This window comes from Procambarus clarkii, chromosome 42 (assembly GCF_040958095.1).
Source record: "Procambarus clarkii isolate CNS0578487 chromosome 42, FALCON_Pclarkii_2.0, whole genome shotgun sequence".
Lineage (NCBI taxonomy): Eukaryota > Metazoa > Arthropoda > Malacostraca > Decapoda > Cambaridae > Procambarus > Procambarus clarkii.
Window position 1 is genome coordinate 6,654,383 of NC_091191.1, and position 119,545 is coordinate 6,773,927.

The window sequence follows — 119,545 nt, forward strand, 5'->3', positions numbered from 1 at the left end:
AGTCCACAACAGTTGGGGAAAGGTTTTTCCTAGTGCCATCAATCCTCAAGTGATGAGAGATTTGAGAGGTAGCTTCGGTCAGCCATTTATTATTATGTTCCAGGTTAACGAAGAATTCGTCGTTATGCATCTCTGCCCGTCGCCGCCCTCAGTGCTGTGTGTGTGGCGCTCCTGTGAGCAGCAATCATCTAGATGGGTAACCTAATACACATATACAATCACAATGAAAGTCATATTGTCCCCCCCCCCCTGCACCACTGTGATGTTGACCTCCGCCCCTCAACTCTCCCTCCCTCCCTCCCTCCTTCCTTTCCTCCCTGCGTCCCTCCAACTCACTCTCTCACTTTATCTTGCTCGTCTCCATGACTCCAACGAGACCACCATTTCTCCCCAACTCTACGTCCCCGGCACTAATGACTCTCCACTAGTCATTGACCTAGAAGGTCATCTCCCCTAGCGGGCTAATCTCCACCTTTCCTCACCCCAAACACACTCAGTTGATTGACAGTAGAGAGGTGGGACCAAAGAGCCAAAGCTCCACCCCCGCATGCACAACTAGGAGAGTACTAGCATGTCCAGCAACACGGGCTCTCACTCTCCCTCGGCGCGTCGCCCCATTGATTGATAAAGATTAAGCCACCCTAGAGGTGGCACGGGCATGAATAGCCCGTAAGTCGCCCCGCTCTACACACACCTTACTCCTAAGCGTCGGGCCCTCCTCCAGTACTACAACTTTTCCTGTCCCCCAGAGCTTACTCCAATCACTTTACCAGCGAGATACCTTCCCCTGATCCCCTCACCCCAGGCAGCCGCCCTTTGCTGTGTAAGGGATTCGCAACCTTCCCCTCGTTCTGTACCGGTTCTTCCCTTCCACTTAAATGTAAGTTCAAGGTGCTAACCTTCGCACAACAGGTATCGTCTTCTCACTCTACTGGTGACTATAAATTTCCCCTCTTCCCGAGTATCTCTTTTCGAGTATCTTTTTTTGAGTATCTCTTTTCTTCGACCTTGATTATTCTTACCTAGCCGGCCCCAAAGAGCTGGGGCCCTCCCCTACCCTACCGGTGCCACTCTCCACTTTTCCCTTCCACAAATTTTCGATTAAATTTCCTTCTGCCAAAACTGGCAATGCTGCACCTTTTCATTTCATTTCAGTACTTGCGTACACAGGACCCGGAGCGTTAACCCCGCGGCAGTCCTGGACGTGTTGGCGTATACCAGGTTCAGCGTGACCTCACACCAGGCCGCGTAGAATGAACGCTAATCTCTGGGTCTTTAAGCGCCACCAACTGAGCTGTGTAATATTTATGGCGCGGCAAGGGTGGAGCTGAACGAAAATGAGGGAGGCATAGGAGGCAACATCAGGGGGGGGGGAGGCATCATTACGGTGAAGGGGGGCTGGGTGACGGTTCTCGGGGGGGGGGGAGGGGTCGTATTTACCACTGCAGCTTGAAAAAAATCCAAATCTCTTTACCATACAAGATCTTACTCGATATGCACTTCGCCATTCAAAATATAAAGCTGAACCAGGTGTCTATAAATATGTGGGTGTCTTGATGAGGAGCGAAGCGTCCACAAGCAACACACTGACGTAATGGGTTGTGTCCGGACACAAGATTGTCGCCAAACATGAAGTACTCCAGACCTTCCATACTCACTACGTCAGACCACCCAGCTCTTAAAAAGATTAGAAACCCTTTAAAATTATACAAAAGAGAGGCATGAGGAAAATGGCAAGTGCTCCATAATTGGACGAAAACCGAAATTCTGGGCCTCAAAACAAATCTTGAACCACTTATAGTTAGAATTAGAACACAAACAGCATCCTTAACAATCGAGATCTTCATACCCCCATACCGGATGCAGCGTTCAAAACTCGCAAGAATTCCCCGTGGCGCCGTGGTAAGAAATTCATACATACTCATGTCTAACCTGAGCTTGGAACAATCCAGCGACATCGATTGTATTTGTCGGTCACTTATCAGTTGGCTCCTGGGCATGAGGTAGCACATGAAGCCCCAAGAGCAGTTACTGCCTCTGCTGGAGCACAGTTGGCTCTATACCCAGGCTGGGGCATGGAGTCTTTACCTATGACAGTCGTACCCTATGCCAGGAAGGGCTCAGAAATATGTCTCCTTGACACCGCAATATTCTCAGCTACAGAGCAGTAAATGTTGTTGAGACTTAATAACTTTATTCACTGACGTGAAACAGGAATACAAACCCTCTGTCATAAAAGGTTTGGAAGAAAGTGCTTTGCAACACTAGCTGAAGTAATGAAGATAAAATATCGACGAGTGTTTAGCGAGAAAGAGACAGGCAGGCAAAACAACTTAATAATGAAGTAGTGACCAGCGTCGTGTGAGACATTCAGAGACGTGGTCCTTGGCAGCCACTACTCTAGTGTCCACCCTAGTCACTCTTCTGTGAACAATTCGTACATGGCATTTTCTAGCTGGTGGCAGAGTTCGCCTCCCGCTCACAACGTTCTTCACGGTGAAAATAATGGGCATATAAAGCTGAGGTGTGAGAGGATGGGTGATCGCGGCCACCACCAGTCATGCAGGTGACACTACACAACCACGACGCCCACAACAAGCATCATACGTTAACAGGTGTTCGAGACTCTTCTAGTGCACCTCCACTTCCCTCTCTCTCTCTCTGACTTATTGTATTTATTTATGTACAATTTCATAAAATGTGTAATTATTCACAAAGAAATCACACTAACGTAATATATATCAATGAGCAAATCAACTATAGTAATGATATACTGGTACAGTGATAAGGTGAGCGGCGGAGAGTTCCTTGTTCGCTGGTTCGAGTCACCTCAGTGTTCTAGTGGATGTTCTCAAAAGTGTAATTATATTACAGATGTTTGTGATTTAGTAATACATTATGGCACGGAAGCACAACACCCCATGTGCCCCTCCCCGTCTCAGATCCACCGCGGCTCGTCGCCCACTACCACCATCAATACCTTGCAAGATATACTGCCAGATAAATCTTGTGTGTTTCCGTGCGAGTGGCAGTACACACGAGTCATCCTCCCCCTCACTCCCTGAGTGTGAGGGAAGCCCCTACCTGCCAGTTGGAGCTCCTCACGCCTCATACTTGGCTGGAAGGTGGTCAGAATGTAGCTCCTGGCCTCTACCTTAATTGTAAGGCCTCTTCCTTTGCCACTAATTGGTGGCAAAGGAAGAAAGGTAAGGAAGTAGGAAAGGCAAAGGAAGCTTCAATCTTCCTTTGCTGATTGGTGCCTTCGTTCGTTCAGCTATTTGCTGACGGCAGAACAGCTACATCCCACTAGACTTATGGATCACCTCTGATAAGGAACCAATTCCTTGTCGGTCCTTTTGCTAAGAAATATAAAAACCGGCTGTTCTTCTCTCGCTGATATTCGAACCAAGATAATGTCATCCATGATTGGCTGGAAAAAGTCACGTGACGTGGACGGGGAAGGTTCTGGAGTGTTTTAAGAGTCCTCAGTTCATTTTCCTTAAGACTAATACATATTTACAAATGAAAATCTTGCAGAATAAAAATTCTATATTTCCTAAGCTTATAATCGTATATAAAGTTAGAATATCAAACACAAGCCTATCTAAGTTAGAATATCAAACACAAGCCTATCTAATCATCGCTGCCTGAACTTTGCTAAATCCGACGCGGGCAGCGGTATGTAAATGATTATTATTATTAACATCTTTATTGACAAAATTAATTACAATTTTGCCTAATCTGAGGATTTTGATAGTCTTATTAAATTGAGGATAATGCTAGTATTCACTGTCACGCAGGACAGAGGGTCATACATAAGACAATAGGTCTAAACTGTAGGCTGAAGCACATATATATCATGGTTACAATCAATGTTTTAATGTGTGGATATGTGAAAACAACTTTCTATTGTGCACTGCCACACAAGGGCAGGGATGGGTTCTTATTTATATTCTAAGCTGTATCACTTATGTAAATGATAGCCAACTTCAAATTGAACTGAACGAGACTGGAAATTTAATACAGGTCACAGCTAAGAGGAACACGTCTTTCCTTTCCCGTCGCAGCAGTCCCCCTTCGACCCGCCTACCGGAGACTCCATCAACTAATTAACTCCAGCCATCATTCCGTCCGGCGGAGCTTCCTCTCACCCCAGGACTCATATTATCGCCCCGGGCCCTCACCATCGTCCCTCCCTCAGGTTGTCCTGTTCTCCTCTCTTCTCTCCCTTCCTATACTCCACACTCTCACTTTCTTTCGCATTTCACCTCTTCTATACCTTTTCCCTACACTCTTCGTCTTTCCTTAACATCTTCTTGTAGCCTTACCTCTTGCTGTCTCCTTCAAAGTGACGAGAAAAGGCACAGAAGTGAGAAGACTCCTTCAGCAGTACAGACAGAGGGGTGAAAGATCTGATAATCAACATAGCTACAAATCAAATGCCATAGACAAATATGAGCATAACGTCGGCAGCTTGCGCCAAACTGCCCAACGTTCCACACTTTTCGGGAACACGGACAAAGTTCAAGTTCAAGTTCAAGTATGTTTATTGAGACAAGAAAGAAATACATCTCAAAGGGATAGAGTAGCTTAGGCTATTTTTTACCCCCTCCCCCATGGGCAAAGAACCTTCCAAGGGCTGTACGGAACCTATATAAGCATGCAGCCCTGGTATGGAATCCACAGCCCCGCTCCTGTGCCAGGTAAGTCCACTACGGGGTCACCATAGATTGTGGGAACTGGAGGTTGGGAGGAACTGTGGACATGATAACAACATATATGATTTTAAGGGGGGAATAAAAGTAAGAAAACAAAGAAACAATGGTAAAATTGCAGAAGAGAAGGACGGAGCATATATGAGAAGTTAGCAACACTCATAAGTCACAGAGAGCTCAGAAAGAACTTTTTTCTGTATAAGTGCTGTAAATAAATATGATGGATTATGTGAAGAAATTGTTGGAGCTATCTCAACACGCAGGTTTATATGTAAACATGACTGTAGCAATGAGAGAACAGTCATTGAATTAAACTACTATTGGTTGGAGAGAGATTTCTTCGCCGAGGTCATAGGCACATGTAGGTGAGTACTCCCATTACTCCTCTTCTCTTTTACACTCTTCCCTACCCTCCCCATCCCTCTCTCACTCCTCCCTCACCCCTCCCTAGAGACTTGGATTGAGCGCCACGCATCCCAATCTTCTCCTCCCTCGACTGAACATGATCACCTCCCCATTCTCCCCCATGGATCGTCCCCTCCTCAGTACTCCCCCCCCCCCACCCACAACCTAGCCTTTATGTACGCCCATCATACGCTTCTCTCAGACTTGTGACATATTACGCAGCCTACACGCCACATATATTGCAAGATTCGATATAAAAAAAATGAAAATGGCTTAGAGGTGTGAAGAATAGTTTTGAAAAAATATGGATCCGGAAAAATATAGGGAGCCGGTCGGCCGAGCGGACAGCACACTGGACTTGTGACCCAGTGGTCCCGGGTTCGATCCCGGGCGCCGGCGAGAAACAATGGGCAGAGTTTCTTTCACCCTATGCCCCTGTTACCTAGCAGTAAAATAGGTACCTGGGAGTTAGTCAGCTGTCACGGGCTGCTTCCTGGGGGTGGAGGCCTGGTCGAGGACCGGGCCGCGGGGACACTAAAAAGCCCCGAAATCATCTCAAGATAACCTCAAGAATCAAGGATAATAATAATAATAATAATAATAATAATGACACAGAACTCACACTAACGTGATAGCGCTTATCAATGGGAAAATCCACTAGAGCTAGGAATTGAAACCTGTGATTTTAGTACAATTTGCCCCGCTCCTGTGCCAGGTAAGTTACGGGCTCACCATAGCCCGTGCTACTTGGAACTTGTTCCGAGTAGCTGAATCTATAACAACAACAACATTTTAGTACAAATTGGGTTGTATGGCAATTACGTCAGTGATGGTCCAGGCCTCACATCACTAGTGAATTTTCTCAATATTAATAAAACAACTATTATTATAATTTTATTATAAATATGCAGTCTGCTTGTACATATTGGCGAGATACGGATAAAGTGAATGTTGTATTTAATAATATTATACTGTCTTTAACCCCCCCCCACTCCTCCTTGTCCCCCTGGTCTACGTAAGGCTTCTGTTATGATCTCACAAAAAATTACGGGCTCACCATAGCCCGTGCTACATGGACATTTCGTTCTTAGTAGCTAAATCTGAAACAACAACAACGACCTCACAATAGCGAAACCTTCTTTAAAGCTCCACATGACGAGAAAATGCAGCTCCAGTTCTTGGATATGGATGTGACGGAGTGTGACGGCTGCCCTGGTGACTGTCAGCCTTGTCGCTAGTGACTGTGAGGAGGAAAAGCGGTTATGTGGATCTCAGACCCCTTACATCTTTACCTCAGGGGATGTTAAACCTCAAAGACTCAAGTGAAACCTACCCAACGGGAGTTTCATGTCTTCTGACTCGCGCTTCATACAGAATAATTCATGCAATCGTCGACAAGATTGATGATTGCATCGACAAGCCTTAAGAGTTTAAGTAAACTACACGCATCGTAAAGAAGAAAAAGTTGCTTCATAATATAAAATAAAGAAAAATAATTGCATAATACATTAGTTTACCCACACAAAAGAATAGTTTTCTCTTATCAATGATGTGCAAACTAAAATATCTCGCTGTAACTAAAATATCTTTTTTAGCCATCCTAATAGTACTTGTAAGTATTGAAAACAGTTCTGTAAAAAGCTGAATCATCTCCAACTCCCTATGACGATAGATGGGCTGCATCATTACTAACTCTAAATAGGTTACAATCAAACGATAACGTGACTGTCTTATGGTAGGATGCATAATATTTGAGCTAAAGTCTATAGCCAGACACAGATCCACATATTCTACTAGATATGCATACTTAAGAAACGGGTTAAGTCAAAATCTTGTGTATACCCTCATACATTGGGCTGCAAGAACTTGATAATGTTTATTTTTATGTGCATTTTCTTGCCCATCTGACTGGTTGTCTATAACATGTATATATAACATTAATAATTTTGTAACTACCGTCGAAAATTGTTATTTGCTTAGCTAAACGAACTAGAGGGTTCAGTTCCTGAACCGATTATGTGCCTCTGTAATCCTTTACACCACCGCCCACGGGATGGGTATGGGGTGCATAATAAAGAAAGAAATTGAATTGAATTGTCTGGTTGTCCTAATATGTTAATTAGCCTGCCTATAAGCACACTCCAGTTCCGGTCTTTTAAGCTTACAGTAAATCAATATTATCTTGAACATAATATTGGGCTATGAAACAAGACTGGCAACAAGTGTCATCAGAAGAGAACTCTCAAATTAATATGAAAGAACTTTTTGGCCCGAAGCGCTTTGCATAATAGAGGTTTTATTAGTATAAATACAAAAAATACAAATAAAAGCATAAAATAAAATATGTATAAGGAAGAATATGGGTACTAGTAGCTGGTGTTAAGGAGAGCATGGAGAGAGAGAGAAAGAGAAAGAGAGAGAGAGAGAGAGAGAGAGAGAGAGAGAGAGAGAGAGAGAGAGAGAGAGAGAGAGAGAGAGAGAGAGAGAGAGAGAGAGAGAGAGAGAGAGAGAGAGAGAGAGAGAGAGAGAGAGAAAGAGAGAGAGAGAGAGAGCATACCTACAATTTTTCTCTCATCTTTTATTTTTTTCATGCTATGTAACTGTTATCATTTTTATAAATTTTGCAAGTATTTACCTACTTATAAGTTTCTTAGATTAAGGGCCTGCCCGAAACGCTGCGCGTACTAGTGGCTTTACAAGAATGTAATTACTATGCTATGTATCCTCACAATCCCAATGTACCTTCTTGTATATATATAAATAAATAAAAATAAATAAATAAATAAGAGAGAGAGAGAGCTTGTACCGTAATGTGACGCCTTACAACAGTGTAAACGCCACAACTTGGCCACCTCAGGTGCAACAGATTACATATATACAATGGACATTACTGTTCAGTTGTCATATGAGTATTTTGGAATGTATAAATATATTATTCAACAACAAAAATAATGTTTAGAAGGAAATAATTCTTAGTTGTTATTTAATATAAGGTTTAAGCCAAATTTTATAGTAGCATCCATGTATGCAATAATAAAATTTATAATAAAACTAGTTATATGATTACAATAACAATTCAAACATTCTTTATGTAGTAATTTAATTGATTAAAGTCAATTACCAACATATTAAATAGTTTTATTCGTGTAGGAAGCGTTTATCATCTTCCTCTCTTGCCAGTCAGTCTGTTGACACTTGTACAGACGGGGATAACAGCCATGAGACGAGGTAATACGCAAGTCTCCCAGTTTTGTAACGATACTACATTATATTGACGTAGCATTACTTACAAGTGTTGTTTAAGCAGTTATTGCACGAGAGGGGAGAATACAGCAGGTAGCGAGTAATGTAATGAGGGAGAGATGCAGGGGAAGAGGTTTGTTTATGCAGACGCCGGCGAGGAAGAGCTGTGATTGGCGGAGCGGGACACGCAGCAGCGCTCTCATTGGTCGCCCCCTCCGCTGGCCCGGCTCACATGGACTGCTCCTTCACACATTCCTACACATTATACCTCTTAATTACTCCTGGGGCTTTAAATGAGACATGCATAGTATGTTCACATGCTGGAGGGAGGCTGAAGACACATGACGAGTTAATAAATAAGTTTCTTACCTCTGCATTCTCTCATTGGTACTAGGGTGAAATTATTGTTTTTTTATAATAATTTTTTTTTATACATGATAATAGATGTAATTTCTCCATGCCATCAGTGTGTGTGTTAGAGCAAAGGCTCTAATTTCATAGAAAACTGCTTGGAATTCTTAAGGTTGCAGTGCTCTTGATATATATATACATGATTTTTACACACCTGTTTTAGCTTTTGTCATCTTATTCAAGAAACACATTTTGCTTCTACTTTCCTTGCATACATTTTTGTTAACTACCTTTTCAGATTCCCAAAGCTGTAATTTTTGTGTCCCATTGATGCTTACACGTTTAACATTTGATGTAGCCAGGATTGTATAGAATTTACAATGTAATTTGTAAAGGAATTACTCTGCCCATACTGGGCAGTATTCTAGTTTACATTTGCCTGCCGATGCAAAACTGGGCTCGTGTAATTTAAATTGTTGAAGCAAATTGGTGTTGCTGTGGTTTCTTTTCTCCTTGCTATCTGTGGTTGTATGGGTGAAGAGTTAAGGTTAGGAGCAAGTTGGACGTGGGAGGCCTTGTCAGCCTACAAGTCCACAAGATATTTTAAATGTAGCTTTACTTTTTGAGATGTACATTTAATATTTAGAAACTTGCTATTTGATACATTTTTTTGAGATATATATACTGTACAAGAGTTGTTACATTCTTGTACAGCCACTAGTTCGCGTAGCATTTCGGCAGGTCCCTGGAATACGATCCCAGCCGCGAAGAATCGTTTTTACAACCAAATACTCGTTTTACTGTTGAATTAAACAGACATCAGTTAAGGATTTGTGCCCAGTAAATCCTCCCCGGCCAGGATGCTAGAATCTGCTAGATGCTAGTAACAATGACCATACAGCATTTGGTTGAGGCAGTAGATACGGAATTAAAATTTTGCTCATATGTTAATAAAACAAAAAAAATGTGATTTTTACCACCTTAAAAATATTCATTGTCCTCTCATCACACAATTTAAGTTTATAACTAGTGTTTTCAGGTATTGTATACAGTATTTTGTTTATTTGGCCATCTGTTGATTGGTTAAGTGTTTTTTGTAATTCAGTGTAAGTTACCTCTGCTAGGATATTGATATTTCCTGAGAGCTATTTGGGTATTTTCTGTTTTTGGTTATCTTAGTTATTATAAAAGTCATGGAAAAAAGCTGTTTTCCTAGACTTTTATAATGCTGAAGGGGTATTTAAAGGATGACCCATGTTCATTATAAATTCTCTTGCATATAGCCTTTGAACTTGCATGACTTCTAGAGGTACACTTTATTGTCGGTATTAATGTTTGTGATAACATAATGTCGTGCATAATTTCGGTAACAGTATTTTATTATTTTGTGATTCTACCCAAAAATTGCTGTACATGTGATATACTGTACCTTAATAATCATGTACTGTGTGTTGTTATTAGGACATGAATGGCAGTGTATCATTCTCTTGCAAAACCTGCTTGTAATCTCATGGTCTTACACATTTTTAGAACATTTGCAACACACACACACATATACACGGACACGTATACACGAACACATATACACGAACACGTATACACGAATACACATACACGTACATATATACATGTACATATGTACACGTACATACGTACACGTACACATATACACATGTATACACATACATATATACATGTACATACACTTACTGTACAACATACACACTGTATATGTAGAAATATTCTACTCCATAGATAAGTGTTTTGAGAACTTAAGTTCACGTAAGTTCAATTACATATTATAAATGTATGCCACAGTATGGGCAGCCTAAGGTGCATGTAATTTACAAAGTTGTATTTGTTTTGACAGGGGCACTAGTAATTTTGGCCTTACTGGGGGCGAGTTCAGCCCTATCCCCATCCACGTACCTGACTCCAGGGGACAAGGAACGGCTCAAGCTTGTTCTTGACCCTGCTTGGTCACTCTCCGACCTCGCCCAGGTTTTATATGCATCAGCAGGCTACAAGCACTTAGGGCAAGAGATTCCTAATATAGAGGTATGTACTGAATGTTATTTTAAAGGTTTGTAAAATAATGCCATAATATGGCAGAAGTTGATGACCAGCATTATGAAAGGGAAGAGTGGACCAATACTTGACAGAAAGGTTGAGAGAACTTGAATAAAGGGAAATGACAACAGCATGTTTAGTTGCAATACAGTTCTATACAGTACTTTCAGTTTGGGCCTATAAATAATGAAGGTATTTGTTCCCACTCACAATTGTGTTATTGGCCTCCATTTCTACCAGTTCATTCAGGGAGACATTATTGTCATTCCAAATAATTAGTAGTCAGTAACAATACTGAATAAACACAGGTATCCTATCTAAGAGGTGTGGGGTAGTGGCTGGAGAAGACACAAGGTGACAGCTTAGCCTTGTAGAGATCAAGTGAGGACTGATGGCTTTCTAAGTTGATGGAAACATGGCCGCTCTGTCCACAGGGACATCTGATAGTTGCACGCTTAACCAGGCATCTGTAAACTCTTGTCTGCTGTCCAATCTTGTCCAGTTACCCATGTATCTAAGCACTCATGGGTGTGGGGTCCCACACCCCACAGATATCATGGAAGCGCTTATGAGCTAGGTTTGCAGTAGTTGAGGTTAACCACTGCACTGCGCCAAACAACAAATGCTGTTTTGAGAGTTGTCCGTTTTGTTTTAATTAGGCTATATTTTAGTGTTTTTAATGTTTTCATCACTTTTAAAATGAAAATAGTTGAGTTTGGAAACATTTTCACATTAACTTTACCTGAACATTTATAAAAACAACAAAAATATGTCCTTAACAATTGCACTATGAAGTTTTTGCCAAAAACAGATGTGCAGTGCAGGGGTTAAGGAACGAACATTTACCTGAATAGAAAAGAAAATGAAATAAAACACCATGTATCTCTCAACATTAGCGTCAAGTATAGAGCATAACACAGTATGTTAATGTTGTCATCAGATGGTTTGATGATAAAATTGAGATTTTCATAAAGTTTATTATTTGTTACCTCAAAGTTTTCATGTTATTGAAGTATTTTAGTTGAATTAAAAACATTTTTTGTGGTTCCATTCTATTAAATAGTGTAGATGCTATAGGCTTATTTACGTGCCATAAGCTGGACATTGGCAACCAGCTGGATACAAGCAACTTTCTCCTATACAAGCAACCTCCTAGCACAGTTCATTGAGATCCCACATAAAGTAGCACTTCACCTATGCATTTTGGCACTTAGTATAACAATGATTACCCAGATATCTATCCCCACATTACACAAAGTTCATTATTTGCATGGGGGTTATATTCCCGCATCCTCACTTCTTGGCTGTGATCACTATTCTATTTCAATTTAAAATTTTTATCTGTGATAACATGCCTCTTTCTCTTATCTGACCCAGTCAGACTGCTATTGCTAGCAGACATCACACATAATTACAAAGGAAAAGAAAATTGAATAAATATCCTTGAAGTATCAAGAAATAACAACCATGAGAAAATCCACTAGGACTGTGAGGTGGCACGAACCTATGACCAAGGCATTGCCAGCTCTACCATTGGACCACCATACAAAAGTCATACAACTGGATTTCTTCTGAAATCACAGGAAGCTGGAGGCCACTACTGAAGCAGTCCAAGATTTTATGTATGACCTACAAGCACTTGGGTGGAAGGACAAAATGTTCCTACACCTTATGCCCCAACTTCAGAATAACAGTGAATTTTCCAAAATTCTAGGGGATTTTCTCATTGATATATATCACGTTAGTGTGATTGCTGTGTGTTTTAAGTAACAACCGTGTCATGGCATTGGCATGTTCATTGGCGGTAGTACTGGGACCATCCACAGAAGTTATTCATACAAATTGTTTCCCAGTTTATACCACAGTAAATATAACAAAAAATACTGCATTACTAAAAGTACAAGAATAGTACACTCGTGAAAATACAGTACTTGCAAGAAATTAGAAAAGTGTAACCTTGTTTATCTGGCCTAGTGCACGGTAGTCCAATAGGTTCAGTAATACCACGTCTTCCAATATTTTGGTCTAATGTATTTATTTAATGTTTTTTTTTTCTGAGAATGACACATTTAAAAAATGTTTTATGATCCTTTTTTTTATATTTAAATTGGAAATTACTACACATTTATAGGAAATTTTTATAGAAAATACATATAATTTTTACTCTGTAAAGATAAGTTCTTGCAAGCTAATCCTTGTTGGCCAATTTAGGTGTGCTGTGATCTATGATCTCGGGGAGTTTGGAGGGGGGGAGGTGAGGGAGATAGGGAGGGAAAGATTTAGAGAGTAAAATAACTTTGTATTGGGTAGAATTTGTTATATAAGGGTCTGGATTTGAGGGGTTACTGTACAGTATATATCTTGGTTATATACAGTACTGTTAATGGGATGCAGTTGATTTAGTGCTATGACTGATATTTGTTAGAATTGTTTTCATGAATTATAGCTACAGTAGCAATATTTGTATTTTAGGTGATGTCTGCCTCAAATTGTTTAAGTAACACTATACCCGAGAGCCCCACAATATACTTTCTTCAGTGATGCATATCATTGGTATATGTGAGAACTAATTGTGTGGTTAATTTGTATGTGAACATTGTATTTGGTCCTTGGTAACCTTAGGATTTTAAAAATTGGAATAGAACTATATTTTTAATTTCAGTTATATGAGCAAAGAGGAAAAATGGCATCCAAGTCTAGACACAATAATGACCGAGATACTGTATTAGTCAAAATATCAATGTTCCAGTGGCCAATGTTCTGGCACACCCCAAGGGCTCGTCCACCCCATCATTGTTCGTTTTTGCTTGGTGTCATTTTTTGCCCCTCTATTTCATAGATGTATTCTGGTAGATGTGGATATCTCCTTCAGTTGCTCCTTAGTGGTAAACTCAATGTCTTTAAACTGTAGTAAATTGTTCAATAGCAATAATCTCGATACATTTGTTTGCTTTTAATTAAATGTTCCTTATATTGTAGCAAATAATTTATGTTCTTGGTTACTGTGATACAGTAGTGTAATAATTGCCAGTTTTATAACCTTTGTGATCAATTTCTCCTTGGCCAGGGTGTGTGTAACTTTGTTAAGAGTTCAGCTGGTGATGGTGCAACTGTGGAGACACTCTTCTTAGCATCTTCAGCTGGTAAAGCACTTGGATGTCCCATAGCAGCTTCTTCTGCATCAGTTCAGGTAAGATTGTATTATCTCATTGTGTGTTTAAAATTTGTCATGCTTTATATTGAAACCTTCTTCACACAACCTTTTTCAAAACAGACAATGAATCACGTTATTGTGATTTCATTGTGCAAGTAAATTCTTTATGGGTTTCTCATTATATATACAATATATGAAAAATTGTATACCCTTTTCATAGATTTTATTTGTATCATGTAGGTCTAGGAGGATGCAGCTTCACTCTCTATAATGAGCATTTGCATATTTTACAAGAGAAAAAGAATAGAGAGGTGATTATTATAGCACTAGAATATGACCTTCCTTGAATGTGAGGTACTTCAGGTGGCATACAATAAATTGAGCTATAAGCACAGTTAGTGTTGCAAAGTTTCTAGAGATAACTGTTCCTCACTGGTTGCTGTCCAAAAGACATCATTGCATTTTTCTCAAAAAGGAATTGTCTCAATTGACTCACTGTAAAACCATGTGGCTCATGCTTGTACAAATCATGACTGCAAGCAATGATTTCTTGCTATCAAATGATTTGACTACCAAAACAATAGTGGTCATGTTCTTCACTTCTGGCACTTTATGAAACCCCCACAGCTTTATTTTACCCCTACCTCCCTCTTTATCATCACCATCCCATGAACCAATTCTCTTCACAGCAGACAGTTCAGTTTTCACCAACATTTTTGTATCCCATGGCATGCAGGCCCAGGGATACCTTTCTTGATTGTTCTCATGTGGTCAAGCCATATCTAATCTATCATGACTTCATTTTGTCATTGTTTCGTAGGTTACAGCTTTTTCTGTTATTTTTATTTACTTTTGCAATTCTTTTTAAATACTCAGTAATAGCACTTATTCCCTGTTTCATGGAGTGGGAAGTTGAGTCAAAATTATATTTCAGACATGTTGATCTGTAGTATTATACAATACAGTATTTACATAATTTTTCCAAAGTTCTTAATTATGCAATATTTTTTTTACATTGTAGCATCATGGTCCTGTAACCTTGTTTGTCATTTTGTGTAATTTGTATTTTAGGCAGTAAATGATGCCATTAGAGAAGGAGCCTCATCTCAAGAGCTTTTCCATGCTGTGACTGCTGCAGCAAATCTTGGGTTAGAGTTGGACACTGCCAAGGTCCTTCGTGCTACTCAGATGGCTCTGAAGAAAGATGACAGTGTATTAAGGTTAGAATGATGAAACTAAAAAAAACAAGTGTTTTAATTATGAATTTACCAATTCCAGTAAGTTTAGTTTTTATAAATTTCAAGTACAGTAGTTGTATCTTATGTCTTTAAAAAGGGATTGTCATCAAACTATAATATTCAAAGCTCTCCCTCCCAGCCACTAGGATATTAGTCAAAAAGTAATAAATTTTACATTGTTTATGATGATCTGTTGCCAATTTGTGTGCCTGCATGTTATTTTGTTGCAGAAAATTGGTTTTACAGTATTTTATAATTAGAAAAATAGTATAGAAAGAAAAGGACTGACTTTAAAATATTTAGTATCAAACAGAAATATTGACAAATGTGTTAAGACCCAGGGTTGTCTTCCAGCCTTGGATATGCTTTTCATGTTGGCGCACAACTCAAGGGAGAGGTTGGAAGTATCTTTGAGAGGATTGAAGATGCCATAGTACAAGCAGATGAAGTTGATGGGCGTATGCTGCAGTTTGAAGGCGGCCTTTCAATCACAGGTGAATGGTTTCTCTCAGGATTTGTATGGACATTGGTAGTTGAGTTTTTCCTGAATTCTTGCTTGATTTGCCATTTTAGAGTATTTTAATTATAATAACTATTGTAATGACTGCTATGATGGATGACAGTGGTTAGAGAAAGATGAGAGGAGAGAGATGGGAGCAGTTAGGGGAGAAGAGAGGGATTAAGTCAGAAAGGTGAGAGGAGAGAGATGGGAGCAGTTGGAGGTGAGAGGAGAGGGATGGGTCAGAGAAAGGTGAGAGGAGAGAGATGGGAGCAGTTAGGGGAGAAGAGAGGGATTAAGTCAGAAAGGTGAGAGGAGAGAGATGGGAGCAGTTGGAGGTGAGAGGAGAGGGATGGAGTCAGAGAAAGGTGAGAGGAGAGAGATGGGAGCAGTTAGGGGAGAAGAGAGGGATTAAGTCAGAAAGGTGAGAGGAGAGAGATGGGAGCAGTTGGAGGTGAGAGGAGAGGGATGGGGTCAGAGAAAGGTGAGAGGAGAGAGATGGGAGCAGTTAGGGGAGAAGAGAGGGATTAAGTCAGAAAGGTGAGAGGAGAGAGATGGGAGCAGTTGGAGGTGAGAGGAGAGGGATGGGGTCAGAGAAAGGTGAGAGGAGAGAGATGGGAGCAGTTGGAGGTGAGAGGAGAGGGATGGGGTCAGAGAAAGGTGAGAGGAGAGAGATGGGAGCAGTTGGAGGTGATAGGAGAGGAAGGGGAAAAAGTAGGTCAAAATGGAAAATACAGCATGAGAGGGATTTTTTGGACATTGTGTTTACTCTTCAATAATGTAATAGTTTCTTTGTATTTATGGTACAATACTATCTTTTAAGTTTGCTTAAAATACTAAATCATTCTTATTTTTGTCCACAGCTTTAGTTCTTAGTGGTGCGTACAAGTTGGCAGAAGCTTCAAGAAAAGCACCGCCCATAAAGCCAGATCAAGCTGTGAAGTTTGCAAATTACCTCATGTCTCGGAAGTCTGTCCAGTTGTCCAAAGGTGTATATTATTTGCTGGAGGCAGTATCTATGTTTACAAATAACAAGTAAGTTTTTTGTCAGTTTTAAATAGTTAATGAATAATATTTAAAAATTTCCAGTACACTAATTTTGTGTCATCTTTAAAAACACACAAAAAAGGAAATCTGCAGATGGTCGATTTGCCCAATTGAGTTAGATCTTATTTATATTCAACCATTCATACTAATTTTTACTTATTCAACCTATGCTTGAAGCTATCAAACGCGTTTACTTCCATGATATATCTTGTAACTTGCTCTACATATCGGTAATCTTATCATAACTTTTCCTGACTGAATAGTATTATTTCATGTATCCCTTTTGTTAAGGCCTTTCATCCATTTGTATACTTGAATCATGTTACCTCTTACTCTATATGCCATTCTAGAAATATATATTGAGATATCTTTGTAAGAATGGTTTCTTATGCCCAGGATTAATTTGGTTGCTATCCACTGTATACTCTGATTTTGCATCATTATATAATAATCATTGTCCCATTTTTGTACATGGGGTTGGGAGGCATCAGTCCCATAGAAATAGAGCAAATCAAAATGAGAAATAAATGTAATGCAGCCGGTATCCAAACAGCTATCATCTCCCTATCTATTTTTTAAACTTGTCAATAAATCTGAAATATAAAAAAATAGGCACATATATTAAAAACTCCAATCTACAAAATACAAGCTTAACTTTAGAAACATTGAAAGGGAAACTGTTTTCTCTGTCTCTCTATATCCCCCTTTCCCACAGGAAAGAAATGTTCTGCACCAGAGACATCGAATGTATTTACCTCGATAGAAATCAAGGTTGATTACCAGTCACAAATTAATGAATATTCACACCTATTTTTATTTAACATATTCTTACCAGAAATGGTTCTCACTACTGATATACCAAGATAGTCTCGCATATCATGTTAGTTACCAATGTCCAGCCAACAGTGAAAACCAAAATCTGCCTTGGGTCTGCATCATTGGATGAAACACAAAAATGCCATTAACTCTGAATATACCTAGTCATACAGTATATACTTTTTAGTCTTGTAAGCAGTGTTTAGCTTTCATGTTCAAGATGAATTGATTGTCAGAACTATCACAGCATTTCGGCCGCTCTAGGTGTTACTTGATCATAACCAAGGTACACTTCAATGAATTTTAAAATTTGTCTGATGTATGAATAAATTTAAAGCTTAAAAAACTAACAAGCCAAAACAAGTAACATAAAATTGAACTTATTTTTCAGGTTCCATGTTCCAGTGGCAATTACTTTAGCAAGCAATGTTGCTGTAAGTGCTGAGGCTCCTCAAATACAGGCAAGTTCTCTTGGCAGTGAACTGCTTTGGACATGTTAAGAGTAAATGCACACATTCTGCCATGGAGTAATATGGGTAATATTAATATGCATGGGGTAATAGATGTATTACTGTATTCTTTTGAGAGATGTGTTAAACTAGTACTGTACAGTAAAATGCAAAATTGAAGGTTAAATAACAGTTTAAGAATGCATGTTTAAATCAAAATGTGCTTATCTAATTTGTCTATGGGGAAAAGATTCAGCTCTTAAGAGTTCTGCTTCATACCATAGGCATTTTTGCTGGTGCTTTTGTTATGGGTAAGTAGACGTGTGTTGAATTTTAGTGATATTTTAGTAATGCTTGTTTTATTTTTAATAGGTGCGAGTGACAGATCTCAAAGGTAGTAGTTTGGGACCCTTGAAGGTGACTGCTGATTCTGCAACAAGAGTTTCTGATGAAGTAGTCATCATATCAAAAGAGCTTCTAGTGCCTCTCTCAGCAGTGGAGTAAGTCTTGCCATAATTTAATTTAATGATGCAATAAGTAATTATCTGGAACCTTATGTATTATTATTGCTTATACAGTACTGTATATTTTACAAGTTTCTACTTCTAGTGACAGGAATGTTTTAAAGAAAATTATTTTCATGAGTGCATTTATATATATTGCTATTTCTCTGAAAGTAACTAATAGTACAAAATGTATAAATTAAACAAATTCAAATCATGTATAATGTAATGAAAAGCTTAATCATTCCATAAGAATAATGTAAAAAAATATATACAGGTATAATATTTCAGGAAAATTGTTAGGCAACTTGGTTTATTAGGTACAGCACATACATACAAACATGTATGTATGTTTAGTATCTTAAATAATCCTTTTAAAACTAACCTGGACTTAACAAATGTATAAAATTTAATGCAATTTTTTCCTTCCATAACCCACAGTGGTGTTTACGAACTAGATGTTATGTCCAGAGGCCCTGACCGAGGATTTTATCGTTTGGTGGTGAGTGTAGATGCTCAAGACTCTCGCCTTGTTGGCCACGCTGCTGCTCAGCTCACCTTTAAAGTTCTTACTGCCATTGACATCCAAGGAGTGGAGATTGGAACTGCTGATTCTGACCAGTCTACGGCACCAATTCTTCAAAAGTCAGTACATTTTTATATTTGCTCTTTTCTAGTTTTGCTCTTGCTAACAGCCAGGCTCCTTCCCTGCTCAAGTGGTACCATGATCAACACTATAATATTGTTCATTATTATGAGCTTTCTAGTGGTTTTCTTGACTGGTGATTTCCATGTCATTTGGGCAGGTGGGGACCATAAGTGGTTTGTTTTCATTTTAAAACTTCTGGTATGTGCAATGGGCTCATACATATTATGGGTATATAATGTTTCTCTTGTGCCTCTGTATGAGTCATTTGTGTCAGTTTTTGTTGTCTCTGATTATTTAGACGAATTTGAGTAGATCATTACTGTAAATTGCAGTGTATAAACTAGTCTGCTTGGAGTATAAATATGCATCTTCAGTATAATCCACTGTCAGGTCACATATAATACAAGTCATACGAGAAGCGAGAAAGTATCCCCAAAACTTGATCCTAAAACCATTACCATTCTTTTTATACGTCAATGACCTTCACGGGGGAGTGAGCTCGTATATGTTGATATTTGGAGACAAAGCAAAATTAATAATGAAAGTAAAGGCAAGAGGGCTGTAGCTGTCAGAAAATCTTGTCAAAACTCCAAGAGTAGGCAAACAAATGGTTGTTGGAGAGTTACACCCCAACAAATGCATTGTAATGAAGATGGGGATAGGGAAATAACATAACATAGCAACATATGGGATGCCAGCAGTTTGTTCCTGGTGGAATCAAAATAGAAACTTCAAAATGTAAATAAGTTTGTGACAAAGTTAGCACCTGAATTAGGAGAACAAAAGCTATGAGAGAACTATTACCCAGCATATTCTCTTGTCCTTGTGTGTATTTATTGTAAATTGAAATAAGTTTATTGAGGTAAAATACACACAAAGGGATATGAGGTAGCTCAAGCTATTCTCACCTCGTTCAGTACATCGTGTTAATACATAGACACACATCACAAACAATAAACATATTACCAAACATTCTGAGAGATAAACATGCACATTTCCTTCTTTACACAAGTATTATTGTAAATAGTTTTGCTTTTATTCACTTTTGTACATTCAAACTATACATGTAGTTAATATTGATTACATTGTGTTGAGCTGCATAGTAAATTTTCTTATTTGCATTTTTTCAGGGTGAATTATCCTAATACCCTCTCAGATGTCCTGCTAGCTGATCAACACCAGCGTGTGATGTTGCGATTTTTGGTGAGAGACACTGCATCTGGGAGACCCACTGAAGTTCATCAAGCATTTGTGAAAATTACTCATATCGATTCAAAGCGCGAGATTATTTTTGTTGCAGAGACAGATTCAAATGACATCTATAAATTTGATATTGTAAGTGCATTATTTCTTTGTAAATTTGTCTTTTATTGCGGGGTAATGAAGTGCATTGCTACACAATTTTAGCACATGACTTTTCATAAATTTGATACATATGGATTACTTCCATACATTGTGCTGTGTTATTGAATTTGCTTTATTAGAATTTTTTTTATCACTAGAAACTAATTTTCTGCAAACTGCAATTTAAGTTCTTTTTTCATCAATGCATAACTGCTTCCAGTAGTTATATATAGACGATATAGTGTATATGTTTTAAGACTTTAAAATGCTGAATTTAATCGAAGCAGATTAATTTGATATTAGCTTTTGACAGTGCCTACTTGGAGTTGATTATGTAGATGCTGTTTTATACATGTTTTATTTCTAGACAATTTTTTTTTCTAGGATGTGAGTAACAGCATGAAAGAATTTGGAGGAGTAAGTGGGGTGTACTCCATAGAGCTGATTATTGGTGATGCATCCATCAGTAACCCCACCCTCTGGCACATTGCTGACTTGGCACTCACTTTCCCTGAATCTACTGTTGTTTCATCACCTCAAGATTACACATACAAGGTAAAGGAGTTTGTTACTGTGGATAATTTAATAAGTTACATGGACCATAGGTTATGACAAAATTTTGGTCAGTCGTTTGTTGGCCTCCCTTGTTCATCTTGGTTAATAAATGTTGACTTGCTGGCTGTTCTCATGACAGCTGGGGTCACATGAAATAATTATGAATATGGGCAATCTTAGCCATGCCAATGTGCATTAAATTGGATTCAAAAGATCCTGCTATTTCTGCACAGTGCACATGAAAACCTCTATGGTCCTATGTAGGTTTTCTATGCACATTATACACACGTGTGCACACACATGCCCAAGCTCATTGTCAGATGCTGGATTTCAATAAAGATATAACTTAATTATAGGGTGATGCATATATGTATCTACTTCTATGATTCCATTAGTTGGATCTCCTTACCAACAGAGATGATCAAACAAATCATACAAACTGATGTTTCCGTGCACCACGAGATTTAAATAATTGGTCTTGAATTTCACCCACTTGCTGCTAGCTTCATAATATTTAATGCCACAGATAGAACCAATAACTCCTGATCCCCAGATAAATATTTGTTATTTTTTACTTGGAATCTTGGCACTTTTTTTGTCCAGCAGCAGCAGTAACAATAATAATGAGAATCTACATATAACAGGCCCTCTTTAATTTTTGCATTTATTCTTATATTTTTCTTGTACAGTACAGTATATGGTGTAATGACTTGCTCAAATTTAAAATCCTTTAATGGTTCATTTACCAAGAATGTATGGGTTTGCAGGTTCGTCCAGAAATCAACCATGTGTTCCGTAGTCCTGATCCAAGGCCGTCATCTGTCATGTCTACAACCTTTACTGTCTTGTGTATCTTGCCCTTGCTGCTACTTCTACTTATAGTAAGTGCACTATTATATTTTTTCATATTTACGACTATATTTATTGGCATTTCTTAAACTATAAAATTCGAAATAGTTTTAGAAAAGTATCAATAAAATGTGTGTACAACAGCAAAGTGTAAATGGTAATATGTAATTATTATATCAGGATGATTTTCTCTCAGTAACTGGGATGACTGCTAGTTAAGAAAAATTGGGCTAGTAAACAAAGCTCATATTAACGAGAGTACTATACTCTTGGAACAGTGGTACCAGCTGTCCCTCAGTTTGAGTGAGGGGGTGTTAAATGCTGAATGTTTTCCCTCCTTGCCTGGCCTGTGTGTCTCTTGGGTGCCTTTCCAGTCACCACCTTCCTCGAGCCTCGAGTATCTGACCTCACCCTACTTGTCTGCTCATAGTCTTCCCAGCTACATGCCATCTGTTTACAATTGCTTGTCAGCCCCCAGATCTTACTTTGTACCTTTATTGATTTCTCTCAATGTGAGCATTCCAACCCATCCTCCTGTTTAGATAGTACTGCACCTATTGTGACGATCGTCAATAGTCAGAATTCGTACGTTCTTAGCTTTTCAAAAATGTAAAAAATTACCGAGATAGATTGCATAACATTCTCAAATGATTTCTATTAGTCTTGCCTCCAAAGCTGCTTTGCTTCTCTATCCATGTCCATTGTGTTTTTATTCACATAATTTTACTCTAAATGAAGTAAGAAAAATTATTTATACTGCTGCACTGTACACATATTTTATTATAATGAGAGCTATGAATAAGGCAGTCCATCCTACTGTTTTGGTAATACTTATATGAAGGATGAGGACCATAGTACATATACCGACATACAACGCAATTATAAAGTACAAATCTAATTGTACTCAATCGAACGTACTCAATCCTGTTGAGTTTGGACAAAATGGGAAAACTATTTTCTACTCGAGTTGCAAAGACAAACTAAACTAACCTAACCTTCCTAGTCCTAATACACACTATCTGAGGCCTAATATAGTACATATGTGTACTGTACTAGGCCTAGGCATATTTGTTTGTTGCTTAGCTTCATTTTTTGGATGCTTATAAAGTGAATGGTACAAAATACTAGTATCTGATTGCTTAGTACATCAATGTTTGTACTATGTTGCACATAGTTACAAAAAGTACCATCTAAACAGGAGGATGGGTTGGAATAATGACAAATTTGCATCAAAATAACAAGATGCTGACAAGCGTTGTAGATACAATAGCTAGATGATGTTTATTTCATAAATAACCGGTCACATCCAGAATATTATGCAAGGTGAAACAAATTGCTTATTAATAAGAGGATCATAAATAACATGTTTATTATGTTGTAATTAGTTGATTGTAGTAATAAATATATTCTTAGGTTGATATGAGCCTCTCTGTTAACACATTCTCCATAAAAAATAGTGTATGGATGAATGTCGGTAGCTGCCATATAATTATGCATCAGTATATCTTATTATCTTTGATACCATGTTCCCTCTGGGAATTTTCTACTCTTGAGTTAATTACCACTTAAGTATAAATCATTATAATTTTATAATTTATAGTATTATAAATTATATCATTATACAGAGGAACCTCAGTTAACGAATTTAATCCGTACCAGCACCGAGCTCGTCATGTGAAACGATCGTCTCACGAAACAAAGTTTCCCATTTAAAATAATGGAAATACAATTAATCTGTTCAAATCTACAGTAATTGTGTCTTTCTTCCTCTTGACATCACTTTCTTTAGCAAGCAGCATCTTTGGCGACATCGTGGTTACAAATTGTAGTCACAAAACCACAAAAAAAACCAAAGAAAAGCAACCGAGCGGAAGCTCGTCAATTGAGACAAATTTTCTGCGAGTGGCTCGCTCGTTACCTGAAATGCTCATAGATGGGGCTGCTCGGTTGACGAGCAGCCCCATCTGTATAATGTATAACATTATACAGCCTCTGTATAATGACTATTATTAAAATTTGTCAAAGAAGTATTGCTCAAATCTCAGTGACGTAATGTGTAGACATTTTTCTAAATTAGAAAATTAGTTTGGGTTTATTTTTAGTCGTGTTCAAATATCCTTTTATATTGCAGTGGGTGAAGCTGGGTGTCAACATCTCCAACTTCCCATTAACTCCTACAGCTATTCTGTTCCATATTGGCCTTGCAGGTATGTGCTTTATTTGTATTTTATAGTATAAATTATTAGTTATACATATTAACAAATCAAAAATGGTATGAGACAATGTTGCCAACCTACTGCTTTGAATACAAATATTCATCGATTACAAGTATTACAAACTAAAATGATTGTAATTTTTATATTCATTTTTGACCACTAATTTATGGCTACCTTTCTTCTTTCCACAGGAATTCTGGGACTGTTTTGTCTTTTCTGGGTGCAGCTGGATATGTTCTCTACTTTGCGTTATTTACTCATGGTTGGCATAGTAACATTCTTCTGTGGCAATTCCATGCTCTCCAATATAGCAACCAAAAGGAAAGAGTGAGTATTTTATACTAAAGTGATAACTAATATGAAGAAACAATTTTAATTTTTGTAAATTTTGAAAGGTACTTGTACAACTTTTTTTAGAATGTTGAATTACTCTAATCTTGTTAATCTGTAATTCTTCTATTCATAATGCTGTGTTAATGAAGAATTTATGAAGAGATTCAAATGTGGCATTAGATTTTTTTTCCTGAGGTGTTAGCATCCTACCCATTCAAACCTGATAAAAAGGATTACTGTCAATCCTTGCACACATAGTCAAGTATAAACCAGATAGAACTATTTTCAGTGGAGGCAATATTGTTACACCATTTATCACTATAGTTTAATGTAACTACAGGGGTACAGGTATTTTGTTGTCTGCTAACTAGGATCTTTGTCCTAGCATTAGAGGCTGTGGAACTTGAGGAAAGCTTTAACAATGCAAATGAAGTACAGTACTAGAATTCAAGAAAGGTAACAGGCAGGATGTCCTAAGCTAATAGACCCTGTGTCTAATATGTGTTGAGAGAAAATAATTATGAAGAAAATGGTGAAGCCCTGAGGAAAATTTTATAATAGGTACAGCATGGTTTTAGAAGGAAAAAGTTGTCTGGCTAATTTGACTTCTGTAGTAATATAGCAGTACTGAAGCTGGCCCTTTAAATTTGCTGTTAGTTAAAGATGGATGGCATTTATGTGTAGGTTTGAGCAGATGTATGGTGTATAACAAATTTTGGGTGATTGAGAGCGACCATTACCAGTGATTTGGCTGCACTGCTGCGAGATGTCCTCTGAAGGATATTCCTCCTATATGTGCCTTGTGTGCCAGTAGTCATGAGTTAAAATTGGGGGAGCAAGTTGGCTCCTAGCTGTGTTAGTTGTTCCTCTAAAAGTGTGTTGCAAGTCTGGTGGACCACTTTTCATCCAGTTCTTATTGTTTTTAAGATATTACTGAACCATTAATGATTGATGGAGAACACAAATGTCACTCAAAAAGATTATAAGGGTCTCATCCCTCTGCAAAGTCGTTGAGGATGGGGTTTCTGAATATCTCTTTTATCTCTTGAGAGATATTTTCTCTTAATAAAATGGTGCAGGTTGTCAAAGTGTAAAGTAATATTTCTCTTTGAAGTAATCTTTCTCTTTGTTCTGTAAAAGATTGCTATTAGATGGATGAGGCTGCACTTAAGAAGTCCTTTTAAATTTGTCATGTTCTGAGGTTGTTTGCTGCTCCATGATATTTGGAGAAAGTAAAGTGCCCTTCATTCAGCTGGTTGTCTCATTTATGGTAGGAGGTAGTAGTGCGCCTGTCACCAGAGGATTACCCGGTTAGCAGTTACATGCACTGTGGAGAAATGCCCGACAGACCACTGGAACATTATTTAACAGTGCACAGTTGCAAACCCATTAAGATTTCAACTTGGATTCAACAGAGCAAAAGTTGTAAGTATGGCAAAATCTTACTGAAGCGACCATATGAGTCATAAATACTCATACTCTGCCCAAGTAAAACAGAAACAAGCAACACTTAGTGGGCCAGCCAGAGGCTTAGGGCCTGTACAGGAATATCCCTGCAAAAAAAAAAAAAAAAAAAAAAAAAAAAAAAAAAAAAAAAAAAAAAAAAAAAAAAAAAAAAAAAAAAAAAAAAAAAAAAAAAAAAAAAAAAAAAAAAAAAAAAAATCCCAGCTGGAGTTCAGCTGGTTCGCAAAAAAAGTTCAGTTTCCCTGGTAGTGGTGGCACAGGTTCCTTCTTTATGGATGAGCGTAGTTCTCTTGAGTGTTTAGCAAACGAGACTGGCCATCTATTGATATATAGTAAATAAAGTATTGGATTAATTCTGTCCTCTTGAAACCGTTTGTCAGTTTTTGGAACTGATTGATTTTAATTTTGAGAATAATGTGGTACCATCCAAGTTATTCTCAAAATGGTGGCCATACACTTGATTTGGTTTTTTGTTTTCCATGAGCTTGGGAATATAGTGAAGTTGGCACCCATGGATGTGTATATCTGTGCTGTCTTCTAGTGAACCAATGCATTCCTGAAATTATATATACTTGGATTTTTATCAGGATGGAACCATGGTGATGTATTTTCTGATGGAATAGATAAGGCTCGACTGTCCTGCTCATTTGGTAGCGACTCATGTGGTGTCAGTTTCTATGACCTTCTATTCTGTCCTCTAATCACTATGAAGATCTTGATTTGTAATTTTCTTAATGACAGTATTTTATACTGTTGTGCATATCTCATAAATGTGCAGTGTCAGTGTCGAATATTGCTTATTTGTGTCATGATTGAGCTATGTAGAGCCTGGCCTCAGACTCTTGTGACGGTAACGCGTTGGTGTTCGGCTGTTTAAGGCTAGGGGTATGGCCTCGTCACATAGTTATAAAAAAAAATAGAAAAACTGGAACTTCGTCTGTGGTAAGGTAAGGAGAAGACACACAAAACACAAGTAAACTTTAACAATGAAATTTTAATTACGTTAAATAAATCAAAACATGAAAATAATGCACAAACAAATATGTATAATAAAATCAATGAATCAAAATAATAAGAATACTTAAATGACACAATGAAAGTTACGTTAAGGCAAAATAACAAGAAGTGCAACACAAAGTTTAAGTGGGAGGTGCTGGAATATTGGCTTAAAGCCACCACCTCTCTCAGTACACGCTAACGTCTAGCTGGGAGGAGTGCTGGCTACGAAAGCACGGAACATTCTGAAGACTGATGTTGGGGCGACCCCAGACATCAGGTAGTATTGGGGGCGAGTGCAGGTGCAGCCAGACCGGCGACCAATCAGCGGAGCCGTAGCGATCAACGGGTAGTTTGGTGGTTGGAGTTCGAACAGGTGGCTGGTTGCATACGTTTCTGCTCACCCTGGCAAGCCTTGCTGGTGCTGGTGTTGTTGTCGTTGTTGGACATTTCTTCCATAGTCTTTTTATATAATTGTGAAGACGTAATTATGAAGGGAAGAGCAGGCTCAATCTCTTGAAGGAGATTATTGTCACACTCTACATAGCTATTTTTTATCCTGTCCCAAGGCTGGGCTCAGGAAGTAAAAGAACTCCCGAAGCCCTCTCCAGATGTGTAGAGGTTCATTAAGTAGTTAAGATTTCTACTAGCAAGGTGGAATATTAGCTAGATAAAATTAAAGTATCATGGCTCTCAGTAGCTTCATTTGCCACTGAGAGCCTATCATTCTCCATGGTTGCATGTTCCTTTCCCCACTGGGTGTTTCTTGTTGAGTTTCAGGGTTTGTTCAGTTGAGTTGCATGTCTGCCTGTCTGTGTGGTCAGGGTAATGAGTACCTCACCAATGTGGGGGGGGATATCTTCAGGCTTCCATTCTCAGGCAAATCTTTATGGCACTTTTTGTAATCTGACAGTACGTAAGGCTATTTTCTGGCTGTGCACTGTCAATCTCTGAGCTCTGTAACCTGGCACTTGGCTCTTTTTTCAGTCGATTACCGAGACTGTGGATCCTAGGTATCTGGTGTTTCAATGGGTTTTCAACATGTACTGGGTTTTCCTGCATGTTGGTTTCCTGTAGTTTCAGCTTACCTTTGGCTTGTCTTTCACCCCTTTGCTCTGCATTCCTAGTGGCTTGGAATTTTGAGCTTGGGACTTATTCTTGTGGGTGTGCCTAGGGATTGGCCTTGACAGCTGAGTGGACAGTGCTTCTGATTTCGTAGTCCTGAGATTCTGGGTTTGATCCTCGGTGGAGGCGGAAACAAAATGGTCAGTTTCTTTCACCCTGATGCCACTGTTACCTAGCGGTAAATAAGTACCTGGGAGTTAGACAGCTGCTATGAGCTGCTTCCTGGGGGTGTGTAGGAAAAAGGAGGCCTGGTCGAGCCAGGCCGCGGGGACGCTAAGCCCCAAAATCATCTCGAGATAACCTCAAGATCGGTCCTGTGGTACTAGAGCCAGTGCACTAGAGAAATATAAAAGGCTACCCAGAAAAGGACGTTTCATTACATTCAGTGCTTCATTTTGTCATAGTTATGATATACATTTAATTAGATGCAATTGTTTAATAGAGGTAGTTTCATTGCTAAACTTTTCTCAGTCAATGTAAATGTAAAGTTTCTTGCATTAATGTTTATTGGTGATGTTGGTTACTATGCTTCATTATTTAGTTTTTATCCCAAGAAGGGTAATAGTTAGCCTTTTCTTTGGGTGCCTTTTACAGGCAGGAGGTCAAGATGGTGTATGGGCCCTACTACAATAAATCTTACAGGTTTTCCCAGCCACAACAGAATTAACTTGGAGTAAGGGGTTTGGTTTAAGGTACTGACAGCTTGCTAGTAAAATATTATTTGTTTTGAACTTGTAATTACTAAGTCATCAATACTTTGTTGAATGGAAGTCTTGGTTTTTTCTTCTGTATTTTGTTTGTCAACTTTTCTAACTAAGGTATCACTAATAATGTCTGCACATAATGACAAATTTTTACTGTTAGACAAGTACAGTTCAAACAGTTTGTACCCACCACTGCCATCCTCTTCAGTAAATTCTACAACAGAAAAGACTGGCCATGGGTACAGAAACTGTTTTGAAATATGTCTGAGGCAGTGAGGGTTTTGTTGTCACATGCTGACATACACATTTTAGGAAGCTTCATCCAGTTAGTGGCATAATGTTCTTTATATATTTCACATGAATTAGCTTCACCTGTCATGTATTGTTTTGTCTCGTAGTGGCTATTTTTGGAATTAGTTTCTTCATAAAGGTTGTGTTTCTGAACATTAATAGTGCCTTCATGAATTATGAAATTTAAGTTATTTTAAAAGCAATCTTCATTTCAAGGTGATATCAATAGCACCTCCAGTGATTCACTTCAGACATAAAACAATACATTGCCATCATGCAGCATGATTCATTTTCACAGAGTGATGTTTTTGGGAGAAAACTTCCGGTTTAAGTTCTTGGGGCGTCTCCGTTACACAACACTTATAATATGTAGACCCATTTAAGCTTTGGAACATGTCTGACTTGATAATATATTTTGATCATTACTTCACATTTGATGATCATATGGGTCTTATATCTGTCCTTTTCTTAACACCTGGTTCTCCTTTGCACTTAACTGCAAAGGGTGTTGTCATTGGACATGGCAGGAAATCTTTCAGATTGTCCCATGCATTTAACATGATATAAAGGCTTGCATGTAATCTTTCAGTTTCTCCCATGAAATAAAATATCTGTTGTACACTCTTGTATTCTTTACAAAACATTCTCTTCTGGTGTCCAGATTCTGGACCCAACTTAATATCCCCCCCCCCCCCACACACTGCAATCAAATACATCATTATAAATCCTTTATGTACTTTGCTGTTACAAACGTCTTCCCACTTGTTTATCTCACATGCATGGCTTGTTTAATTTGAACACTTTGAGTTAACACTCATAATTTTTTCATAAAAATTCTTGTATCATAGGACATGCAAATGGACTGAGGAATATCTATGGCCTTGCTAGGGTTTGAGTTTATTTTGTATGACACTGCTTTATTTACTAACTGCATTGGCTTTTTGTAGCTGCACATTATAGATCGTTTCCTAACCGCTTTACGATTTTCATTTTAAATGCTTTAATTTTTAATGCTATAATTTTTCTGTTAACATCTTGAGCTAACGAACTTTATATTGTAGGTTAATAAACAGGATACTAATCCCTTGGCATAAATCTTTTATTGTAAAGCAGTGAACTTTAAATAATTGCACTCAGAGTAAACTTTTGGGTTAGAGTTTTGTCTTCAAATTTGCAATACTGTAGATTTAAGGCTGAAAGAACACTATAAATTAACCTTCTTAATATATTAACAATATTTCAGTACTGTATTATACAAAGAAAAACTTGAATGCTTGTGCAAAACCTTTTATAAGCATGTTATAACTATTTTTTTGTGAGAATACAAAATTCTGAATAGTGTACTGTATTTCTATGAGTCTAATTAAAGAGTAGGTACAGTACTTGTAGGCTTAAAAACAAAAAATGTATATTTGGAATTGTTGTAAAACTATAGAAAGAAAATTACTTGCTCTTTCTCATGGCAACATAAAGTAATGTTATGTATTAAATATAACTACATCACACAAGTACAACTTGCCAATAAATTAGATGTACAGTATTTTAGTTGCAAAATACAACAAAAATCCCTGCATAGATTTATTTGTTATTTTCTCATATATTTTAAAAACTTCACATTTCAAATAAAAAATAACTCATTTCATATTTACCATTAATCTTTACAGTACTGATTTATGGGGGACTGATTCTTGAACAAGACCTAACCGTTTGTCAGAGTTAGGTCGATTCCATTGGATGATTTATTCTTTTATCACCATCAACCAGCTGTTGCTGCCAAGTCCAAATTCCAATTCTGAATCCCAGGTGTCTGGATGAACATTAGAGGATGTTCCTCTAAACAATGAAATTTGTGCAATTTGCAAAATTCCTCGTATTGCTGTGAATCTTAGTTTTCTCCATTTGACCATAGTTGTGCATTTACAGCTTTTGTAGAAAGTCTGTCTGGCTAATCATCCTGAAAACTGTCCTCAGAGGTGGATCTTCAGGTTATAAAACATGTCATATTTGCTTAGGGCTAGATCTGGGCTCTGGGATGATGACGATTTGATCTTAAACCACTTTCCTGAATTGACACGGTGACATGTAATTTGTGGAGTAGCAGCAGCAGCACCTATTAGGCGAGCATTCCAGGTTGTTTCTTCTGGATATCACATGATTTCATTAGGTCAGCATATTATTCACCATTTTGTTTTATGCAGCAGGTAATCAATCTAATAATCACTTTAGCATCCCAGACAGTTTAGATGATCTTGCTAGCATATGGTTGTCATGAATATTGAGTGCTTCCAATGCATAGGTTTCAGTTCAGCTTTGACTTGTGGTCCCAGTGACGAAGCAAAGTTACATTTCCCATTATCAGACAGGAAAGAAAGTTGGCTACATCAGCATTAGAGTTTTCAAATGCTCTTGACTTGTAGCCATGCTCTTGCATCAACCATCCATGAGTACAGAGGTTTTTAGCAACCCATTTTGCAGAAACTTCAGGAATTTGGATGTCACATTGTTATAAATATTGTACCAACCTTAGTATTTCATAAATGTTTATTATACCCAGCCCACTATATCTGTCAAGTCAACTTTAGCTAAAATTGCTTGATCCTTTCTCTCTTGTTTGAATCCCATCATCTTGTAGAACTTTTTCCTATCATCTAGAACTGAATCCCATTATATTGTAGAGTTTGTCAAATGGGATTTTCCTCGATGAAGTCCTCATAGCCAAGCCCTACCAATTCTTGTACTAGTCTAGTCACAGTGTCTGCCACATATAGGTGATGAGGTCAGTAGCCTAGTATATACTTCCTCCTAATTGCTGATTATACACAAAGATGCAAATAGTTTCTTGTACTAGCAGAAATAAACGTTTATATAAAATACTTGACTATATCAACTATACTCAAACTATATAAACACCAGTTTGTCACCGAGAAGAATTACCATCTCGTCGGATTTTTTTTCTATTAATACCAGTCTTCGTATTTTATTTGTAAATATTACTAAAAATACTATGAAACCTCACTTCAGCAAATCTCTCAACTCCAGTAAACCTCACTGGTTGCAATACACACTTTGCAGACTGGATTTTCTCACCCACTTCACTGAACAATAGTTCAGTGAAGTAAGTGATGTTCAGGTTTTCCTGAGTACGCAGAGTCAGAGTTTATAGGCCTGTGGAAAAGTTGATGGTCTTGGTTTACTTACACTGTTTTGGGGTCATCACCTTATCTTTGAAAAAATAGAATGTAAGTAACTGGATCTTAAAAAAATCTTGGCTAAGAGAAAATAGCTTAACTACCAGGAGAACCAGGACTAGTACCTGTGTAATGCACCCATGGAGCATTGGAAGTATTAGGGTATAAATGATAACTTTTTTTTTTTTTTAATGTGGCTCCAGTCGCATTTGTAAACAATTTTGTAGAAGAAACTACTATGAGAAATAGGCATAACAATGTATTTTCCCTCTTGTCTTACCACAACAAATTTTTTTACCCTGATAGGAATCCTTTGCAGTTACTTGTGCAGCATAGTGCTGTATCTGGGTTACCTGGTGACACACTAGCAATAATGTAAAATATGGCTGTACATGTTACATTATCTGCATGGGGGGAGGGTTGAATAATGTACAAAGCATTCCCTTGTAGATTATGAACTGGTTCATGCCTCAAAAGCCACATTGGGGATACCAAGAGATACAACATTCATATGAGGATGTTTACACAATTGCAAATGCACTTCTGATTTAAGAATTGTGGGTTTGAATTTTCATTATGAACTCATGCTTACTATGGGGAAAAAAAATATCTTGCGTGCATGTAGTCATAATATTTTCATGAATATAATAATTATTATTTACTTGTTTTGGAATCTATGCTTCAAAGCTACAATCTATTGATGAATTTTAAAAATGCATGTAAAGTTTAAAAATTAAAGGAAAGTTCCTGCCGTCAGTTTTACTTATAAAATGGACTCGTCTGTAAGTTTCATCTCGAAAGAAACACACACAGAATAATTAGCATGCTGCTTTCAGAAGTTCATCACAGTAATGACACCCTTGTATATTAATATAATGAGGCATTAATTTATTTATCCTAATCTTATTACTCTTCCAGGAATGCCTGAACTAATGATACATGGTGTCTTCAGTTCATCCATCCCAACTGCCCAAGTCCAGTCATCAATTTTACATTTGTTCAATGTACTTTGTGTTTGTTGTAATATATACATTGAGTATTCTTGAAGGGGGTTTATTGATATACTTGTTTGTTGATATAAAGAAATGCATTCCTTTTGAAGGAAATTTTTTATTTTGTTTACAAGGATTTGAAATTCAGACTTGGCATAAAGTTATTCAGTGAAGAGGTTACCTGGTGAACACCTGCTTGTTTGGTCACCTGGATAATGTGTGTATAGTTCTTAGTGAAATAATGTTCAACAAAGGATACATGGTTCTAAACTTATATGGTGTGTGGATGAACAAGCAAGATATCAGGTTTTATTTCTATGCTTGTCAGAGTTGACAGTTTCATTCCACAAATTTTTGATGTTATTTAGTGTGTACATCAGTCATGCTTGTTATTAAATTGTGTGGTGTGTTGTAGGAGAGCGAAGAGGTGATATAAAGTCTCAATATTTTCATGTCTTTTATTGTACCTGGATTTCTTTGATAATGGAAAGCAAGATAAGTATCTAGGCACAGATGAAGTACAAAATTCTATTGGTTGATCGTTTTATTGATGCTCGTGATATTTAACTGCACTTTTTAACAGTTTTAACTATGGTATTTTGTGATTTACACAAAGAATTTTTGCAAACGAAGTAAGTACAGTAGGTCAAGTAAAGGTTTTGGAAGTGGTTAGTACAATGAAAACTCTGGTTAGATAGGAATAAATTCAACATAAGCTGCATTAAGGGATGGTAATAACTATCAATGTTTATATGCGAGACAATGGTGTGGTATTAACATGCACTGAAAAGTGTGTGTGATGTAATACAGTAAGGAACGAAAGATTTGGAGCACAAATTTATGAACCACAAGATGGAGCCGTGTGTATCGAGATGGTAGGTTGGGAAGATGTCTGTACAATGCAAGTGTGTATGTGAGGAAGCACGAGTAGTGTGGACAACCCATGACATACAACAAAAGACAGCTAGATGGAAGCAAGTTTGTAAGGTGGCAGTGAATGAAGTATGTATATATAAACTGACAAGAAGAATTGTACAGACCAAAGTCAGCATGACTATATGGATTTAGAGCATGGTTGCCATGGAATTACTATTTAACATTTGAAATTAGTGGGTCAAAAGTAAAATCAATCATGAATAATTTGCTTTTGGTTGTACTGCACCCGATTTTCTTTTTGAGAGCTAGCGATATACTTTACTGTCGCTAGTAGTAGTTTCTACTTCCCTAAGTATATTACGATTGCTTCTGTATGTTGTGTATTACGTTTCAAAAATTAAGCAATCTTTAATAAACACTTGGTCTCTACATGAAAGACCTGTCGGTTCCAGGATTCAATGCTCCCGTCTCCGAATTAGATAAGCAGACAGCTTGTGGGAGGTGCACAATGTCATGCTATATTTGTAATGCAAAATCACATCAATAGGTTTAGTGTAAACATTCAGAGAAAAAATGAAACAGAGGTATATGCTGGCATTTGCAGATGATGAGTCACAGTAATATGGCTGAAGAAATGTTGACCAAACCACACGAAGATGAAGAGATGAAGACGTTTCGGTCTGTCTTGGACCACTATGATGAGACAAGGGAGGCACAGGCATTAAGTAAGGCAGGAGGAGGACATCTAAAGACGAAGATAAGAGCATGGCAAAAGGTACGGAAGGGAAGGTGTAATAAAGGGTGTAAAAATAGGAGTAAGAATGGGAACGTAAGAAAAAGAAAGAGAAAAATGAAGAGCAGGCTTATGTTAGGTAATGTTTGTTGGACAGTTTAGAACATTTGGGTATGTACTGTGAAAGGGAAGAGTCAACAGCAACAAAGCCAGGACTCTGGTTCAGGTTGGATAGGTTGTGTATCAGAGCCCATTTAACAAGACAGCATCTGTGAAAAGTAGAGGCAGGAAAGATTATTTTAGAAGAAGACCAATCAATAGGATAAATGGAATTCCTAACTTGACAGAAGAGCGCATTGTTTGTGCTTGCAGACTTAGATTTAAAGAACACACAAAAAAAGTGTTATTTAGTGTATGGCCAGTTTCACCAAAATATTGGAGAAGACAAGACGAACAGAAAATAAGAGTAGACACCAGCAGCATTAGAAGCAGGGGCAGCATTGTGAACTAGATTGCTATGAAGAGTGTTAGTTTGTCGAAAGGCGAGCTTTACGTCAAGAGGATGAAGGGTATTAGTAAGAAATTTGAGTTTAGATATGAAGGGGAAGGCAGAGCATAGTACTAAGTGTTGGAAGCAGGTTTAGGATGAAGTAAATTTTGTTTAGAAATTTAGGATGAAAGAAATTTTGGCATTTTGTTAAATGTAAAGTGACTGACCTGTCTACATCACTACTTCGAGAAGATATTTCTGGTTTTGACGCCTACATTTCTTTTGCTGGTCATCCGTGAGGTGCGGGAAAGTAAGAAAGGAAATTACTGCTGGCACTAAACTTTTCTGTGTAGCATTGGATGCCTATACAAGTATAAAATAAAATATTAAAATACTTCCCTTATCATGCCTCAAAGAACTGCTTATTTTGTTCAGTAATGGTAACAACTGAAAATAGTATTTTTAAGAGCAATTTATTAAACCATCAAAGTTCTTAGTACAGTAGTTAAAAATTATATTCACATTCAAAGTAGGTTCGTTACTTTAAGGGAACCATTACAGGGGGAGGAATTGATAACTGGAATTGAAACACTCCTTATTCAGTCAAAGTAATCTTCAATGTCGATATCTGGGTTAAGTAAGTCTTCACCATACTCGGAGAGATCCATTTGATTGAGAATGAGGTTCTCGAAGGTCTCTTCCATATTTGTTTCGCCAATCAATACTGCTCCTTGCATACGACCGTCAACCATTATGCACTTTATATATTCCATTCCTGAAAAATAATCTTCTGCTTATATATAAAATCATGACCACAAAAAACTGATACAGTACTGTACACGTAAACTTCAAAATGAAACTCGTACTTGGTATATAATCCAACACTTGCTGTACCTCATTTTTAGCAAGTAATTAGATATCGAAAGGTGCCAAGCTCAGAAGACTATACAGCACTCCCAGACTATAAGTTTCATGACATGCAGTAATTCAGAAGGTCAATACTGTTTAGTGCAGAAAGACAAGTTGGGGAATCCAATAACTTTGTCATCTCAAATTTATTGACAGACGCATGATTCAAAGGAACATTGGGAAAGCAAAATTACAGATCAAAAGTTTTATATGATCACATATGTGGAGTATCCTGATGAAACATGATATTCTACAAGGAGATAGACTTTTAGTGGAACAATGCAGTTCCGACAGGTGCAGGTCTGTTTCATTAGTGTGAGAGTTAATTGTATGTGGTTGTTATGAAGCCTAGCCAGAGAAGTTCCCACACTTGCTGCTTTGTTGGCTAGGAAGAAGGCCACAGGAATAGGTCACACTGTTATTAAAAATAGCTGACCATCTATCCAACTAATTCAGATTGCATTATGAATAACAGTAGAAATCAGAGTAAGGAATTTATTTCTGGGAGATTGAAAAGACACACATGACCTCTTTGGCAGTGGCATTGCAAAAATTATTTGAAGCAACACTAATATGGATGGGAACCCAGCAAAATTCAATCATCTTATTTATCTAAGGGTCCTTGATGGGAACAGAAAACCAGTGACTTGTCAAAGCTCCTCACCCTCCCACTATTCATGAGGATTTATAACTTTGGCGAGTAGGCAATTCAATGGATTTATTACCCAACAGGTACAAAAGCATTTCCTCTTTCCTGTCTTATATTATGGCTTGTTGAGTTTGAAACTATTTTCCCTTGTGTGAGCTAATCCAGACCTGCTCTGCTCTGCTTTGCTTTCTATTTTCTGAGAGGGAAAACCCTGCTCTGTTTTCTTGAGAGGATGGTTACGATATCAAAAGCTTGATCTATATGCCAGTGTCACTAACCATAGATATTTAAGACAACAAGAAATCAGGATGAAGTAAATGAATGAAATGTGTACAGTACATGGACTAGAACAATAACATTATTCGAAAGCAACAATAGAGACCATGGGCGAGTATTTTAAGAAAGCGTGTGTAAGGTTCCACACAATGATGTTTTTTTTTTTAAATTATAACTTACGAGAAGTAAGGGGCACACTTATGAATGAAGAACTTTCTCTTAAATTAATTAGACCCACAGTATGAGAAGAAGTCTCAGAGTGAAGAAGTGCCAAGTGAGGCCCTGCACAGATCAGTGCTGCCATCTAGTATTTTACACACATCTCCAAACTATTTTTATATTTTGGTACAGTACTGAAATATAGCCTTACCTTTAGTATACCTTAAGAGAATTTCATATTTGCGTTCAAGTCCTTGGCCATTAAAGAGGCCGAGAAGGATGACCTTGTGGCCAAAAAATTTGGTAGCATGAGAAAACAGCTCAAAACAAAAATCCATGTAAATTTCTTCCTGGACAAGTGATGACCACATACATTTAGCAGCATATGATCCCATTTGACGTGCCTGAGTCCAGAGCCGCATCTGAAAGTGCAGTGATCTATTACATATTTGCAATTTCACTGTAAATTAAACAAAATTTACAAAGTATAGTATTTAGGACTTTTTTCTTATATTAAAGATCATGGACCTACTGTATCTAGGATTGAGTTTTTTGTTATACTGTATGAGCTTGGTTATCCAAAGCCCAATGAACCAGAAATTTAGGTTATCTGACCAAAACTGAGTCTGGATAAAAATTTACCATATCTGGATAACCAGAGATTTGACTGGTTAATATAGACTGAGACTGACACAGTTCAAGTCAGGTCCAAGCACAAGCCATTTTTGTAGCAAAGGCATGCTACAAAATGACTTCCGGAACTGAAAACCAAGAGTTATGAAGAGAGACTAGAGGCATTCAATATACCAAAGCTAGAAGATAGAAGAGAAAAAAAAAGAAGGCAATATGATCACCACTTACAAAATAATAATGGGAATTGATGAAATTGACGAAGAGGCATTCCTGACACCAGCAACCTCAAGAACAAGAGGTCATAGATTCAAGCTAAGGAAACAAAGGTGCTGAAAAAAATTAGAACATTTTATTTTACAATCAGAGTTGTGGATGGTGGGAACAAGTTAAGCGAGAAAGTTGTGGAGGCCAAAACCATCAATAGTTTCAAAGCGTTATATGACAAAGAGTCCTGTGAAGACGGGACACTATGAGCATAGCTCTCATCCTTTAACAATACTTCGATAATTACACACATGTAATATGTATTTACTGACCTGAAACCAATGTGGGGCCAGATGCCAATCAGGTGTGCAAACATCTCCTGCTGCATACACATTTTTTTCAGATGTTCTCATTTTGTCATCAACCAGGAAGCCACCATCCTCTCCAACTTTAAAGTTGTTTCCTTAAATGAGCAGTATAAAACAGTTACAGTAAAACTACAAAAATCTTGAGCTCCATGTGTAATTTTCCAGTTTATCTACAAAGGTCACTTTATGAGGCATGCATGAACCAGAAAATTCTGCAGTGTACTTTAATTGGTTTGGTTTCCAATTTTTAGAAATAGTAACCTGACTAACTTATTGAGGTCTCCCCAGCCAATGTCTAACCACCCCCAAAGATATGACTCACAATAATCAACTAATTATTAATTAAACATTATTATAAAAACTGTGTTTCTATACAAATTTCACAATATAAATTGTAAGCTTCAACCTCAGTTTTTTGGAAGGGATGTTTGTGTGGTGCTGTCTCTATGCCCCTCATCTGGTACATATCAATAAGCAATAACAATACAGAAGCATGTGTTAATAAACTTCAATTACCTTCTAAAAAAGCAGAGATATTGGGTGTAACGCCAATAGCTGACACAATGAAGTCACAGCCATATATTTTTCCATTTGTTAGCTCCACATAGACAGGCCATTCTTCTGTATGATTAGAAAAAAACACAGTACATTAATAAATTATCCTTCAAGTTAAATATCCACAAATGAGTATGTATTGGACACAATTTAAACAGTCTGAAATAATAAATCATGTGTTGAATGTAATGAAATGCTCTTTTCTGGTAGGCTTTCAGTAGTACTGCCAGTATCCAGGTGCTTATGTACTGAGTACTGCAAGGGCTAAAACTCATGCTTAGCCTCCTCCAAAACTTTGGGTTAAATAGTCTTCTAGACTTGTTGCCCTCTTTTGATAATTACTTCTTATTACTCCTCCAAAACCTACACTGAACTACCATAAGCCAGGGTCAAAATCTGCCTCTCTAAATACAGCTGCTTCCTAATAGTTGGCTTTACTTTTGTTGGCGTTTGGTGTCGACTCAAGAGGTAACAGAAAAGGTACCCAACATCCTCAAAGGAGATACAGTACTGTATCTCTAATGGACATCCTTTAAATAAAGTAAGTAAGTAATTATCAAAAGAAGGCACCAAACCGGGAAGGCTATGTAGCACCATCAAAGACGCAAAATAATCAGAGGGCGCTAAATATCACCAAGGATGCCAATACGAGAACAAAAACGCATAAGGCGAACGATATCAAAAGTATCCGAGTCACCAAGAATTCTATCGAGGGACAGGTGACCGCGAGGGGCGGTCGGAAAGCAAGACATACGCTCGTCCTGGAAGTCAGGACATTCAAGAAGGACATGCACGACCGTAAGAGGGACAATGCAACTAGGACAATAAGGAGCAGGGCGGCGCTCCATCCTTTAAATAAAGATAAAGCAGACTGTTGAAGAAAGTTGGAAGAAGGGGGCTAGTTAAAGATAAAGGTGAGAGTTTCACACATCATCCAACAGAAACACTGTTATACGTTTAACTTTCCCAGGTTCTTGTTATTGATTTTCATGTTAGTAAACATTCTACTTCATTCTTTGGGGTAAATTATTGTGGATGCATCAATTGTGTATAAAAACACAGATAGATGAACACATGAGAAGAGTGAGCATCCATGAGGACTGGTAGGAGCCATTTTTTGTATTGGTTTAATGCAATCTGCTACTCTTACTATCATTTATATGTACAACTTTCTCCAAAGCCTTTATGAATGTTCAAGTTATTAAACACCACATTTCTGCCAATTTTGACTGTATTGATGGTGTATATGATGTATATAGGCTTTTATAGGTTTACTACACAGTATTTGGTTAGATTATCTAAGGTTATTTTTTTCTGACGAGTGGCTGCTATTTGATGACGCCAAATACTAACTGAAACATATTTGGTATTTTCATCCATTTACAAGCAATGTGATGCCAAACTGATACTCATAACCTAATTTTCTCTGTTACTGATTAAACTGAGAATTTGGTATATAGATAACTGGATAATTTAAGATCTCTTGTATGCTCTCCTTTGTTCCTCTACCCCTTTATCAGTGGCCAACACATTTTGCATGAATACTTGTCCTCACAGAACACAAAATCACCCGGAAGTCTAGTATTTTTACAATGCCCAGGTGTTAGTTGTGCTAAGGCTAAAGAGACCTACTGAGGGGTTCTAACTCAGAAAAGCAACATACTGAGAACAATATACTGTAACAAATTACAGTACAGGACCTTTAACTCATTACATTCACAGTACTTACCCTTCTCAGAATTCAAGTCTGTTATTGTTCTTCCAGATTGCTTGACATCTACTGGTTCTAGTATCTTCTTAATCTCAACTTCAGTCTCTATGGTAACCCTGCGCTGGCTATCACCTTTCAATTCAAGTCCTGTGTGCCAGTCTGGTCCAAGAGCTCCTCCTATTACTGCTGTTCCATCCTTTTAAACAGTACATAATACATAAATAAGCTACTCCAACTATTTTAATCTCTGCCAGTGTATTATTTGGCTTGTATAGACTTCCGTTACTGCTTTTAGCTGCATCCCATCCATAATGAGCAAAAAGAGTGCACTGTGTTGGAATGACAGTGGGTGTGGAAAGTGCCAATGGATGTAGACAGCAGCAGTGGGGATGAGACAGCAAATGTGGAAAGTAGCATTCAGATGCAGGGAGTGGCATCAGATCTAAGTAATCTCAGCATAAATGAAGAAATATAATGAAATTAACATAATACATAAAAAAAAAAAAAAGTTAGTGAATATAGAACAAACTCCTCCTCATGGTATGGGAAGGAGGGAAGGGGTGACTGGGATGGGTTATCGAGTTGCTGACTTAATCAGCATGAATGTACTCTCTACACAGGTACAAAAGAGATATATATTTCCTATATGCTGTACATTATATATAGTGTTAGTTCAATTAAAAATTCATATTTGTTTGTGCTTAAGCTTAAAAAATTGATACATTATGGTTAAAAACAAACTTTTTGCACAAAATGGAAGAAAGGTGACAAATTTGCTACACTTAAATAACTTGCAAAGAAAGATATTTCGGGGTGGTTCTGGATGGTACACTGTCACCAGAGGATCACGTCAAAGGTGTTGTGAGGAGGAGCCTAATCTATGCTACCAAATTTTAGTATCATGTTTAAATATACAGTATATATATGGATGGAGAAATATTAAGAAACAGTTCATAACATTTGTGAGCATTAAAATGTACCACACTTAGGTACCTGGAATTACAGTACTGTATATAACTATACTGTAATTACATTTAGGTAATTACTAACTCATCCATTTACCAAGTTTTTTTGTAAAGAACACAGCAGGTAAATGTAGGCAAGGAGAATATAAAACTGAAGAGAGCGAGGTAAAATTGAGCTGAAAAGTGAGTGAAAAATTCAGTAATGTGGAGAGAGAGAGAAAAAAAGAAGGAAGGATGAAGATTTTGTCAAGTATCCAATTCAATTAAAATAATGATGTCATTAAAGATGTATAAAATATCTGAAAGGAGACGGTGAAAACCAGAAGGAGGGTGTCGAAGATGCAGCTGTCAAAACCTAAGATATTACAGAAGGAAAATAAAGTTTAAAAATTTACAGGACTGCTTAGATCTCTCAGCTGATGGTTCTTGATACTAGACTTTTCCTTATCCACAGTGTACTTTGTTCTCTTTACTATATTACTCTTGGGTTTATCCTTGTCTAGTTCTGGTCGAAGAAATTCTGCAGCCCCTGCATCGATGAAGTTTGCTGTCGTGTACTTGTCTTTGATTACCCAGACAATCTGAATTCCTGAAAGGATAAACAAAATGCGATAAAAAAAATTGTACAAGCATCTGAATTTATCATTAAAACTATCTCAAGAATTTTAGTAACTTTCAAAAGCCTTCAAAACTGTATTAGAATTTTAATCTTAACTGTCATCTCTCAACTCCTTCAATGTATTCAGGATATTTATTTCTCCAGCCATTGTACTAAAAAATCTGTAACTTTGTAATTATCATGGGCTATGATATCCTTGCGGGGTCATATAGGGTACAGTACTAAGAGCACAGAAGAAAATATATGATGAAATGAACATAGGGTTTTTAGGAGTGTTCACTAGCTCAAAATTTAGATTTGCAGTGTTGTCGCACTCATGACTGCCAGTGGGAACTCTAAGACACCTAACAACCAACCACAATTTCCTGCTTGACACACATCTCCACCTACAAGGAGCAGCACCTCGCCCAACCTCATGTATTCATTAAAATCTCATATACATCTGGCAAGCTAAAGATCACCGGCCATAAAAAAATGGAGAGGGAAAGGACAGAGTGTGAGCAGCAGAAACGAGCATTTAAAATGCTCAATGAGTATATTTTCTGAGCTCATCATTCTGCCATTTTCATTTCTGTAAAATCTAATAGACATTATTACACACTAAGGAAAGAAAGAAATTATAAAGGATTTCAGCTATCTAATTTAAGGAATGAAGAGCTGAAAAGATTAATGCAAAACCCTAAGAAAACTGAATTGCTAATAAGGATGAGATGATGTTTAGCATCACGTACTTTACTCAAAGTAATGATATCCAGAGCATCATGAGCATGGGCATAAAATTAGACAAGTAACCATTCAAGACAATGAATTTCTACAGAGCTCCCAAATCAACTTCACAATGTTCTTAAGACAATTCTCTTCAACTTCAAAAGGATGACTAGGACCAAAGCTACTTAAAGGTTTCAGTTTTTAGTATTAGGCTTACCAATCTCAAACATATAAGTTGACACAGAGCTTGAAATGATCAAAATGAACTGCCTTCTGTGTCTTATGAGAGATGAGAAAGAAACCATGGTTGGGTAGCCTAGAGCAGAGCCAGAGGGATAACCCAACCCTCAAAACCTGGGAAGGGAGGGAAGATAACCCTATCTGGGGAAGGAAAACAAGTTAGCCATCAGGGAAGTTACCCCTGACATTACAGCTACAGGGTACAGCAAGACTGTAAACACTGGGCACACTTAAGGTGGGTGGCACAAGACACACGTGAAGCAATAAAAGGAACACAGAGTAATGGCCCACACAGAACTAAAAGCTCCAGGGACAGCCAACATCACTTATCTGAAAGCTAATAGTGGGCCCCCATCAGACAAGCAACCCTTTCCCCTTTTCCCCTTTACCAGTCACATTACTTCTGAATGAGGTAGCTGGTTGGCCAAAACCTTGAATCACCTGGGCTGCCATCTGGTGGTGGGCTGGCAAATCTCAGCAGTGATTTTCCTGAAGTAATGATTATTTGCACTGTATTCATCAGGGTTAAAATTTATTTGAAGCAGTTGATTGTTTTGGTGAAACTTTTGCCTTCTGGCCTTCTGCCTCTGTTGTAGGTTGATCTCTGATCCCTAGGCTTCATACATCTTTTTAAGAGGGAACAAGACTTTTGGTCCTAATTCGCAGTATATTCTTGTGGGTCTCAGAGGTATGGTGTTTTCCTAAGGCTATGTTATTCCAGGTTGTAGCTTCAGAGAGCAAATAAGGGGGCCCAACAGAAACCAATAAAAAGAATTAAATTAACCGAATACACATAACATTCATAGACTATGAAAATATATTACCTGTGATTTCATACACCATTTCAGTAGCAATACCGCCATTTCCTGCAATGAGTATTCTTTTTGCCTTTTGAATACGTGACTGAAACTGTTGTGCTGATTGTACATCACGTATCCAAACAATGTGTGGGCTATTTTCAATCAATTTTGGACTAGCTCCAGAGCAGATACACAACAGTCTATAGGAGAAACATCTACCCATAGATGTGTAGATATACTGCAAAGAACATTTGATACTTATTAGTTTAGACATATACAAAAACTGTACACATACCTATGGTATTACTTTATTTAAATAAGTTATTAAATTGCATCCCTTAAATGATTAAATACAAATACACCACCATTAGCATATCGGCTAACATGTACTTGAAGGCAGAACTTGGTAGTAGACACCAAATTTCTACCACTTGGCAGCACATAACTTGTTACAATAGTTCAATCAAATAATTCATGAACCATTTACTGTACTACAAATGCAAATCTATTCAGCTTTAAATAAAATGTATAGATCATCTCCATGTTTAGACTGTTTTAAATTAAAACATTTAAATTTTCAATTTCTCTCACCTGTTTCTTAGAATCAAGACGAACAACAGTGTCATTTACAACCGTCACACCAGGGCAGTGACTTTCAAGTTCCTCTGCTGGTCGTTCTTCCACATTAAAAAAATCCAAAGTTTTGGTCAGAGGCATAACATTTGTAACAGCCTTAATAACTGATGTGGCAGAAATGACCAAAATTGTAATTTCAGGATGCAAGATGTGCAGCTGTAAAGATGTACAGTAATATAGATTACTACCATATTCATTTAAATTTCTATAATTATTCTCACAGATAGAAAAGTAGTATAGAGAAAGGCAGTCTAAACTGCAAAAATTAACACTAAACAAAAATAGAACAGTTTATCTGCAATTATAACTAGGCACTGAGTGTACTGAACAGTATAATGAAAAGCTTCTTTTATGAGTAGAACACTCAGTTGCTTCTGTATTCAGCACATGTAGGTCTAACACCTGAAACTTACGTGTTCAGCACAGGTAACTCCTGCTATGCCTCCACCCACAATAACGTAAGTGTATTCTTTTATTTCAGCTTCCTCCATTGCATCTCTTCATATACAAGATACTGCTTTCCTAATAAAAATAAAAAATAAAATCTTATAAATTATAGGAAAATATACAATTTTATTTGAAATAATGAAATGCATATTTATACATACATGCTTTATCATTACCCACTTTCAAGAGGTGAGGAGGCAGCAGCCTGCAGAAAAGAGAAACAGATTGTGCTGTAATATAGTCGAAGGTTATGGATATTAAATAATAGAATATTAAAAATATCACTTATCAACTCATTGCAGCATCCACAACATATAGTGTGGGCATCACCAGCAAGCAGGAGTCATTCATTCGAAGACAGAAGAGATGGGTAGAGAGTCGAGTACGATCTACACGTAAACGTGTAAGGCAAACAGAGAATCCTGGTGTAATGACGGGATATGGACTTGAAGATGCATCAGAATGATGGTTTGCCATCCATGATGTCTGAAGTAGAGGTCCTAATTTGGGTTGCCAAAGAGCAGAACGAGCTTTCATGTTGGTCTAGAGGGAGGGTTGTTAGATGTTAATAAATGTGCTTTAGTAGTCGCCTCATCTGTGATTTCATTTCTTGGCCGAAGTTTTTTGGTATACGACAAGAGAAAGCTAGTTGAGTAGTCTTGGAGTCTACAAACACCACCACATCTTGGGGAATGAGTGACCCGTCATGTAATTATAGAGTCGTATGCTACAATAGTCTCCGTAGCGACGGGACTGCTTCATAGTAGGTGCAGTTTGCATGAAGGATTTGTCCTCCCGATGACTGTACCAGTACAGATGTTGGGAGAGGCGTTTATGTTGAGGAGGATGATAAGTTCCAGAAGTGGTTATTGCGTTGTGGTGTAGACAGAGGAGCGGCGACTAATACAGAGGTGTATAGTTAGAGGGAGACTTGCCGCACCGTAGGGCGGGGTGTTGTGTTTATGGCGTCAGCTGATCCATGGTGTGTTATCAGATTCTCGCAATCTCGCTTATGTTGTTTTTACAACTATCCGTTTTCTTTGGTTGTTGGGTTATTGTGCATTTATCTCTATCTGATCATTCAATCGTCGTCGTTCCTTCAATCAACATTATTATGATAATGATTGTGATTGTTTAGGCAAAGTACATTCATAAATATTACCATTATTATATGTATTACGTTACAAACAGAGATCACACTAGAAAGCATTTAGAACAATATGAAAAAGCCTCCATAGGCAGAAAGAGTTCAAAAGACGCTTGTGTACTACTGAGCGTAATTTCCCACATGCGCAATCCCGAGGAGTCATTGGACCAATTTATCTTGCATGCATGGAAACACCATATGACTACGAAAAGATTCCTTCATACGAAATATACGTATGTTCCAGTCTTGCACAATATCTAAGAACGGCGCCAGTTCGACGTCCGAAAGAAGGTCATCAATGCCAATTACATAATAAAATAAAATTGATGCACTTGCAATAAATAAAGACAATGGTGACCCAGTTGTGAAACGCCAGCCAGCGCACAAGTACAATAGCGCATAGTAAAATCCTAAAGCACAAAAGATATGTAGGGACAAACGTGTTGCTTCATGATGTAATTTTTGTCAATTAATATTAGGCATTCGGCATTCACCTTTAATATGTATTGTTATATACAAGTATAAATATCATACAATAAATATAATAGAAGTTTCCCCAAAACCGGCCACGGTCTAGTGTTGTGCGTTCGAACATGTTTGTAGACATTGGGAGGATGTGTTGTATATACACCCGCGGGTGTTATTCTTATGAAGATTATAATTCAATTATGTCTACTACATCACTGAACTTTATTTAGTAACCACATTAATGTTTAATAGAAGACGTAAACTGTTAACATCATTATATTGTGATTTTAATACTAACCAATAATTTGTATACGAAACGTAAATATTTTGTATACGGAACGTACAATGATTAAAAAAAAACACTAGAGGTGTACGATCCGTGGCGTGTACCAAGTGGCGTGCCTGCCCGGGTATGGCAGACCGTAGGGACGGAAGCTGTCATGGAGACCTGCTGTGTCGCCCACTAGTAAATAAACACCAAGATTTAGGCGGGTATGCTTAGAGGATTTAGGTATGTTGAATGGCTGGAGTATGGTAGACTGGTGAGGGGTGGAGTGGGTGGGTGTGGGGTGGTGAGGAGAGAAAGTGGGAAGGTGGGAGAGATCAAGTAGGGGGAGGAAGAGTTAATAATCCATAATGTGTGGTAAACTTGGGTGCAAGAAGCTTATTATCTTAGGGGAGGAGAGAGACTGTCTTAGTATGTAATGTACATATCTTAGACGTCATTAGGAGCACTATAGATGTGGTGGTATGGAGCAGGAAGGTGGTGGTGTGGATGACTTGTCATACTATATATGGTACTGTATATATGGTACTGTTAGTGATATAATCACTGCATGAGTGATACATTTCATGTCTTATTATTTAGTATAAATAATCTCATTTTGTTGTATTACTCACATTTTTCTCCCTTGGCTGATGCCTCATAATGCCATGAAAGTAAGAAATGGAGTAATTATTACAGTGTACAGTAATAATAATTGTCGGGGGACAGGCAGCCAGTGTGTTTTAATGCACGTTGGGCTTATATCGAGCTCTCTTTCCCCCCCACCCCCCAGGTGGAATTACTGAACCCTGCCCAGGATACAACCCCACAACAAGCTGACTAACTCCTTGGTACAGGTACCTACTTATTGCTAGGTGAACAGATGCATTAGGTGATAGGAAACATGCCCAACCATTTCTGTCCCTCCCAGGATTCAAACCCGAGATTCTCGATTGTGTGTCGAGAACAGCCCGACTGTACTACCGGGACCCTCAAATATACAGTATACGTATTGTAGTGTATGTTTGTACTCAGGTGTTTCCATTAAATTTGTATTTCTTATTCCATCTGTTCTCCTAACACAACAAATAAATCTTAGATTATCGATTTCTACAAATTAAACTATTGTTCCATTGGGGGGGGGGGGAGAGGAAGCATATGTTTTGTGTCGTACAGAGTGGCTGGTTGAGCTTGAAGGCGTTGCTCTTTGTATGTATTACATTTGACCTTTTAATAAAGTGGTCTGGATCAATATCCAATAAATCCTTGACTGCTTTTGAAAGTTTTGATGAGATCATCCCTGTCGTGTGTGGTTTGTTGTTAGTCCTATGGCCCTCATTCATTCCTGTGGCACTCATTCATGTGGCCCTCATTCATTCCTGTGGCTCTCATTCATGTAACCCTCATTCATGTGACCCTCATTCATTCCTGTGGCCCCTCATCCATTCCTGTGGCCCCTCATCCATTCCTGTGACCCCTCATCCATTCCTGTGGCTCTCATTTATTCCTGTTGCCATCATTTATTTCTGTGGCCCACAATGATTCCTGTGGCACTCAATCATTCATGTGGCCCCTCATTCATTCCTGTGGCCCCTCAATCTTTCCTGTGGCCCCCTCTCATTCTTTCCTGTGGCTCTCATCCATTCCTGTGGCCCTCATTCATTCCTGTGGCCCTTATTCATTTCTGTGGCCCTCATGCATTCTTGCCATGAAAGTTCTGGGAGGATTTTTGTTGCCCACTGTTAAAATTTTCCACTGTAGATACAGTATATCTGCTTGTTCCAGTTGGTTTCCTTTTTGACTCACAATTGGGGATCCTGGGTTCAATTCCCAGGTGGGACAGAAATGTTAATTTATGTTACATTTCACATAATTTCTCTGTTCACCTAGTAGTAAATAGGTACCTAGGAGTTAAACAACTGCTGTGGGTTGTATCCTGGGAAAGGACAGTAGCTCGACCTAGAGCTTGTAGCTTGATACAAGCCTAAAATAAATAAATAAATAAATAAATACATACATACATGTATGTGTGTGTCATGCCTAATAGCAAGAACTGCATTACTTGGCCTAGTATGCAAGATCCAATTTGCCTAATAGGATAAATGATTTTGTTGTTTTCAAATATTTCTTTCCAAATTTGTTCTTTTCTAACAATAATAATTCTTATATTAGGAGCATGAATTATTGACTTAGTTATGTTAGGTTATGTTAGATTATGTTAGGGTATGATAGTTTAGGTTAGGTTAGGTTTGAACAAATTTCTATGTTAGTTTTGAATGGAAGTAATACAAACAAAAATCATGTACAGTATAATGTAATTGAAAGTAGTTTCATTCCATAAGAAAAACATTTAAAAAATACAATATTTCAGGAAAATTTAGCTTCTTAGGCATAGAAGTAATGAAAGAAAGATAGGCTAATGTATTATGTATTTGAAGATAGCAAATGGGATGTTACAGTGGAGAAAGTCTACAATTAACAAAATTTGTGTTTGATGCATTTTCTAAATTAAATACGTACTGTACTGTATATAAAACAGTAATAGGTCCTTATGTTATTGCATAGCATGTGAATGTAATGGTAATTCCTTGGCTCCTGAGAAAATGTGAAGATAAATTAACATTTATTCCAAATTCATTGGGGTTTTATATGTGCTACAACTTATCAGTAATACAGGTACCGTACTTATTATGGTTTTATTTCTGGGTCTTGAAATTCTTTGGTAATTTGTTAACCAATTGACCATGGCAGATTTTTAAATTATACTGTTTTACTTTAAGGTAATTTAGTTAAAATTTGTTGTATAAATATTTGTATTTCCATTTTTGAAAAAAAAAAAATCTTTGGAGGATCAAAAATTGACCTACCTCATGCTGGTGGAGAACAGATAACAAAAGATTAGAATTGATAAGATCTTAAGATATGCCACAGTTACAGCAAGAAGGCAAGCTGCTGAACTAGTGGTGTCTTCACATTAGTTTAATTAAATTTGTTATATTGCAGTAGCTTGTTCTTTTCTTTACAAAAAATATATATTTGTAATATTTTTAACAGGCCCCTTTAAGCATGTGAAGCCAAGAATTATGAAAAGATGATAAAGAGCCCAAGTAATGAACTTGAAACTTGGAATTTTAGATCTTTCTGTTCGTGCAAGAACTACTTTTGTTTCTACTATTTCAAGCTCTTTGGTCGTCATAATCACAGGTGGGTTTATGTTGCTTACAGTAATATTGTACTGTATTGTAGGGTTTCACTCAAATGGAATTCAGTCTACTGAAAGACGTAGTGCAATAGAAGGAATCTATTCTATTTTTTTTGTGTTGTGATTGGTTGTAACAGAATATGTACTGAACTGTAATGATCTACTGATGAAGCGAGTCTGTAAAATTTTGTTGCATTGAAATGTAATGTAAAAATATTTAAAGAAATCAGGCAAAATATTATTTTGTATATTTAAAATGTAGTTTTATAAAAAAAATCTATTACTTGAAGAAAGAAAGTAAGTTTGAGGCAAACAATCATCATTGTCGGTGGACAATCCTAACCCTGATGTGTCTGATTGCCTGCTGATGGCACCTCAGGTCACCCTGTGTTCCAACCAGCTAATCACCTAAAATTGATCTTATTGACTCTTGACCATTACTGTCACTGGTAATACAACAGCAGACTTGGGAAGCACAAGAGTTCTGAAACCAGATAGCTGGAAACATATGGTATGCTCATTAATATATGTAAATGCACTCTACCTCAATATGTAATCTTGGTTAATCCATGTTAAATATTACTGGTTGTTACTTCTAATGTAAGGCAACCTTCGAGTGTTTCCAAACCTGCTCGTACACAAGTCGTCAGATCTATGACCCACTGTCTCAGAACTCGGCTGGTTGCTGTAGCAGCGAGGACAGTGTAAACTCAAAACCAGACCTATACGTACTTAGTTTTTCAGATGCATTCATTCACACTCACATCATACAATACTGTATAGTTATATCCACAATTTCATTCAGTTTAAACTCTAATGTGATTAGCAAACAACTAGTCAATAGTATTATGTGATAATTTGAAAAACAAAATTCATTGACCTTTTTCATTTTACTTAACACCTATTTCAGAAAAAGGCATTACCCTCTAGAATCAGAATGGGCCAGTGTACAAGTGGGGAATTACCACCACCCACAAGTGATAACACAGATGAGCACCAAGGTAAGTAGGAGCTGAGAAAATTATAAAAATTTAAAAGTAGATAGGAACTACTATGAGAATTGGTATACTGTATACCGTTTACAAAATAATGTAAATTATTTAGAGTGAGTAAAATGTGTAAGAGGAGAATGATAAAAAAAAAAATTTGTTTAATGTTTATGAAGACCATTAGTCAATTAAATTTTTTGGAAGTGTAAGTCAAGTGTATTAATACAATACTGAAATTTGACAAAATTCATAATTTATGAAATAAAACATTTCAAGGTAGAAATGTTTGATGCTTCCTATGAGCACTGGTAAACTGGAAGAATGTTTAACGTGGAATATATATTCAAAAAACTTAATAACTTTTCATAAAAGCCCCTATCAGTAGCTTCTCTAACTTTATGCACTGGACCTGTTTAGGACACTGACAATCCTCTGCTATACTCTGAGTAACTCCTCACTGCAGACACACAGGTATCTTTGCAAATGACCTTGTCTCTGTTATAAACAGAACAGGAAGCTTAGTGGAGTGCATACCTCTGTCCACTCCAAAATAACTACTTCCTATAACACAGAAACCATTCAAATCACTCAAAACTTCTTTCACCAAAATATTTTTAATGACTTGAAAATTGCCAACAATCACTGAACATTCTGAAACAATCAGACTTCCACCAACTACTGGTAACTACCCCAACCACCATGTGGCAGTACTAGTGAATACTAGGGCTAGGGATTGTAGATCACCTTACTTTTTTCCTGGTAGAAGCCACTGAATCAAGTTGCTTAGTGGTGTACTTTAGAAATCAAGTGTTGAATGCAATGAATTTTCTGGTGGGCTGTTCTGCAGCTCCCTGTCAGTATAACTCCAGGGCTGCCATGCATTAGGGAATTTCACCAGGCAGTAGCAGCTTGTGAAAAAATAGAATGGGAAACTTCTTCATATTGCCAGATTGAGCACTGATAAATCCTACATTATTGTACAGCTGAAACCACTATTTCTGGGTGGGATCCCCGTTGGCTCCCAGAGCTATCCAGGCTGATATGAATATCCCTAACTTTGGCATCAGTCAATGTGGGTGGAGTTCTAGGCCTACCAGGGACCACGAGCCAGAACCTGGCCCCCCTCAGAGAGGCACGAAGAGCAATGGCCTATAGAAAGGCACATGTGATTTTGGAGCATTCTATATCTGCCATCGACCGAGACAGGCACCCAGAAAGGTAAGCGCCCCAAAACAAACCCCTATTCTGGTTAAAATGACGAAAATAGACAAACGAGTGGACAGAACTCCCCAAATGAAAATGAGCAAACGAACATGACGTCACACTAGCCACGCCGCACGTCTGCGCAGCAACCCCCTCCCCGGGAGGGGGGAAGGGGAAGCCCCAGACCCTCGCACCGGTGATCCACACCCCAGTTCTGAGGCTGGATATGAAAATACACGAAAAAAAAGCTGACTTGAGGGAGGGAGGGTTGCTGGGGAGCCCAGCAACCCTCCAGGACTCGCCCAGAAAATGGCGTTTCATTACATTCAGTGCTGGTTTTTGTCTCCTTTTAATGACATTTTTTTTTTAAATTCAGTTATAAATATACAGTATTGAAAATAACATATGAAGAGTTTGTTATGGCACAGATGTTAGTTGTTGCATAGGGGGCTCACTCAACCTCTTGGCCCCAGTCTCGGAAACGTCTGTAGCACGCTCGTCATGTCCCTTAGGTCTAGGGTCAGGTTAGGTTAAGGACGGGGTGTCCTCTGGCTAAGGTCTCCTGTAAGGGAACCACTAGCCCTGTGAAGGACTGTACTGGCAGAATCCACATGGATTGGTCGTCCTTGAGTAGTGCAGATCCAGTATCGGGCGAGTTGTAGCTCTGCATCTGTGTAAGACTGGTCTGCTTTGCCATGTGCCAGGTGGTACTTCAGGGATTTCCCTCTCTTCCACGCCACCATAGGTGGTCTGACTGGAATGGGCGAAGTGTCGCCTGGAAAGGTACTCCTCGAAGGTGTCCCTAAGCCAGGTCCAAACCTGTGCCAAGGTCTTCTGTTGGAGACCCCTCTAGTCCTGTGAAGAACTGTACTGGCAGAATTCACCTGGATTGATCATTCTTGGGTAGTGCAGATCCAGTCTATCGGTCGAGTTGTAGCTCTGCATCCGTTTAAGACTGATCTGTTTTGCCATTTGCCTTTCTGTCGATTTTTCCTTTGTTACTGTGGGTGATCCTGACCCAAATGCCCCGGTTAAGTAGTGTTGTAGTAGTTGTTGTTGTTGTTGTCCTTGGTACAATTATCAGGTCTTACTTAGTGTTGTGGTACAATTAATTAACCCCTTAACTCTTTTTTCTAGGGTAATACCCAATGAAAATATTTTTGCTTTGGTAAGTTGTGAGTTACTTAGAGCCTTGCAGGTATGTGTTCTCTTAAGGGCAGTGTATAGTACAGTAGCGCTAGGGGAGCTACTGAGCAAGTACTCAGAAAGAGTCATTTCATTACACCTAATGCTTTAGTTTTCTATTATTGATCATTACTTTCCAAGTGACTCACATAGTTTATATTACTTTATAAGAGTTCTTATCATTAAAATAGATCTACATTAAATCTGACATTAATAAAAAAAACTTCCTCCAGGTGAAAATGGAGATAACTCACCAAAGAAGCAAGAAAAAGATACACTGCGGGTGTCCAGTCGAAAATTATTTCGGCGTCGCTCTTCAAATTCTTCATGGGGCAGCAGCAAATTTAGCAGAGGGCATAAAGCTAAGGATCTTTCTGCTGCTTTTAATATGCTTGATTATGATTCCAAGGTGCAGTAAAATATTTACAGTGCTGTACTGTACTTAATATTTTGGTTTAAATGCTGCATCTGTTTTCTTAGACATCTCAGTTGCTTCCAAAGGCACGACTATACTGACCTCTAGTTAAGATTTTGCATGGTTTGGGGTAGGGTGACATTCTGCACTGGCACTAAAGGGAACTTCTCAAACTGTCCATGCTGCATCATACTGGTGCTAGGGAAATATTAAAGAATACTCAACTTTGCGAAGAATACAGGCAGAATGTACATTCATGCAAAACACAAGAGACTTTACAAGCCACTGAGGGGACCCACCAGAAAAAGGCATCTCATTAAATTCAATGCTGGAATTTTACTAGCTTTTTAACCTAAACTCAGTTATAAGTATCTCTGAGAATTTGCATTACCTGCTGATGTAGACTTGACCAAATATAAACTGTCAGCAAAATTATTTGCATACCCTGCATCATTGTGTGATGGAGTGTAAAAAGTAAATGATTTCAGTGATCATTATAACAAATGGTAAGCAAAATGTGTAAGTATTTCTTTAAAAATTATCTACTACCTGAAATTTTAGCTAAATTACCATAAGTTTGTTAACTGCTGATAGTGATAGTAACATTTTTCCACCATCACCCACTGTATGGATGTGGAGTCAATGATGGACATACTAAAATTGTGTGTAAGTGGCTTGACTAATAAACTCTTTATGGTGGGTCTCTTGAGGCCACTAGGATGATAGTTTGATTAACTTTGAAGATACTGTTGATTTAAGTTATAGTAAATTATGTAACTAACTCATCAGTGACTGCAACCTTTTATTACTGCTGCTTACAGCATGGGTATGGGGTGCATAATAAATTAACTAAACTAAACTCAGTTTTTGACCTGTGAGCAAAAATATGAAAAATAGGCTCCATAACCATACCATTGATGAGCAGCTGAATATTTTTGCTAAAGAAAAAAAATGAGCTTTTCATAATGACTACAAAATATTAGCTTGTACAGTATATTCATATCAAACACGTCACTCGGTACACTGATAACTGTTTAATATCTTTTACTAACATTATAATAGGCTTCAAGCATCATTTACTTACCATTCCCCTAACTTCATTCATGTTTAACACCATGAACAATCCTTCTCTGTTTTGTACTTTCTCTGTGTCTATATAAGCCACATAAACCTTACTGTTTCATTTTTTTAACAGCTGAATTTGTTGAACATAAATACTGCCCCTGAAGAAGAATTGATGACGCTGCCAGGAGTAACCCGTGTTGTTGCAAAGAATATTGTTGAATATCGCACAGCTATTGGAGGCTTTCGTCGTGTGGAGGACCTGGCACTTGTGTCTGGTGTAGGAGCGTCTAAGTTGCAGACATTTAAGTGTGACATAACTGTAAAAAAAAAGTCTTCAAGGCAAGTTACTTAAGGTTCCGAAATGTTTTATTTATTTTGTTCAGAATTGTTAATGATTCTGAAATGTTTGAATTGTTATTTCTGCTCTAATATACGAAATTGTCATTGTCTTGATATCTCTTAAAGGCCATAGACCTATGCAACAAAATATAAGTCTAAATTTAGGTACACTGGGCATAGCCTGATACCCATCTAGTTATATACAGTGTGTGTATATGTATACATATATATATATATATATATATATATATATATATATATATATATATATATATATATATATACATATATATATATATGTATATGTGTGTGTGTGTGAGTGTTTGTGTTTGTAAATCACAAAGAAATTAACATGTGATGAACAATATGACAATGTCAGACCACGAAAGAAGGATAAAGACAAGAATTTCCTTAAGTACTTTTGTATTTAATAATACATCTTCAGAAGGATCCTTCTAAAGATGTATTAGTATATACAAAAGTACTTAAGGAAATTCCTGTCTGAATCCTTCCTTTGTGGTCTGACATTGTCATATACTGTACAGTCAGCCACGTGCTATCCGAACCCCTCGGGACTGAGACTGAATGGATAACATGTTGTGTTTTATATATATTTTATATATAGTGGACTCAAAACTGTAAATATGTCCATAAAGAAGTTCCTTACCAAGTGATAATGAGGGAGGGAGGCCCAGCTGACACTGTCTTCCTCACGTCACACCAAGTGTGTGGTGGCATCTCTCAGCAGCCGCTCATGTTTCATGTCAGTTCTATTTTTTTTTTTTTACAGCTTCAGCACCATGGTTGCTGCAGTAAGACATTTTGTTAATAAAAATTAAAAAAATTAGTGTAGATAATGTGATAATTAACAATAATATCTTTAGATTCGGCTAAACATGCAGCTCTGGTGTTCAAAGGCACAGTAATGATCCATGGCTTGGGAACATTTTTGTATCTTTTTTTTACAATTTTGTATATAGTTTCCACATGTAACTTTCTAACAATGAAATTTGTATAATAAATTGTTGTATTTTAGTATTTTTGGTAAAATTTTTAAATATTTTCTTAATGCAGTACAGTATTTAGACTGCTAAAATTTCTATAGGCATGGAGGATCTACAGTAACACATGCTACAATAATATGATTGGTATGCTAATATGATTTGTAAAATATGTTGTATTTAAGTTTAAAAGATTTCATGCACTGTACATTAGTTTACAATTAGGATTAGGTTAGGTAATTTCTAACATAGCTGTGTTCCTGATGGTCAGGCTTAGCAGTGGCTTAGGTGAACAATCCTCACTGAAACAAACTGTTTGTTTGTTCCACTCAGTAATTTGTACCAGGAATTCATTAGTACCAAGAACCACTGAAGTTGCCTGATCCAACTATTGGTTGGCTTGTTTGGGCTTTTCATTATCTCCTCATTGAGTTGTTGAAAGTTTTACTTTTGCTGTTTGATTTTTAAGTGTTTCACCATAGTTATGGGTTGTACATTAATCCCCCATATGCATTTCTCTGCTTCGTTGAAGGGGTCTGATATTGGTCATGGCTCCCAGAAAGTTGAGAAAGTTTTAGAGGCTTAATATTTGAAGGCGACTCTGGGTTGTCAGTGCTTTAAACTTGGAGAAATTTCTCAGATGTCACCCAGACGGTGGCATTTCATTACATTCGGTACTCTATAGTTTTACTATTTTATGATGAACAGTGTTCTGTAAGAGATAGATTGACGTGTACAGTACACCACAATTCTAACTTTATTTTTATTTTTAACTCTCTTTAATGAAAATATGTAATTGTATCGTTAATTTTTTCAGTCGTTCATCTTCTCGTACACAAAGCATGGACTCACTTCCAAGTTATGAATCGGGCAAATCCATACCCTCACATACTCAGTCTCAGAGTGGTGGCAGAAGTATTCGTGGCTCACCTGTCAGGGTCATCAATGTGAATGCTGCATCTATCTTTGAGCTAATGAATGTCCGTGGTGTGAATCAAGAAATGGCAGCAAATATTGTTGAGTACAGGTAAGCTAATAAGGTAGTAAACAATGTAGTGAAGTACCAAAAAGAGCGTGAACTTTAATTTGTAGATTATGCTTTGGCCGAAAGGGCTTTATCAAATCTAGAAGAGATACACAGCTTGAGCTTATAATGAGACAAAACTTGGGAGGGGTGAGGTCAGGTGGTGTAAATGAGATAAAGGTGAGACATGAATAATTATGTATTATAAATTATAGTTTACAATGTATTAATTTAGCAAGATGAGTAACCATGTTAAATTTTCCATTATTCTGTTTGCTGTTGTAGTGTTTGATGGCTGCAATCTATACCCTTTCTCCTAATATTGTTTTCTTCTTTAATAATGAGGTTAGTGGCCCTGTGGTTCATGAGTTGTTGCTCTTGGTTCCTGTTTGAGACAAAAACATTATTGGTGTTCAGTGACGTGGCAGGAACTATGCTCAGCTATGCTTCTACTGAACTCATTGTTAATAGAAAGAAAACAATTTGGAAACAGAGATAATATGCAGCCATTAAATACCGTGAATGAAAAAAAAACTCAACATACCTTCTTAGTAAATCAGTGCTTCATAAATGTAAATTGTAATACTGTACATGATGCCATATGTCTCCAAGCTTTAATACCCAATTGTTTCTGGTATGCGCCTGGATGTGTTTGCCATTGGTGACCAGTCTGTCCTTTGCAGTACATCTGTTATTTAGTGAGGTGGGGGAAAGGCCTCTGGTTTTCCCCATTTTCTTTAGTTTTTTTGGAAGGGCTCTCTCAGTAGCACTCCAGAAATTAAGCACTAGCATAGCCTTAGGAATCTCGCTAGGTCTATGAGACCCATGTTAACCTACCAGGAACCTAGACAAAAATCTGAGTCTCTACAAGGTGAGGAGAGCTTAGGGACCAAAGATGAAAGAAATGAAATGAGCCCCTGAGGCAAACAGGCAACCAATCATTGTTGTGTGCAATTAACCCTAGCCCCTATGTGCCCGATTGCCACCAAATGGCAACTCAGGTCACCTGGGTTCCTAGCCATCCGCCCACCTTAATCACTTGCCAGGTGTCCTGGTAGGGCCCACCTCAGTAGCTCCTCTAGCTAAATCACTGGAGTTGCCAAGTCTTAAGGAATTGCACCAGGCATTTTTATAGGGGTAAAATACAAATCATGATGTAACAGACTGTCATTAGATGGCAACCCAGGCCACCTGGGTTCCCACCCCTTCGGTCACCTAATGCATTCACCTGGAGTTGTTTGGAGGCTTCTCTCTGCTGGACCCATTTTCATCTCCCTGCTTTTAGAAAAGTTCTTACTTCACGTGTATGTTTTCTGTCACCCACCTTCAGTGTAGTTCCTATTGTTCCTCTTGGTTTTGGGATCTGGGAAGGTTTCATCCTTCCCAAGGTTTTTGTGATTTTCTTTCCCAGAATCTGAGCTTGTTCTTGTTTTGTGTTGCTGCTAGCTGTCATGGTTTTTACTATTGGGCTCAAGTTCTGTCCTGCATTTTGGTTGGAATCTGTGGTCCTGGTTCCTGGATTCAATCTATAGAGGGTTTCCCTCTTTTTTTCCATTTGTGTTAGGAAATCATTTTCTCCTCTTCAGTTCTGGGTTTGCTCCCTTGTGGGCTTTCTTGTTACTCCCTTGTGGGTTTTTTGTTACTCCCTTGTTTGCTCTCTTGGACTTTCATATTGTCTTTTGTTTTCTACAGCTTCCATAGGTTCTATTTTAACCTTGCAGGGGGGGTGGCTCGACAGGGCCATGAAGGGGAAATCTGTGTAGGTATTTGCTGGTTCTAGCTTACATAGTCATCCCTGAGGAAAGTTATGGTGGCTGGTTCCTGTTTCTGTCTTTTTCAGGACCGTACTTGGGGGATTTCTTTAGTCATTCTCCTAATTTAATCAACTCTCCCACTTTTTTTCTGGAGCCTTCTTCCATTTTCCTCTTTCCTGGTCAGCTGTTTATCTTCAGCTATTCAGTGAGGTTGATCTTTTGCCTGCAGGTACCTAGCCTTCATGCCTCAATCCACCTTCAAGCAGTGGCTTGTTGTGTTGTACTTGAACTTTCTGTTGGGGTGCTTTTTGGTTGGTTTGATCCCCAGGCTTCCCTCATCATCGCATATAGAGAGAACCAGATTCTGGCCCTTAGTTCTCAGTAGGCAAGGGTGGATCTCAGAGGCCTTGGTGCTAAAGGCAGCATTTTTCAACCTTTGTACCCTTGAAATTATTCCCAGTCATACTTTAGATAAACACAAATGGATTTCATTCTCAACTGAAATGAGATGATTTGTCTTTGCTCTTGATACTGGTTAAATGAGAAAAATTAAACACAACAATGACTCGGAAATATATTTGCATATTACTAGATTTAGCCTTTTTATTTGTATCTTTTGCAGAACTCCTAGTTACCTTGGTGTGTTGTTGCACAGTGGTTGAAAAACACTGCCCTAAGGCTTGGCTGGACTACCGCTTAGCTTAGGAAGCTATTGAGGACCTCACGAGTAAAGGATATTTCATTAAATTGAAAGCATGATTTATTTTTTATTGAGCCATGATCCATTGAAATTGGAAAAATTTGTGAATTTGATTATTGATGGTCGCCTAAACATACATGACTGTTCATGCAGTCACATAAACACCTGTGATTTGATTTATGGCAATTAATGTGAAATTGATTTTATAATACCTTTTTCAGAGACAGAAAAGGTCCTTTTAAGAGTATTGAAGAACTGGTAAAAGTGAGAGGAATATCTGCTCGTTTTGTGAATATTCTGAAAGTATATTTGACAGTGAATGCTGTTCCACCTGCTTCCCCACCCATAAGTGATATCATCTCATTTACAAGCTATGGCAAAGTTTACCAGAACAATACAGATAAGATGATGCCAGGTAAGAAATGGTTCAAGTTTGAGGTCTGTTAAATACTTGTTAATTTATTTGCAAGAAATATTTTTGTCAATAAAAAATATGGAGATATAAATTTTGGCCATGGAAGACCTGCCAAATATTGGTTTGAAAGTTTCTTGATGTTGAAATCAATAATCTACATGGGAAAAAAAATGAAGAAAATATCAGTCTGTACAGTGGATATTTCCTAGGAACACTAAAGTACTAGCTGTGGTAGGACCGAGTGGTTGAAATCCTATTCCATCATCAGTTGAAAATCACCCAGTCATCAGTATGAGGTGGTGTGGCTTTTGTCACCAAAGTTTCTAGCTTCCTGCTATTCTCTGTCCATGTTGGTGCCTCTTAGTTATGTCCTTCCTGACATGGCTTTCCTTGGAACATTGTATATGCCTCTTTGCTTTAGGGTGTCACCATCCTTTAAGGATCCATCTTTGAAGACTGTGTTCTACTAACATTTGCTACTGGCAGTCTGGTTCGTAAACTTTTGCTCGTATCATGTTGCTCTGGTTTTTGTTACTTTGTTGTGATACCTTTATTAGCCCCTATCCTGAGCCTTCCTTGTAAAGAATGAGATGTGCAGGGCTGGATTTTCCAGCCATCTATCTATTATGTCCTGTACTGCCTTCATATTCTTTTCCTGACATGACATTTTTGTCCGAAACGCTATGCGTGCTAGTGGCTAGTGGCTTTACAAGAATGTAAAATCTATTTAATTTCTATGTTCTCTGTTAACCCCCAATGTACCTTCTTGTATATAAATAAATAAATAAATAAATGTGCAGATAGTAGGGTACTTTTTGGTGGAAAACCCATTGCTTTGAGTGTCAAATTTAAAGTGGTCTTGTCTAATCAGAACGCTGGTTACTCTTGCCTAAGGGAGTGACCAAATGTGCCTGTTAAAAATCAGGTGTTTAGTGTTGATGAAATGCTCTTCTTATCTAGTCACTCGGTTGCTCTTGTGCATTTTCTTTGCTGCACAGTTGTTGATTGACACTGTTGAAACTAGTGGCAATACTGGTGGTGGCAGCAACTAGTTAATGGTGGTTAAAAGCAGTAGAGCAGTACTTAGTGGTCTTTTATATTTCAAATATTACTTGGAGTAGTTATTTGAATCTTGAATGATTTACTTTCTAATGATTATTAAGGGCTGAAATTTCCTTATCTCATGCATCAATAGATGGAAAGGTGCATCGGAATCAGGGTAGAGTTTGCAATGTCCCAGGAAAATAATATTGCTTAAAGGAGGAACCAAGTAATCAGCTCAAATAGATTGGTTTGTATATACTCAGTACCTTATTTATATGACAGTCTTTCTGTGCAACCCCCTTCCCCTCAGTAGCTCCCCCAAGCTTATGGTACTGTCTACTCAGGACCAACCATAAATGTCAAGGTCCTGACACTTCCTCGGGCTACCAGAAACCAGAGGCTTCCCCAAGAGACGAGGGAAGCAGGTTGGATCAAAGATCGACCAGCAGCCAAAGTGAACTGCTCAGAAAGTCAAATACCTCATAAAACTAACAACTGCTCTATGATAAAAGATTAGTGGAACTGGAAAAAAACAACACTTTCTCCAACTTGACTAGGTGCTTCTAGTTGACAACCTAGATCATGCAGGGTTCATGGCTAGTTACCCACCTCATGTTGGCTTGCCTGAATGAAATCTTGTTCATCTAGATGAGAATTTTTTTCCCTGTTTGGTGTCTGTGACCATGGTGTGGAATTTTGTGCACACTCCTCATGCCTCGTGCTACATGACTTGGTGCCCTATTCTTCACTTTCAGGCCATAGTCTCATGTTCTTTTGGTTGGCTGGCTCTGATTCTGTGGTGGGGGTTGGGTTTTGCTGAGACAGATTTTCATCCTCTTTCTCCTGCACTCCTTGATCACTTGGGTGGAATTTTGTATATCTTGTGTTCATTGTTACATTCTGGGCTCAGTTTCTGGCAGTCCAACTGGGTTAGCTCAGTCTCATCTTATCTGTTTTTCTTTATCCTGACTTCCCTTTCTGTAAAGTTATTTTCTTCTCTGAAGTGCTGTTGTATGCTCTGGGAAGCTCCCGAGAGCTTCCTAAAAATATTGTGTTAAATGTAATGAAAATAAACTGTGTGGCATCACAGTGGTGCCCTACTCATGCCATTATCCCTTTTTCTCCCTGACCGTGAGGAGGGTTGTTGGTTGGAATCCTGGGTTATTTGGTGTACCACCTTGTGGTGTCCTGTGGAATTGGTGTAGGTGTTATTTGCCTATTCCAAATATTGGTAGATTATTTACCAATCTCATTCGTTTCTCCTAGAGCAGGTGTTAGTTTTGTGATGCCTTGACTTTCTGAGCAACACACTTCAGTTGTAGGTAGAATTTTTATCCCCATGTGCTCTACTTCCCACTTTCAGTCAGCCATATTTTGGTCCAGTAATCTTGTAGGCCAAGAAAGTGTCAAGTACCTGACATTTAGGAGAAGTCAGGACCTGACCCTGTGGAGTCAGTGCTGTAAACTATGAGGTGCTACTGCAGCACTGCACAGAAAAATGTATTTCATTACATTCAATACTCTATTTTTATGTAATGGAGGTTTTAAATGTATTATTACTTAACTCGTAGGTCATCGACGAACGCATTCTGCCCCCTTGAACAATGGTGGAGGTTCTCCTGCGAAAAAAACAATGGCCTTCAAAAATGTTGCAGATCCTAAAATATCAATTGATTTTAGTGAAGATATATTTGAACTCTTGTCTTTAAGGTTAGTTAACCTTATATTTGAATAGTAATGCTTGAATATGTAAGTGAATGCTCTTTCTGATGCATTTTTTTTTAAGATTCTTTACATTGCTGTTTATGGAATGGAAAGGCAAGGGACCACTTGGGCTTGGAGATCTTGAAAGCTCTACTATGGGAAAGTAAAATAGGAAACATTACTTCCTTTGATGTATTTATTATCTGGTTGTCATTATGTTGCAACACCACTCAATCATCTTACTCATTTTTCTGGACTGGTTTCCTAAGTAGATTACTAGAGTTTATGGGATTATTACCCCAGGGCCACCCCCCTCACTGACAAGCTCTTATGACAGTCTCAGCCCACCAAAAGCAAGTACTGTACTATTCATGTAATTGTCTAAGTGTAATTACAGGATGAGAGCTATGCTCATGGTGTCTTGGTCTTCCCCCACACTCTCTTCTCGTGTAACGCTTTGAAACTACTAACGGTTTTGGCCTCTACCACCACCACCTCACCTGTTCCAACCGTCTACCACTCTGTTTGCGAAAATGAATTTTCTTATATATCTTCGTCGGCTTTGTTTAGTTAGTTTAATCTATGTCCTCTTGTTCATGAAGTTCCAGGTCTCGGGAAATCTTCCCTATCAATTTTGTCTTAATATTTTTGTAATTTTGTACTAATATCCTGCCACCTCAAAGAACTGGAGGGGCATATGGTGATTAAAGATCACTACCCTAATAAGGTAAACCACCTGAGAAACTGATGAAGATCACAAAACACAAAACAACTCCAACAGAAACAGGCAACAGAGCTTCTGCCAGCCATCCTCCTCGGTTCAATCTGGCACCCTCGCTACAACATGTTGACTTTTGTGGAGACTTGAGGATTGCAACAAATGGGTGACCAGGTCTCCATTGGGCTTTATCTAGCATTGGGTAGCATTGGGGTTGTTCTTTATTCTTTCCATTGCATGCCTCAATCACTGCAGCTTTTGATGCAAGGATGTCCTTCCTGTGATTCTGTCAGCAAACTGTTAACCACCAAAGTTTAACTTACCTGAAGTATTTGGGTTACTTCTTTGAAGCATTCCTCTTGAGTTGACCTTGTTCCAGATAATGCCCTGGGACTTAGGTAGTTGTATGATAGTCTATGTATGCTGCAGGAGTCAGGGGTCTCATATCTTTAGCTAAGTTACAATGGAGAGATGTGTTCACTGCCCTTTTTTTTTTCTTGTGGCTTTGTACACTCTTTCTTGTCACTGGTAAAAAGAGTTTGAGGTTTAGCAGCAAATATGCTTATTCTCATCCGTGACAATTCTGCCATTTGTCTTGTTTATCTACAGTTCCAGTTCCCATGGATCTGGGAGGCTACTTACCTAATATTTATAGTTGTTGGGATGCAGTTCAGAGCCAGATGTTGGTGCTTGCAGCTTCCCAGCAGGATTATCAGTGGTTTTTGGACACTGATAGTCACTACTGTTGCATCTGTCACTCATGTTTGGTTCAAGTAGTTTTTGCGTTGAATATGACAGTTTCTCTAATCTTTTCTCTTAGAAAATTTGTGTTTTTGTGGCTACTTTTCGACTTTTCAGATGGTTCACCTCTGTATAGCAGTGGGTTGTAGTTTGATGCCCATGAGCTTTCTAGATTTGTAGAGGGGTCAAGATATGGACTTTACTTCTAGTGGGTCAAACCACAGAAGCCAGATTATTTAACTGATACTGGGATACCATTGCAATAAGCTCTGGGGAACTACTAAAGCGTACTTGCTGTTCTATATACTAGAGGGGTCACTGAGGATCTTACAAGAAAGAGATGGTTGGGAAAGCTGCATCTATTTGGCCCTAAAATGGCATTTAATTATACTCCAGTTAGTGACTGTTCTGGAAGTTGGAACAGGTTAGAAGGGTGACAAGAAGACTGCTAGTATGAACATAAGATTTCTTAACAGGTAATCATATAAGAGCAGTGATTAAAGGCAGTTGAATCAGAATGGAGAAAAATATCGCTAGTGGGGTACCATATGGCTTGATCAGTAATGTCCATGGTACGGCATTTATGCCGGTAAATCTACCTGAAGGGAGATAGTTGCACAAACATGTTTGCAGATGATGTAAGCTACTGAGAAATAACCTAAATACCTTTCATGATGTAAACTATAGCAAGATAAAATAAGGGCATGGCGCAATACCTGGCTATGAAAATTCAGTTTTGGCAAATGTCATGTAATGGAGTGCATAATAAGGAAAAATGGGCCACATTTAGCTTTTAAATTATGTAAAAAGACTAAATACCCGAGGTAAGGAAGTAGATTTAGAGTTGATCCTGGGTAGTAAACTGTTACCGGAGGGCCACATCAAGGACATCATAAGAGGGGTCTTATGCTATATCAGCTAGTTTCAGAATTGCCTTCAAATATGTGATAGAGAAATTTTTAAACATATGTTCACACCATGGGCAAAATCTAAATTTTGATATGCAACAATTGTATAGTATAGTATCCATATCTCTAAAAAAAACATGTAGATAAAATAGAAACGGTACAGACATTCTACTAAATAGCTTTCATACCTAAAAAAAATATGAGTAGTAGATGTTGGTGGAGTTAAATATGCCAAAATTTATACATAAAGTACTGTATCAAAATGAGGTGATATCATCTTGTAATGTACAAAGTTCTAACAGAAATTGAGGTACTGTAATTGATATGGGAAAACTTTTTTCATATCCACTTCACTAAGAACAAGAGGTCATAGAATCAAATTTCAAAAACAAATGTGCAGTTTTCTAAATTCTCTGCATGTAAACAGAGTTATGGGTGATTAGATTAAATGTGGGAGCAAACATCATTAGAAGCCTCAAAACATTTTACAGCATGACAAAGATTATAGATAAGATGGGATACCACAAGTGTAGCAAAGATTATAGATAAGATGGGATACCACAAGTGTAGCTCTCAACCTTTTGCTGTACTTTTGTGAATGCAGTGCAAAACTCAGTACAAAGGGCACTGCCATGCACTATCAAATTGGGATGTGAGAATTAACAGTGTAGTACACCATGCCTAGCACAAGTGCTTAAGTTTTGGTGTAAATTATCTATGAACTGTGAATATAGTGACCAAACTTCAAAGGAGAACACCTCTGCTGAAAGGCATGAACTGACCATGAAACTCTGTTCATCAAAGGCATGGACAGAGAAGATAACTAATCGCTTCCTTTGGGAAATCCAGAGCCAAATACAGCTTGTAATCAGTTTGTCTGCACATGAACAAGAAGTGCTTACAATTGTAGCATAAACCCAGTAGTAGTGACAGTGATTGGTCAACGAGTTAGCTAGGGTGTAGCTCTTGCTGCTAAACTGCATCTCAAAAAACTTTTGAATTTATTGTATATTAAGCACTTCTCTGTCAAAAATTTTGACTGGATTAAGTACTGTATTCTCCAGTGTCTCTCTAGTATTGTACTGTACTAGCATAACCTGATGGTGATGATTTGAAAAGTTCCTAGCCGTATTGATTCGCGATATTGACTTGACCTGACTACAACACATCCTAATCAGGGTGAGTAGGGTCTTGCTGTATGGTGCAAGCAAGTGGGATACTGTAGCTCTGAAAATATTAGTAACTATCTAATAAGTGCAGTGTTTGAGAATTATGGGAGAAAAGTATCCTGTAACTGCATTGTTTCTAATAGTAGAACTTTCAAGAGTAACCAAGACTGGCTGTATTGGTGTTTATTGATGGGTAAATAATTTCTAGAATTGTTTGAAAGTATTGTACTTAAGAATTTTAAGATGATGCTACACTACAATTGAAATAAATTTCTAATATTTTCTAGATCTGAGCGACCAGTTGTTAAAGAAGTATTTAATGGGTATCATCAGGGACAGCCTGCTATCAGAGTTGCTACCTGGAACCTGCAGCAACTAACTAGGGATAAGGTAAAAGTGTTATATTATTAGACGTTATTCAAACACACACACACACACACATATATATATAATATAATATAATATAATATAATATAATATAATATAATAATATAATATATTTTGCAATCATTATGTCAAGTTAGCTTTACTTTGTGAATTTTTTCCAGGGAAAGCCCCCTCGGTAATTCCTCTGTGCTTACACACTAGTACAGCCAAACTTTAGGACTCACACTTGGACTTTAAGACCCACACTAATCTACCAGGACCAAAACCTGGCTCTTTGCAAGGTGAGCGAAGCTTGGACATCAGAGGTCTACCTTAAACTGAGAAAATCAACCAGAAAGTGTAGGGAAAATAAAACAAGCTACTTTTTTGAAAGACGGAAATGAATGATGGGGATAACGAGACAGTAAAAACTGGACTTTAAAATGCCCCCGAGGGATGGGGCAGAAGAGGTACCAAAATTGGACTTGTAAGGGAAACTGAGCAATCCCTCTGGCCTCATTGTAACAAGGCAGCAAATACAGAAAATGAGCAAATGTGAGACAACCTCAATTCCCAGAAACCCTGGAAACCCATCCGTACCACAGGAGAGAAATCTGGCCCAAATCTGGGAGGGAGAAAGGAAAGGAGTAACAGGCACAGGCCTCTGACTCCCCCTGAAGCTGAGCCCTCAAAAATATACCACAAAACAAAGGGGCTGATGGTACAAATGTAGGCTTCGAGGTGGCTGTTAGAATCTCAAATTTAAGCCCTAGCTGCTATTGTCATGAACACACCCACCTCCAAAATCTAGGGGCACACAAGCTGAAGCGATGCAGAGCCCCAGCCAACAGGGAAGGCCAGGAAGGCAGATGAGAATGTCTAACCATGACTAACCATGATTAAGAGGCAAGGGACCAGCAGAGAGCACTTACAAGCAAGAGCCCCTTTGGCAGCCCTGGATCTCAACACCTCAATAGCAAGACAAACAACAAATATAATAAATACACAATTGCCACAAGAAGTGCATAGACCCATAACTGTCATAACAAAGGTAGAGGTTTACAGGCAGAAAGACTACAGGCTACAGGAAGAACAATGGCACTCAGAAATGATGAATCACAAGCTGTGAAGCTGCACAGTCTAGTCCTGGCCAGAGTTGGCTGGGAAAATCCACACATCCCAACCAACCAGTGTCTTCTATGAGGTAACCAAGCCAACTGGATACAATGCATATCCAGTTGGATGGCCATAATTTGCAAAAACAAGTGCAAGGGAAGCATGTTAGCAAACTGTGCACAGAACCTTAACCTGAGTTGCCTAGTAGGAATGGCAAAATTTCCTGAGCATCAGGAAGTTTGTTTGTAATTTTTTGTTGCTGGTATGGTCATAATTGATCCCCTGAACATCACTGGGCCAGACATTGTTTCTTGAGGTTTCCGAGATCTGTGGGCTTGTAATTATATGTCAGTGCATACGTACAAAAGATTGGATTTGAATAATGTTATGGCAGGGTGGTCAGGCTATTTTTACAGGCTACAGGGTTTCTAACTACCGGTAATTAAGTAGGGATATCTGATGGTTACACCCCAGGTTGCTCTAGACATTAGTTACATGTTGGCATATATTTAACACCTTATACAGTATTGAGAACTAGCCTCAGTAGTTAAGGATGCATTTGAGTGCAATTTTAATGACATATTCACTGACTTTGCAGCTTTTGTTGCTATCGAGTTAAGTATCCAATAAAATATCCTGATGTACATGCATGAAATGTTTTTCTGCAGATCTGTAATCCGGGTGTACTAGAGGTTGTGTGTCGGACTGTTCTAGAAAATGGATTTAGTCTTTTGGCCATTCAAGAAGTTGGGAGTAAAGATGTTCTTGAAAGGGTAAGGCAAATATTATTATATTGTAATTTATAATAAAAGCTTCTGTAGATGGTATGTCACAAAGTTATTTCATGTACTGGATGTACAGTATACTGTACCTACATCAAATTAAAGCCAGGGTACTCCTGGTTGGTGTGGGTTATATTACTGGAGAGAGACTCAATTGGACTACATAATATTTTATTAAAGATCTTAGTATTAAAGATCTTTATTAAAGAAGTAACATGTATTCAAGCACTATAGATTTTGTACTACAGATCAATATTCAGTTTAGGATATGTGAAGCTTCTGGTAACTTCTTACCTTCCAACACCTGCCCTCTCCCTCCTTGCCTTGCCCAACCAATTAGGCTGGACAGTAGAGCGATGGTCTCACTTCATGCAGGTCAGCGTTCAATCCCTGACCATCCAAGTGGTTGGGCACCATTCCTTTTTCCCGTCCCATCCCAAATCATTATCCTGGTCTCTTCCAAGTGCTATATACCGTAGTCGTAATTGTTTGGTGCTTTCTCCCTATAATTCCCTCCCCTCCCTCCCTCCTTGCCTCTGGACCCCTACCCCTTCCTCTCTCATCATCTTTCAACCCCCATGCCCTCCCCTCCTTCACCTTATCTTAACCCTGTTCATTTCCTCTCATTCATCTGTTTTGAGTTTGGGCTAGGTTGTCTTCCTTTAGCTGCCATTTCCTGCCATTCCGTGTGTTCGCATGGCCTGTCTTGTGCGCGGTGCTGTTGGGGGTGGACAAGGGCATCTTCCAGGTTTTTGGCATTCCTTTTTTGTTTTCTGTGCTTGCACAAGGGTGTTTGGTGTTTGCATCTGTTGTTAAGCTGCATGGTGTCATAGGCACTTTTGATTTTAGCTCTGACTAGCATACCTGGATACCTTGCCAGAGTTGTCTTGCCTAGCATACCCAGATGCCGTGTTGGAGTTGTCTTACCTGGCATATCTGGATGCTGTGTTGAAGTTGTCTTACCTGGCTATTGTTGGCACTGTCCTTGCCCACCAGTTGTTGGAGCCATCCTGCTCAGCTGTTGCTGGAGCTGTCTTGTCTGGCTGTCTAGTGCTGTACTCACCTAGTTGTGCTTGCAGGGGTTGAGTTTTGACTCTTTGGTCCCTGCCTCTCAACTGTCAATCAACTGGTGTACAGATTCCTGAAAGAATCATATGTACATTTGAAACTATGTATGGAGTCAGTCTCCACCACATCGCTTCTTAGTGCATTTCATCTGTTAACTACTCTGACACTGAAAAAGTTCTTTCTAACGTCCCTGTGGCTCATTTGGGTACTCCGTTTCCACCTGTATTTCCTTGTTCGCATACCACCCATGTTAAACAGTTTATCTTTATCTGCCCTGTCAATTCCTATGAGAATTTTGTAGGTAGTGAGTGTGTTTTATAAGGCTTGGGTGCTGGCAATGCTGTAGGTCAGAGAGCTATGTGAGGGTCCCACCAGAAAGGCATTTCAATACATTCAATGTTGGATTTTTGTTATATTAATTCAAATGCCTCACCTTAATTGTGGGCTTATCTATGATCCCCATATGCACTCCCTGGCCCTTGGAAGAGGCAAATATGGTTTGGAAATGTGCTTGTTCTGGGTGGGTAGAGATGTCACAGTAGCCAGATATGTCCTGTATGGTCCTAATGTGTCCTAGTGTGCCAGGGGAGCTAATAAGGTGCTGCCTATAAAGAGTGCAGATCATCACTCTTGGTGCTATATTGGGAGGAATTGAAAGTTTAGTTCTGTAACTATCAGTATCTATAATAATTTTTAAGTTTGCACTTCAGTCAAGATATTTGTAAAGTTTTAGTTTTTCAGTTTTTCCTTATTAACAGATATGCTCTGAGCTAAATCAGAGCAGTTTACGACGTGTACGTGAATGGGCAGGACCCAAGGGAGAGTGGAGATGGCAGGTATCAGAGGAACCTGCTGGCCGCATGATTCAAGTAAGTTTTTAAGGTTTAATGTCTGAGCTGCATGATATTAATCCACTAGAGGAGAACTAATATGTTTTGGATACTTTTCATTCAAATATTGTTTAAAATCACATATTGCAAGCAGACTTTTTTTAAATTGTGCCATAACAGAATGTTTTGCTTAGTTTGGCTGTGACTTTGCTGGTAAACCTCAGATGCATTAATATTAAAATACGAGTATGTAAATTGTTACTGCCATAAAATTATGAGAGCCATTCTGGCCATTTGGGAGGTACGTTCCTGACAGGAAGAATTGTTTTGTGTGTAGGCCAAAGTTAGTTATGTAATAAACAATATTTGTGAGGGTGGTTCCCAGTTGCTCCCCAAAGCTTATACACTGGTGCCCAAGGCCAATACCATCTCGCAAGGCATCTCAGATATGGCATGATCAACTGGAATGAGAGGAGGGACCAGAATCCTATCCCTTTATATGTGAAAGTTTGCAGCAGTCTGAATGGCATCTCCTGTAGGTCTCTGCTCCCTGCCTTAATTTAGATTGCACCACAGTAGTCCATTGCTTCATAAAAAGGGCTCAGTTCGTTCTCTTTTCTTGCGGGGTTGGATTCTGAAGATAACATTATTTCTGGTTGCTCATGGCTTAGATCTCAGTTTGGTTCACATTTGGCATATGTCAGACATTCTTGCAAATGGTCTGTATTTCTTCCTTCTGCCGAAATGCTATTCGTGTTAGTGGCTTTGCAATAATGTAAAAATACCAGTCTTATGTAATCTCACATGCCCATTGTACCTTCTTGTAAATAAATATTATTATTACGTATTATTATTATTATTATTATTATTATTATTTAAACAGAATGGGTATTGGACGAGACCTTCTTTCTCTGGCTTTGTGAGATGTTCAGCCATCTGCAGGTGGATAGTTTGCCTCTGTAAGGAACTGGCAGTATTCCAGTATACATGGCACTATTCTCATATTGTGGGACTTTTGTTATAGATGTGTTTTAACTGAACTGGAGCAGTTGCTCTCATTTGTACCTCTTCCCTGCATTCCAGCTACTTCTTCCCATGCTAACCAGGCTAGAGACTTTGTAGGCTTCTTCCTTTTTCTGGCATCCATTTGGCTAGTTCAGCCATGGTTCCCTTCCCCTTCTGGCTCAGTGCCCCAACCCCCTCCCATTCCCAAGGCTCTTCCTCTCAAAGAGGATCATGGCATGACCTAGCTCGATGATTTGAGGCTCTTTGGCAATCTTTGAGTATGGACTTTTATGTTTTGCATTCCACAAACTGTACGTATATGGGCCTGTAGCAGGAGATGGCTTGGCAGACTATCTGCCTGTTTCTGTCTCAGTCAGCATTTTTATCTTGGTTGCATTGTGCTGTCTTGTTTCTTCTGGCTCTTCCTTAATTACTGTGCTCCTGAGGTTGGGAGCCTTGTTTATCAACCATGAGTCTCACATCCCTTGTGTGTAAACTCACATTAATGACACTGTATAAAAGATATCTTGAACACTATTTATGTAGGACAGATGTAAGTCTGTGTATTTATGTATGTAGGTTAGATTAGCATTTTAAAAGCACTACAGTCACTTGTAGTGATTGTAGTGCTTTAAAAAATATCCCTTGGTTTCAAATGGCCCACCACCTCTCCCCAGGTGATCATTAGGATGGATCACTTCACCCAGCTAGCTGTTTATCCTATCCTCACTCTTATGATGTCTGGAAGTTTGCTACTCTGATGGCTTTGTCAAAATATCCATGGCTATTGAATGCCTGCTTGCCTCACCACATTTGTTGTGCTTGGGCATTTGGCATACAGCTGATGTTCTGCTGCCCCATCCCTTGTCTCTCTTGCCATTTTCTTACATGGGTAAGCTCTGGCCTTATTTCTCTATTTACTAGGTTTGTTTTCAGAAATGCCAGCCTCTGCAGAGGCACCTTTGTGATTTAGCTCAGGAAGCTACTGAGGATTCCTATCAGAAGTCAAGAGTTGAATGTAATGAAATGCCCTTTTCTTGTGACCCCTCAGTAGCTCCCTATCCCTGTTTGGTTCTCTTCTCTCTCAGGGCCTTGGCTAGGGTAACAGCTGACGGGTGCCATGCTAAAAAATATGGATAATTTATTTTGTACAGTATTTAATTTTTCACATTTTCATTTACCTTTCATATTTTGCAAATATATTTTTAGATAAAATAAATAAAAATGTTGTTACAGGTATTTGTATCAAATTATATATATCTTACAACCACTTAAATTTAAACCTGATTTTACACTTAAAGGAATATTTTAAGGTATTGTCAGTGTCTTGTATGGTTTGGAATACAGTATAGTATTGTAGTCATATTATACCTTATCTTCTTTGGTTAAAAAATGTCACGGTTAATTTGATTTTATAAAGGCTTTATTTTTCAGGGTGCTGAATACGCAGCTTTCATATACAATGTGTGTCATGGTCTCCAGCTGATGTCTGCAACTTTACTGAGTGTCCACAGCAATAACAGTAGTAAATTCACTAAAGCTTTCACCAGAAAGCCATATCTTGGTTATTTTAAGGTTAGTAAGTAATGAAGACCGTGCTTTTTCCCTGACAATACAACTTATCATGTGTAGTACAATGGCACTCCAAAATCCAAATCTTGTGTTCCAAATTTGTGTAATTTGCTGATTTCTGAAACAATGCCCTATTTAGCCTATTTGTAAATGTTTTTGTAGTTTCTTGTAGCAAATTATACAATGCATATTTAGGTGTACAAATAATAAAGAATAATTTTTGGTCATAATAATACTACAGTACTGTATATACAGTGGTACTTTCGTTTACAAATTTAATCCATTCTCAGACATGGCTCGTAACTTGAAACGAATTTTCTCATAAATAATGTAAATTGAATTAATCCGTTAATTAATAAACACAGATATTTTGTACTATAGGGAAAAAAAATTGTTCATGACTTTTGTTAGGCCAAAGCTAGAATATGCAGCGGTTGTATGGTGCCCATATCTTAAGAAGCACATCAATAAACTGGAAAAGGTGCAAAGACATGCTACTAAATGGCTCCCAGAACTGAAGTACAAGAGCTACGAGAAGAGGTTAGAGGCATTAAATATGCAAAAACTAGAAGATAGAAGAAAAAGAGGTGATATGATCACTACTTACAAAATACAGTAGTAACAGGAATCGATAAAATTGTTTGGGAAGAATTCCCGAGACCCAGAACTTCAAGAACAAGAAGTCATAAATTTAAACTAATGAAACAAAGCTGCCAGAGAAATATAAGAAAATTCACTTTTGTAAACAGAGTGGTAGACGGTTGGAACAAGTTAGGTGAGAAGGTGGTGGAGGCCAAAACTGTCAGTAATTTCAAAGAATTATATGACAGAGTGCTGGGAAGACGGGACACCACAGGCATAGCTCTCATCCTGTAACTACACTTAGGTAATTACACCTAGGTAATTACACACACACACACACACACGGAACCAGACTGATCCCGGAACTGAGAGGTATGAGCTACAAGGAAAGGCTAAGGGAGCTGAACCTCACTCCCTGGAAAACAGAAGAGTAAGGGAAGACATGATAACCACCTATAAAATTCTCAGGGGAATTGACAGGGTGGACAAAGACAAACTCTTTAGCGCCGGTGGAACACGAACAAGGGGACACAGGTGAAAACTTAGTACCCAGATGAGCCACAGAGACATTAGAAAGAATTTTTTCAGTGTCAAAGTAGTTAACAAATGGAATGCATTAAGTAGTGATGTGGTGGAGGCTGACTCCATATGCAGTTTCAAATGTAGATATGATAGAGCCCAATAGACTCAGGAATCTGTACACCAGTTGACTGACAGTTGAGAGGCGAGACCAAAGAGCCAGAGCTCAACCCCCACAAACATAACTAGGTAAGAACACACACACACTCCCACTCTTCCTCTAACTGACAGGAGGAAGTTGAAGGGGCAGTTTGACAGTGACAAATTTATGTCATTCCAGTCTTGTTTATAAATTAATGTTTGTGCCAGGGAACGCTATTGTTTGTTATGCACAAGACATGAGAATATTTGCTCTTTGTATTGTAAAATCATTTTTTATAATCTGTATTATTGTTCCAGTAACTTGGTGACCCTTTAATATGTTGTTCTAGGTATAAGCTTAGTGAACCACTGGAGGTCAACCAGAAAGGGGCATTTCATTACATTCAATGCTTGGTTTATATATCTACTGTATATGCATATCTTGTAAAAAATGTTTTTGTTTTTTTACAGTGCTATGACTTTGACTTTGTTGTGGTTAGTCTTCACATCAAAACTATTAAAATAACTAAAAACAAAATGTATGAGGAAAATGATGTGAATGGAGAGGCAGAAAAAGATAATATAGATTCAAGCAATAATGGTGAATCAAGGACGAAATTCTGAGGTGTCACAGCTTGCACCTCTCATTACTGCATTGAAAGAAAAGCTAATGAATGAGAAGGATGTTATACTTTTAGGAGACTTCAGCATGCACCCAAATGATACTGGTAAGTTTTGAATTTAAGTATTTCATCATTTGTTTTTCCAAGTTTATCATATATTGGGGAGTCTAGGGCCAAAAATAGAGCATTGAGTATACACCCCTCTTTAGGGGGGGGACCTTTCATTGGCTTCCCAGAGCTCATGCACTGGTACCCCAAGACTTATAACAACCCATCAGGAGTCAAACTTTCACATGACCTACCAGGAGCAGTGACCAGAATCCTGTCCCATGTTTTTCTTGACCATTTGAGGATAGTTTGAAATTTTGTTTGGTTCTCGTTCATAACAATCATTTTTCTCCTGGTGTTTTTAGTTTTTGTGACACCCTTTTGGCCCTTTTGATAACATTTTCCCTGTGTGGGGTATCTGACACCCACAACTTCCCAGCCTCTCTGATGGAGCAGGCTCCCTGCTCCTGGTAGGCCATGAGAAATTTTTAGACACATGGTGTCTTAGACACAAACACAATTTTTAGACACAGACACATTAGACACAAGGATTAAAATCCTTGAACAGGATTAAAACTCCCACCTATCTATGCATTAGCATGATGTAACACCATGAATCAACCCCCCTCCTTTCTTCTGACCTCAGTTCCCAAGTTTTAAGATACAGTATGGTTATGCAAGAATTTACCATTTACTCCAAAATTGTTAAAAAAAACTCTGTATTTTCTTGAAAATATTTTAATAAATAAATAAATGCAAATATTGTGTACCATCTTTGCAATATGTGGCACTGAAATGCACTACTTGCCACACCACCTTAACCTTACTCTCCATCCCTCACAGCCCCACACACCCCTTTCCTTCCTGCACACCGATCACCCCTACCCTTCACCCAGTTCAGTTTGAGGAACAAGGCTGCATACATCAACCCCTTCTTAAATCAAAATTAATGTTTCTCTGATTAACCCTCATCAAAATTGGTACCTCCTTCTGTGTGCATTTTTTTTTTTTGTGGAATGGTATATTTGTGTATAAAAAGTGAAGAAAAGAGAAAAAAATATTTTTCTTTTATAGTTTGGTTAGATATGGAAGGTAGCAATGTCATTGTATTATTGGACACTAGTCAAACCAGCAATTCCAGAGGAATAAATTCTGTTTTGAGCCATGTCCACAGGATACAGCATATACAGTATTTGATTTTTATTGAATGTTTTACAAAATACTCAAAGAGTAACGGTTGAAATTTATTTTGTTTTCAGCTTTTGATGTATTACGAGAAGCATCTTACAGCAACATTGTGCCAGGAGATACCTTCACTATTATTAACGCTAAGAGTGATCTAGGATCATTTTGCTGTGATAACATATGGCTCAATCCTCACACCAGAACAGCTTACACAGGTTAGTTGCTGCTTTATGGTACATTCAGAATAAGTAAATACTGTACATAAAATTAACTTAAGTGCAAGTAAGATGCTGTAGTTTTTAAAATAGAGAAGTAAATAGGCTGGGGTACACTGTGGATGGAAACTTGATTTGACTGCAACTCTGAAGCATTAATGTTAAACAAAGCTATTATTAATTTATATCATTTTAGTTATAGACATTATCAATAACTAATTTACCATTTTCATCAGTAGGGGTAATTGAATTAATTAAGTTTTATCGTCAATTGATTTTAATTTTACCTACCAGTATATCTAAAAAATTGAATACCTGTCTGTCCAAAGTAGGAGGCTAGATGCTTGGTGTTAATCTTGTGCAACATAGGGAGCCGGTTGGCCGAGCGGACAGCACGCTGGACTTATAATCCTGTGGTCCCGGGTTCGATCCCGGGCGCCAGCGAGAAACAATGGGCAGAGTTTCTTTCACCCTATGCCCCTGTTACCTAGCAGTAAAATAGGTACCTGGGTGTTAAGTCAGCTGTCACGGGCTTCTTCCTGGGGGTGGAGGCCTGGTCGAGGACCGGGCCACGGGGACACTAAAGCCCCAAAATCATCTCAAGATAACCTCAAGATAACATAGCATGGTGATGTGTGATTGTATTAGGAATGTCATAAAGGTTGGAGTTGACTCACTGGTTCACCATCTTGTATGCATATACTGTCAACCTTATACACAACATGTTACAATATTCACAATTATGTACCATACCCTAATTGTATAAAAAAAAATTGTGGAAATAAGTGGGAGGGGGGTTTCAAAGAAGCATAATGGATGATTTAGACTGCTACTATATATAGTAATAAGGTATTGTATTATGTTGCAAACTGCTGGTAGCACTTACTGAGTCCAGGGATGACTTACTGAAGGTCAAAGGACTTGGTGGAATATTATTTGATTTGGAAATGCTTTTCTAGGCACATGGACTCAAGTCATTTGTTGTGTTCTAGGGCATATATTTGGCTGCGACCGCTGTTGCATATCACAGCCAAAAGGTCAAGAAGGAAATTTGTAATTTAGCTCTGCTATTTTGTCCTCGTTCATTTCTTTTTAGCAGTGAGACAATCACTGATAATGTTACAGACTTTAATGCTGTTATAGTCAAGTATATGTAATACTGTATATCTCTGCTTAACAGGCACCTGGGGAGTAGTGCGGCAAGGAATGAGCCACCTAGCTATTCCCTGTGGCTGGGGCTGGGGTGGAGTAGTGAGTGACCATTGTCCAATTTACTGTGACCTCTACTCCCACTGTGATGTAGATCCAGGACAAACAGGCATTCTGCAAGCTAATGGAAATTTGGAAGAAGTAACAGTATGATATGATTCATATTTAGCTGTGCAAGTAAAGCTAATGTCACAACCTGCCATTTGCTTATTCATCCTCCAGCTTCCCATCTGTCTACTCTCGGTTCCATTTGCAAGTATTAGCTAAATCAATGTAACGTATACACCTTTATGTTATTAAGGACATTCATGGAAGCCTAACTTATTCTTGTGATTTTTCCTTTTATTCAAAAGCAAAAATCTCTGACAGCTAATAATTCACATAATAATCACTTCATGCACTTCATGTAATTACATTTTTTATTATTCTACTCAATAGCATGGCATCTTTGTAGTAATGAAGTATGTGCAGTTCAGAATACTAAGATACTAGTGATAAATACTTTTCTTGGTAACCAATATGTTTGTGGGTTTTAATTTGGATAATACCGATGCAGACAGATTATGCTCCGGAATATGGCTAGGAATTCTATGATAATAATTGACTGCTATCATTTAATTTCATTATTTGAAATGCATTAGAACATGCCTTAAGTAATACGTTAACAAAATAGATCACATTTTAGTAAGGAAAATCTTTTGTTTGGTCACTTGTAGCTGTAGTTTCCACGGTCAATATCTCAGGGTGTGAGACAAACCTTAAGCATACCTGCAATTACTCTCGGGGTTTTCAGAGTCGCTGTGATACACTTGCTGCCTCTAGTGTAGTAAACACGCTCAAGTTTTAATATTCAAATAGCTATTGGTAGTTTGTTAATACCTTAGTACTGTACATATGTTATTGAAAATTAAACCGTAAATATCATGTGTGTTTATGACACACAATAATACCAATTTTGCCTTTCTTTAGAATGTGAAGTATGCAGAATCTTACAAAAACTTTATCATCGTCCTTGCCTTGTATTTTTGTATTAGGCCAAAAACAATGCTAGTAATATTTGTAGGAAAATCATTCTTGTTGGTTTGGCTGTCAAATTAACAAACAAAAGGAGTGTTCTGTCAGCAAGTGTTCAGAAAAAGATAAAGCAAATGTATTGATTAAAATAGGCATAGGTAGAGAGAGAAGCGGACACAAATGAAGATAATAACATGGGAAAAGTTTAATAGGTACTGTAAGAAAGAAGGATTTTGCTAAAGTTTATGCATGTGTGCTTTAAACTGTAGCTCTGTCTAATGAATGATAGGGCAAAATAAATATATTGGAATCATTGGTAGGAAAAATATTCCCATTACTTCTGCCATGATAGTGCCTCACTGAATGATTAAGGCTTACAAGTACTGTATACAGTACTTCTTTTAATAAATATTGTTTTATATATATTATGAAATCTTTATTAAATTATTTGCTTCATTGTTGTTTAGAACAAAACTAAAAATTTAGGTGTTGAGCTTAGTGAAATGCTAACTTCTGAGCTGGACCCTCAAATGCTTCCAAAGCCAGGTCCTATATTAGATGTTTTTACAAACATACCTGATTAAGTGCAACTGCAGCCAAAATTAAGTGCTGGTGTATTCCTCCAACCCTCTATTTTGATGGAGCACAATACTTGACTGAGAATGCATACACTCTTATGGTTGACCTTAAGAGAGTTAGCATTCTCAGTCAAGTATTGTGTCCTGATAAAATAAGAGGTGAAGGAATACATTGGTACACTTAAATCAATTTTGGCTGCAGTGATGCTTAGCTAGGTATGTTCGTAAGTGCCTGATATTGTCCATCCAAGATTCACATCATCTGCCAAACTCTTATGATTGTTATCCCTCATCTTGACAGGTATCTTTGTAAGTGGTTCTGTTATGTATTGAGGGGAGACAGTAATGAGTCCAACTCAAGCCACCACTGAGATCACCAGTTTACTATAATACTGTACATAGCAATGAATTGAGACAATTTTAGACCTGCTTAATTGATTGTGTTGTTTTATTGTATCAATAAAACTTTATTTTACAGTACAATACATACAAGACAGTACTGGGTGAAGAGTGCTGTGCATACATGAGCATGAATGTGTGTGTGTGTGTACACAGTATTTCCTTGACTTGTGGGAGGTGGACATTCTTGGAAATTATATTGTAAAATGAAAGTGTGCAAATCGAGCACAAGATTATATGAACAAATAGAGATGCATATCCCCTTTTTCTGCCATTGTCTACAAGAAGTACATGCAATATCTATGTTTTTATAGTACTCCTGCCACTCCACTCTCATAAATGTTCAGTTTGCTGCACTGAATAAAGAGCATCTGTACACTTGCCAATGATGTATGACTGAGTAGTAAGATTTTCTTCCTTTTCTCCAATTTTGTAATAGTTTAAAGTTTTGTTTTTAGCTTAAACTTCACATGTCATTTCATCACAATCAGGCTTTGTAGAATGCTTGAGCTGTTCTATGATTCAAGAACATAATGCAGAAATACTGGAACAATTTGAGCAGAAAATGCTACCAAATTCAAATTCTAACTTATGCAAAGGCAATTGTACAAGTCAGCCATATATGTCTCACTCTTAAAATTTTGGTGATAAAAACAGCTTTACATTTGGAAATTTTGTGTTATCTAAATTTTCTCAAATCAAGGGTGGGTGTGTGTGTGTATGTGTGTATGTGTAATATATATATGTATATTATATATACATACATACACACACATACACATACACACCACTTGTGGTGTTGCACTCTGGCTTTGCACCCTGGAGAGGCCACTCCAGACTGACAACCAGAGCACAACACCATAGTCTCCTGAGACTGATGGATGCCTACTACTATATATATATATATATATATATATATGTATATGTATATGTATGCACACAGGTGAGGTAGGCAGGCAGGTGAAACTCTTGGGTGAACTCAATGTTCGTCCTTTGGAATTGAAAACGACTATGACTTCAATGTCGGGTGACCTCAGCTGCCATATGGTGACATGCTCGGACACTACTGTATCATATGATCTGTTGACTTTCAGCAAACTATTGGTTCCCTTGTTTTCATCTTTTCTTTCTTTCATCAAGGTATAGTATGTAGTTCATTTTGCTTCAACTGTACTTTCCAAGTCATTTTACTCGACTAAGAGGTTGATCTCAGATCCTTATGTTTCCCTTACCTCTATAAGCACACCAGGTACTGGCCCTGGTATTTAGGAGGCCTGATGTCTGTGGTACCAGGGCCAGCTCACCAGGAGCTTGGTGAATTGGCTTTACCCAATTATGTAGTTATGCACTGTAACTACAATTATGGTACTAATGCACCATAACTACAATAGTTGTGATACTCCTGCTGCACCTAATGATGTTCCTGTGAACATATATATCATTGGCCAGTGTACAAATCTACATTATACAGTTTATATGTGGCTAGGGAAGGGGTGAGTGTACTTAGTAAAAATGGTCAAACCTTTGTTTTATTGGGATATTAGTTGATAAAGGGGTAAAAATATGAGATCCCTGGAAAGGATCTCTTATTTTGTGTATATAACATGTAAGTTATAGTATGAAGCATCTTTCATATGTTAAGACCTATTGTATTATTTATATTACCAAGTGTCACATCTACAACACAAGATATTGCTTTAACTTGGGAAACTTGACCTGTTATATATGAATTCTGATATATATATGTACTGAAAATGTGATTTTATTTGTTTAAGCTGAAGGTTTATTGTGATAAAAACCATTGTCAAAGATAGTATCATTTGATATTTATTTAATACCTCCTGTATATATACAAATGTTTATATCCTGCAAATTATACATACTGTATAGTATCATAACTTTGTATAATATTTTTCCACTGCATAGGTTACCTATGTGGAGTTGTTATCCCTTTTATGTTTAGACCTCAGGTTTATATTGCCTTTTCTTATAAATATATAATCTTTGTAAATACAATACTTGATAATATAAAGATAGTATATGTACACAGTTTACTGTACTTTATTTAATAAAAATCATTCTTGTGTCTTGTCTGTTAGTATATAAACATTAAAGTGTATCCATGAATTTTGAACATCAGATTTTTTCGCTTGTTTAGTTCTTCAGTTAAAGATAAGTGGACTTAACATACTGTTACTGTACTTGGAAAACCATACTCTATATACCATGTACTCACATTTAATTTTATCCACTTACAAGTTTAAGGTCTACTTTAACAATAAATTTCAGGAATTTGTCAATGACCTATTAGCTGGAGCAAAATCAGAGATTCTCACATTTATCAGGTATCAAGTATGTCAAGTGTAAATTAAGTCATGGTAAGCCTTGACAATGATCATGTGATTGCTGTGAAAGAATCTTTTTGTTGTATTTCATGGATATAAACAATCAAATTTCCAGAAGGGCCTCAATTACTTCCCTGTCAAGCCTTTGGGAATCTCTCCAGACCGGAGACTAACCCAAGCAAACTGAAAGCCAGAACCAAAATTTGGCACCGAGACATTATAAATGCATCAAACAAGTAACTTCTTGAAAAGAAGTTAGTATCTCTGAGGAATAAATAGTGGTGGTTGTATGGTAAACATCCCAAATGTAAAATGTTAAAAACTTATTTTATAGTTTCTTTTATGAATTGATATACTTTTCTCTCCCGACAGTAGTCTCACATTTAGTTGGATGTCCTAAAATGAACCCACTGTAGTTTTTTCTTCCCAGATTTCCAGCTTATAGTGGATAATATATTGTATTATAGCCATGCCATTAACTTATCATTATCCTTGTATATACCACACAGTAGTTTAAAATAAAGATCAATTCACTGTGTCGTCTTACAATTTCCAATATTTCACATGCTAATATTTGAAATAAAGATTAGTTCACCATCTCTTCATGTATCAGATCAATACTGTGTACATCATTTTCATGATTAGATTACATATCGAGTACAAATATCCAGCTGTCCATTTCTTAATTTTGACTTGAGAAAGATCTTTCATGCATTTACGATATGAGTGTTATATTAATTTAAGCAATAATAAGTTAGGTGTGTGTGTGTAATTAAGAAATAAATTGAGATATTTCTCATTTTTTGGTATTAACAGCAGTAATGATATACTGTAATGCTTCTAGATTATTTTATTAAAATTCAAGTTACTGTAGGTATTTAAAGTAATACAGTATTATATATATACAGGTATAACATTTATATAATACTGTAATATAATACAGTATTTATATAATATTTTATGTATATTATATTTATATAATACTTTATATAATATATATACTGTAATCATAATCTGTACGTGTATGTATAATTTACAAATACTGTAATTCAGATACCACTACATATATCTCTCTCCCCCTTTCTTTGGCTGTTTTAGTATCATTTCACTACCTTAAATATTTAACTCTTGGTAATAACAGCAAATGCAAGCTTGGTGCAGGGACTGATATTAGCACACAACTCTGTCGTTTTGGTCAGGACTTTAAACCCAATTACTAAATGACAGGTTCCTCTTGAATGAGCTTAGCTTTTTAGTAAATATTCTTAAATATGTATTAAAATATAATGTGAAATAGATGTACAGTATTATGGTGTCACAAGGTACAGATAAAATAAATGTGTTAAGATGTAACAAAGAAATGATAAAAACATTGTTTCCTTTACATTAAAAATGTTACCCTGTGGGGTGAGTATATTGGGTAGTGTCGCTCATCCTATGAATGAACACATTGCATTAGCAGTCGCTCATCCTATGAATGAACACATTGCATTAGCAGTCGCTCATCCTATGAATGAACACATTGCATTAGCACCCCCTTCCTACATGTTGCTAGTTCCAGGACTCATTGTCCCTGTGGTCTAGTTGCTGGCTAGGCCTCCTGTTTGATGGTCTGGTCAACAAGGCTGTTTGATGCAGCTTCTAGTAGCCTGACATACATCACAGCCTGGTTAAGGGAGCTCTCCTATGTCATTCTCTTGTTAATAATTTATTTGAAAGAAGGTACAGTGGTGTAACACGACACAGGGTTTTGGCTGTTCTCTGTCCACTACCCTGCCCGTAGATAACCTTAAACTCCATGACCTCACAGTCCCACTCTTCCAGCCCTCATCCCCACACCACGTGATCCCAGATGATCGTCCACCTTGAGATTCTACAAAACACGTGACGTTGAAACTAGACTTTCTAGCAAACTCAAGGGTCTTCGTTTCGCCGCCACCACCAACCAATCAAAGCAAAACCTGATAGATCAATTAATTGGGGGTTGGACCAATTAACCATTAACCCTTGGGTGTAGGGTATCCCCCAATTTCGTGGAACGGGAGGTATTAGTTACGTTAAGTGTGGGAATTCAATCAACACAAGGGGATATATATATCTAATGTTACCAGCCTCGGTTTCTTGGGGTATGATTGTCGACTTAACCCAAATAAACCAGACTCTGGGAATCAGAATAGCCAGGACAATAAGTATATAATACTGTATTCATGGAAAAAACTCAGAAATACTAAAAAAAGTCTTTCAAATTTTATTGATCAAAAGCTAAGAAACGTAAATAATAAGAATCACTCCCTAATTTAACATTTCCTAACTTTGACTATTCCCTACTGAGGCACGGATGGAGAATTTACTATACTAAACTTCACAGCAACTTACCTTAATCTAAGAAACCAGCCACACTGTCTGACCTAGCTCTCCTCAAAACTGAGGCTAGTGAATATACTCCGCCTGCTTCCCACGTTATCAATTACCAAGCAAGGGTTAATTTAACAAACAAATCTTAAGTTTACTAGCCAACCCAGAAGGTTGAGTTATTATTAAAATTGGTGGTACAGTAATTAAATTAGGCATCTTGGCAAAAGCTATACAGTATCCAATTACAATATTGGCTAGTGGTCTGAATTTGTACATTATGAATTACTAAATATGGGAGATTGTGGTCACGTCAACCGCGTGACCCCCTTGCCTCGGCTACGTCATAAGAGGTCACCCGACCTTGTCCCTCCTACTCAACATGACGTCACTTCCTAATGACGGTGTATGATCCCTGATCTCAAACTTTACATTCATGTTAGCCTAGCATACATACTTAATCCAGATTGGTTATTACTGTATCTCTTTAACTATCCATCATTTGTTAAATTACTACAAAAGAGACGGCCATCATGTATTCTAGGTGCTAATCCTTAAATCCCAGGGAAGATAACCCATGTTCGCCTCCCAGGTACAGAGTACCACCAGCCTGCATCTTTTGTGAGACCACGTGGTCCAAATTTAATGTCTATGATCTGAGGTCTATACTTTCTACAACAAGCTAGTTTGTTACAATGGGTTGGTGAGAGTACATAATATTGATATTTTTACAATCATGCAAAGCCATTAACACGCATAGCGTTTCGGGTAGTTGGTGTGGATAGCTTCGGCAAAATCTTCCTGGAGCGACCTTACGAGTCATAAATACTCATACTCCACCAACGTAAAACATAAACAAGCAACAATTAGTGGGCCAGCCAGAGGCTTAGGGCCCGCGCAGGAATATCCCTGCAAAAAAAAAAAAACTTCAGCCTCCCTCTCCTGCCTGTCAGGATGACGTATGTGCAAAGACATCTGTTGAGTTCAAGACCCTCTATGGGTCATTGGATCACCTACCAGAGTACCACTTAAGTGGATTGACTTAGTTGCCTGAAAGTGGGTACAAAGGGTAATGGGATATTTACACTGGTGTGGGTGAATGTACATTGAGGCAATATGTGCTTTACCACTGCGCAACGGGTACTTTGGGTCAGGAAGGGTTGTATTTAATATAACAGTGCTTAACAAGAGACATCCAGCGATGGAAAAGTATATAATAATAATAATTTGTATAAATTAATAGCTATAAACTAAATACCAGTATTCTAAAACATTAAATGAATGATAAGATGAGTTTTAGTTTAGTTCATTTATTATGCACCCCATACTCGTCTTGTGGGCGGTAGTGGAAAGTGTTACAGAGGCACATAATGGGCTCAGGGACTGAACCCCACAGTTCATTTAGCTAAGCAAGTTACAATCTTAATGAGCTAGTTACAAAATTCAATATAAGTCGTCACATCAACAATGATAAGATGAAAGTAATATTTTGAGTGTTTTCTTGGTGAGTGGCAGGAGGTGCGGGCGTCAGTAAACAAACCCACCACCACGGGAGCAGACGTGTGCACACCAGGCTCAGCCCTACACCTCACCTCAACCCTCATAGGTACCTCCTTACACTTCATACTTTGTCTGCATCCAACCATAGTGAACATTATTGGCAAATTGTACATAGACGTTTCTACGAAGCTCGTTTCATAATTGTCAAAAACCTCGTAAGACGAGGATATATTAACCCCATTAGGTGGTGACCGATGTGACTTGGTCTAAACGTTGTGTTAACTAAGTTCCTGTATAGTTTACTATTTCCTGTGTTTACTAGTTGAAATGTGCTTATCTGTTAGTCTTGACACTTGACTTAAGTTTCATTTGCAGATGAAGTCATAATAACGTGGCTGAAAAATGTTGACCAAACACTAGAAAGTGAAGGGACGACAACGTTTCGGTTCATCCTGGACCATTCTCAAGTAGATTGTGACGAGAGGAAGGAGGCGAAGATTTATGCATTTTGAAGGGAAACCAGAGTTTGAGAGGAAGTTATTGTTGTTGTTATAGATTCAGCTACTCTGAAGTTCCAAGTAGCACGGGCTATGGTGAGCCCGTAGTGGACTTGCCTGGCACAGGAGCAGAGGCAACATGAACGCAAGGCAAGGTGTAATAAATGGTGTAATAATAGGAATAAGAAGGGGATCATACGAGAAAACAAGGGAAAGATAAAGGAAGGGTAGGCTTATGTTTGCTCATGTTTGACGTGACCTAACAAGCCTACCCTTCCTTTTATCTTCTTTTTTTCCTTTTTTTCTCTTATGATCCCTTTTCTTCCTATTATTACACCCTTTTTATTACACCTTGCCTTCCATACATGTTGCCTTGCTTTTTCTGCCAAGATTTTCTTCTCGCCTCTCGTCTATTTATTGCCCTTGCCGCATTCCTCTCAAACTCTGGTTTCCCTTCAAAATGCATATATCTTCGCCTCCTTCCTCTCATCACAATCTACTTGAGAATGGTCCAGGATGGACCGAAACGTCGTCGCCTCTAAACTTTCTAGTGTGTGGTTTTGTTAACAATGTTTCATTTGATAACAGAGTTAGTCCAGAATTAACTTTCTGTGAAATTTGACATTGTTTAAAACCTCCATGTTAATTGGTGTTTTATGTTTAATATGTTAAATTGTTTAAATTTATAAAAATATTAACCCTAATAATGAATACATAAGAATGTACCTTTACTGTAACATCCTGTGTCAAAGGATGGCAATAAAATGAAATTGGAGAAAGATTTAAAAGGAAATTTCTGTCACTCCTACAGACAAGTTTGTGACCTTGCAAATGAATTTAAAAGAACTGGATCAGTACAAAATATTTTGCAATGCTATACAGTAACTAGATATGCAGGGAAATGAACGGACATGTTGAAAGTTCTCGATAAAGATTTTAAATTGTATATAAATCTGTTTGTATTAATAATGGGTAAAAACATGAAATTATGTAGGTTTTTAATAGGTTTGTCCAGTTTCATAGAAATAAACAAATTAAATAGAAAAACAATATTTGGCTTGTAACTCGATATGTGTATGTACTTTTACCCAAATAAAAAATTTATTTAGCTTATTCTGTAATGCAGTTTTCCCTTCCCCATCCAAGATAGAATTACTGACTCTCTAGGATGCAACCTCACAGAAAGTTGATTAACTCCTGAGTACCTATTTATTGTTAGGTGAACAGGGTGATAGAAAATGTAGATATTTTTTCACCCAGGTTTCGAACCCAGAATTCCCCATTGAGAGTAGGGAATGAACCCAATTGTGCTTTACTATCATGGATTGTCAATTACTATTTTTTATCGAACTGCAACTATCGACTTGCCACACTGACAGGGATATTGCTGCTATTTAAGCATATCTAATTCTGTGGTTTCCCTGACATGTGTATAGAAAATCGCAGGGTGTAACTACAATGTTGTTGCAAATCATTGATAAAGATAAAAACTTTGTGTATAGCATATATTATTAATAGAATTTGTCCAACTGTACATGCTAATAACTTTAGATTTCTTCTTTATTGAAACTTTACAATAGTACATTCACCATTCAGTTAATTAAAATAAAATTTAAAGATATTGTAATTATATTGTTATTTGTCATCACTAAAATAGTGTGGGGCTCTGTGTGTGTGTGTGTGTGTGTGTGTGTGTGTGTATGAGTATTATTTGGTTTAGGGTTTCAATGTCTGCTTGGCAACCTGGTGACAGTGCCTCCTCAGCTATGTAAAACTAGAAAAGTTGTGCTTTTATTGTTTTAACTAAATATTTGAGTCGAGACAAATATATTTTTTCTACCTCCTGTACCTCTTCAGTTTATAGGGTATATTATTGATAAGCATTTGTTATTTTCAGGCTGTACATAAAGGGAATAATTATGGCTCCAGGGAGACACCGGGATGATAAAAAGAAAATGACAAGGGTAAGATAACTAATTCGTGTATTTGACCCTTTACCAATTTTGGGCATTACTAGTGCCTTGGGCCAAGCTCAAATTGCTTGATATTTTACCTCCAACACTTGCTGTAAAGTTACCATGCATGGTAGTGTTCAATTTGGTATCCTTTTTCAAGCTAAAGAGTTGTAATTTATTATGGTACTGTATTTTCAAAAATGCAATAATAGCAAAATTACAGAGGCAAGTTAAGGTTAGCCAACGTGACATTGACTACAGTTGTCATCGGAACGTTCTGGCATTTCAAGCAAATAAAGACTGTAGGCATCTCAAAAACATTAAAGGGATAATTAGTAATGTATATTAGATGGAGGCATAGTATGGTCTTATTCTTGTTGTAAAGATCTGGTATTGATTTAATGGAACAAAGCCTTTCTCTGCATAGATTTTTTTTTTCCTCTAAAGTACAGTGGAACCTTGAGTGACGAGCAGCTCTTTCTACGCGCATTTAGAGTAACGAGCAAGCCACTTGCAGAAAATTGATGAGCTCTATTGACGAGCTTCCGCTCTATTAACAAGCAAAACTACATGGTGCTTCTTAGCGTTCTCGCTGGTTCTCGCAAATCCTCGGACGCCAGTGCTGTTGTTGTATCACACACGACAAGCATCCCTCTGCATTTATTTGCATTTTTTTTTTTTTTATACTACAATTTGTAATGCATGATGTCGCCAAAGAAGCTGCTTCCTAAAGACAGTGTTGGCAAGGGGAAGAGACAATTACCGTGGACGTGTTGTGCGACATAGGGAGGCTGCCAGCTCTAATAAAGCTGCTGCCGAGAAATCTGTGCCAGAGTTCCAGGAATTTGTTGCTAAAAAGGAGTTCTTGCCCCAACACGTTTTTAATTGACAAAACTGGCCTGTTTTGGAAGAAAATGATGAAGAGGACCGACATCACACAAGAAACAGTCTTTGCCTGGCCACAAACCGATGAAGGATCGGCTTACTCTCGTGCTCTGCCCCAATGCAAGCGGTGACTGCAAGGTAAAGCCGCTGCTCGTCTACCACTCGGAAAATCCTCGAGTGTTCAAGGCATCAATTACACAAGGTGTGACAGAATGTGATGTGGAGGTCCAATAAGAAATCCTGGGTCACGCGGATATTCTTCAGTGAATGGGTCAATGATGTTTTGGCCCTTCAGTGAGGAAATATCTTTAAGAGAAGCAGTTACCACTAGAGGCCTTGCTTGTGCTCGATAATGCTCCTGCACATCTTCCACAGATGCAAGATTTGTTTCTTGAAAATCAGTTCATTGCCAAGTTTCATCCTCCCAATACCACTCCACTCTTCCAACCCATGGACCAGAATGTCATTACAAACTTTGAGAAGCTCTACATGAAGGCCTTGTTGGAGAGGTGTGTTGATGTGATAGACAATACAGAGCTGACCCTCAAAGAATTCTGGAAGAACCACTTCAATGTCCTGGGTGCTTCCTTCCCAGGCCTTGTATCCATTTGATCGATAAGGCCTGGGAAGGAGTGACACGGAGGACCCTAAACTCTGCATGGCGAAACCTGTGGCCTGAGGGTGTCCCTGAGCAAGACTTCGAAGGTTTCGGTCCTGCTCTTGCATCTGCACCTGTTATAGACCTGGATGTGCATCTAGTGGATGATATTGTTGCTCTGGGGGCAAACTTTGAGTCTCTAGTTGGATGCTGGTGATGTACAAGAGTTAGTGGAGGAGCACAGTGATGAGCTGACCACTGAGGAACTCCTGGAACTTTAGGAGCTGAGTCAAGAGGAGGTACAAGAGCTCTCATCAGGGTAGGTGGTGGTAAGGGAGGATGCTGCTGCCTCTTCCAGTGAGATCAGAGAAGTGTTGGGAATGTTTGAAAAGGTGACCACATTCTTGGAAAAGCATCACCCTGATAAAGCAATGACAACCCAATGTGTGAACATGTTTAATGACAATTTGCTGTCTTGTTTTAGGGACATCCTAAAACAAAGACAAAAACAATTGTCAATAGACATGTTCTTTGCAAAAGTAGAGAAAAGACCAGCAAGTGATAATGAATCACAATCCGGTCCCAGTGGGGTGAAATTCCCAAGAGGCTGCCTGACTCAGAGGTGGATTCTCCTTCCACACCATAACCTCTCTCCTCCTTCCCACGTCCTCATCGTCTCTCTCAAGCCAGCAACGACTCATAAGGTAAAGTACATGTACAATTGAAACGGTAAAACAAAACGTTTATAATTACATGTGCAGTACAGTATTATATTTACATTATAAAATGTCATACAGGTAATGTTTTTGGGGGATGTAACGGAATAATTTTATTTCCATTATTTTAAATGGGGAAATTAGTTTCTAAAGAAGAGTTTTCCACATAACGAGCTCGGTGCCAGAACAGATTAAACTCGTTAATTGAGGCTCCATTGTACAAGTTTTACCGCATCTTGCAGTTGAACAGGTTGGCATACATTATGGCTCATAACTATGGTATTTAGACATCACAACGTTTATTATTTTGATGGTGTATTGCCTGCACATTGGATTTGAACTGAAATAATCCCAGAGGTTAAAGTACAGACTTTCAGAATTGATTTGAGGCGATTCAGAAATTGTGTGTGTGTCATAATTTAAATGAACTATGTACAGTACCATTATTATTTACAGACCGAGGCAGAAGAAATAATGGAAACAGATGCGCGATCAAAAGACTTTTGGACTGTTGACTATGATTATGACAATTGTCACAAGTTACAGCGTGTCCTTGGTAAGTGGAATTGTATTTAACTTGTAACCTCATTTCAGAATGTTCAGTACTGTATTATCAATCTGAAGGAATAGTTACCCCCTTGAGGCTACCACAGGAATGCATTTTTCAAATTCATGAAAAATGTACATATGATCAGTAGAATTAAACGAGATAGCTCTCGTGCCTAATACTGTATACAGTATCTGTATAGTATCTTGTGCTAAAAATAAAATAAAAATACACTTAAGCATTTTGAAATTCAAATATCTACTATATTACAAAATTTGAAGGTCTTGCAATTAAAATTTACAGAAATGATTAGTAAATGCATTAATTACTTTCTAAAGTACCGGGTAATTTTTATTTGGTTTTTGAATAAATATTTTAAAAAGTTGACCAAATCAGTGATTCATAATATTTCAATAACTTGATATATAATTTTCTTGTAGGCTATGTGCCCCAAATATTTTGATCATACACTGGTAATCTACTGGTGTTTTGACGAAATATTCACCACAGCGATAAACTACAGGGGAATATTTTCCAGTAGTATGGCATTTTGTAATTGTATCTGTACTCTGGTACCCTGATTTGTTTTGCAACTAAACCTAAAACATAATCAGATTAATTATGCAGTATACAAAGTCATAATAAAGTATGTACAAAGTAAATTACCCAGTACATAAATCCTCAAAAAATATCCATATAAATTATGTAATGGCTTAACACTATTGTTTGCAGTCTAGTGAATAAGCAAGTTGCAAAATATAAATGATTTTTTAATGTTGCTGTTTTCAGATGTGCTCTACAATTCAGTATCTGGTAATAACTATGAAGTTGACTACCAAGAGAACCAGAATGGCACCCGTCTCATAATACGTTGCAATGTAAGGGTCTGGTATCATTTTAAGTTGACTACAGTGTTAAATCATAGGCATACATTTTTGGACTTTTCAATGCTGTCACACATTTCTGTAGATTGGTGTATAGCCATGCCCTGTTACATATTTCTGAGAGTTGTAGAGCTATTCCTCTGCCATACAATTCCACTCTTTTTGGTTATATTCTTTATTACTAGTTGTTCATACCTGATAAAATGAATATAACATACCCTTGTGATAAGTTGTAATAATATTCCCCCCCCCCCTTTTCTTTTATCAATAAAATGTTACATCAAATTATGAATGTAATGTATAAAGACCTCATTCAGGTCTCAACATTGTGGCCTTTTTCTTATAACTTTTTGCTTTGATAAACTGGTTATGCTGCTTTGAATATCTACTGGATTTCTATTAAATAATGCTTACAGCACATCTTAGTTAATTTTGTATACCAGAAATCTGGATATGGAAGATGTTTGTTCAAATGGCACTAAGATTGTTGTCTTACATTATATTCAGTAGCAATAGAAAATGGCTGAAGACATCAGGAGCTACTACCTCGTGCATTACATTGACTTGGATTGTTTAGTGAAAATATTTAGAAATACATATTAAAACTGTACATTTACCAAGTAATTTTGGTACAGTATTAAAAATTTTTTGTATAATGGTAATAAAGCAAACTTGGGATGCAATTGAATTTTGTTTGCAATGAAAGGAGCCATTACAAATGTGTTCAAGCAGGAGTACATTGTTGAGTACTTGAAGCATATGGGGGAGACTTTGAAAATATCTGCACGTAATAAACAAATCCACAAGGGCCGTGACGAGGATTCGAACCTACGTCGGAGATGATCCCAGACGCTGCCTTAATCGACTGGGCTACGACGCTGCTAAGGCAGCGTCTGGGATCATCTCGGACATAGGTTTGAATCTTTGTCACGGCCCTTGTGGATTTGTTCATTGATGCATCACGCATTGTGATTTCTGTGTATCTGCATGTAATGTAGTCTTATTACTGGAAGCCATCATACCCAAAATAATGAATAATTTTCAGTAATGCACTTCTTATTTTAATGTTTGAAAAATTAATCATGCTTCTCAATTATAACAATTATAATTCACTTAATGTTTATGCCATTTTAAGTATTTGGCTCTTTACACTGGGCTGCATGCAATTTTCGGATCTTAATATGTATGGGGGTTTGTTTTAGATGTGTAATGGAAAATTTTAATTACTGAATGGCAAAAGCCATTGCTAACTATCATTTCTCTTTCTAAGATTTGCAGCAAAGACTTGACATCTTACGATCCTTTCTACACCCATGAGAATGGCAGAAACCATAAGAAGGTAAGAAAGTAAACAATAGTTTTACTGTCGGTATAAGTTCCATTAGTTTCTTGGCTCATTCAAAGTGAGTAGTATTTAATAGTGCAGCGTTGTGCTGTACCTAAAAAATTACCTGTAAGCAGTGTAGTGACAAGTTTATTACAAAGCGCATCATAGTTTTTGTGATGCTTATAAAATTTATTATAGATTCAACTAGAAATACACCCTTGAATTGTTCTCCAAAAATCAAAGATTAATGTAAAACATCAGGGAGCAACAGGTGAGGGGATTAAAAAAATATAAAAATCAGCAAACAGTTGAGTACTGATTCAGGCACATTAAGCAATGAATAATTCTGTATCCCCAAAGATACTGTATTGAGGAAACTAATGTAAAAACATTCAAATATATTGTATTGAATATGGATAAAATACATTCCAGTTGAGATAAGTTATATAAAATAGAAATAATGCAGAAATTGAACAGGAAGAGGCTAATGGATTATTTATACACTCGTCTCTCTCGGGAAAGGGCAAATAATTAAAACTCCTATACTGTACTGTATTATACAGAAAGAGCAAGAAGAAAATCAAGAAATGAACCAGTGGAGATGTTACCTATCAGTATATACCGAGTGAGGTCTTGCTTTTCGAGCATCACTAACTGGCTATTTTTTTTTTCTGGTACAGTACTTTAAATTTTCGTGTACCGTTTTCCCTGCTTTACTTTCCGGCACATTTAAAAAGCATTTGATTATATATTATTTAGATGAGCATATATGCACAAAGGTGAGTTTTATCATTTGCAATTAGGACAATACAAAAGATTTGTGGAAAATTTGCAAAATGCTTGCTGAAATAAAATCCTTCATGAACCTGAATGGTGTTTGCTTCGAATTAGTATGCTTCAGCAGGATGTCATTTTAGAGATTGAAAGATTCCTGGAGTGACACATGGAATACTACAGACTAGGCATAAACAAGCTGTATGACTGGTGATTAAGCATATTATCAGTGATAGCTTAGGAAGTTTTGTGGCAGCTACTGATTGTTCCTGGTGTGCCCCTCTCTGTGGTCCAGCCTGTGTTGCCATCTGTAAATGTTCATCTCCCCAGACCACTCGGTGATTTGAAAAATGCTTGCATTGCTGTATAGCAATCGGATAACGTGTTTTAGTATCATTGGAACATGAAAGTGGTATTGGCAACTTTCCATGCAACACTCAAAACACATGCATCATTGTATATTGCACAGATCATTTAAGTGTATTAAGAACTTTTGTTAATCACACTGAAGGCAACATTAATTTTCATATGTAGTACTGTACTTTGTTTTTAAATGCAATGAAGTAATTCCCTCTTAAGCTCCCATGCATTAGTTTTATTATGGCTACTACTGATTGTTATTTTTAAATATCATTAGATATGTTGAAGAGTCAAACTGTACAGTATAAGTGTGGATCTGCCTTATTTAAACTGAAAACCGTTTTAAATAAGTTTTTCTTTCCATTGTAGTGTCGGCAGCAAGTTTTGACACCAAAGGATCCAAATATCAGCGGCACGTTGCAAAGACGGTTTCTTAATGAGCCTCGGGAAACTTTTGAAAGAGGATCTTTAGAGGATGACATTGACTCGACAAAATTACCCATCCTTGGTAAGACATTAAATTGGTAAAATGTGTTTAGCAAAGGAATGCGATTTACTAAATGTGATAGAAATGTCCTTTTAAAGCAGTCAGTTTAAAAAGTCAGTTAGCAGTTAAAAAAAAAAAAATGACGGTAAAAGGAGAAAGGAGGGGAAATTGAAGGGCAGTGAGGTAAGACTTGAATTTATTTTAACCTTAAAAGTGCCAGCCAATTGAGATTGATTTTGAACTAAACAAACTCGGTTACTCCATTAAGAAATGTCTAGCTCTCAAGGATATAGGAAAGTTCATCATGCCAGATCGACCTTCTTGTCCTCATGCAAGAGAGGCTTTTAAAGCACCCCCTTCTGGTTATTTAGAGCGGAAAAGTCTCTTAGACTAGAGAATCTTGGCTTGGGCTATTTAGGAATGACCTCAGATCTTTTCAGTTAGAGTACAGTAATTGCAAAACATCTCCAACTTCAACCTTTAGCAGTTGGGCTAATATACTCCCAAGCATCCAGGTTAGTCAAAACATCTGCAGATTGCATCTTGGGTCTTGTTAGAGTGTACACTGCAGGTTCTTCACTGGTATTAAAGGGCAACACACTCGGATGTTTTACACCTTTTTATTTTTGGAGCACTCCTTCATTCACAAGCGTTTGTTCATGTTTACACGAACAGCTCTAAATCCAAGTGTTGGTTTTGTGCATGTCTTTCCTGGTTTTAGCCACTATAGTAGTTTCCCTGCTGAGTTTTCTTTCTTGCTTGCTCATAAACAGATTATTATGCTAGAGGATAATCTTTGTACCATTGTTAAAGATTCTAGGAGTGTACTTCAGTCCCAGGAAGACTTTAACTTATTGCATCCCTAGGTGTGTGTGTTTTTTTTTTGTGGTTGATTTTATCCAAGAGGCATAATCTTCAAAGCTTTTCAGGTAATGATACATGTTGCTGTCTGGCAATGCATAACTTTATAAAGTGGCCAAGAATCCCTCGGTCAGTTTAATCTCCTTAGGGCATACTCTCTTGTGAAGTGATTTCCATCATGCAACTAGGACAGCAGTTTTTAACTTAATAGTTTTTGAATGCTACTGTTGGACCCATCAGGCTAAGTGAGATAATGAAGGTGGTATATCCTTAGTCCTGTCCATAAACCATACCATTTGGAGATGGCGCTCGCTCATTTGTGTATTGGTCATGTCTACAAATATGCATAGGTTCCTTTTCACTAAGAATCCTACTTCTGTGATAACTGGTTGTGTCCCCTATGCATGTAAAATTTGCTGGCAGTGTTCCACACTGGGAGAACTTGGATATAAATACTTCAGTGATTGTTGAATCCATTTTGGATGCTCTACTCTCTTGTGCTTGGAAAAATGATGGCTTTAAAGTATGCAGAATAATCCATGCTATTAAGAAGTTGCCCTCCTCCCAACAAAATTATTAGGTGCTACTAACCTTGCCTTTACTGTGCCAAAGAAATCACATTCCAGTCAATTAATAATTATCAACACTCTTTCATTCCTCTTTTCATGCTGAAAGAGGTATATAAATGTTTCCTTCCTATACATCTCCCACTAAACAATGAATCACATTTAGCCACCAAATTTTCCACTCCAAATTTTGTTAAAAAAAAAAAATCCAAACCTTGGAGATCCCCGTGAAGTCCAGATCATTAGGCAAAGTAATTTCCTGCTGATCATATTTTTTTTCCCTAAAGTTTTGTTCATTGGATCTGCCAAAAATGATCTGAAAATGGTTATGAAACTATATACCCTTAATTAGGTATTAAAAAAAAAGTTCTAAAGATAATCGAAAACGCTGAGTTTACGAAAGTTTTGGGTATGGAAAAAAATCAATGGTACTAGTATTAAGTGCTGGAGTATTACCTATAAAATTAAGCTTTCAGTGGCTAGAGCCTGAGAAGCTGGTAGTGAGACAAATCTTTTTATAGACAGGTTCTCCTTATAGTTGTGCATGTGATAAGGCCACATTTTACAGTTCTCTTTGGAAAATTTGCCCATAGACCATGGAAAATATTAGGGTTTGAATGGCAGCTCCAAACCACTTTTTTTTTTGAACATTTTTTGTTGAACATATTTCAGACAATTATTACTCGATTATCAAACAATTGTTTGGTTCATATTCATTTAAAATTTTACGTTGTCATAAAGTTGATCACTATGAAATAGCAGCAAATTCCCGGACATTCAAATTTTACACGAAATCCAAATCGGGCGCAGAACAATTTAATTACTGTATTTGGAAGTTGGTCCAATATTTCAGTTGTATTTAATTTTTTAACTTTCAACCATAACTTAGTAATACAATATATTCATTGACTTTAAAAACAGAGCAATTACTGTATGTACTTTTTTTATTCCATGTGTACAGGTGTACAATTTGTGTACAAGGAGGTCATTAATGGTGAGGAATTATTTACCTGTCAGTTGTGTGAAAAAGATGATAAAGTTACACGTATCCGATCTAGAAAAATGTTTTCACACCTTGTGTCGAAGTGTCACAGCAGAAAATACCTGGTAAGACTAGCATTTAAGCTTATTTTTTTTTTCTGATAATAAAATAGTTCAACTATAAACAGAAATCTGTGATATATTAATTAGAAAATCCACAAAAGACTTGAGGATACGTACCTATTCACAGGGTGTTCCCAGATGCATGCTCTAGTCGACTACACCACGACATAGTAAAAGAATTACAACCTGGGATGCAGTAGTACCCTAGGTTGCAATTCTTTTACCATGTCGTGGCTTAGTCGACTAGAGTGTGCATCTTGGAACTCCCAGTGCGTAGGTTCGTACCCTCATCACGGCTCTAGTGGATTTTCTGATGTTTAACTATGGTATTAGTGATTATTATACTGTAGTAGAGTAACACAATGTACCATAATAAATTCATGTACACTACATAGCTAAGAATCTTATACCCATTTAAAAAATATATATAAATAAATAACAGTATCACAATTGTCATTTTAATACTTATATCATTATTTGACAGGAAGTCAAATTTGGATTTTCCAAGAAAGAAATGGATTTTGAAGATTCAGCAAAGGAAATTGAAGAACTTGAAGGAAAAATTCATGCAAACATTGCAGATTTCAGTAAGTATAGGGTTTTAAATTAATGCAATACAGTAATTAAAAGCAATATTATAAATTTTAAGGAAGAATTTGTAGTGAACCTGGGAAAATACTTCATAGCATCACAAAAGTTAGCAAATTAAGGCATCATGACTTGTGTAAATAATTTGTGTAATAGTGAAAATAAGAAAATATTTATAGGGTATGCTAGAGACGGTTAAGAGTTTTGGAAAGCAACATTTGTATGTGTTATGGGATAACAGAGAAAAATAAAATGATTGTATCGCCCAGATCACCCTTGGGAAAAAGACGATGTGTATATACTTTATCTACATATCTGAAGGTCAGTTGCATTAGTTTGTGCTCCCGAGGCAAACACCACCTAGCCATGATAGTCTCCAGAAAGTTGTGCACTTGTAACCAGCTGCAAGTGGTGGGTAAATTTAATATAGGAAAAGGTATATTTGTTTGACCAGACGACACACTAGAAGGTGAAGGGACAACGACGTTTCAGGCCGTCCTGGACCATTCTCAAGTTGATCGACTCAAGAATGGTCCAGGACGGACCTAAACGTCGTCGTCCCTTCACCGTCTAGTGTGTGAAGTCAAACTACTACAGCCACGTTATTGCGACTCATCGCCTGCACAGGTATATTTGTTTATTTTTTTGGGGGTAATTTCTCATAATAATAATTTAAATTAAATGGGAAGAAATTGTTTTCTTTCAAACATGAACATGGATACTTTTATTGTGATGAAGTGTATAGAATTTTAACTTAAGATTACTTCCTTTTCTTATTTTCATATTGGTGAATCCTGTCTTTTTTTCTTATAATTTAAAGTAACTGGTTTTATGGGTATACTGTACATAGATTGCCTATTGACCCCATACACTTGATGCAACACTTTTTGTTATTTTGTTGTATGTAAATGGGCATCCATGGCAGGCAATGAAGATTTTCTCCACATTTAGTAAACATTATTTTACATAGGATGAGCTACAGTTGTAGCTTATCCTATGAGCTACCATTGTAGTTCATAGGATGATTCACTGATAATAATAATTTATTATTATTAATTATTATTTATTATTCATTCACAAGGTACAATGGGTTGGTGATATTACAAAAGATTGATATTTGACATTCTTGCAAAGCCACTAATATGCATAGTGCAACAATAATCAGACTATATATCTGAGTAAAGGTAATAAGGAATTCTGAATTAAGTGGATTGAAAGGTGTAGCTTCATTAGGTGATGTTCAGGTTAGCGGTATCAAACGTAACGACTTGTATCGGATTTTCTTGTGAAAAGTGCCTTTGAGTGCGAGTACTGTCATTATTGTTAAATGTGAAAATTACTTGGTGTTTTGAGTGTTTCTGAGCTGTACCACTTGGTTGCTCTCCTAGGCAATGTCCAGCTCTTTACAAGGACATGACCAGTTATAACCTGGTTAGGACAATATTTATATACTCGTTGCAATGGGAAACCTTTTCAATCTCTCCAGGTCATGGTAAAAGGAAGGAAGATGTTGAAAAGCAATTTTACAACATGGAATAACCTCCAGAGGGTTAACCAATTTACTATCAGTTTGAAATACTTGGGATGTGTTATAAGAGGTATTTGTGAAGCTGTGATAAGGTTAGTAAGGGAAGGAAAGGGGCTAGTGAAAAAGCCATGCTTAGAAAAAGCAAGATAGGATTAAATACAATCAGGAGAAACTTGAATGTACAGCAGAGATGATTGTGTGGTAAGAAAGTGAAAAATCTCAAGTTAAATTAGTAGAAATATATGAATCTGAGGAGCGTGTATAGTGTTAGAATACATAAATTAGGAATGAAAATATACTGGAGATGTAGTGCAAAAGTTGGTAAACTGTAACATTGCCGTGTGTGTCAAGATGGTTTTGGTATGTTGAACAAATGGATGAATGTAAATAGGTAAAGATGTGTATTTTAAGTGAATTTGAGTGGGAAGAGAAGGCCTGGATGATGGGTGGACATTGGCGACGGTGTGAAAAAGCAGGTAGTGAATGTGATAAAGGCACAGGCTAGGTAAGGGATTAGGCTGGGTAGAAACTGATTTTAAAGTGGGAATGAATGTTAGTACTAATTAGTACTAACATTTCAACCCAATGTTTCTAAATGTTTGTATTCCTTATTAATCTTACTGAGGTGCATTGTAAGAGTAAAGTTAATCTGAGGCTTACTTCACACCTGTAAGATAACCAGTCATATTTATTAACCGTTGGTTCTTATTGTCAGCTGTGACACTTGTATCCTCACTTCTTGGTTATTTAAATTAAAGTATATTGCTTCTCAAATTTAATACAATTTAATCTCTCTATTATGTTAGGGGGTATACCTTTTTTAATGGTATGCAGGGGTTACCCATTATCCAATTTGATATTAAATTCCGACATGTATAATATACTATAATGTGTGTTTCATTTCTTTCAGCAAAACAACTTCCACCAAACATGATACGGTAAGTGATGCTAAAGCAAATTACACATTTGTCTTGCAATGTATCTTTTCCTTGTTCCTTTTGAGAATTACCTTTTCCTAGGGTGAAGGGCTTCATGTACAGTAGTCTTTTGACATTGGAATTTTAATCATTTGAGTGGCAACTCGAAACATTTGCTGAAGACTCGCATGTGGTATAGGGTATGGTGATAATGAAGCAGTTTCTAGAGAAGAGACATTTTAAAAATGAATTCTCATTTTTGCTCTTTGCAAGTGCTAAAGTAGAACTTCGTTGTACATTCATACAGAGTTGCCAGATCTGAATTGTAAAAATTCAAGAGCTGAAGGTTGAAATGTTGCAAATTATTAATAAAAGAAGCCCAATATTTTGTTTACCGACTAATATATAATATATTTCAATAGTTGATTTGAGTTGCCAGTGATATTTTTAGTAGGTGTGAGTGGTCTCAAATGTTTCTGGGTGGAGGATTGAAGTGTGCTCTCCATTGACTCGCTTCCCCACCCTGTATGCAGGCGATAAGACAATTTTCAAGGATACTTATTCTCATGGGGCAAAAAGCCAACACAGGACCTGGTAAACAATCGGTGACTTGGTAGGTTTCAAAGGTAAGGCACACAGGAGTCGAGGTGCCTTTCAGAAAGGAGTATTTCTTTGCACTCGGTGCTCTGTTTTTGGCATTTTCTTAGCCGATTCTTTCTCACCTCATGAAATTGGAGAAATTCCTTTACAGATAATCTTTTTCAGACCTAAAGGCCATACAAAACATAGAATTTCAAGAAGTCGTTCTAGGAGTCAATCGCGATCCCGACATTCACCAAGCCGATCGCCAAGTCATTCCCGAAGCCGGAGATCTGTCAGTCGCTCCCGTAATGGTAAATTTGGCAGTGCATCGTGTAGTAGGTGGTCTGAAAGTCCTGCAAGAAATCTTCATTCCAAAAGTTCTTCACCAAGGAAGTCTAAAAGTAACTCTCCAGTACCTGCAGACCCAGTGATTATTCTACCAGAGCCAGCAAAACCTCTCACATTTGATGTTGAGGTAACAGCCGACATGTCGGAAAACTGTAAACCTGTTTTGAAAGAAGTAAACCTTTTGCAGGAGGTGAGTATTTTAAGTTATTCATGGAATTTTTTGTCATACAGGATCCTGACTGAGAGAACTCTTATCAGCAAACCCATTTCCTTTTGGTGCAGTATTTGTCATAGTAGTGTTACAAATAATGTGCTGGGTTTTACTCTGTAATAGCCATCATTTTGTTAGAACTAAACTACTTAATATGGATGTAACAACAATAGTGGTGCTGTGTTGCCAAGGGCTTTGGTGAGCAGCCAAAGTAGGAGGAAGCATGTAGCATTGGCTAATAAAATTAAAATGCACATAATAAATAAACAAAATAGGGTATTGTACATTGATACTGCTTGCCAGATGTTTGGCAAGTTAATATTGATATTACATACTCATCCAGGCTGTTTATAAATAAACACACACACAAGAGAGATTGATTTGTGAACAATTATTGTAAATAATAGTAATTAAATACTGTGAATGCTTCCACCACCTCTGTTTAAAGTGTAAGAGTTGTCATAACTAGCAGACTTATCATGGTGTTCAAACGGTAACTTTTTAAAGGTCTCCAAAGTCATGCTTTGGAGACATGGTCAAGTGAGCTCTTAAGTCATGTCAGACTGCAAGCGGCAATGCAGCTGCCTGGTTGACCAGATTACCTACCAGGAGGACTGGTCAGAGATAGGGTCACATCGACACTGATCCGCTAATCCATCGCATGGTAACCTATTGTTTTCCTCTGCCGATTTTCACCTCTGGTTTCTCAAGTTTATTTTACCGTCACCTGTATTTGAGGCAGGTAGCAAAGCTTTTGGCGTCTCATTTATGGGCTCGCTTTTTCTCATTGCTGCCAATACAGGATACTTGCAAATTTTTCAGTCATTAGTTCACTAAGCATTTTCCTCGTTAGTGGCCTTTCTCGTGTCTGTTGTTTGTAGTGCGCTATCTTGTGTCTAACACCTTTGCATCTTAAGGTTCTTGCTGGCCAAGCCTTTTTACTTTTATCCTTGATCTTGGTTTTTTTTTTTTTTTTTTTTTTTTCTTTTAGCTTACCGCATTCTTTTATGTACCGTGTCCATTCACCTTTGGAACTGGCTTGGTCCTTAGATGTAATGTTGAACTTTGTCATATACTTATTTTAGGGTGTCACTGTTGTTGGGTCTCTCATTCAGTTCCCTGCTTGCCACCTTCACATTTCTTTTTTTCATGACTAATTAATTCTGTCTTCAATTGTAGGTGAATTTTAGTTAAAGCATGGTTCATTTATAGCTCTACACCACAAGCATCACCTCTCCCAGTTAACTTGCTGGGTCTTTAGGCATAACCTAAATCTTATCCCTGAACTCATGACTGAGGAAATAGGCTCCTCTAGCCCCTCTTGAACCATGGCATCTACCAATACCAGTTCCTGGGGGGGTCTTTCTGAATGCAGACTTCCAGATATCTGGTCGCCTTTCTATATCCTCATTGCTATTGTATCATGCTATGTTGGCTTGTATCATCCTCCTTTAATACTGCCATGCACTCACTATATTCCTATAGCACCATGGGGAGGAGGCCAAGAGGAACTTTAAATATAAAGCATCAAGTGGAATGAAATGGCCCCCCTTTCTGAGTGACATCTCCCATTTACCACCCTTTAATTCTCATTGTATATCTCAAATCTTCAATGGGTTGCTTTTAAAATGGCTAGCCAACTTCCCTGATCCTAGTATTCAGTATTGCCACCTGGTGGAGGTAGTTGGTCGATAGTAGGTGGTGTAGAATATTCTTGGCCATTTTCAAGTTTAAAGTTCCTGTGAATTGTTGGCAGAGTTTGAGTGGTTTAAAGAATTTATCATACTTAGCCCCCCCATCTAGCTAATAAAGAGCTTCATCTTGCAGAGTAATAGTGATGTGTTTGGCACTAAGCACACGAGCCTGAGTGACTTGGGGTCACTCTGGTGAGGGGACCTGAGCTGCCACTTGGTGGTTTACTGGTACATGGTTTGTTACCACCTTTTCTTTATGTAATCAAGATACAGTACATAGTTTTTGCTTCACCTGTACACTGGGGTCTTCCATCAGTTTGAGTTGGTGTTGAATCCTTGTGCTCCCTGCACACCCAGTTTATGGTCCTTGTGTTTGGTATGCAAGGTAAAGTTCCAAGATGAGGTAGTTTTGTAGATATATCCATGGTACCACCAGAAAGCTACTGAGGCCGCCCAGTAAATCTACACTCAACAGATTTTTTATGCCATGTCCATTGGAATGCAATAGTATTAAGGTCTTTGTTCACATAAATTTTTCCCTTCTTGGTTTTCTTAATTGCCTTTAGCTATTTCTTCATTAAGTTCAGTCTTGTACTTATTCCCATGATTATAATGAAACATAGAATGGGGTAACATTGTCAAATATATAGACCAAATTGGATAAGTGCAATCATTGACACAGATTTTATGAAGATATCTACTTTAGTTTACAGTGCAACTTCAATTCAGCAAAGTATATTGGACCAACCCTGATTTGTTGAAGTGAGGGATTCGTTGCAACTAGATATCATCTGGAGGCATTTGCAAATTTTATTTTTCTTGTCTATAAAAAAAAAATTACTAGCCGTTTCTTTTTTCTAATGTTGCTTCAATGAAAATCATTAAAAACATTATTTAATATGCTCTAATAAGTTACCATTCATGCACTAATATTTCCCAGGCTCTATGGGCTAATCTTGCTGAGCAAAATTTTAATTTCAACCTATCATATGGGCAACTCGCCCAACGGTCTCTGAACTGTAGCCGAACATTTTAAATAGGTAACTCGACACATCCCTTAATTTGCCACTCTTGTTTGTTGTGTTTGGGGAGTAAATCCAGCCTGGAAAGTATGTGCTGCAACTGGACATTCGCCAAAATGTGATTTATTTAATCAAGGTTCAACTGTGTTTGTATTTTCTAAGTTTCTAAACTTTAACAATTTATTGTTAACTTGATAAGATCCCTAGGCAAGTAATTTTTTAGCTTTTGTTGTGGCCAGATATAGTATATATTTTCATATACTGTAATATATTCAGTACCTGTACTCTATAATTTTATAGTGTGCTTAACCCTGTTCTGTTAAAATTTTCTTGTGACTTTAGGTGGAATGTCGGGAAATGTTGCAAAAAGACACAGATATGCAGGACCTACTTATTCAAACATTATGGGTGCTCAACCAGAAGCTTCACAAATGGTATATTCGTACTGGTGGGTTGGTCACTGCTCCAGGTGAAGAGAGAGTTCCTCTTAGTGTAAGTAATGCACAATTTGGTTATTTATCACAGTAAATACACACACGTATGATAATTATATAATGCTTGGGAACATGTTAAATATGGGCTAAAAATATAATTAGGTTAGTGTATCATTATGGTCTAACATGCCCAAGTTTCCATCAGAAACAATATAAATGAGTTTACTCTTTATTTTATTTAACTGGCTGGGTTTCATCTTGCATCTGTTCACTGGCTATAAATTTTTCATCCGCTCTACTCTCCACTTTAATGGTTCTAGGCTTTTGCATTTCTGAAATGTTTATAAAATTATATTCAGAAGGTGTAAGTCTATTTATGCAGTTTAGAGCTTTAGGCATTTGGTACTTACTGTTTTCCCTTTTTGCTTTATTATTGCAGACATGCACAAGCAAAGTTTGGCAGAATATTGAAAAACTGGAATTAATTCCACCTATTCCAGAAAAAACAAATAAAACCTAAGAGAAAATTGATGTACAAGACTGCACATCATAAACTGAACCTCTGCATTATGAATCTTGCTACTGTAAATATATCAAAAAATTTCTAGCATAGCATAATCCTGAAAGTAAAGAATCCATTTATTGACACAAATTGCTTAATACAATCCAGTATATTAATATTCTCCAGTTATGCAAATCAAAGTTGTTACCTTAAGGACTATCAAAGTATTTTTGTAAAAGTTTTATTGGAGTACCGTTTTGTTTTTATTACTTTGTGTTAAACAGTTTCTTATGGTTTATTAATACAGTTGAAGCTTAATTATTTAGTGATCTATGTGAGGCCTAGTGAATGAGATTTCTACCTCGAATGCAAAAACTGTGTTAAATATATTTATATAGATCAGATAATAAGAGGTCCTGGTATGCATATTTTTATATTTATCAAATTGCTTAAAATCCTGAAAATTTAATTTAAATTTGGTACATATTCAATATTGCACGATTTCATATTTTTTGTCGAGTGAAATTTGCATTCTTGTCTCTGAAACAATTTTTTGCATTCCAGAAGTCTACTTTTACAAATGTGCTAAACTACTTCATTGCAAGTTCAAAAGAAAGATTAAATGCAGACAATGAATCGCAGTATCATGGCTAAAGTTATGATAATCAATTACACACGGAAATCACAATGCATCAAATGAACAAATCCACAAGGGCCATGATGAGGACACGGTCAACTCTTTTTGACCATGTCGTAGCTCAGTCATCGTCCTAGGCAGCGTTTGGGATGCTCTCGGACACAGGTTCGAATCCTCGTCACGGCCCTTGTGGATTTGTTCGTGATGATCAAACCTCACCAGAAAATAAAGAAACTGATGTTTTGGTCCCTCCTGGACCACGTGATATATCACGTCGAACCCATCATGGACATGATAATGGCCCAGGACAGACCGAAACGTTTTTGTTTTCTGATGTGTGGTTTGGTAATCACAACTTGCAATGAACTTGTATAAATGTTTGATGCAAATTGGGCCATCACACTTTATTTTTTAAATACAAATAAGGTGCATTTCCCAATTTGGATATGAGACATTGAAAGGCCTCTTATACTGTATTATAATTGAGATTAGTCTGTAGTTCTGGTTTTATGCTACAAAAGTTTTGGAGTTGCTACTATATTTTCTTTGTACATAGAGATAACCAGTTTGTTTTTGAAGCTCGCTATGCATATTTTTTAAAGTATTAAAATGACACCTTCTTTTTATTGATCCTGTCTCAAAGAAATAGCTACATTTTACAGGAATTTAGTAGCACTGTGTATATAAAGTATTGTAGTCCATTTTATGAATAATTTGATAATGATAATTTAATGATAATTTAAAAAGCACACAAATGCAGTAGAGTACATTAAAGTTTTTAATTTAACACTTTAGTCCGGGCATGACGCAGCATTGCGTCATCCGTTTACTGTCGGTAATCTCGGGGATGACGCAATGCTGCGTCGTCCACTAAAATAATTGCCAAAAATCGGGTTTTTATCCGATTTTTTGGGGACCGTTTGGTAACTGTCAACAAGCCGAATGCAATCTGTGACTACAATACAAACATGAAAGATGTTGATCACTTTGACCAAATGATCAAATTTTATCACTTCATGAGGAAAACTCAAATGGATGAAGAAAATTACCTATTTTGTGCAAATGGCTATCTACAATGCTTATGTGATGTACAACTACTACACAAAAAATACTAAACTATAATACTAAATATACTAAATACAGTACTAAACATTTGTGTGCAGGAATTGGGAGTGTAGCTGGAAGGCGTCTGGGCGCTCACTTGCCGTTAACGCGTGGCCTGTCTTCAACTCGTCGGCGGGTGGAGTGTGACCAGGTTTTTTTTATTTTATATGCTAATATTCCTCTAGAGAATTTTATTGCGAACCCATTGATACCAAAATGAAAAACCTAGGACGAAAATTGAGGTGACCAGAGTGAAAAGAGTGAACACATTTTATCGCTTTTGTGCGCTCCTGGGTAACTCGTTCGCACTTTCTCTGTACAGTATGTTTATACAGAGAAAGTTTATGCGAGTTCAAAGTGAGTTTATATGCATTTAGTGCTGTAGAGAATTCTATTGCGAACACAATGATACCAAATTTAATCTCGTAGGACGAGAATTGAGGTGACAAAGTTGAAGAGAGTATACACTTTTCAGAATTAATGCGCGCTCCCATGAAACGCTGGGACCCAAATCGCACAGTTGAGGGGTGGCGCGCGGGGTACGCCAAAGTGTTATTAAGAAGTCTGTCTTAAGGATTGAAAAATGAAATTTTGTAGAACTAATAGTGTACAGGTACTTTACTGTACTTACACACTTTTCAAATACAGAATTTTGAAAACTCTAAATGTTTTGCTGCTGTGAGTAATTTGCTCTATTGGAGTTGAACTTGAATTTGTTTCTCTACAAGGCAATTTAATGTTTGATATGACTGAATTTTTATTTTTTTCCCACTTAATAATTTCAAAATAGGTTGCTTCTTATATTTTCTTATATTATATTGCTTGTATATTTTCAGTATGATAAATATAATTAACTGCAGATTTTAAGCCATTTATTGCATCTACAAATCCTCAAAAAATCCTGGACCTACATATAACTTATGAAATCTGGAATGGGTTTTGAACAATGTGATCCAGGGTTGTGAAGGACTACTGTATATGGTCTCTACATTTCCTGGTAATTTTTTTATATGCAAAGATGGCATAAAAGAAATCGTATAATCAAGCCAAAAGCTGATGTCATGTAGGTACTTTAGTACAATACTTGCTGCACCACAGGATATTCCTTCAAGTATCTATACATATCCTGGCTAATTATCCTAAGCCATTTAACCTAATTAATTAATCTGGTCCATCCAGTGGTTGTAAAGATTCAGCATTGGCTGTTTCTTATTTCCAGTAAATTTAAGTCAGTTAAGTTTTGCTGGGTTCCCAGCCATATTGGTGTCTTTAAATGAGTGTGCGGACGCTGCCACTAGGAAAGCTGTCCGCTCTTGTCTCGTCTCCCGTAGAGGTATTCCTTATTCCAACTTTTACCCAGTTATTCGTTCCTCCATCCTTACCTGTTGGCAGGATTGTTGGTCTTGTTAATGGTAACAAACTGCGTTCTCTTAAGAGTAGTGTGTCCTCATGGCCTTCCTCCTACCACCGTAACTGGCGGTGGGAAACGGCTCTAGCGAGGTTGCATATTGGCCATACACGCTTAACTCACGGTCACTTAGTGGAGCGCCGCCCTGCCCCTTATTGTCCAAATTGCCTGGTCCCTCTTATGGTCGTGCATATCCTTGCTGAAATGTCCTGACTTCCGGGGCGTGCGTGTCTTGCTTTCCGACTGTCCCTTGCGGTCGCTTGTCCCTCGATAGAATTCTTGGTGAATTGGATACTTTTGATATACGTAGTTCCCTTTATGCGTTTGTTCTCGTATTGGCATCCTTGGTGATATTTAGCGCCCTTTGATTATTCCGCACATTTGATGGTGCTACATAACCTTCCCGGTTTGGTGCCTTTTTTTGTTAATACTTACTTAACTTACTAATTAATGCAAATGGTCACCAATACTGGAAATCCCCGTATAAATAGTTTTAAAATTTAGGCCCTTTATCAGAAAAAGTGGACAAGTTCCATATACCTCCCAGTGTTGCCCATTTTCAACTCTAGTTTACAGAACAAATATACTTGATCTGTGTTTCCAAGACTGTAGCTTCTCCCAACAATAAACATACTGTACTGCATAAATAACATGTATACACTTGCCAATGATAAATGTTTTTTCATATTGTCACTAAGACTGGATCCCCCCAACCTTCATCTTAATTATTTAAAATGTAATTTCAACCTCGGTGTTCAATTTGACAAGTTTCAATTGCCAGGGCAGAGTAACATTTGGCTCACACAACATGGATCTTTTCAGTATGTCTACCAGGTCATACTGATGCAAAGAAGGCATTGGAGGAAAGCTTTATAATTCTCAACTGGTAGCTTCTGGGTCGAATTTCCGGGCAGGATGAGACTTGCAAGTTTCCATATACATACCTTATCCAATTACATAGTCTTGCTGGCTAGATGTCGTTTTTCTATAATTATTTGTATCTTGTGGCTCTTTAACAGTAAATAGATACCTAAGAGTGTGTCATCTGTTATAAGCTGCATCTTAGGACATGGTCAGTTATTTGCTTGGGGGATTTCAATAAGACTATCAGGCTTTCTGTTCCCAACAAAGGAAAACCAAACACTGAGCTTTCCCAAACTGTTCTTGCTCATCACTAAGACAAAGTAGTTTTCTGATTAAACTACTAGTTTGATGTGATTCAGGCAACTTGACCAGGCAAACCTAATCACATCTGCCCATCCCATCCTCAGACAAGTCCATTCCATCCAGCAGTCGACCCCAAAAATGCATTCATAAATTTTAACATGCTGTTCATTCAAAATAGGAATTTTCTCAAACATAAAACATTATATACTGGTATTAGCATATTTAAGCGTTTGTTAGGTGTTTAGGTTCTGTTGGAGATTATTTGTATTTGTAGTATGTCGGTGAAGCAATTACAGCATTGTGGTTCGACCAAAAGTCGTCAGCGAAGCACTTATCTTGGAAGTGTTCAGACGTCATTAGTTGCGAGTCGTGTGTAAATCATTTTTCATTCATAAACAGAGGATTTGGTGGGTGCATAGAATGGACTTTGGCCTTTGTTTATAAGGGTGGGGTGCATCTGCAATATGACAAAGCTAATGAAGTTGAAAACCAAGTGTGTCTAGCATTGAAGAAAACATTCATAAAGTTCAGGAATGGGCACATAGGGTTACAATAGTTCAGTCCCAACAAGTGTATGGTAATGAAGATACGAGATCAAAAGGAATTTGCACCATAAAGAAAACGCAACTACAGGAACTGGGAAAAGAAAGACTAGTGGGTATAATTTCAGCACTAATAGCATAGCATTGACAAGCATATGGAAAGCTGGCAAACAACAGTATTTAAAAAATCCAATACACCATCTATGCAACCTATGTATGACCACCAGTACATGCAACACTTGAGCTTCACAAAGTGTAGATTTCAATGCCAAAGAAAACTTAAGGTAGAGATATTTCAAACATGAGAATCTAAAAATATTGTATTTTTTTAAATGGAAAAAAAAAAAGTACCAGAGTTCAATTCTATATTGTACAGTATTACCATTCAATTTGTTTTTTCCAGAATGCTAGATAGGCTTGATTTAATTCCGTTTATGCAAAATGAGGGCAACACGGGTGATTTCGTAATTTTTCTGACTGAAGTGGTCTTTAAAAAAAAAAAATTTAGAATTGCATGTACAAAACTTCAGAGTACACTTTTTGTTTTATTATTATTATTACTGTAATATGTGTGATATATTTAATGTAACCTCTTTGAGTTGCTTATTAAAAAATAAACCTACTGGACTCATGTTCATGCTTTTCCTTCATGCCTGTCCACATTTTCCACACAATTGACTTGAGAATGGTCCAGGACGGACCGAGACATCATCGTCCCTTCACTTTCTAGCGTGTGGTTTGGTCAACTTCTTTCCATTGTTACTGTTGACAATACAGTACTATATTGTACTTTGAAATGTAACAAATTTCAGTTTTTTGTACTTGGACCATCATTGAATAGGAAAGGTGTTAATAAATTAATTAAAGCAGCACCATTATCCAGGCTGAAGCGATGTCCTTAGCCCCATGTTGTGGAATGTCTACATAAACTACTACTCATTTCTGAAGCTTTAGCCTATGCTAATGACTGTACTCAACTGTTACATGTTGAAGAGAGGAAATGTTAACTTTCCAGCACCAGTCACCACTCTGTCTTCCTTGCTGATCTGGTAGGTGGTATTCCATGGCTTTAAAGGAATAAAGGAATACCTTTAAAAAAAGAAGTCGCAAAACGAAGAATCGACACCTTTTCCAAGACCAAAATGGCTCGGGGAGTGAACGACCAGGCTGGAAGAGAAGGGAATTATCAGGGGAAGCACCTGTCTCGAGAAAGAACGCGGGACAGTTGCGACGTAGTATCAACACTGAATAATAACAGCTAAAGTGAGTTAAGACCGAATGAGAAGATGTGGCATCATTCGCAGAAGGCACCCCATCAACAAACAACCAAGACAGACAGGACAGGATCACAAACAAGAGGATAAGCAACTAGGAGAGAAAAGGTTATAAAAAAAAAAAAAAAAAACTCAATATAGTAACCCCCCACCAATGACCCCTAGTACAGTAGGTTGTTGGTCACAAAGCCTCAACCTAGGGGCCCAGTGACCATAAACACATTGAGCAACAGAGTAGGAAAGCACCACAGCACTGAATCATTAAAAACCCAGAAAGGAAACCAGCAAAAGGCTAACAGAGCTTGCACGCACCTGATTAAGGTATGGCTTCTGTAGCTCCGGGGTCTGAAGCTAATGCACTGCTTTGGGATCAACTTTCTCATTCATTCATTCGGTGTTCTTGTGTGTTTCTGAGGGGGGTTGCTAGTCCAGGTTGTTCATGCCAACTTCTTTTAATTTTACCTGTGGTGGGTGGATGGCTAAGAGCTACATTCTCGACTTTGTCTCCCAATGCTTGGGCATTTTGGCTAGATTTTTGGCCTCCTGTGGGGGTGGTTCTTGCCCTGCCCCCCCCCCTCTCCCCCACCTTTTTTGACTTTCTATTCTGGCTTCAGTCATCTCTTCCTGTACACTGCAGGCTTGTTGTGGGTTGGTTGATTTTTGGCTGCATTACTTGCTAGGTTCAACACATGGCCCTTTATGGTCATTGAGGAATCGAACTTCATCCCAGATTAAATTAAATTTCTTCACCAAGCACAAGATTTTTTCTACTCGTACATATGCTTGTACCAGGTTCAATGCCATGCAGTCAAGTTATGATAATTGCTTGTGTTTTCTCTGCTTTTGACTACCACAAGAAGAAATTACTGCAAATGTGGTTAATGAACCTCATAACAATTGACAATGTCAATTGTTATTGACATCGGTACCCGGACGACGCATTTTCAAAACGAGTTGTCCCAAGTGGTGCCGCCTTTTTAAATAGGAAAGTCCTGCTGCACCGTATATTCTCCTCTGGTACAAAGAGTTCTGTCTCCCTCTTTCCCCAGCTAAACTTCAAGGGCAATCCCTCCACTGGGTGGTTAAATGACTTGAACGGGGTACCCTATGATGATCTCTTTCAAACACACAGTGCCCAGCGAGGTGTAGAGGAGGAGGCTGAAACAATCTTCACTGACCCGAATGTCATGGAAGGACCCCTCACCATGACAAGGGAAGGCCTTTTAGGGTAATAGTTATATCAAGGGAAAGGTGTACAACGGGCAATAATTATCCTGATTTTTCTTCAGAATGTAACAACAAATTTATAAAGAAAATACAAAAAAACTCAAGTAATTTAGAACCATACTGTCAATAAAAATAACAAGCGGTACACAAGCTAGTCCCTGTGGCACAGTGGTTAAACATTTGCCTATAGTATGCGAGCAATTTGGCCTAGGTTCGTATCCTGGCCGGGGAGGATCGACTAGGCGCCAATCCTCAACTGAAGCCTCTGTTCACCCAGCAGTGAATGGGTACCTGGTTGTTAAACAATTTGGTGGGCCATATCCAAGAAAAAATTAGGATTAAGAACCTTCCATAAATGCTATGCATCCTAGTGGCTTTACAAGAATGTAAGAACTCTTGTATATATGAATAAAAAAAAAAAAATGTTTTTTCAGTGCATTTATAGATTTGGAAAACCATAAGATAAAGTTATACTGTACTTGCGTGTAGTGGGAGGAAAATAGGATGCAGTAGTCAAGTCATTTTGTTTTTGAAAATGTGTATATTGTGTTGGAAAAGATAATTTTCAGCAATTTGAACTTGAAAGTTACCTACAGTTAAAGATATCCTTGGTGGTAACTTGGTTAAATGTCCTAGATTAGAAAAGGATTGGAGTGTAACATTGTAATGGTGGTGAATGCTGAAAACACTATGTACAAGTGAAATAGTAGACCTGCAATTTCATTATAGCATCTGAGAAAAAATTGCAAAGATTCCAGTCCACTGTGCATTTTGCAATTTATTGCAAACTTTTTTACTCTTTCGACTCTTTAACTAAAAGAACACATAATAATTAAGCATTTGTTTTGATAGGAACTAGAACCCTGTCCGCAATGATTTTCCACGAACTTGTATCGCGGATAGGTTATCCTCCCCCACAGAGGTCGAACTACTGGCCCTTCCCAGGATGCAACCCCACAACAGTTGCCTCACTCCCTGGTACCTATTTACTGTTAGATGAACATAAGCTTTGGTGAAATGAAATGTGCCCAACCATTTCTGTCCTGCCTAGGAATCAAACCCAAAATCCCGAGTGCAAATCGAGACCGAAGCCAACTGTACTATGAGATTAATATAGACCACAAAAAAATTAATTTACCAATTTAAAATTAACATTTAAAGTTAATAAATTTTAAATAGACCAGAGGTAAAATATATGAAGAAAATTAAAAAAAGTGACAAAAACATATTTTTATTTGCCATGGAAATTGTAACCCTTTATAGGCTTTATGCAGATGTACAGGTTTAGAATGCACTGTATTAAAAAAAAAAAAAATATTCTCATCCATACAGTACTGTATACTTTAGTACAGTATACAGTACTGCACACGGGCCACAAACTGTTTCCAACCACTGAACTTTAAAATCACCAATTTGTTTTCGTTTTATAAACAGCACTCGTGCCAATAACAAACCTCTTACTCCTCAGCCTTACTCAATTCCATCAATCAATTTAGACTTTTCTTCTATGCTTTGATGCCTTCTCATCATCTTATCACGTTTAGCCAGATTACTTTTGCTGCTAAACATCTTTATAATTCAGAAATAATGAAATTAAATATTACAAGAAAAATGGATGAATATTCTTGAACAATAAGATGTATCCACCAATGATGGGTTTTTGAACATAGCACAATACTAGATTTTAGTAAATATTGAACAGTTTAAGTAAACAAATAAAAGAATGCATATTTTATTTGTATTTACTGTAGTACTAAAGGTAAAATAGCAAAAATTTAAAAAATATGAAACATTGGTACTGTATTTTGTCAACAGTCAGGCCAGCAATCAACACATTTCACCTCACCAGGAATTTGTCGCATCAATTTCTTTCTGGCCCACCAAGAATTCTAGTCTACTACCTATTCAGGGAAAGTCCCTATCTATCTAAGCCCCACCAATGGCAGTGTTGTAATAGCCTTAGAAAAAGATGAAAGATGTCAAGAGATAACCTATGCATTTCTCTATGCAACTGTATTAATATTTTCTTCCACAACCCCTAAGTATTTAAAATACACGGTACTTTGAGTATACAATACCATATTTATTATTTATTTACATATAATGCATATGAACTATATATAAAAACCATATGAAATACTGATGATTTATTTTTATTTTATTTTTTTTGAGATCATGTGTTAAGACTTTAAAATTGTATGTTTTCCAACACTGACTAATAAAAATCTTTATTATGGGTAGAAAAATTAACTAACTTAAAAGATTTGTATACAATACAATATTCTTTAATACTGATAAATCACATTTAACTGAACAGCACAGTGAAGACAATTTTTCATTTTTTTTTTTAATTATCAGGAGAGCGCGCCAAGCCATTACGACTATATAGCACTGGGAAGGGCATTATTATATATATATATATATATATATATATATATATATATATATATATATATATATATATATATGTTATTTAGTGATATACATATATATATATATATATATATATATATATATATATATATTATTAGTGATATACATATATATATATATATATATATATATATATATATATATATATATATATATATGCTATATAGCATTAGGAGTTTGGATGGGATGTGGGGAAGGAATGGTGTCCAACCACTTGGTAGGTCGGGGATTGAACATTGACCTGCATGAAGCGAGACCGACACTCTACCATCCAGTCAAAGTGGTTGAGTACACAGTGAAAACAAGCTACATTTGCTTTGGGAAATACTGTGCACTACTGTAGTCAGCAAATCTTATATTTTTCTCAAACACATTTCGAAAGAATTTTTTATATATAAAATTAATACATAAATACTGCAGTGTGTACACAGAATAATCACCAAGGTGGTGTTGAATGTTTTAAAAATATATGAAAGCTTTATACATCTTTAAAAACTATCTTTAAAAACTCGTACGAAAGTGGTCTTGGTTAGATTGGAACCGAGTAACTTTATTAGTACTTTCATCATGCTGTCTGGCTAAGTGAGATTTTACCATTTGGTGTATCAAAATTTATGCTAAAGTGTAAAAATTATTCTTGCATGAATACAGATACTATAACTGCAAACTGTACTGTATTCTTAAAATCTCCCTTTAATACTACAGCTGCAGTAAGATTCAGGACAGTACATACAATATAGTAATGCTATCCACAGCATTTGTACAGTAAAATTTAACTTAAATGTTTTCCACTAGGATGAACTTTTAAAAAAGTTTGTACTTCTTTGCACTGATATTACACTAAGTCTTTTCTTTGCTCTGGAAAATACAGTACTGTACTTCCAGGGCAATAAAAATCACAGTAAAAAATAAAAAGCTGTTAAGACACCAGCATTTTTGTCTTCACTAAGTGCACACATTCATCACACTTCCCCTTTGAGACCCACCTTCATCACACACACACACACACACTTCAATACTTTACAAAATATTTAAATACTGAACATAAATGATTCAAAAGGTTGTGCCAGTTATGGAAAAAACCCAGAGTTGAATGTAATGAAATGCCATTTTCTGGGTGAGACCCGGAGGCTTCCCAGAGCTATCTAGGCTGCTATGAATATATTAGACCCCTGGCATCAGTCAAGCGGATGGAGTTTTTAGGCCTACTGGAGCCCAAGAGCCAGAACCTAACCCCCCCCTCCTAAGAGAGGCACGAGGAGTAATGGCCCATAGAAACCTCTGTGTGGTTGGAAGCATTCTATGTCTATCACCAACTGGGTCAAGCACCCAGAAAGGTAGGTGCCCCAAAACAAACATTATCTGGTTAAAAAAATTGTTACCAAAAGCCAAAGTGTTGGACAGAACTCACCAAATGAAAAATGACCAAACGAGCATGACATCCCAACCTTCATCACTCCACTGTCTGGGCTGGAAGGGGGAGCCCCAGACCACCTGCGCTGGCTATCCAAACCGTCAGTTTTAAGGCTGGATGCCACTTGCTCCTCAACTCGAAGTCGAGACAACCGACTGCAACCGCTGATCCAATGCGACACATGCCCGACTAGGGCCAGGAACACTGACCAGGTAGCAAGCACACTAGCACCGCCCCCGGGGTGACACCAACACTGCCCCTGGGGTGACACTAGCACCGCCCCCGGGGTGACACCAACACCGCCCCCGGGATGAGGCCAGGAACACTGACCAGATAGCGAGCGGCCAGGACCCTGTTCGACCTCCAAAAACCCTGTGCCTGAATGTCAGTTCAAAACATGTTACCAAAGATGGCAGCCAAAGCAGCAAACTTACAAACATCATGGGCATGAGGATAGAACTCAGGCTGGCTGGACTGAATAACCCTGGTGACAACTTGGGAGACCCGAACCCTAGAACAGAGAAGAAGGGAAACTGGATCCGAATGGAGCCGGATCGTCGATCCGCAAGCTACCCGAACTCTCTGAAGCGCCCGCCACAAACTCCCGCACCATGCTGTGTACTCGATGGAAAGACAGACCCCACTGTCCCTGGCCAGCCTGGTGAGCACTGGTCACAAAGCCCCAGCCAAGAGACGACGCATCCATGAACACATTGACATCTCCGAAGAAACCAGAACAGCCGATGAAGCCATACCTGACCCAGCTGGTAGACCATCATGGCAAAGTTCAGACTCCCGCACAAACCCTCAAGCAATCACCTCGTGACCCGGGAGCCCTCCAAAACAAGCGATGGCGGGACTGCAGCCGCAGCAGAGCCTCCAGAGAGAGAGACAAGGAAGCGGTCCTAGAGTCCCACACAAGACCCAGCCAAGACCGAACCTGAGAGGGAACCAGATGGAACTTCCGCCAGTTCACCAGGAACCCAAACCCGGCTAGCTGGGAAAGCACCAAACACACGGCAGACACATGGACCAACTGGGAGCCCAAACTAGCCAGTCGTCGAGGTAAGCCAACACCCGAACCTCTAAGAGATGCAGACAAGCCACCACAACCCATGTAAGGCAAGGGAACACACGAGATACTAGATTCAAATCAAATGGAAGGCAACAAAAGCGGCACGACCCTTCGGAAGCCCCCCCCCCCTCAGAGAATCAACATGTCCAAAATAGGATGACAACTCGAAGAAGCTGCTTGCAGATACTGCACCACCACAGACTCTGCAAACATCAAAGGACAAAAACGTGTAGGATACCTAAGAGCCAGGGCCCAAGTGGATTCCATGGATTTTTTTTTTTTTTTTTTTTTTTTTTTTTTTTTTTGAGATATATACAAGAGTTGTTACATTCTTGTACAGCCACTAGTACGCGTAGCGTTTCGGGCAAGTCCTTAATCCTATGGTCCCTGGAATACGATCCCCTGCCGCGAAGAATCGTGGACGGAAGGGGGCATGGACGGAACCAGTCGAAACGACTACCCCCCCCCCCCAGTCCGGGTCCCTATAACAAAACGGGGCAGCCTCGGGGCATCCGGGTGAGCAACCAACTTAGCGCGCTGCAGCACCCTATAACGTGCATGCAACGCCGAAGCTGCCTGCACCCTAATATCAAGATCAGAGGACTGGGTGAAGAGGAGTACATGCAAGGAACACCAAGTGCAAGACTCCAGGTCAAAGGTGTAACTGACCCAACAGGTAGCATGATGGAGGTAGAACAGATGATTGTTACCCTGAAACAAGGGGACAGAGCAACCCTCAAACCCGCACAAAGCAAGATGGGACTCGGAGGACGCATCCATCGGACCACTGAGCCCCAGTGGGGTTTTTCAAGGGCTCTTAGATGCTCTGCTAAGGGAAGCCCAGGCAAGGTACTGCTAATCAGCACCCCAAAATACCGAACAAACTGCTAAAAGCTGAACCCCCTGGGACGTGTACCCACACCGGGACCTAGTGGAAGACCACCGAGAATGAATGCATGAATGAATGTGTATATATGTATGTATATGTGTATATATGTATGCATGTATATATGTATACATGTATGTGTGTGTATATATATATAAATAAATAAAGTGGTAACCACACCAAGGGAAGAAAACAAAAACAAAAGAAAAACTCCGTACGAGTACAACGTACCAAGTTGTACGGTTGTGACGTCATGCTCGTTTGCTCGTTTTTCATTTGCGGAGTTCTGTCCAACAGTTCGGCTTGGGTATGCAGAACAGAGTCAGCTGCTGTATCAGGTGAAGAACAGCTGCACAGTACCTTGTGCCCCTACCAGTGACGACACTACCTCCTACCCAGAGACAAACAAGAGGTGCACGAAACACCCCAGCTGACCCCAAGGGCGGGCAATCACTGAGCAGCAACAGACCTCTGCGGAGGCAGCCCCCAAGCAACTTGTGGAAGGGAATCCCAAGCCACAAGGGCAGTACTTACAGGACACCTAGGGAAGGTAACTCTAGGTGCATGTAGCCTGAGTGCAGTTGAAATTACTCCTGGCTCGCACACCACCACTAAGACAGGGCCACACAAGGTGCAACACTGGAAAGATTCGGAGCCAGAGTTGCACACCCGCCAGGTTTCACATCAGCCAAGAATGGAGTTTGAATAGCCAGTGCAGGGGTCTGGGGCTCCCCCCCTCCCCCTCCCAGGGAGTGGGGGGGGAGCTGTGCAGACAACGGGGCGAGGATGGTTGTGACGTCATGCTCGTTTGCTCGTTTTTCATTTGCGGAGTTCTGTCCAACAGTTCGGCTTTCGGTAGAGAATTTTTAACCAGATAAGGTTTGTTTTGTGGCGCCTACCTTTCTGGGTGCC

The 119,545-nt window shown here is 37.8% G+C and overlaps 4 protein-coding genes across 12 annotated transcripts; 3 read left to right on the top strand and 1 right to left on the bottom strand.

Annotated features, from left to right (window-relative positions):
- Positions 1 to 8,281: 8,281 nt before the first annotated feature.
- OstDelta (oligosaccharide transferase delta subunit) lies at positions 8,282 to 33,645 on the top strand. Of its 3 annotated transcripts, none has more exons than XM_045762042.2 (16): positions 8,282 to 8,348; positions 10,585 to 10,772; positions 13,852 to 13,974; positions 15,010 to 15,158; positions 15,531 to 15,670; positions 16,539 to 16,710; positions 17,930 to 17,999; positions 18,360 to 18,487; positions 18,932 to 19,135; positions 20,270 to 20,474; positions 20,868 to 21,038; positions 21,806 to 21,919; positions 24,019 to 24,094; positions 24,295 to 24,430; positions 28,616 to 28,713; positions 33,123 to 33,645. In XM_045762042.2, exons 1-15 carry the CDS (start codon positions 8,339 to 8,341, stop codon positions 28,686 to 28,688), a joined length of 1,959 nt encoding a protein of 652 aa, XP_045617998.2. In that variant the 5' UTR covers positions 8,282 to 8,338; the 3' UTR covers positions 28,689 to 28,713; positions 33,123 to 33,645. The 3 variants fall into 3 exon arrangements, with proteins under 3 accessions (XP_045617998.2, XP_045618001.2, XP_045617999.2); XM_045762043.2 differs by lacking the exon at positions 8,282 to 8,348 and adding an exon at positions 8,572 to 8,711; XM_045762045.2 differs by lacking the exon at positions 28,616 to 28,713.
- Positions 33,641 to 46,188, bottom strand: Pyroxd1 (pyridine nucleotide-disulfide oxidoreductase domain 1). 7 transcript variants are annotated; one of them, XM_069339865.1, is made up of 11 exons: positions 46,115 to 46,187; positions 45,355 to 45,379; positions 45,141 to 45,272; positions 44,683 to 44,883; positions 44,116 to 44,329; positions 42,120 to 42,313; positions 40,778 to 40,955; positions 39,010 to 39,114; positions 38,458 to 38,588; positions 37,500 to 37,710; positions 33,641 to 36,070 (listed from the first exon to the last, which is right to left on the bottom strand). In XM_069339865.1, exons 3-11 carry the CDS (start codon positions 45,216 to 45,218, stop codon positions 35,895 to 35,897), a joined length of 1,488 nt encoding a protein of 495 aa, XP_069195966.1. In that variant the 5' UTR covers positions 45,219 to 45,272; positions 45,355 to 45,379; positions 46,115 to 46,187; the 3' UTR covers positions 33,641 to 35,894. The 7 variants fall into 7 exon arrangements, with proteins under 7 accessions (XP_069195966.1, XP_069195965.1, XP_045618006.1 ...); XM_069339864.1 differs by having other exon boundaries at positions 45,141 to 45,249; positions 45,336 to 45,379; positions 45,983 to 46,127; XM_045762050.2 differs by lacking the exon at positions 46,115 to 46,187 and adding an exon at positions 45,505 to 45,522 and having other exon boundaries at positions 45,141 to 45,249.
- A 974-nt stretch (positions 46,189 to 47,162) lies between these two features.
- Positions 47,163 to 78,086, top strand: LOC123770310 (endonuclease/exonuclease/phosphatase family domain-containing protein 1). The gene is given in 16 exon segments (XM_045762040.2): positions 47,163 to 47,300; positions 50,109 to 50,258; positions 51,167 to 51,257; positions 53,867 to 54,042; positions 55,244 to 55,452; positions 57,271 to 57,480; positions 60,153 to 60,346; positions 62,962 to 63,100; positions 66,918 to 67,020; positions 68,781 to 68,885; positions 70,721 to 70,831; positions 73,232 to 73,372; positions 75,083 to 75,229; positions 75,231 to 75,339; positions 76,542 to 76,682; positions 77,863 to 78,086. Coding segments are annotated over 14 exon segments (2,031 nt in total). The 5' UTR covers positions 47,163 to 47,300; positions 50,109 to 50,258; positions 51,167 to 51,193; the 3' UTR covers positions 78,045 to 78,086.
- A 7,963-nt stretch (positions 78,087 to 86,049) lies between these two features.
- On the top strand, positions 86,050 to 106,082 carry LOC123770309 (uncharacterized). Its single transcript, XM_045762038.2, has 12 exons — positions 86,050 to 86,185; positions 88,474 to 88,540; positions 91,187 to 91,286; positions 92,067 to 92,155; positions 93,432 to 93,500; positions 94,992 to 95,130; positions 97,498 to 97,643; positions 98,125 to 98,227; positions 100,667 to 100,694; positions 101,439 to 101,793; positions 104,873 to 105,022; positions 105,404 to 106,082. The coding sequence occupies exons 2-12, from the start codon at positions 88,496 to 88,498 to the stop codon at positions 105,482 to 105,484; spliced, it is 1,305 nt and encodes a 434-aa protein (XP_045617994.1). The 5' UTR covers positions 86,050 to 86,185; positions 88,474 to 88,495; the 3' UTR covers positions 105,485 to 106,082.
- Positions 106,083 to 119,545: the final 13,463 nt, after the last annotated feature.

Bases quoted from the DNA above. Each gene is read 5' to 3' on its own strand.
- LOC123770309 (XM_045762038.2), top strand. From the start codon at position 88,496: ATGGCTCCAGGGAGACACCGGGATGATAAAAAGAAAATGACAAGG. The intron at 91,287-92,066 runs GTAAGTGGAATT...TGCTGTTTTCAG, and splicing joins CAAGTTACAGCGTGTCCTTG to ATGTGCTCTACAATTCAGTA. The intron at 98,228-100,666 runs GTAAGTATAGGG...CATTTCTTTCAG, and splicing joins TGCAAACATTGCAGATTTCA to CAAAACAACTTCCACCAAAC.
- Pyroxd1 (XM_045762048.2), bottom strand. From the start codon at position 45,218: ATGGAGGAAGCTGAAATAAAAGAATACACTTACGTTATTGTGGGTGGA. The intron at 42,314-44,115 runs GTAATATATTTT...TTATCCTTTCAG, and splicing joins AATGGTGTATGAAATCACAG to GAATTCAGATTGTCTGGGTA. The intron at 38,589-39,009 runs GTAATTGAAGTT...TGCTCATTTAAG, and splicing joins TATCTCTGCTTTTTTAGAAG to GAAACAACTTTAAAGTTGGA.
- OstDelta (XM_045762042.2), top strand. The intron at 15,671-16,538 runs GTGAATGGTTTC...TTTTGTCCACAG, and splicing joins AGGCGGCCTTTCAATCACAG to CTTTAGTTCTTAGTGGTGCG. The intron at 20,475-20,867 runs GTAAGTGCATTA...TTTTTTTTCTAG, and splicing joins ACATCTATAAATTTGATATT to GATGTGAGTAACAGCATGAA.